At 32.8% G+C, this 144,179-nt stretch overlaps 4 protein-coding genes across 4 annotated transcripts in view; all 4 read left to right on the top strand.

Moving 5' to 3' along the window:
- The window catches only part of RpL6 (ribosomal protein L6), a 208,346-nt gene extending 200,724 nt beyond the window's left edge, over window positions 1-7,622 (top strand). Inside the window, exons 3-8 of the mRNA XM_080174291.1 lie at window positions 93-218; window positions 2,924-3,024; window positions 3,646-3,763; window positions 4,354-4,453; window positions 5,941-6,066; window positions 7,377-7,622. Coding sequence (XP_080030417.1) covers window positions 93-218; window positions 2,924-3,024; window positions 3,646-3,763; window positions 4,354-4,453; window positions 5,941-6,066; window positions 7,377-7,481 — 676 coding nt within the window. The 3' untranslated portion in view covers window positions 7,482-7,622. The remainder of the gene's footprint in view (window positions 1-92; window positions 219-2,923; window positions 3,025-3,645; window positions 3,764-4,353; window positions 4,454-5,940; window positions 6,067-7,376) is intronic.
- On the top strand, window positions 7,596-18,863 carry nop5 (nop5 ribonucleoprotein). The gene is made up of 16 exons (XM_080174287.1): window positions 7,596-7,817; window positions 8,213-8,319; window positions 8,571-8,698; window positions 9,249-9,355; window positions 10,953-11,017; window positions 11,553-11,682; window positions 12,278-12,385; window positions 12,938-13,010; window positions 13,455-13,567; window positions 14,020-14,150; window positions 14,499-14,550; window positions 15,045-15,133; window positions 15,711-15,831; window positions 16,984-17,076; window positions 17,332-17,395; window positions 18,108-18,863. The coding sequence occupies exons 1-16, from the start codon at window positions 7,596-7,598 to the stop codon at window positions 18,239-18,241; spliced, it is 1,737 nt and encodes a 578-aa protein (XP_080030413.1). The 3' UTR covers window positions 18,242-18,863.
- A 14,429-nt stretch (window positions 18,864-33,292) lies between these two features.
- On the top strand, window positions 33,293-84,164 carry LOC145330362 (uncharacterized). The gene is made up of 16 exons (XM_080174998.1): window positions 33,293-33,327; window positions 40,430-40,492; window positions 46,710-46,819; window positions 54,704-54,783; window positions 55,460-55,508; window positions 58,782-58,856; window positions 60,273-60,346; window positions 63,636-63,715; window positions 64,456-64,526; window positions 66,882-66,954; window positions 71,217-71,296; window positions 72,667-72,781; window positions 77,096-77,165; window positions 77,863-77,943; window positions 83,556-83,616; window positions 84,077-84,164. The coding sequence occupies exons 1-16, from the start codon at window positions 33,313-33,315 to the stop codon at window positions 84,162-84,164; spliced, it is 1,185 nt and encodes a 394-aa protein (XP_080031124.1). The 5' UTR covers window positions 33,293-33,312.
- A 2,033-nt stretch (window positions 84,165-86,197) lies between these two features.
- Window positions 86,198-128,165, top strand: LOC145330679 (uncharacterized). Its single transcript, XM_080175337.1, has 14 exons — window positions 86,198-86,302; window positions 90,010-90,063; window positions 90,817-90,901; window positions 93,185-93,302; window positions 103,455-103,539; window positions 107,462-107,551; window positions 109,796-109,874; window positions 110,631-110,745; window positions 111,160-111,235; window positions 111,851-111,932; window positions 113,709-113,837; window positions 126,729-126,827; window positions 127,510-127,613; window positions 128,095-128,165. Exons 1-14 carry the CDS (start codon window positions 86,274-86,276, stop codon window positions 128,162-128,164), a joined length of 1,215 nt encoding a protein of 404 aa, XP_080031463.1. The 5' UTR covers window positions 86,198-86,273; the 3' UTR covers window position 128,165.
- Window positions 128,166-144,179: the final 16,014 nt, after the last annotated feature.

Below are 144,179 nucleotides of genomic sequence, written 5' to 3'. Positions count from 1 at the left end.
AAACTGATTTCGGATACGGATTTCAAAATTGGCCCAAAAATTGGGCGGATTCCGGATTGTCAACCCTAACTTAATGCAAATATTTTTTTTAGGTACTCCAAAAAGGAGATGTTCAGGATTGCAGCCTTTAGGAAAGCTCTGAGGCAGGGCCAGATTCCTGGAGAAGCCAAGGCAATCAGAATGGTCGAGAGAACTGACAAGAAGACTGGAAATAAATAGTAATTTTTTTAGTTACCAATCTTTCTATAGCTGTATAGAAAAAAATATACTTTTAAACGTTGTAATTGGTGAAATTTAATGACATTGTTTAGTGGGGGGGGGGGGGGGTAAAGCTCTTTGTTATTATGTTCAAAATATTTTTAAGTAGCATTTTTTTTATCGGCCGATCACAACGGTCTAAGGGTGGAAATTTGGCAAAAAAGTCATGGTCAAATTTTCTTATTTTAACTTGATATTATTGATTTACATACCCCAGCCCATGCATAATGGACAAGGAAAAGAAAAAATAACGTTTGGAACTAAGTTTTTTTTTACTTCAAAGTTGGGTCAAATCAATATTTTTTGAAGGTCAAAAATCTACTTTTTATTTTCTACCTAAATATGAAAAATAATTTTATTTTGCATAAATATCTAGGTATTAAAAACTAATTTCGTTCATATTCTTTACAAATATATATACCAAATCAATAAATAAAAACATTTTTATTATATATTTTACCTTAAAAGTGTTAATTTTATGCTTTGAAAGTAAATTTATGAAAAAATTTTCGTCATTTTTTACTGAAAAATTTAGCAAAAAAAATTAGTTTTCCTCATTTTACTCCTAGTTGCGCTACCGACCCCATACCAAACCATATATGATTCTAAATTTTGAGAATATAATACAACTTTAAGTGAAGTTTCCAGAGTGGGGTCGGTAGCGCAACTTTAAAAATTTTTAATCTGAAAATTGCCTGTAAAACCTAAATTTGAGGGGGGGGGGGGAATTACAAACCATAACAGCAATCTTAATTTCTCTGTTATTCCATTACTATTAAAGATAATTGAGTAAAACTTTTTAAAATTAATCAGTAATTACTAGAGGAACAATAATTTTAAAGGAAAACCGCGACTTACCCGCAGTTCCCGCAAAAAAAGCCGCCGCCCGCAGATTTTAAAAAACAAAACATTTATTGCATATAGGTCATTTCTTTTTTGATTTTAGTGTTTAGGGAAGGTGTTTGCAACTCTAGTCCTTAGAAGGAAAGTGCAAAAATGAATTTTGTAGTAGCGTAGCTACTTTCAAATTCGCTAAGTCCGTCAGTCTGTATGAATCGATATGTAAACATCGTGAATTTCTTTGCTACGACTCAAGACGGTTGAAAGAAAATCTTTTTATGAACATTATCTGTACATTTACAAACAACCATCTACTGTAAGATTTATTTGGTCCGTCGGACTGTTGTTAATTCTCTTACAGACATAAGATATCTGTAGGGAAAATTGGATCTACTAAGCAGTTTTATTTTGTAAGAAAGCTGATTTTTTGGTGATGGTTAAGCTCACCAACAAGCATCTACTCTTTAGTTCACTTGGTCCCCTCATCTGTCTGTAACACTCTAAGGACAATAAGATTTCAAAGAGTAAATGTGTTCGTTTCTTCTGTCTTTTTTTTGTAAGATATGTTATGATTTAGCTGGCAAATACTGTTTTAGTTTATTACTTGGTCTACCGGTTTTTGTTTACTGTTCTAAAATGAATTAAATTTTGTTTGATATCAATTTTATGATAGTTATCTTATTTTTGGTTAGATAGGAGGGGGGGGGGGGCATAGATACAAAAAAATATTTTGGTCAGTTATGAGAATACTTTTTTCCTTTTAAACTCAGTATAATACCTTTAAAAACAGTAAAATTTTAACTTCTGGTTTGGTAGTAGAAAGGGGGGGGGGGGGTGGCGGTGTTGGCCCCTGTAGGCCCTTGAGGGACAGTACTAAATTTAAATAGATACTTATAATGGTAAACTATACAAGTAGAAAATACACATAAGATACTTTACAAAAAAAAATTTAATCAATATCTTTAATGGGAAGCTCGATTATCCAGTCTCAATATTCATTTTCTTTAAGTTTAAAACGACCTAACATCTCTTAAATAAATTATAAATATTAAAAAGCAGTTGTAAGTGGATAGTAAAAGGTGTATTATAATACTTTTATTTAAATATATCACTTTTTTTATTGACTCCAAACAGCCAAATGAGGTAGCAAATAACACGGCGGAATTCGGCGGTAGACGGCGGTTTCGGCGGGAAATCCCTATTATTTATTAATAATCGTTTATCTAGGGTAGTAATTGAATCAGGTTAAAAATTTGGTTCAATTATCTTTAAAAATACCAGAGTAGTAACAAAAATTATATTTTAAAAATCACCCCTTTTTGGTTACCCCCCAATCACATTCCTGTGCACGCACCTATACATGACCAACTTTAAAAAGTTGCCTAATGTAATATATTACTCATAACTTTTTATTTTAATGAATTCGGACTGGTAGAAGTGTAAATATTTAAATTTGATTAAAGCTATACCAAATTTCCACTAAACCCCTTAAATAGACCATAGTGCCGATACCACCAAACTTTGTGCTAATGATTAATATTACTACAGAGCATATTTACATTTAAATCCTTATTCATGTGTTCGTTACACAAGCCTTTCCTATTACCTGCTTTGCCCTTCTTACTCTAATTTAAGAGCTCCGCTATTAATAAATTTTCCCATCCTTGTTTTGTTATTTCAAAGGATTTTTGGTATGTTTAACATGACTATTATAGCTAAAGCTTGTTGATAATAGATTTGAGTGTTAATTGAAAATTCAGGACTCGCTTTTTTTTATTTTGTGATTTATTTCAATCTCTTGCCTAAACGCAAACCTTTATTTTAGTTTGATGAAGTTGAATCCCAAGAAGTACCCTATCCCAAATCTTACACCGGCCAAGACGCCTAAGTACAGACAGCTCAAGTTGAGGAAATCTCTCACCCCAGGCAACCATGCTTACAGTGATTATTTTGTTGGGGTTGTATTATATTTTATTAAAAATAGGATTTGGCCGGTTATCCGGCCATTTTCAATATCCGGCCAGATACCGGATATTAAAACTATTCGGTTACAGGATATCCGGCTGATTTTTTACGCCGGATATACGGTTATCCGGCCGGATATCCGATAATTTGCCGGATATCGAACGTCAGGGGTGTATATTCTACATGGGATCCCCTGCTCAGGGGAGGGGGGAAAAAATATAAAATAAGTGGTTGGAGGGGAAAAAAATGTAAAAATTAAGAAAACTGAAAACATTTTTTCCATTTCCCCTCCCTCCTTGGTGAAAAAAACTTAAAAATGTGTGGTAGGAAGGATAAAAAATAAAATTTAGAGTTCTTTAAATATTTTTCAATTTTCCCCCTACTTGGTGAGAAAAAACTAGGAGGGAAGAAAAATAAAAAAATTTGTAGCAGGGGAAAAAAAATAAATCTTGTGCAGAATATACACCCCTGTCAAACGTTGGCCAGATATCCGGCCCAACCATAATTAAAAACTCGTTTTTATCTGCCTCTGCACATGGAAACTATTTTTTTTGGGCACCACTATAAGCATGCACTAAATAGGAACTATCGGCATTCTCCTGAGAGGTAACCATAGGGCAAAGCGTGTCGTTTTCATCAGGCAGGTCGATTGTGGACTTCTTCTGGTTTGCAACCCTCTTACCGGGTGCCCACCAAGAACGTAAGTTTATTGGTAGAGCAGCTACTCAATGATATACTATGTTCGTCCGTCTGTAACGCTGTAGTGAGGATTTTGTGGATATTACTGACAAGAATAGTATTCTTGGTCCGTTTGTCTCTTTGTTCATGCTGTTTTATTTTGCTGCAGCGCTTTTGATTCCCCTTAAGCTGCCAGTTTTGCACCATTTAATGGCAATTTTCTTGAAAGCTTAAAATATTTACTATTTTAAAATTTGGGGGTAGATTAAACTTCCATTTTCACGGTTAGACCAGTTTAAGATAAACTGTACTAACAATCTTGATGGAAAACATATCCCAGCACTGCTTCTTTTCCATCAATTTCGCATTTTATCGTATTTGACAACTTTCCATGAACCATGAAATAAAATAAAAATCCTAAAATTAATTATTTATTTTCCGTCCACCTGTGGCCAATAAAACAAATTTATTCTAGTTTCGTAATACGGATTTCGGAAAGCTCAACATAATTTAGTTTATATTTTTAAACTACCTAAATTTTTTTTATAAAATTGTATTTTTGTACCTACCACATGCTTGAGCATTTCCGTTCTAAAATGTTTTCATTTTCAGCATCGATCATAAGTACTTCTTGGCAACCAAGATGAAGCTCGATGTTTCTGGAATCAAGGTTCCTGAAGAGATGACCCACACCTACTTCCATAACAAGAAGGTAAGTTCCCCGCCCCCCTCCCTAAGGTATTAGTCTGCACGAATTTTGTATTCTAAATAAATACTTTGTCATTGACTTGAATTACATTGCATAAATTGAAACTTTTTAATAAACTAGCGGCTTCGCCCCTAGCCTCTAGGGGCTTTGCCCCAAGAGGTATAATTACATTTTTTATTACTTACCCAGCAGAATGGATCCAAAATTTTCGCACCTACCCAGCAGGAAAACATTTTCTCGTAAAAAAAAATGGCGATTAAATAACGAATTTGCAAAATTCGTAAAAAAAAAGGGGGGGGGATTTTTTTTGTTTTTGGGGGGTTGGGGGTGTCCCACCCCCCAAGAAAATAGCTTAAAACCACCGCAGGACCAATAGGTACATACCCTGAAGTAGGGTTTCGGATCCGCATTGATTTTTTGCGGATCCGGATCCTCAAAATGTGGTCAGTCCGGATCCGGATCGATCCGGATCCTTGACAATAAAAATAAAATCACCAAACCTTTCAAAAATATTTATTCTTTAATTCGAAGTCATAAATACTTTTAATTTTCAAGTCTGACCCTAAACCTTAAAGATTGGCTCTCATCAAGAGAATGTCTGAGATTGTATATAAATTTAGGTAGACTTTTCCATTTTTCCGCATTTTTTTGAGTCCAAGGATCTCGAAAATATGCGGATTCGGATCCGAAACCCTGCCCTGAAGAGTAGAATCCGATCGGTTCAGTGGTTACCGAGATCTTAAGCTTCGGACGGACGGACGGACAGACAGACAGACAGACAGACAGACAGACAGACAGACAGACAGACAGACAGACAGACAGACAGACAGACAGACAGACAGACAGACAGACAGACAGACAGACAGACAGACAGACAGACAGACAGACAGACAGACAGACAGACAGACAGACAGACAGACAGACAGACAGACAGACAGACAGACAGACAGACAGACAGACAGACAGACAGACAGAGAGACATCAAGCTACTTTGTATTATAGATAATTGTCCTAAAATATGACTGAATAATTTACAGCTTTTCCCTGAAGTCAATCTTCTAAAGGTAGTTAAATTTACAGGGGTGTATATTCTGCACAAGATTTATTTTTTTTCCCCGGCTACAAATTTCTTTATTCCCCCCCCCCCCCCCCCCCCCCCCTAGTTTTTTCTCACCAAGTAGAGGGAAAATGGAAAATATTTAAAGAACTCTATATTTTATTTATTTTATTCCTCCTACCACACATTCTTTTAGTTTTTTTTTACCAAGAATGGGGGGGAAATGGAAAAAATGTTATTAGTATTTTTAATTTTTACAATTTTTTTCCCCTCCAACCACTAATTTTTTATTTCCCCCCCCCCCCCCCCCCCCCCATTAAGCCGGGGATCCCATGTAAAAAATACACCCTTGTAAATTTATGAATGTCAGTTTAAACAAGTTTCTGGTAAATTTGCCAAATTTCAAAAAACTAATGTAAACTTAACTGTTAAGGCAGAAAACAGGGCTTTCCAAAAGGCTTTGAAAAAATCCTCCATCCTTGGAGGCGATAAGCCCGTGAGGAAGGCTAAAGAATTGACACCAGAGAAGATGGCCATCAACAAGAAGCTGGCAGATCAGGTGATTTTGCCATCAATACCTTAGTAAACTATGATATATTTACCTCCAGTTATAATGTAAATTACAAGAAATTTTGTTTGCGGGGGGGGGGGATATGTATAAAAATATGCACACCCAGTATTGTCTTTAAATTTCTCTACTTGTATAATCCCCTTTAAAACCTGCTCTGGTGTTAACAAAAATCGCCTTTGTAGACCTACAGTGGGAAATATTATTTTTAGATTGTGTTTATGGCATGGTTTCTTTATTTTGATCCTGTTTAACCTAATCATACATCCACTTAAATATCTTTTTAGTGTTCTCATGGTTTATTCTACCTCTACTCCCTCACCATGATGTCCATAAATTAAAGTTTTTTTTAAAATACTAAGAAAGATTCCCCTTTAAAACCTGCTCTGGTGTTACCAAAAATCGCCTTTGTAGACCTACAGTGGGAAATATTATTTATAGATTATGTTTATGGCATGGTCTCTTTATTTGATCCTGCTTTACTTAATCATACATCCACTTAAAATGTATTTTAGGGGATAATTCTTTCCAAATATTGTGAAACCTGAAAAAAATCCCCTCGTAAACATGCAATGGTGTAAACAATTCGCCTTTGTAGACCCTTTAGCGGGAGATAGCAATATGTGAAGATAATGTTTTGTAGCATTGTTTCTATGATTCTGCTCAAAACTTTTATCATACATTCAATTAATCAAATAACATATTTTTTTCTATAAATATTGTTAAACCTGAAAAAATCCCCTCGTAAACATGCAATGGTGTAAACAATTCGCCTTTGTAGACCCTTTAGCGGGAGATAGCAATATGTTAAGATAATGTTTTGTAGCATTGTTTCTATGATTCTGCTCAAAACTTTATCATACATTCAATTAATCAAATAAACATGTTATTTTCTAAAAATATTGTTTAACCTGAAAAAATCCCCTCGTAAACATGCAATGGTGTAAACAATTCGCCTTTGTAGACCCTTAGCGGGAGATAGCAATATGTTAAGATTATGTTTTGTAGCATTGTTTCTATGATTCTGCTCAAAACTTTATCATACATTCAATTAATCAAATAAACTTGTTATTTTCTAAAAATTGAATACAGTAAGTTTTAACTAACCAATCAAAATTTATTATATATAGTGGCCCCGCAGGGTTAGGGCGAACCTAACGTTGTAAATCTTCGAATACAAGAACGATAAAGATACTTTGTTTCATTCCAAATATTTAGTTTCTTTTTGCACTGTTACATATGTAATTATTTGTCCTTGTCAGGAGAAAATTTACAATTCCAAAAACTTATTTTTATTTCAGGTGGCAGATCTGATCAAGGCCCATCCCGATCCTATCTTCGTGAGGTACATGAAGGCTTTGTTCAAGCTTGGTCCCCGTGACTACCCTCACAGAATGCAGTTCTAAACATCTTATGAAAAAGTATGTCAAACCATATAATAATAAAGGTTCCGTGGCCAAGGCCTTAACGATCTATCGGCTTGAATTTAAACTACCCAGAGAGCATCTCGAAGTAGGATAATGACTCGTTTGTTCTATTTCAGAAAACTTATAAACTCTCAAGGAGTTATTCAAGTTGTCAAAATGTTGGTTCTTTTCGAGACCCCAGCGGGGTATGCTATTTTTAAGCTGTTGGACGAGAAGAAATTTCAGGCCCAGCAGTCTGACAATCTGTATGAGGATTTCAAGACCATAGATGCGGCTAAGGGAATGGTTAAGCTTCAATGTTTTTCTAAATTTGAGGTAGGTTTATTTTATAACTCTGTTCTTTCATATATTTATTATGCTTTTTGGTGTAAAAACACTTATGTAAAAATTTTACTTATTTTGGATAAGTATTATGCCCAGTAATTTTACTTTTAAATTTGAGAACCCCCTTATAAGGGCTTAAAAATTATTGCATCAGAACTATTGCTGCATGGTACTCCCTGAATAGACCTTTAGGTGTAGAATCAGGAACTTTTAAAATTTTCAACGAGTCTAAATATCTCGTTCCTAGCCTGGCCAATTTTCAAAAATAAAAAAATAGCGGTTTTTGAGATAATCTCAGGCTCGGCCGCCAGCCGTTACTTATAACTTTTTGTTCGATTTTAGGAAAATAGACCTACCAAGGATTACTTAACTTTGATATATTTTAGGACACCACAGAGGCCCTGTCAGCTGCTACCGCAGCCGTCGAGGGAAAGATGTCAAAATCTTTGAAGAAAGTTCTCAAGAAACTGATTGCCGAAGATGCTCATGAAAAGTAGGTTAACTTAAAATTGAATTATCCTTATAAAGTAACAGGATGTCTGTTTGTGTGTACCGAAGGATCTTTCTAACCGCTAAACCGATCGGGTTTTCCTTTACAGGATAGCTTCTTATAGGTCCCGGGAAGGTTAATAATCCTCCCAAGAGAAATCATTTTTATTTCAAATTAGTCTTAATATGGTTTTAGGCTATTTTTCTTCTTTTTCTTCTAGAGGAGACACCACTAGTAGTCACTAAATTGTTCAGGTTGGCTGTGGCTGATGCCAAACTTGGGAACGCTATCAAGGAGAAGATGGAGCTGGATTGTGTGTACGACAGCAAAGTTCTAGAACTCATGAGATGCATCAGATCTCAGATTTCTGGGTTAATTTCAGGTAAATTGTATATTAAATCAATTAAACTACTTTACCTGAAACTAGCGATCACGCCCGTTGATGTCTCTGAAGGCTTGTGAGGGGGAGGGGGGTGATTAACTCTGTAATTGTTGTAGGGTAAATATTTTGAACTAAGGGCGATTTCTTTTAATATGGTATCCTTCTACTAAATAGTTATCATGTTTCTCTGGGTCATGAAGAACCATGTAAAGGAGAATCCTGTCGGTCCAAGCTACGAACGGACATATTATTTCTTTCTTAAAGGGACAGGGGTGTATATTCTGCATGGGATCCCCGGCTCAGGGGGGAGGGAAAAAATAAAAATAAGTGGTTGCAGGGAAAAAAAATGTAAAAATTAAGAAAACAAAACTGAAAACATTTTTTCCATTTCGCCCCCCTCCTTGGTTAAAAAAAACTAAAAAAATGTGTGGTAGGAGGGATAAAATAAATAAAATCTAAGGGGGGAAAAAATAAAAAAAATAAATCTTGTGCAGAATATACACCCCTGTAAAGGGATTTAGCACAGAGTTTAAAATTGTAATATTATTAGGTGTCCCTGACCGAGATATGGCAGCCATGGAACTTGGTTTGGCGCATTCCCTGTCCAGATACAAGCTCAAGTTTTCCCCAGATAAAGTTGATACTATGATAGTACAGGTCAGTTCATTAAGTAGCGCAGTTATTTCTCGCATCGTATTATAAACATTAAACAGCTTTCCGTGCACTTAAAAATGTGTTATTATAAGTAGGGATGGGAATCCGTCGAATGTTTGGGCCGGATTCGAATTCCGGATTCTGAAGGAATCCGTCAAAAAAAGTGACGGATTCTTGCGGATTCCGGATTCTTATTTTTGGCGGATTCCGGATTCGGATTCCGGATTCTAGCAGTATTTTAAAATAGCTTTTTTCGTTAATTTATCACTATGTTACTTGGTTGAAGCCTTGATTTGTTTAAAGTGTTGACTTCCAGCATAACTAAAACATTTACATCACATTAGTAATTATTAAAAATTTGTTATGTAGAAATTTTTTTTGGATCTTTGCCTTCAAACAGAGGGAGTTGTAAGAAAAAAGACGGTAATTTTAGCCTACCAATTTAGAATCCGGAATCCGCTATAAAAAACGGATTCCGGATTCGGATTCCAAAATTGGCCGAAAATTGGGCGGATTCCGGATTCGGATTCCGGATTCGGATTCCGGATCCGGATTCCCATCACTAATTATAAGCTCAAAACCAGTTTGTTTTAGCCCCAAGAATAAGATGCCGAAGGGACTGCACTGGCTTTAAAATCTGTTTTAATCTTTAGTTTTAGCTGTACATTTTATATCCGCGGAAAGCTGTTTATAATACGATGTGAGAAATAACTATTACCGTCTTTACGTCAATTTAGACATGGCAACCTTTTTACTTATGATTCACTTTTCTTTAACAAAGAAATCTAATGATTGATAGAGCTAATTCTGGGATAGAGTAAAGGTTGAGATTTTTTGTATAGCACAGGGGTGTATATTCTGTAAAATTGACCTTGCTAGAAGGGGGGGGGGGGGTTAAAAAAAATAAAGAATATGTGGTTGAGGGGAAAAAAATTAAGAGAACTGAAAACATTTTTTTTCCATTTTTCTCCACTCTTTGGTGTATAAAACTAAAAGAATTTGCAAAAGTTGGCATTATAGAAGGTATGTAAGTAATTTTCCACTTTTTCCCTTTACTGGAAAAAAAGGAGGGGATAAAAAATATAAAAATTCAGCAGGGGAAAAAAATAAATCTTGTGCAGAATGTACACCCCTGGTATAACTTTAAGAGCAAATGAAGTGTATAGTTTCATTACATTATGACTACTTGACCCTTAGTCTCTTAGAGCTCCCCTTTTAATTACTTCAACCCTTTTGAGTATGGCAGGTGTCTCAAATTTGGCTAACGTTGAAGAGTGTGAGATAAGTGTTTCATAATATTTACGCGACGTGATTTAACTTTCTTACTAAAGGGGTAGTTTTACGAAATGCATTTGAACCTAATTTAGTGAACCGTATATTTTTGCTAGTTAATGGTTAATGTATTTTATCTAATTAACCAAGAAAAAATATGCGGTTCACTAAATTAAGTTCAAAGTATTTCTTGAAACTACCCCTTTGCTTTTATTTTTTTCTTGTCCGACGATTGGAACATGGTTAAAAATGTTATTTAATGAAGGTAGGTCGTAAAAAACACCCCTGAGATCTTTACACCCTTTTTTATCTCAAATATTATGTTTAGGCGGTTTCCTTGTTGGATGATTTGGATAAAGAGCTGAATAACTATATCATGAGATGTAGAGAATGGTGAGTTGTTTTCTCGTTTTCATTCGAATCCGGTGAATAAGAACCAGTTCTTACTCATACAAAAAAAACTATGTCTAGCATCGTATTATATCCAGTTTTCTACGAATACAAAAATTTACAATTATAAGATTAAAACCAGTTTTTTAGCCTAGAGATGAAGAAGGCACGGGCTGAAATATCATATCCGCGGAAAGCTGTTTATAATACGATGCAAGAAATAACTTCCAGAAACTAAGCTATCTCACGTTTGGTTTCTAGTATTGAATTTTTCAAGAAATCCTTATCGTTTTTACGGGTACAATTTCTATATATATTTCATGAACTGCATGGGTTTTCATGGTGTATTAAAGAGCAAAATAGCTTAAAACCACCAAATAATAAAAATTTTACAAAATAGCTCAAAACCACTCTGGGACCTCCTGTGGGTAGCTTCAATTTGTAAACTCAATCGATTCAGTTGTCATCTAAATTCTAACCCTTCGACAAAACAAACCTTACTACTAATAGGATGGTATTAATAGACATTTTTGATTAGGTACGGATGGCATTTCCCCGAGCTAGGCAAGATCATCACCGATAACCTGGCCTTTGTGAGAACTATTGAACTCATGGGTACAAGAGATAATGCTAAATCTACAGATCTCTCAGAAGTATTACCAGAAGAGGTAGGCATCGAGTTTAGTTAGGTTTTACTTTGCTAGCAATGGATTTAGCCCGGTTCGATTAATGCATTTGTTTTTATTCCTTTCAGGGGTGTATATTCGGCATTTTTGACCCTGCTAGCAGCTCAGGGGGGGGGGGGGTAAAAAATACGTGGTTAGGGGGAAAATGTTAAAATAAAGAGAACTGAAAACATTTTTTCTATTATCTCCCCTCCTTGGGTGAAAAAAAACTGAAGGAATACGTGGGAGGGAGTAAAATATGAATAAAATAAAGAGTCCTGAAAATATTTTTTCCATTTTCCCCTTTCTTGCTGGAAAAAACTATGAGGGGAAAAAATAAAAAAAATTAGCTGGGGGAAAAAATAAATCTAGTGTTGAATATACTATACATTCCTTGCCTTCTTTTGGACTGGTATTAAAATTAAAGTGTAGAATATACTATACATTCCTTGCCTTCTTTCGGACTGGTATTAAAATTAATTAAACTTTCCATTTTTAACCCCCCCCCCCCCCTTAGCAGTCAACCATGCAGAATATACACCCCTGATAATAGAAAAACCTTAATTTTGAAAACCAACAATAATTTTCTTTGTTATAGTTGGAAGAGAAAGTAAAGGAGGCTGCCGAGATTAGTATGGGTACCGAAATTTCTGATGAAGATATTCTAAATATTAATCATCTTTGCCAACAAATTGTGGAAATTCAGGTAGATATAAGATAAATAATATCTTTACTAGGGTTGGGCCGGATATCCGGCATTATAAATAAGCTAAATATCCGGTATCCGGCCAAAAATATTTCAAAATAGTTGTTAATCGAGTCGCACTTGAAAAGTTTTCGCGGATATTAAAAAAATGTTAGCCCTTGAGGTATTTATCTGATGATTTTTATAATATTCGTTGAAAAATTACTTTTCAGTATGGCTGAGAACTGGTTCTAATCCAGTGGATATTATTCGGTTTCGAATCCATACTGGAATAGTTATTTCTCGCATCGTATTATAGACGGCTTTCCGCGGATATAGAATGTACAATTAAAAGATTAAAACTAGTTTTTTTTAGCCACCGGCCGGCTAAAAAAACTGGTTTTAATCTTTTGATTGTACATTTTTATATTCGTAGAAAGCTGTAAATAATACGATGCTAGACATAGTTTTTTCGTATGGATTAGAACCGGTTCCTATCCACCGGATTCGAATGAATACGAGAAACTTTTTAATTGTATTAAATAGCGTAGTAACATAACAATTTGTTTTTAGGACTACAGACAACAGTTGTATGAATATTTGAAGAACAGAATGGTCGCCATTGCTCCTAATCTTACTATTCTAGGTATCATTTGATTTTTATTGTTTTAAACTTTTTTGTTTGTTTTGTAATAGTCAGTGTTTTTTTTGCAGGCCTAAATCTTTGGGTTATAGGAAAACTTTAAAATACATACAAATTTTGTTATTATTTTAAATCTATTCTTTGATCTTAGACCTGGTTTTCATATTCTTCAATAGAGTAAAACTTGCAGCGGGCTGAAGTAAAGGCTTCCCCATTCAACCCCTTCCCTCCTGTAGGAACGAATTTACAATAAAAGTTCCATGTTAGCAAGCCTCCATCCTTATACATGATGATATTCCAATAACCACTAGACCGTTTTAGACTAATCGTTTTGATCAGTCAAGGTCAATGATGTGTATTGTCATAGTTACTCTGATTTAATAATTTAAATGCTTTTTAAAGAAGTATTTTATTTAAAGATGTGAATCATGTAATATTTGTGTTAAGTTGGTGAATTGGTGGGCGCAAGGTTGATCTCTCACGCTGGAAGCCTGATGAACTTGGCAAAGCAACCCGCCAGTACCGTCCAGATTTTGGGTGCTGAGAAGGCTCTGTTTAAGGTAAAGCTTTGTTAATATACACAGGAATGGCAATCTGAATCTGGGTTAATCTGCCAGATTTGGGAGTTATTTGTTTTCAAACAAATCCGGAATCTGAATCCGCCAATATTTTGATATTTGAAGTGTACTGACCCGAATAATATCCGTAGGATTAGAACCGTTTCTCAGTTAAGTTAAAAATCATGTTTAAACATCTTATCATCGTAATACAAACAATCTTCCACATATAATGAAATTCATAACATTAACACCAGTTTTGTTAGACCCGCCGAGTGGCTGAATTGTATAATTCAATTTTAATAACTTAGGAAAAATGTTTATTAAACGATGCGATAAATAACTATTACACCCTTTAAGAGCACTCCAAATATCCCAAATTGTATTTTTATAAAATGTCTACAAATTTTCCTTTGAAATTATAAATTTAAAACCTAACCTTGAGCAAAATTTAGGCCTTGAAAACTAAGCATGACACTCCCAAGTACGGTTTGATCTACCACGCTTCCCTTGTGGGCCAGGCCAGCACCAAGATGAAGGGCAAGGTCAGCAGGATGTTGGCTGCCAAGGCGGCCCTTGCATGCAGGTATGGAGAAATTTATTTTTTTCTCTCCAAAAATTTGAGATGTTTCAAATCTTTCCAAAATCAAACATGATTACACGAGTGTGCTTTCTTTTTTTGATGAGAAAGACCAATTTAACTCTAAACCCTCTTCTACAAGAAATATTTTTATTTAGATAATATCTGTACTAAGTTTAATTGCTATAAATTGTCTTTTATTCGCCTAAAATGGAAAGTTCAAGTAACCCTATTTAAAACTTTGTTTAAGCAACAGGATGTTTTAGCGAAGTATCGCGCTAACAGTTTAATTTGTTTTAAGCTTAGAGGGCATAGCCGCTAATTTAATTTTTATCATATTATTCATTTTTTTAGGGTTGATTCCCTGGGTGAAGAAACTAACACTGATCTTGGAATGGAACACAGGAAAGTTATAAATAACTATGGAGAAATAAATATTTTAAACCAAAATTCAATTTCTTATTTAAAAGAATTTGAATTTTCTTAAGCATTAATGAGGCTGTTAAAATAGGTTATATAGAAGTTGTAAGACTGTTAAAAAACTGTCTTTAAAAATAACACTTTATTCCTTTTGTCGTCTCATAAACTATTATAAGGAAATTCAATTGGAATAGAGATATAAAAACTTATTTTTTGACATTTCCTTACACCCTTTTTCACATACAAACAAGTAGACCGGGGTGTAAATTCTACATAAGATCCCCCCCCATTTTTCCTTTTCCCACCAAAATGAGGGGGGAAATGCTTTCAGGACTGGATATCTCTATTTTTCCCCCTCTTGAATAGTTTGTATCCTCCCCCCCCCCCCCCCCCCAACCTTTAGCAAGGGATCCCATGCAGCATAATATACACCCCTGTAAATAGATTGAGCATCCATATTTTATAAAACTTGTTACCAGGGCTAAGGTTGAGCACCGTATCAAACAGTTGGAGAGTGGTAACTTGACCAGGATTTCTGGTGCCAGAAGGATGCCTGACACTAAGGAGAGGTACTGTATTTTTTTATATAATTTGACAATTGAGACTGATTTAAAGAATGTACATGCACGCAAGTTTTAAAAATTCAAAAATATCTTTTAAACTAAGCTCTCTATTTTTCTTAAGTTTATTTTGGTATGTCCTCTCTATTTCAAACTTCAAAATTTCAAAAAGAGTTTGGTTCAATTTAGAAAGCCAGCAACTATATTTAATCTCGATGTTCAGTTCATATAGGTAATAGATATTGTCTTCAATAAAAACTGTTTCTTCATGCTATAAGTTTTTGGTTAGTTTTATCCAGAAAATTCCCTATCAGGTTATAAGCCATTATGAAAATTACTGTTCCGTAGAGCAATGCTTAAGTTTAATATTCGTAGAGTTTTAGTATGGCTTTGAATCTGTTATAATCCAGTGGATATTATTCTATTTTTAGCTCTGTAGCGGGCTCAAATATCTATCTCTCCCCTCCTCCTTTACCCCCTCCTCTCTTTGATTAATGTCCCGACCCGGAGAAATTGCAACCTAAATTGACAATTTTCTCTTGTCATAATATCCACGAATATTGTACATCCATTATTATATTCTCAGGCATGTTCCTAAGAGTAATGTACTGGAGTATAATGACTCTTCAGATGTTACTCTTCCCAAGAAGAGAGGTGCTGACGAGGAGGGAGAGGAAGATGAGAAACCAGTGGCAAAGAAAATTAAGGTATTATTAGTTCATTGTTCTGAAGTGTATAGTTTGCATGGGATCTTCTGCTTAGGTGGGGGGGCCGGGGGGGGGGGGGTGAGAAATTATTTTAATATGTTGGGGGTGGTAAAAAGGGTAAATTGAGCAAAGTTTGTAATGTATTTAATTAAAAAATCTAAGGGGGGGGGGGAAGTTTTGACACATTTGCGTAAACAGGGAGTATAGGCTTTATCTTTGGACTGAGAGTATAGGTTATTAGGGATAAAATCATTCTTATAAGATGAATTTTTCCAAGTTTTAAGATTTTTTGGATAGGCCTCCAGGTTCCGGAGCTCCAGGTCCTCTCTGTACAGGTAAAAATGAAAAAAAAAAAAAAAAATTATGAGTTAGAAGTCAACTTATGAAACAAAATATGCATTTTTTTCTTCAAATATATGAATAACATTCAAAAATATGCATATTTTGTTTCATAGGTTGACTTCTAACTCTTCAAAAAAAAAATTATTTTTTTAATTTTTACCTGTACAGAGAGGACCTGGAGGCCTGGAGCTCCAGAACCTGGAGGCCTATCCAAAAAATCTTAAAACTTGGGAAAATTTATCATATAAGAATGATTTTATCCCTAATAACCTATCCTCTCAGTCCAAAGATAAAGCCTATACTCCCTGTTTACGCAAATGTGTCAAAACTTTCCCCCCCCCCCTTAACTGAATGCACTTGGGGAATAGAATGGTTACTTTTTATTTTTCTTCTTTGGGGGAAGAGCGGTAAAAAAAAGGGGGGGCAAGATGCCACCTAAAACCGGAAAAAAACTGTTTTTTATAAAAATCCCGGCCGGTTTTGGCCGGATCCGGCTCAAATTTTGCTTGGAGTCATCTTTTGGTATTCCCCACAGTTGATACTTGATCTGGCAAGATCCCAGAAAAGTGTTGTATATCTAGGGGGGGGGGGCATAAAAATTTTCGAAATTGAAAAAAAACTCCTACACAAGATTTAAGTTTTTTTCTCGGCTGCAAAATATTTCAAAGTTCAAAAGGTTGGACGTCCCCCCCCCCCTCCATCCCCCAACAAAAAAAAGCTTGGACGTCATTGTATAGTTAGCCAAAAATTATAATATTAATGTGTTCAGTTTCCTTTATAGTTTCCTTTATTATGATTTATTTTGTTAAGGTTGAAGAAGTAGTTGCGGAAACCCAGGCGGAGGGTGAGAAGAAAAAGAAAAAGAAGAAAGACAAAGAGAAGGAGAAAGAAGCCGAAGTGAAGGTAATGTGGATTATTTTTAAAATATTAGGATCGCTGGTTGAGGTAGAATAGTTTTGTAATAAATCCTACAAAATCACATTTTCCCCTCCTGGTTTTTTTTTAAACAAGGAAGGGTGGAAAATGGAAAAAAATTATTCAGAACTCTTTATTTTATTTATATTATCCCCTTTCCCACACATTATTTTAGTTTTTACCAAAGAGGGAAGAATAATGGGGAAAAAATGTTTTCATATCTCTTATATTTGTGTATTACAGGAGGAAGAGGTAGAGAGTATGGACACTGAAACCCCCAAGAAGAAGAAAAAGAAGAAAGATAAAGGTAACAAAGGGAAAAGTAGGTTGCGGGTAAAATCCGTAAAGTTGTGGGTTTTAAGGCTTAAAAACAGTAGTAAAACGATAATATTCATAAATATGTGCATTTCTTATTGAAAAGAAATATAGACAAAACTTTTTATTGTTCTAATACTGTTTTTAACTTAAGACACAAAACCGTTTCGGATTTTACCCGCAACCTACATTTCCCTTTGTGAATTCAGCTGATGCCGATAACCTGTCCTTAGTTGCCATGAAATGCATTATTACACGGCTAATGTCTTAGGACCTACAACTTTTTTGATTGCAACGCTTCTAAAAGAAGTCCAATTTTCGCATGGTAATGAGTAGTTCGTTTTTGTGCTAAGGTATTCCCCTCCCAATTATTTCACGCATGCCCATTGACAACCGTTGTAGCTACCATTTTAATCGCTTCTAGTATTACGCGGTGTAGACTTGAACCTTGCATCAAGCAGGCAATCTTTTATTTACGCTTATCCGGCGGTATTTTTTAACAGTTGAAAATTGATGTAAGGCTGACCTTGTTCTAATGTATTTATTATTACATGTATAATCTTACACCCTATTGTCATTTACTTAAAGAAACTTTTAGCTGGCTAAAAAGTAACTATCCCCCATCCCCTCCTCTCTCCTACCGTATAAGCTAACTGACTTATTGAGGGGTATGTAGCAACCTAAAACAGCTAAAATAATTTCAGAAGCTGACTGCGACACCACTGTCGGAGCTGACACAACAGCTGACATGTCTGCCATAGATGCCGACACCACAGGGGGAGAGGAAAAAAAGAAGAAAAAGAAAAAGAAGAAAGAGAAAGATGAAGAGGATGCTTAAAAACTGACCCAGTTGATAATTAAGTTCCCAAATTCTGGAAAATTAATTTGGGTTTTTTAATTTTTAAGCTTGACTTTATAATAATACAGTAATTTAAAGTAAATTTTTTTTAATTTTAGTGGTTAGTTTGTTATGGTTTTTTCTTTTTTTTTACGAAATATTTTTTTCAGCTTTTAATCTTGAAGGAAGCCTGCAAGAAATATACCGCTTTAACTGATAAAAAAAAAACCTTTCAAGTAGACCTGAATCCCTAAAATGATAAACTTTTGTTTTTTTATGCCAGAGGCGTTAAATTAAGTGTATTGGGTCTATTTGATTTTGCAGTTAAAGCCGCATAATAACTGCAGGTTTCCTTCAACAAAATAAAGTTAAAACCGTTACAAATTTAGCCATTATAAATCTGCCTTTATTCCTGATCAATTAAATGCCATTTTTTTTCTAAAATGAATCATGTATTTACCTCTAATCCTGTATTTTTGATATGAAAAAATATGTAAAATTTACATACAGTTCGAGAAACCGTAAAAATCTATTTTTGTTGATCTCTAATGTAATGAGAATTATCAGCAATGATTTTTCTTTTATGCATTCTGGTTATTCAGAATAAATGTTTTTTTTTGAATTTTTATTTTATTTTTTAGAAGCGTAGCTATTATATAAATGGTTAGTTCGTCTGTAAAGCTCTTTCTCGTATTCATTAAAATCCGGTGGATAGGAACTGGTTCTCATTCATTCGAAAAAACTATGTCTAGCACCAGTGTTCTGGAGCCGGGAGCAGCAACATTTTTGGTGGAGACGGATCCGGAGCCGTATTTTTCGTTAAAAACTACTCCGGCTCCGGACTAGCTAAAAATGATTTTTTAAAATAATATTATAATTTGGCAACGGTCTATTTCCATATAATAAACTGAAAAACTATTGTTACTTAACAAATAGACACACATCCTTCTACTTTTATATAGCTTTAATCAAATAAAAGCAAAATATTTTATATTATTTATTTTATTTTATCAAATGCAATAATGAAAAAAAAATTTATATATTAATTTTAAGGTAGGAGCCGGAGCCGTATTTCTAAATACGGTTCTGAGGAGCCGGAGCCGTATAATTTTGATGCGGCTCCAGCTCCGATCCCGGCTCCTACCTTAAAATTAATATATCAATTTTTTATTATTGAATTTAATAAAATAAATAATGTAAAATATTTTGCTTTTGAATAAAGCTATATAAAAGTAGAAGGATGTGTGTCTATTTGTTAAGTAACCATAGTTTTTCAGTTTATTATATGGAAATAGACCGTTGCCAAATTATAATATTACTTTTTCGTATTATTTTTCGTTAAAAACGGCTCTGGCTCTACCAATAATGTTGCTGCTACCGGCTCCAGAACACTGTGGGATGGTTATTGTGTTCTTGTAGAAGAAGACTTATATCATTGAATTTAAGCTAAACCGAAATATTGTAGCTTTTTAATCCATTTAGAAATAAAATAGTGGGTTCAACTACCCCCCCCCCCCTTAAATTTTAAATCTATAATTCGAAAAATGAGGTTGAACATACCTCTTGGGGCAAATCCTCGAGAGGCTAGGAGCGAAGCCGCTAGTTGGTTATGAAGTGTAGACAGTTAGGTATTAAAGAATATTTTTATCCACATTTTATTCTGTAATGATAATGCAATTTTGCCATAAAGTTACAGCGTGGCCACATTGTTCAGTATACTGAAAATGTTCAGTTTTTGCAAATTTGGGATTCAGTATGTTCAGTAAATACTGAATGTTTAGTATTTTGAAATTTTGTTCAGTTTTTGGAAATTTACATGATTCAGTATTTTTTAGTATTTGTCAAATTCCAATAAATTTTGCATGAATAAGATGTTTTTTCCAGTAGGTCATTATGTCAGATTTTTTTCGGCGCTTGGCTCCTGACTTTACTTTTATGCAGTATTTTTTTCATCTGTAAATAGAATGAGTAATGGGGGGATAAGTTCTGACACTAATGCGTAAACAGTGAATATAAGTTTTGTCTTTGGAGTGAGAGGTATAGGTTATTTTACAAAAAAAGTTTCTTTTTGGGATGTATTTTTCATATTTAAAAAAAATTTGGATAAGGCTTCCAGGTTCAGGTACTGCAAGCCTCCAGGTGGATACTGGACAGGTTAAAAAAAAATTCAGGTTAGAACAAAATTTATTTAACATTATTGGCTTCTTTATGGATTGTATGAACTAATTTGAAGAAAATTTTAAAATCAGGCTCCAGGGTTCAGGTACTGCAGGCCTCCAGGTGGATCCTGGACAGGTAAAAATTGAATATTTTTACTTTTATAGTTAGAACAAAGCTTTTTTAACATTATTGGCTTCTTTATGGATGGTATGAACTAATTTGAAGAAAATTTTAAAATCCGGCTCCAGGTTCAGGTACTGCAGGCCTCCAGGTGGATCCTGGACAGGTAAAAATTGAATATTTTTAAAGTTATAACAAAGCTTTTTTAACTTTAGTGGCTTCTTTATGGATGGTATGAACTAATTTGATGAAAATTTTAAAAACCCGATTTCAAAGTTTACTTTCAATTAGTTCATACCATCTATAAAGTAGCAACTTATGTTAAATAAGTTTCGTTCTAGCAAAAACTTATATTTTTACCTGTCCAGAATCAACCTGGAAACCTGCAGTACCTGAACCTGGAGCCCGGTTTCAAAATTGTCATCAAATTAGTTCATACCATCTATAAAGAAGCCACTTATGTTAAATAAGTTTTGTTCTAACTTCAAAAGTAAAAGTTTTCAATTTTTACCTGTCCAGGATCCACCTGGAGGCTTGCAGTCCCTAAACCTGAAGCCTGACTTCAAAATTTTCTTAAAATTAGTTCATACCATCCATAAAGTAGCAACTTTTGTTAAATAAGTTTTGTTCCAACTTGAATTTTTTTTACCTGTCCAGAATCCACCTGGAGGCCTGCAGTACCTTAACCTGGAGGCCAAATCCAAATTTTTTTAACTAGGAAATCCCCCTATTAATAAAGCTATGATAGATTTAAGATTTTTAAATGAGGAATCATATAATAAAAAAGAATATTATTGTTCAGTATTTTTTCTTATTTTAGGATTCAGTATTTTCAGTATTAATTTCATGTTTTTTGTTCAGTATCAGTATTAACCCTTTACAGTCTCGCAGTTTGGGCTCTTCATCTTTCCCACACAGAAAATGAGAAAGAAAAAACCGGAGGGGGGGGGGGGCGTTCAACGCCCCCCCCCCCCCCCTCGACCGTTAAGGGTTAAGGCATTAAAGATCATTTTTTTATCCACATTTTAATTTATGATAATGCATTTTTGCCTTAAAGTTAAGGTTTTAAAAATGTTATAGTAAGCAAACCTATGCTATGGCAGTTGCAGTAGAACTGAACTGCGAAGAAAGGACGAAACTGCCGCTGTATCCGCTATCGTGCTTTATCGATATTTTAAGACAAGCTTATTTGGTTTCAATGAAGTTGAGAAAGAGTAACCAACTTGGTCAGGGCCAAAAAAAAGTAGTTAAGCTCTTAGTCTTTGACAAGGACGCCCATATTTTTTTTTATTTAAGTGTGGTAATCTTTATATCATATAGGAAAGGATGTCCAAGCTTTATTTATTTTTTGTAGGGGAGGTTAATAACCCCTTCCCCCCCCCCCCCCCTTAGGACGCTTCTGGCCTGTGGACTTAATTACCAGACATGTTATTTCATCATGGTTCATGTCCAAAACCAGTTTCTTTCCAGCGGATTAAATTCAGAGCATAAATTAATCCTCTAAATGGCATAAAACCTTATTAATATTCGCAGGCCTAGGCCTAATAATTTCTTTTTCATTCTGTACCTCCCCTTCTCTCTCTCTTTCTCTCTCTCTCTCTAACTATCTCTCTCTCTATCTAACTCTCTCTCTATCTATCTCTCTCTTAAAGGACTTTCATAAAAGTATTTATTTTAAGCAAAGCTTTTTACTTGGGTGATATTAGACATAAGCTCGATTTCTTGAACAAACAGCTTGGTACATAGGGTTTACTAGGGGGAAATTCCTTATGTGTTACCTATGTGGACTTAGGGAAAGTGATTCCCTATGACGCACTTACAGAAAGTGTCTCATGAATAATACTTATGTTAGCTGTGCGTATTTTTCACATGTGTAATTAGCTGAGGGAAGTAAGCTGTCATAAGTATTTAAAAGCAATGTTGCCACATTTTTAATTATTATGTTGTCCAATTTTTTTAACAGTTTGATTTACACAAAGCCCATTTTGAAGATCTTATTAAATGTCTTCTTCTCTAAATTCCGGAAATAGAATCATAAAATGATAATAGTAAACATAACTATTATTTTTAAGTATTAATATAATTTTATAGAAACAATAATTTAATCAATATAATAACTTTACTTAATTATTTAGGTAATACAAATATGTCCTTAAATTTTTTTCTCTTATTAACAAATTAAGTTTACAAAGAGTGTAGATAAATTAAGAAAAATACAAAGAGTAAATCTTTATACAAAAGTAACAGGATGTTTATCTGTATGTTCGTCTGTACCAAAGGATAATTGAACAAAATCTTTTTTGCAGGGACAGTGTTTGTCTCTGTAATATTCAACTTTTAGAGAAACTGCAGCTGCTGAAATCGCTGCCACTGGGAAAATTTTTTTTTTCACCATTTCTTGCCATATCAGACAATATTGTATCATTTAAGACCATGTTATTTTTTCCAAAAATTTTCCACTGCGAGAGCACTTATTAATTTTTTGTAGAATTTTTAATAATAAATTCTAATGTTAGGCTTTTATTTTTATAGTTTGTTAATGGTCTACATAAAAAAAGCAGTTACATCCCCCTTGAAGAAATTTATTAAAACCGTGGTGGGATTAGAATTAATTAAAGAGTTTTATTTTCTATATTTTCTTCCATATAGAACAATTTTTATCATTGTTTATTTTAGTTTTCTGGAGCTTTTTTATTTGTGTTTAAATTCTAGTCTACAAAAGTACCTTGAAAAACATATCTAGTTAATTCTACCCTCCCAAAATTATTGTTATTATGCACAAATGCCCCGTAAAAATCGATTTTTACTTATGTATTTGACAGCTAAGCTTAGGTAAAACAGCTTATTCACATAAGGAATAGCCTGTTCCCCATGTAACATAAGGATTGAATTCACATATGTAAATGACGTCCACTTAGGGAATTTACTTCGGGAATTCACTTCGGTTTTACATCGGGATTGTTCATGATACACTTTTTCTATGAGTTCACTCAGTGAAAGCTGTCATAGGGGAAATCAAATTCTTCAAGAAATCGAGCTATAGAAGACTGAAAGTAGTGTATATTTGTTGGAGAAAAAATTATCAATAGCGGATTTATAGGCAAAGGTATTTATATAAAATTAACAATTTTCATATGGAAAGTCCTTTTTATAATTCACAACCCATTCTCTCTCTCTTTCCCTTCCTTCTTTCTCTCCTTTTCTCTATATCTCCTTTCCATTTTCTCACCTTTTTAAATGTTTCGTATCTTCCCCCCCCCTTCATTTGCTCTGTTGATGTTTCTATAAAAACGGAAAAAAAATTTATTTGAAGGATTCCAATCGTTTTACTACTGAAGTTTTTTTTTTATATTAGATATTTTTATATAAAAATACGATGCATAGTATATCAACAGATCTATAGTATAGATGTATATACAGACAACTACCTCCCTTCCTTTTCCAAAGACCTCTTTCGTCTGCTTCTAAATTATTTTCTCCCACTTGGCTGTTTTAATATAAGCGAAACCATTGGTTGATTAATGATTTTAAATGACCCAATAGAAAGGTTCCACAAGGCGTTTGCAATGGGGAGATACAGTTATTTAACCCTTTCTCACTCTAGTATTTTACTCCAATTGTATATCAGTAAAATTTAATAAAAGTCACAATACATCTCTTGGTAATGTTATTTATCGCATCGTGTTAAAGGTGCAGTTTTCTGCGGATAGTAAAATGAAAAAAATATTGGATTAATTTTGATTTCAATGGCCCCAAGAACCACAATATGATCATTACTTTTCAGTATGGCTACAAGCCATCGCGTAGTCTTACGAAAGTTAACCTGAAGTGGATTTTTTTTTTAATTTGGCTCGCTGCCTCACAAAGGTTAGTGAGGCTTGCTAAAATTTTTTGTGATACTTCAAAATCGCATAAAGAAGAAAACCTGTAGGAAGAAAGTTTTCTTAAAGCATGTCAGGAAACTGATGATAATTGTAAAGTAGCGTTACTTACAAATATTCCATGAACTACTATTTAAAATAACATCTTAATTATGACAGATAACCGTTATGCCAAGAAAGTTTTAAATAATAAAATAACAACTTGATTACTGCTTTCAACAGATGAATTAATATTTGGTTCTAAAAGATGTCGCTTTTGTACATTTTCATAAAAAAGCTTTATTACAAATATTTGTTAAACTTAGGAAATACCCATATTTCCAAGGTTAATTTTGTACAAAAAAAATATTTTTTTTCAATATGAATTTTATTCTGCTAGAAATCACGTTAATTATTTTAATTGATTTGTCTGCTGTAACCCTGTCAAATTTAGCGGCATTATGTGTGCTGGTCCCCAAAGTTGCATTAATTCGAGTACCCAAAGTATAGGATAGCAAAGAAAGTGAATTTTATGTTCATTGTCCCATCTTTGTCCTGTACAAGCCCCCAGTGACTATCTTTCAGAGCATTAAACTTTTGCAGGTTTGTTAGAACACCAGCTCTGCTCTTAACCTACACACACACACACACACACACACACACACATCCTTGTTCCTTCATAAATTTACGGCCTCCGTCGAATGGTTTTAGTCTCCGATAGGCCTCGTGAAATGTGGGGCCTGTTTTCACCACAATTTCTCAGTTTTTATACATCAAATAAAATGATAATTCATTAATTTTGGCATTAGAACGATACATTTTGAAGTGAAATTATAATAATTAAATAAAAATGATAAAAATATTGTTTCAAAATTTTAATAAAATTATTATTTTCGCATATTAAGAACGTATCAGTGTATAAAAATAATAATATTGAAATTGAGACATAAAAGGGAAAGGATTATAAGACTAAGAGCGGATGGAGCCTGTCTGTCTGTCTGTCTGTATGTCCGTTCGTCTGTCCGTCTGTCTAGATTTCAGTCTTAATTTCCGCCTCTGTGCCCCTTTTTTCTCTGTGATTTTTCTGTCTGTAAAATTTTGAAGATATAGATATTGAATAGGTGGATAGATAGATGGACCGATAGATAGTTATTAATTCGTACTTTATAATCTAACTAGCGACTTTGTCCCTAGCCTTTGGGGCTTTGCCCCAAGAGGTAATTTTAAAAAAATAAGTATTTCTGGTGCTTCCATTTATTTTGAAATAACTGCCTAAAAAAAAAAAAAATGGTGGTGGGATTTTTGCCTAAAACCACCACAGGACCAGTCAATATATATCCCTAAAGAGTAGAATCCGATCTGTTCAGTGGTTACCGCGATCTTAAGGAACAGACAGACAATGTTTTTAAATATAAAATAGTTTAATTCATGATGATATTTGGGTATTTTGACAACATTTATATAAAATAATTATCCTATTCACTTGATTTTTGTAATAATGAATCCTTTGACGATTGGAAACAATGTTTTGAGCAAAGCATCTCTTTAATAAGGTTTCGATCATTAATATATGCGCAATTACAAATGTAACAGTTATATCTAATAGCATTGTAAGTAGCTTAAAACCATCCCATGTAAACAAAATTTCAATTGTCCAGTTTTTTTGTTGGGTTTTCCCAGACATAAAGTTCAAGCAAACTATCTTGATATGGAAAACCCAAAGAAGATAAAGTATAGAATAGAAAACCCTAAATATCTCTTGGAAATTTGAAAGAATCTTTGCGCAATAGAGACAATTATGTTTAAGTACAAATCACAATGACTAATTGGACAAACCAGAAAAGTTTAATTTGGTTCAAAATCTGATAGATAATGTTAAATATTAGTAATATCTCCATGCCATAACATTTCAAAGTTAAGATAAAGAATTAGAAATTCAATCTTAGCACTTAAAATTACATTTAAATCCATTGTCAATAGGATAAAGAAAGCTAGATATGCGTCTATATGGCTGTTAGTAAATTATTGCAAAATGTATTTATTTTTAATATTTTTCCTGAATAATTACTGAAATCATGTTATTTACTAACAGCCATATAGACATTTTGGTCTTTTAAAAGTTCCAATTTTACTTCAGGCTAGCCAGGCAGAATCTTCTACCTAGATTTTATTCTATACTTTATCTCCTTTGGGAAAACTGTTAAGGCTCTGCCGTTTTAGAGATCTTGAACTTGAGACAAGCGAACATATAACTCATCATAGATTTCTAATTTCCAGAAGTTTAGCTCCATTAATGCACATAATCAACCTTGTTTTCTTTAATTTAATATGGGCGACTATCATTTATTGCTAAGGCACCAATATTATTAAGTATCATTAAGTCATAAATTTCTACACAAATTTATAGAGTTTTTTGGTTCTGTCAAGTTGTATGAACAACAAGGATGACAACATCCATAAAGTGGAGCTCTGAAACAGTAGGACAAACGAACATTAACACTTGTAGAGTGTCAGATCCAAATATTCAGAATGTATAAGTCTAATTAAATAAAGGACATTCTTACATTTTTAGTACTTAATTATAGAGATGCTTCGCTTATAACATTGTCCTAGGAATCAGTAATCAGATCAATCGGATTATTTTATCACATAAAAATTTGTTGTTGAAAAAGTTAAAATCAACATGTTTAGAATGGACGTACTACTACTACGACAGGATAATTCTAACATCCCTAAATTAACGTAAAAAGCTATTCGTTCCAGATGTGCGGACGGACGGACCGACCCTAATTATAGAAATCTTCGCTTTTAACAATTTATGTTCTACTTATGTTATTGAAATTGCTGTAAGCTTAGACCAATATAAAGCTTTCTTATAATTCAGAACACAACTAGACATTGCTATCATGTACTAAATACTAAGGTAGACACACAAACAGACAGTATATTACTTTGTGAACTGTTAAACAAGATATCTGTTATGAAGAGTTTGGTAGTTGAGAAAATGGAATTGATTTATTGGGTTCTAGATCAGAATACAAGAGGCCGAATTCTATAAAGATCGTGCAAATTAAAAATTTCACGTTTTAAAAAGTGTTTTTATGTGGTGTGTCTATATATTGTAGAAATCTGAATTAAGCCAATTTTTAACTGGCTTTGTTTTAATGGACTCATTGACTTTTTGATCCAACGAATGAGAGAATGAGCAGTTTTTTACTCTTTTGGTTCCAATATGTCTTACCTACATTTACTTTTCAGGGGCAAGGTGTTGCTTTGGGTTCTAGCCCTCTCCATGCATCTTGAAAGTAGGGTTGGGCCGGATACTTTTTTGGCCGGATACCGGATATCCGGCTATTTTCTAATGCCGAATATCCGGTTCCGGCTGGATATCTGGCCAACGTTCGATATCCGGCAATTTACCGGCTATCCGGCCGGATAACCGGATATCCGGCGTCAAAAATCAGCCAAATATCATGTAACCGGATAGTTTTAATATCCCTTATCCGGCCAGATATTGAAAATGAATGGATATTCGGCCGGATATCCGGCCCAACCCTACTTGAAAGTATCTTATTCTATGACAAATAATTTCCCAATGAGTATTATGTTACACAACAGACAACCAACCCTTTGATTACAAGATCTTTATCTGGAAGTCTTAACACTGCATGTTGAATAGTTGTTCTTGTTTATATATACTTTAATATTATAAAGTAATTTCTTAAATATTTAATGAATCATATGGAAAGTTGAATATGAAATAAGCTGATATAAAATGCAGAAAATAAACTATTGTTATGCAAAATTGAGCAAACATAATCTCATTATTTTGAATTGGACATTTTACATTATTTACTATTAGCAACTGTACCCCTAGATTTAGGGCCACTGTATTTGAACGGAAAAGAAAGGTCAGAATAATAGCCTAAAAGCAACCCAAGTCTTATATCTTTAATTAAAAATAGTCTAAATTCATCCCAGGATCTATGTTAAGCTTCCCTAGAATGGAGAACTGAATCAGATCAGTAGTTATTGAAGATACAAACAAACAAACTGTACTTCTTTTTATACTAACTAGCGGCTTCGCCCCTAGCCTCTAGGGGCTTTGCCCCAAGAGGTTTGACCAACCTAATTTTTTGTATATTAGATTTAAAAAGAAAAAGTAAAAAAAAAAATTTTTTGGGGGGGGGTATTTTTCACTTTTTTTGGGGGTTGGGGGTGTCCCATCCCCCAAGAAAATAGCTTAAAACCATCACAGGACCAGTAGGTATATTCCCTGAAGAGTAGAGCCCTATCGGTTCAGTGGTTACTGAGATCTTAAGCTTCAGACGGACAGACAGACGGACAGACGGACAGACAGACATCGTTCTACTTTGTATTATAGATGAATCATATTCAGTATTAAATGAAAAAAAAACAATAATGATTATGCAATAAACCAGAAATTTGTAGGAGAATTCACAGATATTTTAAACAAGATCTATTCTAATATGGCAAGCCTAAAATTCCGCAAAGATTCTGCAAAATGTCCAATAAATACAAAAGTGCCAACTGCAACTCCCCCATGCCTTTCCTTTGTCATTAAAAATCCAATTTTATGGACAAAATAAATGCTAAGTGCTTAAGCTATTCTGATTCACTTGAATCTGTAATAATGAATTTGTGGAATTGAAGATTCATCCATTAGTTATACACCATATTAGTTTAATCATGCATTTTGTTCCATAATATCTATAATACAAAGTAGAACAATGTCTGTCTGTTTGTTTGTCTGTCTGTCTGTTTGTTTGTAGGATCTCGCTAACCGCTGAACCGATCGGGTTCTTCTTTACGGGGTAGCTTCTTATAGGTCCCGGAAAGGTTTATAACTATTTTCATGGGGGTGGGACACCCACAACTCCCCTAAAAAATGAAAAATACCCCACCCCCCCCCCAAAAAAAAAAAAATTTTTTTTACATTCTTATTTTAGATCTAAAATACGAAAATTTGATATTATCAAACCTCTTGGGGCCCAAGGCAAACAATGCTGTAGCCTGAAGATATGGAATGAATTTTAAAAATTTCAATTATTTACATTTATGACTTTTTAATCATTTTCGACTACGACTGTTTTCAGACATTTAATGAATAGGTCCCCTAGTTCTTATCCTAGAAATTCATTTTTCATGGTCTACACAAATAGAGACTTTTACTTTATTTTCCTCAACTAATTTTTTTTACCTTTTCGGGTTTACGAGAAAATGTGTTCTGCAAAATCTCTTGAACGGCTGTCCTAACTCGTCAAAATGTAGCACAATTATATCAATGCATAACTAACAATGCTACTATAATTGACCTGTACGTGCTATTTTTGGAAGCTTTATATTGAAAATCTGCAGGTTAGGATTTTCATTTTGAGGATATAGGGAGATTTTTCAAGGAGTTGAAACCCAATCAAATAATTTTATAAACTTAAATGATATTTTTGTTACGATGACAAAACCATTTTTTCACTTTTAATTACTAAACTCTCATAATAGTAGAATGGAAAATTAACATTTATAAAAAATTTTATGTAATAGTTATCTAGATAACCTAGAGAATTAAACGAACAAACCTCCTTCAGGCAACCAAACCCTTAATTGTCCGACCTAGTTGCATTTAGTTGCGCCTCATTGGGACAAGGCATTCCTCCCCTTCTATAACTATTTATCTCTTTCAGCTTTAACTACTTTTTTCGTTTGTTGGAAAACCTGTTGTTTTTAAAACCATATCATTTTTATTTGTGAATTGGGCTAATGTATGTTATCATCCTTGTTGATATGTAATACCTGAGGTCGATTCTTTAAAAATTAGGGCCGCTGCATCAATGCCTCACATAAATCGTTCAGTGAAAAATCCTCCAAAATCACTTAAAAAATCTACAAAATTAAATAAAATAAAGAAGACTTATTAACATAAGATTTTATTAAATTTTAGTAGATTTTTTATGTGATTTTGGGAGATTTTTATTAAGAATTCACATCTGTACTAGTTCTGCTGCCAAATTCCTGTGCACACCACCAGAGTAGGCTGCCAACATTTTACCCAGACATTACAACAGATTTATACTATAGATGTATACACAGATAACTACCTTCCCACCTTTTTCAATGACCTTTTTTTGTCTGCTATCAAACTGTTTTCTGCTTCTTGGCTGTTTTGATATTCCCGTTACCATTGGTTGAGACCCAATTGAGAGTCGGCACAAGGTCATTGCGATAGGGAAATACAGTTATATGACCCTTTCTCCCTCTAGTGTTTTACTCTATTGTCATTACAAAAAGATTTTAATAAAGTTATAAGATTATACTTGTCCTAACATAAAAGACTATCCAATTCAGCTAATAATTTTATTTGTAGCGAGACAAAGTGTCTTAAAAATCAGCCATGTGACGTCATAAAAGTTAATAATTATAAAAGTTATAAAAAGTTACGCTCCAGGGGTGGGCGGGGTAGGTCAGAAAAATAGCCTAAAACCACCTTAAAAATTTATAAAGCTTCCCTGAAAAGTATAATTAATTTGGACAAACAAAATCCGAGATATTTAAATTTCAACAAAAAAACTTTATTCCTGTATATCATTTGATAATAAACAACATATGGATTAAAGGAATAAAAGTTTGAAACTCCTAAATTTTATGAGCTTACAATTGCAACTTTTGGAAATATTTGATCTTATTTAAATCTTCGATGGTCTTGGGTTAGGGTACTATCATTCTAGGTATTTACAGGGAGGGTGGTGACATAGGGTTGTTTATTACTCTAGTCCCCAAGGAGGTGACATAGGGTTGTTTATTACTCTAGTCCCCAAAATTTTGTAATACGTTTTCTTATTCGTTGGCTTAAGAACTTAAGGAACTTTTATTGAATTTTGATTGATTAGTTCACTATGTTGAGAGTCTAAATGTTTCAACTATTTATTGTTATCTAAAAAAGTGGTAATTTTGATTATATTCATTGGGGTTTGACATCAGCTTATCGGCCATTGTCTCATCCCTTTATATAGCTAGGGTACTTAATTATCTATTCCAGCTTTTATGCATGGTATTCAAACAATTTTGCAAACTAAAGTAGTAAATTTTTTATCAAAAACATTTTAAATTAATCGAATGAAACCATTGTTTAATCGCTCCAAAATGGAAAACATTATTAAGATTATAATTTTGCTACCTTCATTAATTTTAGGGCATCATATGAAAATTAATTATAATCTGAAAATCAGGCAAAAATGTTGGAGATAGAGGGATGTCTACATCCCCACTTACATTACAGATTTTGTTTCATGTAGGTTTGGGCCGGATACTTTTTTGGCCGGATACTGGATACCGGATATCAACGTTCTATATCCGGCAAATAACCGGATAAACGGCCGGATATCCGGCATTGGAAATCAGCCGGATATCCGGCCTAACTCTAGTTTCATGACAGCTATGTAAAAGTTATATTTGCAAAAGAATCTAATTTAAACAATGTAAAAAATTTTTGCAATTTTGTAGTTGCACCACTTCTTTATTTGATTGTTTACTATGTTACAGAGCAAATAAAACTTTTCTTAGCTTCTGCACAAACTTGGGATTTTAGTCAATATATTTGTGTTCCATTTAACAGGGATAAGATAATGGCCGATAAATTGATGTAAATCCCCAATGATGATTCACAAAATTGCTCCTTCTGTAGATTACAATTAGTGGTTGAAACGTTTGGGCACTCAACTAAATGAACTAACCAATTAAAATTCAATAAAAGTCCCCAAGGTTTTTAGCCAACGAATAAGAAAACGTTACTTTAGGACTTTGGAGAGTAGATTAATAAACAGCCCAATGTCCCCTCCCTGGATAATAGTAAGGAAGGGAGGGAACGTTGGACGGAAAAATTATAATGGTACCCGATATTTTATAAGCATGCTTTCTGAGGTACGAAGGAAGTGGACATTTGGTTGTTTATTACACTAGTCCCCAAAAAGTTTTATATAACTTTTTCTTATTCGTTGGCTTAACAACTTTGGGGTCTTTAATGTATTTTTATTCATTCAATTAAGCGTTTAAACGTTTCAACCACTAATTGTAATCTACAGAAGGGGTTGTTTGGTGTTTTATCATTGGGGATGTACATTGATTTATCAGCCATAGTCTTTGCCCTTTGGATGACTGGTGCGTTCTCAATATCTGGCTCAATTTTGTTGATACTTTTATTAAAGCTTGATTGGTTGGTCCAAACTTTTGTCTCTCATAATAATGACCCCTTAAAAGTAATGAATCCTCTAATCTACCTAACATGGTAAGAAATAGTTGTACTAAGCTCAACTATCATTGTAATCAAGAATAGTTATTGCTGGCATCGTATTATAAACAGCTTTTCGCGGATATAGAATGTACAATTATAAGATTAAACCAGGTTTTTTGCCCAGAGGTGTCATGGCTTAAAGGCACGGCCTTAAAAATCTGGTTTTAATCTTATGATTGTACATTTTTATATTCGTAGAAAGCTGGATACAATACGATGCTAGACATAGTTTTTTCGTATGGATGAGAACCGGTTCCTATCCACCAGATTCGAATGAATACGAGAAATATTATTATTCTTATATAAAAGTAACAGGATCTCTGTGTGTATATACTGAAGGATCTCGCAAACTGCTAAACAGATACGGTTCTCTTTTACAGCGTAGCTTCTCATAGGTTCTAAGAAGAAGGTTTATGGCTATAGCCATTACTAACTCCCCACTACCTAAAGTGCCCCCTAGAGGCCTCTAGGGGCGTTACGCTAATATCATATATTTAAAAAATTGTACATTTATAGTTACATTTTGAAATACATACATACATAATTGGGAAAGTGTATAATTAATTCACATAACCTAACTAAATAACAAAAAAAAAAAATTTTTTTCAGAATAATTTCTCATTAAAATGGGCTCTTATCAGGTGAATATTCTTTTTAATCAAAGAATATAAACAAGGATGACAACATCTATAAGTAGCGAAGCACAAAAAAACAGAATGGACAAACGGACAAATTGATTTGAAGAACAGATGTTTAGTTATCATAACAAAGAAAAGAAAGAGATAGAATATGCAAAAAAAGAGAATCAACAAAATATAAAATATAAGTATTTAAGTCTTTTGGAGCTTGACCGAGAGACAAGCGGACAAAACAATGTATAGAATAAAGCACATTTTTCAATATAGCGTTAAGGACTTACTGACGGACATACATAGTAAATTATAGAGTATCTTTGCTTTAACAAAAAAATTAACCAAAATATTCATCTTGCATATAAAGTGCAATTAAGTTAATTATTTGATTGAGAAAGAGAGGGGTAGGTTTCTGGTAGAATCCGTAAAGGTGTTAGAAGTTAAAAACAGTAGTAGAACGATAAAAATTTATGTTAACTTAAAATAAAAAAAATTTGTCTATAGTTCTTTTCAATAAGAAATACACATATTTAGTGAATATTATCGTTCTACTTCTATTTTTAAGCCTTAAAACACACACCTTTACGGATTCTACCAGAAACCTACCCCTCTCTTTCACCCATATCTTTTTTTGTGCTTTTTGAGGCCGTATAGTCAAACGACTATTTAAAAAAAAATTTTATGGAAAAAGGTCGCGCGCGTCTTGATAACGTTTTGAAATAAATAGCATTAAAGAATTGTTTGATTGTTATGAAGTTTTAATATTTTTTGATGTTGTCATCCTTGTCTACATTACGTCTAGTGCTAAGTAAAAATAATAATATTAATGTAAGAATTTTCGCATCTCCTAACAAAAAAAGAAAAAAGAATTATAACGTCCTTAGAATACTGCTATTATTTATAATCATAAAGCAAATTTTTTTTCATCTCATATTTTGCACACTTACCTTGCTCGATAGTAGACAAAATAATGCCACGTCTTCCGGTCATACGCCGTCAGGTTGGAAGGATGACGCAAATATCAGATCTTAATTTTCGCTATTTGATATACTATTTTTCTCTATAAGATAATAGCGAGGCTTGCAAGATTATTGAATTCGCTATGATATATATGTAGATAATTTTTTTCAAATCGCGACTTCTGGGATCTGAAATTTGCGTCACCCTTCCAACCTAAAGCATTTCTCAATGAAAGGGAAAATGGGAAAGAGAATAATTGACCGGTTATCATTATGTTTTTTTCGACTTTGAGTTAAACTCAATCGCTTTGCTCTCCATTTTTACAAAGTTTTAAATCGATAGGGCAATCTTAACATGTCTAAATCAACGAAAAGAGCTAACCATTACGGACGGACGGACCGACCCTAATTATAGAATAGCTTGGCTTTTAAACAAAATTATCCATGTTGTCCTATTCATGGTTGTTAATGCCCTTTTTTCTATTTATAGAATATTGTATGAATACCAATGCACCAACCTTGTAGGGTTAGGTGCCATTAATGGATGAACAATATATGTGGACTAGCGGCTGCGCCCCTACCATCTAGGGGGCTTTGTATTTCAGGAGCTAAAAAATGACAAAAATAGCCTTAAACCATCCCAAGACATAAATCCGGAAATAAAATAGCCTAAAACCATCATGGGCATATTTAAAGATTCCTTAAAAAGGAGAACTAAATCGGTTCAGCGGTTCAGTTATCCTTCGTTACAGAGAAAAAAAGCTTATTACTTTATATAATAGGATATTAGGACGGAGAAAAATTGTCGTCAATTTAGCTTGCTAACATGGAACTTATTTATTGGTCAGTTCGTTCATCCTGTAGGAGGGGAAGGGATAAGAGAGATCGTTACTTTAGCCCGTTTCGAGTTTCACTCACTAAAACGACCAAGCTAATATTGCTTGATTCACTTCTACAAGAGATGCGATTGATAATAAAGATTTTTTTCTTTGAAAATTATTTCGTTATGAAGCAGCAGTAGTTACTAATTTATAAATGTTATGGTTGAGATAGATTTATAACTGTTAAAAGTCACTTTATTAGTGAACATGAAAATCTGGTGTAACATCCAAGTCATCAATTGGATATGTGCTTCTGGTACTGGTTAGGTGAGGTGTGATTAATCTTACTCAGGGAGGGAGGGATATGTGCTTCTGGTACTGGTTAGGTGAGGTGTGATTAATCTTACTCAGAGAGGGAGGGATATGTGCTTCTGGTACTGGTTAGGTGAGGTGTGATTAATCTTACTCAGGGAGGGAGGGATATGTGCTTCTGGTACTGGTTAGGTGAGGTGTGATTAATCTTACTCTGGGAGGGAGGGATATGTGCTTCTGGTACTGGTTAGGTGAGGTGTGATTAATCTTACTCTGGGAGGGAGGGATATGTGCTTCTGGTACTGGTTAGGTGAGGTGTGATTAATCTTACTCAGAGAGGGAGGGATATGTGCTTCTGGTACTGGTTAGGTGAGGTGTGATTAATCTTACTCAGGGAGGGAGGGATATGTGCTTCTGGTACTGGTTAGGTGAGGTGTGATTAATCTTACTCAGAGAGGGAGGGATATGTGCTTCTGGTACTGGTTAGGTGAGGTGTGATTAATCTTACTCAGGGAGGGAGGGATATGTGCTTCTGGTACTGGTTAGGTGAGGTGTGATTATCTTACTCAGTGAGGGAGGGATATGTGCTTCTGGTACTGGTTAGGCGAGGTGTGATTAATCTTACTCATGGAGGGTGGGATATGTGCTTCTGGTACTGGTGAGGTGAGGTGTGATTAATCTTACTCAGGGAGGAAGGGATATGTGCTTCTGGTACTGGTGAGGTGAGGTGTGATTAATCTTACTCTGGGAGGGAGGGATATGTGCTTCTGGTACTGGTTAGGCGAGGTGTGATTAATCTTACTCATGGAGGGTGGGATATGTGCTTCTGGTACTGGTGAGGTGAGGTGTGATTAATCTTACTCAGGGAGGAAGGGATATGTGCTTCTGGTACTGGTTAGGTGAGGTGTGATTAATCTTACTCAGGGAGGGAGGGATATGTGCTTCTGGTACTGGTTAGGTGAGGTGTGATTAATCTTACTCTGGGAGGGAGGGATATGTGCTTCTGGTACTGGTTAGGTGAGGTGTGATTAATCTTACTCAGGGAGGGAGGGATATGTGCTTCTGGTACTGGTTAGGTGAGGTGTGATTAATCTTACTCTGGGAGGGAGGGATATGTGCTTCTGGTACTGGTTAGGTGAGGTGTGATTAATCTTACTCTGGGAGGGAGGGATATGTGCTTCTGGTACTGGTTAGGTGAGGTGTGATTAATCTTACTCAGAGAGGGAGGGATATGTGCTTCTGGTACTGGTTAGGTGAGGTGTGATTAATCTTACTCAGGGAGGGAGGGATATGTGCTTCTGGTACTGGTTAGGTGAGGTGTGATTAATCTTACTCAGAGAGGGAGGGATATGTGCTTCTGGTACTGGTTAGGTGAGGTGTGATTAATCTTACTCAGGGAGGGAGGGATATGTGCTTCTGGTACTGGTTAGGTGAGGTGTGATTATCTTACTCAGTGAGGGAGGGATATGTGCTTCTGGTACTGGTTAGGTGAGGTGTGATTAATCTTACTCTGGGATGGAGGGATATGTGCTTCTGGTACTGGTTAGGTGAGGTGTGATTAATCTTACTCAGGGAGGGAGGGATATGTGCTTCTGGTACTGGTTAGGTGAGGTGTGATTATCTTACTCAGTGAGGGAGGGATATGTGCTTCTGGTACTGGTTAGGCGAGGTGTGATTAATCTTACTCATGGAGGGTGGGATATGTGCTTCTGGTACTGGTGAGGTGAGGTGTGATTAATCTTACTCAGGGAGGAAGGGATATGTGCTTCTGGTACTGGTGAGGTGAGGTGTGATTAATCTTACTCTGGGAGGGAGGGATATGTGCTTCTGGTACTGGTTAGGCGAGGTGTGATTAATCTTACTCATGGAGGGTGGGATATGTGCTTCTGGTACTGGTGAGGTGAGGTGTGATTAATCTTACTCAGGGAGGAAGGGATATGTGCTTCTGGTACTGGTTAGGTGAGGTGTGATTAATCTTACTCTGGGAGGGAGGGATATGTGCTTCTGGTACTGGTTAGGTGAGGTGTGATTAATCTTACTCAGGGAGGGAGGGAGCAGACATTGGAATCTTAATTACATTAGTACCCAAAGTTTTTATAATCAAGTTTTCTTACATGTTGGCCTAAGAACTTCGGGTACATTTAATGATTCTTTATTCGCTGGTGGATTAAAAATCTGTTTCAAAATGTATTAACCAATAACTATAAACTACACAAGGGTAATTTTGTTTATCATCGTTGGAAATTTACTACAACGTTGCCGTTGCCGCTCCCGTAGCCGTACCTGTGGCTGTAGTCGCAGCCGTAGCCGTCGCCACTTCATCCAATAAAACATTTTTAAAAGATTTTACAGCAGTGCAATGCCAGCTATCCTAGAAGTATGGATTTATAAAATCTTTTATGGCCCACCCAAAAAATAAATTATTTAATTATCTCTCTGAATATCCTTATATTTAGCCCACAATTTCAAAAAGCTTTGCTACTATTAGACGTTGTTTTCTTTTTTAAAAACTAGCAGCTTCGCCCCTAGCCTCTAGGGCTTTGTCCCAAGAGATTTGATCAAACTAATTTTTCGTGTTTTAGATTTTAAAGAACACTTTTTAAAAATTTTTTTGAGGGGGGGTAGTTGACCCCACTATTTTAATTTTAGTTTTAAAAAGAAAAAATAAATTGTGGGGGGGGGGGGGGTATTTTTCATTTTTGGGGGGGTTAGGGGTGTCCCACCCACCACGAAAATAGTTTAAAACCTTCCTGGGACCTTTGAGAAGCTACCCTGTAAAGGAGAACCCGATCGGTTCAGCTGTTAGCGAAATCCTTTGCTACAAACAAACAGACAAACAAACAGACAAACAAACAGACAGACATCGTTCTGGCGTTGCTACAAAAGACCTACTCTACAAAAGACCTACCCCTACAAAAGACCTACTCGTCGGTTTTACAAAAGACCAACGCCTACAAAAGACCTACTCTACAAAAGACCAACGCCTACAAAAGACCTACTCTACAAAAGACCAACGCCTACAAAAGACCTACTCTACAAAAAATCGTAATGCTAGAAGGTCATGGCCGCAGAGCTCGGCCCCCTGGCCTGCCTAGCCGCGGGCGCTCGGCCCCCTTGCCTATAACCTAACCTAACCTAACTTATATGTAATAATGTATGAATGTTTAGCGTACATTAACTTAATTATATTTTAGAATTTCGTTGATTTACAAAAAGTAATTGGTAGTTTATAATAATAAATTTGATGTTTATATAACAATATATATTCTTAGGTCTTTTGTAGAGTAGGTCTTATGTAGGGGTAGGTATTTTGTAGAGTAGGTCTTTTGTAGAGTAGACCTTTTGTAGGGGTAGGTCTTTTGTAGAGTAGGTCTTTTGTAGCAACGCCATCGTTCTACTTTGTATTATAGATACATATCCTTTTTATCCGTTGACCTTCTCTCCCTATATATACTTTTCTTTGTTTTCTTAATGGTGATAATTATAATAAATATTACTCTAGGTTAGTAATACGCATATTTTCAAAAGCGAAGCTTTTCTATATTTAGGGTCGGTCGACCTGAGTAACAGATAGCTATTGACGTAAATTTAGGCATGTTAGAATTGTAATATCGATTTCAAACTTTGAATGAAGATTCTTGTAGTAGTTAGGTACGATTTAGAAAACGTAGCAACTATATATAAATCGTTACCAGAATGTCCGTACGTCCATTTTAAACATGTTGATGTTTAACTTTTTAACAATATTTTTTTTTATATAATCATCCGATTGATCTGATTTTTGGCTCATTGATTTTTACAATAAGGTAAAATATTATAAGTGAAGCATCTCTATAATCAAGTCCTAAAAATGTCAGTATTATGTATTTAAGAAGTTTTGCAACAAATTTACGTATAATTTTGACAAAACTTATATATTTATGTTTTGTATAATCAGTTCTGACACTGTACAAGAGTTAATGTTCGTCTGTCCATAGACGTCCAAGGGTTGGGGGGGGGGGGGTAAAGGGGTGATTACCCCCCCCCCCCCTCCAAATAAAAATAATGCCTCTATGAAATAAAGATTACCCCCCCCCCCCCAAAAAAATGAGCTTGGAGGTGCCGTAGGCACCCCAAAAAATTTTATTTTCAAAATTTTACCCCCCCCCCCCAAATAAAAAAGCTTGGACGCCCCTGTGTCTGTCATATCGTTTCAGAGCTTCGCTTTTATGGATGTTGTAAAGCTAGTAAAGCTACTCTATGTTCTACTTTGTCTGTCCGTCCGTAATGCTATGGGGGAAATGTGACTTTCTCGGTTTTTATTTAAGATAGATTGCTGATTTTTTTTAAGATACTTAATGCAAAATAGCTTTCATTGTTCACTTTACTTGGTCCGACAAAGTAATTTACATATTCTTTATGAAGGTTCCGTGATTTTTTTGTCATTCTTTCCTTTATTTCGTTTTTTTCCTTTTTTATGTCATATAACATCTCTGTTCTTTAAATAACTTTGTCCGTATTTTAATCCATGTTTTACTTGTGTTTCACTACTTCTGGTTGTTGTCATACTTGTTCCTGTAGAATATACTGTACTTTATCTTATTGAAAACCTAACTTAAAGATAAAGTTGAACATTTTTTTGTTTCAAGACTTTTATCTTTTAAACTTAAATTAAGCTTATCACTAATGGATTCGAGTATTACACTATGCCAAACGGCGAAAACAATTAATCTGGGCTAACAAGGTCTACAAAAAAGTTAGAATAGTTATTTATCACATCGCTTTCCGCGGAAATAAATATAAAGAATTATAAGATCATTCCCAGTTTTGTTAGCCTCGGGGGACCGAAAGCTCCGGGTCAACAAAACTGGTAGTGATTTTATGATTTTTATTGTATTATTTGTAGAAAATTTCTGTAATAAATGGCATAGAACTGTTTCTGAACCTTACTAGAAAAGACAAAATTCCATAGCTCACAGGATGCGCGCAGCTACCAAAAACGCGGGAGAAAAAAATACTAATTTTTAAACAATGTTTCAGTTGAATGAGATGGACGAGTCAAAACACTGCAAAGAACTAGATGCACTACTCACCGACATACAGGTAAAAAATTAAAGAAAAATCTTAATACCCGAACAAAAGATTTTTGTCATTTTTTTTATGCCAAGAGTGGTGTTTTTTTTTACTGAAAAGTATTTTTTCATACAGCTTCATATTAGTCCTTGTTTGCCTTTATCAATGGATGTATAATAAACGTGGATATTATGACATTTTTTGTTAATTTAGTTACTAACATTTAACTCATTTATTGGTTAGTTCGCTAGGAGTTGATGGGATTTAATGTAAGGGGAAAGAATCGTTATTTTTGCATTTCTCATTGCATTTTATTAGAGAAAATGAAAATCTGGTGTAAGATCCAAGTAATAATACATACATTTTTAAAAATCAATTTGATTTAACCAAAGAAGATAAAGTATAGAATAGAATCCAAGTAGAAGATTCTGCCTGGCTAGCCTGAAGTAAAATTGGAACTTTTGAAAGACCAAAACGGCTACATGGCTGTTAGTAAATAACATGATTTCAGTAATTATTCAGAAAAAATATTCAAAATAAATTCCTTTTGCAATAATTCACTAAAAGCCTTGTAGCCGAGAATCCAGCTTTCTCTTCCCTATTCACAATGGATTAAAAATGAATTTAATATGCATACTTAGCCTTAAAAAATGTAATTATTTAAGAAAAATATACAAAAAATATTGGTCTCAGTATTTATATTATAAAACTAGGTTGCACTCTTATGTATGTTTTTAAACAGCTGATTTATACATGGTAGCAACTACATCCTTACATTAACTTGTGGTAGGGGGGGAGGGGGGAAGGAAGGGGCTGTACCCATTTAGCTGACCCTTAAAAATTACAAATGTGGTCAATTGTACTTACCAAAATTAAAACAACAAATATACAAGTAACTTTTCATCTTTGCCTATAACGACCAAGCAGCTAATGCTGTCTTCACTTCAATAAGAGGTGTCTATAAAAGTATTTAGTCCCAATCAGACATTTATTTATTATGGGTTTAAGGTAACCTTCTGATTAGAAGTTTTCAACAATGTTCTAAATTTAAGTTACGCCACATTACAAAATTTAAAGGATGAAGATTAAATAAATATCTAATAGTATATATTAGATTTTGATACAAATTAAAATTTTCTAGTTTTGTCCAACTAGTCACTGTGAATTGTACTTTAGCATTATTGTCTTTACTGTGCAAGTCAAAGATTCCTTCAAAGAAGGCGTCTTAACTTTTTTTTTTATAGCTAGTCAGTTCTTTTAGTAAGTAGTAGATGTAAAATTTTTCATAGAATTCAGATATGCAATCGTTTTTTTTTGTAGACCTCTTATTTTTTAAGTAATTTAAGTTTTTTTTTTTTAAAATTAAGTCGATTTTAAGGTACTAAAACGCAACAAAAATGGTCATTATGAACAAAAATAGTAAGATCTTTAATTTGACACCTTACTTTTTGAATTTTGTCAGGTAATTATTGAAAAAATTGATTTTTTTAAACCCATGAGAATAAAAACTTTGAACTTAATTTTATCATTACACAGGTAAAAAAATATGGGTTCACCTTTAGAATCAGAAAAATATTACGAATCCATTGTAAGCAAAATTGAAAAAAGTAAAAAAATAAAAAATAATAAAATGGCCTATCATATTTTTTTTGTACAGGCAATGCTTTCTTCATTACCTAATTACCCCCTCTTTACCCCCTTCCCATTTTTATTCTCAATTCAAGAAATAAGAAGGTTGCCTGTATAATACAATATAATATTTTCATATAATTCATTTTATTGTAGTTTATATACTATATTGTAAACTTTTTATTTCAATTTTGCTTAGAATGAATTTGTAATATTTTTCTCATTCTAACAGTATATATAACGCCTATTTCTTATGCCTGGGTAATGATAAAAATAAGTTCTAAGTTTTTATTCTCGTGGGTTTATAAAAATCGATTTTTTCAATAATTACCTGACAGAATTGAAAAAGTAAGGTGTCAAATTAAAGATCTTACTATTTTTGTTCATAATGGCCATTTTCTTTCTTTTTTTTGTTGCATTTTAGTACCTTAAAATCGACTTAATTTTTTTTTTTAAACTTAAATTACTTTAAAAATAAGAGGTCTACAAAAAAAACCGATTGCATATCTGAATTCTATAGAAAAATTTACATCTACTACTTACTAAAAGAACCGGCTAGCTATAAAAAAAAAGTTAAGACGCCTTCTTTCCCAGAAATATTTAGGGTTTTCATTTCTATACCTCCTTATTCTATGGATTTAAATGAACACAATTTACCACTTATCTGTGAAGCTTGAAAAAATATTATTCTTGTTATTTCTATTAAATGAGAGGTATAGAAACTCGGTCAGTTGAATTTGAATTGCCGAATGTGTACACAGTTTCCTCGGTGTTTCCTCATTTTATCTCAATATTTACTACTAGCTAAAAAAGCTTCAAACTTTAAAAATAAAAATTTGGAAAATTAAAATTTTAAATGTATAATGTATAAATCGTTTATACATTATATCGCTTTTCCCTTTGACTGGAGTAGCTGAAAAAAGCTTTTGCAATAGTTGGGTTATTTTCGGAAATTAGGGAACAAATGGGTAATCAATTTTCAGTTGATCGAAACTCTTGGTTGATGCTAGCGCCGTTTTATCACAGTATTATAACACTACAATTTTAAACTAACATATTGATATTTTTAGTGTGATTTTATTATAACAAAAAAACTTTAAAACCCTCCATCTATGAGTGGAAAAGCGGAATATAGAGATAAATTCAATTCCAAAAAATTACAAACTTCACTAAATGCATGAAATTGTATAAGCAAATAGTCATTTATCGCATCGTAACATAGAAAGTTTTCAGCGAATAGTAAAATGAAAAATAATAGCATTAATTACAGTTTTGCTCGGGCAAACATAATTTTTTTTGTGACAATTCTCTATAAATGGAGTGTTGTATGGGGTGTGGTGGAGGTCACCCTCCACTTTCAATGTAAGTTTTAAAAAGAAAAACAAGGCTTCTGCAAAAATAGTTTAAAACCTTCCCTAGACCTATAAGAAGCTTTTCTGTAAAGGAGAACCATATCAGTTAGTGGGATTAAAAAGCTTACCTCTTTATATAATAGAGGGATGATATTTCGTAGCTGTCTATAGTGCCCTAGCAAAATAGGGATAGATGTCAATGCTTTTGGCATATCTATCCTATTGACGTCAGGAAATACCCTATACCCAATTCCTTTTCTAGGGGGCTTCTTCCCCCCTTCCCTTTCTCTTTCCCTCTACTAAGACGTCAATAGAATAGGTAGGCCAAAAGCTGTGACATTTATCCCCATTTTCTTAGGGCCCTAAACACAGCTACGTTTACCTGTATTCCTGGAGTAATTTGGTTGATGGCACTTTCATATATTGAAAATTTATACATATACTATACACCTTCAGAGACCATACATAGGTCAACGGAAGATAAATAGATCTTAATGTTTAAAATTCTGCTTTGGTGGTGTAAGATTAAAATTATTGGGGAGGGGTGGGGGAGGTAACCCCAACCATTCCTATGGCCTAATACATGTCAAATTTCGTGTATTTATTATACTAACTGAGCATGGCAAGATGATTAAAGTCCCTCCACAGATTATGACGTCATTCGATAGAATAGCCAATGAGAGGCCAGCATAAATTTTACCATTGGTGAATTACAGTGTATACTGGCCTCTCTATGGCTATTCTATTGTATTACGTCATAATCTGTGGAGGGACTTTAATCATCTTCGTGCATGGCTAAGGAGGGCAGCTTAAACAGGTTAAGGTTGGCTTTAGGTGGTTGCAACTGCGTCATAACCAAAGACCTTAATAGCAGTTCCTACTGCTGCTTTGTAAGGTGCACGTGATGAATAGTTAGAATAGTGGAATGCCTTGGCCCAAAACAGGCCCAGCTCATTACCATGCACAGTTGGGACTACCAGACAAAGGTCGTGCAATCGTGTGGTCATCATGCAAAGCAATTAAGCAAGATTTTGCACAGAGATTCACCAAAATAAGATATCTTAGTGCATTCTGTCCTCATAGCCTATCATCAGGCAGGCTATTGTCACATTTAGCAACCGCCCAAAAATAACAAGAAATATTCATCTTTCAATAACATACCAAATTATAAGCTATACTCCTTACAAATAAAACATAACTCAATTTTTTTTAAAAACGAAGTAGCGGGTTTCGACGTATTTCACAATAGCTTTTTTTAGGTTAGATAAATGTAAATGATTGTCCCGAAGGTTTAAGAAATTGGCCCCGGTACTTCGTTTTTTCTATTATCCAATTTTAGAATTTTCTGTTAAATTTAGTAAAATGAAAACTTATACACCTTGAAAGTAAAGAAAAAGAAAAAAGAATTGGATAAATTTTCTATTTTTGTGAAACAAGTTGAAATAAATTAATTTTCTACAATAGAATTTAGTCCAGGATATCTTAATACAAAAGAAAATCTTTTTATGTGGAGAAAGCTTCTTATAGGTGCAACTTCAAAATTGCGTCCTTTAATCAGTCGCCATCTTGAATTTTAAAATTAATAAAATGCACCTTGTATAAAATATATAATTAATATAAAAAATAAAAATAAAAAGTAACCTCTATTGACAATGATATGAACTACAAAAATAAAATTTTAATTTATTGACTCAATGTTTTCTATATCTATTTTTATTGTAATATACACTCTTTTTTTCACCGAAAGTGAAAGGGTTGTATAGTTTCTTAGTACTTATGAGCAAAACATTAGATTAAAACACTAAAGGGAGAAAGGGTTAAAAACTGTATTTCCCTATCGCAATGACCTTGTGCTGACTCTCAATCGGCTCTTTAAAAACCAACCAATGATAACGGGAATGTTAACACAGCCAAGTAGCAGAAAACAATTTGCTAGAAGACGAAAAATGTTATAGAAAAAGGGGCGGAGGTAGTTATCTATATATACATCGAAACTAAAGATCTTTTAGCAAAACTGTTCTCGTTATTTGTCATTTTCTAAGTTACTCCTTTCTAGTTGCTCCTTCTTATTGAGATAACCAAGTAGGATTTGGGTTTTCTCAAGATGAGAAAGAAATAAGGTTGATAAGAAATACTTAGTAGCACAAAAATATTAAATACAGGGTGTCTCTAGATAAGATAGAAATGTGGTTGATAAGAAATACTTAGTAGCACAAATATATTAAATACAGGGTGTCTCTAGATAAGATAGAAATAAGGTTGATAAGAAATACTTAGTAGCACAAATATATTAAATACAGGGTGTCTCTAGATAAGATAGAAATGTGGTTGATAAGAAATACTTAGTAGCACAAATATATTAAATACAAGGTGTCTCTAGATAAGATAGTAATAAGGTTGATAAGAAATACTTAGTAGCACAAATATATTAAATACAGGGTGTCTCTAGATAAGATAGAAATGTGGTTGATAAGAAATACTTAGTAGCACAAATATATTAAATACAGGGTGTATCTAGATAAGATAGTAATAAGGTTGATAAGAAATACTCAGTAGCACAAAAATATTAAATACAGGGTGTCTCTAGATAAGATAGTAATAAGGTTGATAAGAAATACTTAGTAGCACAAATATATTAAATACAGGGTGTCTCTAGATAAGATAGTAATAAGGTTGATAAGAAATACTTAGTAGCACAAAAATATTAAATACAGGGTGTCTCTAGATAAGATAGTAATAAGGTTGATAAGAAATACTTAGTAGCACAAATGTATTAAATACAGGGTGTCTCTAGATAAGATAGAAATAAGGTTGATAAGAAATACTTAGTAGCACAAATATATTAAATACAGGGTGTCTCTAGATAAGATAGTAATAAGGTTGATAAGAAATACTTAGTAGCACAAATATATTAAATACAGGGTGTCTCTAGATAAGATAGTAATAAGGTTGATAAGAAATACTTAGTAGCACAAATATATTAAATACAGGGTGTCTCTAGATAAGATAGAAATAGGGTTGATAAGAAATACTTAGTAGCACAAATATATTAGATACAGGGTGTCTCTAGATAAGATAGAAATAAGGTTGATAAGAAATACTTAGTACCACAAATATATTAGATACAGGGTGTCTCTAGATAAGATAGAAATAAGATTAATAAGAAATACTTAGTAGCACAAATATATTAAATACAGGGTGTCTCTAGATAATCAGAATTAGCATAAATATATAGTAAAATCTTTTTACTTGATTATAATTTTCAGTTGAGTTTGGACCTGATAAACGCCACCCTGTTGGAATTTGAATTTTTGAAGCATGTTGATCAGCTGCAAACTCTCTACAATCCAGAAGTGGTATCTAGAGCTATTTACAGGTACATCTATCTATCTATCTATTTACCTACCTTTTGATATATGTATCTATCTATACATCTATCTATCTGTATATTTACCTATCTATCTATCTATCTATCTATCTATCTAACTATCTATCTAACTATCTAACTATCTAACTATCTAACCATCTAACTATCTAACTATCTAACTATCTAACCATCTAACTATCTAACTATCTAACTATCTAACTATCTAACTATCTAACTATCTAACTATCTATCTATCTATCTTACTAACTATCTAACTATCTATCTATCTATCTATCTATCTATCTATCTATCTATCTATCTATCTATCTATCTATCTATCTATCTATCTATCTATCTATCTATCTAACTATCTTACTATCTATCTATCTATCTATCTATCTATCTATCTATCTATCTATCTATCTATCTATCTATCTATCTATCTATCTATCTATCTATCTATCTATCTATCTATCTATCTATCTATCTATCTATCTATCTATCTATCTATCTATTTATGTACTCATATTTGATTTTATTTCAAAAATCCCATGTTATACTTGTATTGTATATCTAACCTTTATAAATTATTTTTCTTGCTCTGTTTTCCCTTTAGTTTGAAATTTGTATATTTATATAAGGTTTTCTAAATATATAGTTGTAGTAGACCTGTACATTATATTCAATTTTTACATTTATATAGTGTAAACTAATTACACAAATTCCGCGAGTTGGCTCCTAATTTTTACTGGCTCCCAGCAAGAATAACATTATTCTAAGTAATTCTTTTTACGGCACCTATTTCCAAATGAATTTAATATTGTTGTTCAATTTCAAATTTCCTTGGGGGGGGGGGGGGGTAGGATATCCTTCCTTACATCCCAAAACTTGTATATTCTTCAATCTTAGGTAGGTAACTGAAAAGCAAATATTGTATGTTCGTCATAAGGGGGAGTATGTTTTCCATGACACTTTAACTTTAAGGGGAGTCAATATCTCATTTTCTATCCAAACACCCGGGGTAGTAGGTTATGTAACACCCATCAGACAACCAACTCTTTTATTGCACACTATTTGTAAAGAAGTCCTAATTGTGCATGGTAATGAGTTCTGCCTGTTTTGGGTCAAGGCATTCCCCCTACTCTTAACTATTAATGTCGCGCATAGCAGCATTAGGAACCATTTTTTTATCTCTTTAGTTATGACGCGGTGTTGGTTGAGCCGTGATTCAACACATCACCTCACCGATGACTAACGGATGCGCTAAGTGTTAAGCCACGGTCGTTGGTAACCTAAAATAAACCAAGATTAAAAAATACATTCAAAAAAGGTTTCTTTATGATTGAAGAAATTTTGGGTATATTCCCTTTTTTGTGGCAACTGCTTTTAAGGGGCGGTTCTTCGTATTTTCACAGTAGCTTTGTATAGGTTATTTTAGGTTAGGTTAGGTTATTATCCTGAATTGACAATTGAAATAGGGGAAAAGCTACAGTGAAAATACGACGACGAGGCTTTGCCAGGAAAGGGACTATACCCGAAATTTTGAACAGATCTAAAGTTTATTCGTAGGTAGTTGAGTATAAAATAAGATAAAATATTGATATGTATTGTATCTGAACAAATATATGATATGTGTATATTGGATATTTCACAAACTTTCATCTTCAATTTAGATATTTTTACATATTTTTTAAAAAACACTTTTTAGCTGAATTTCTTTCATAAGTTTTTTAACTGTTTTTAAGTAGCAAAGCTGCAATGCATTTGCTTATTTCTCCATTCAAACCAGGGAAAAGGGAATGATATTCTGACAAACAATTCTAAAGAAAAATTTCCCTACAACCATCTTCCCTTTTTCCTCCTCTTTAGTTCCATGAAAAATAAATAAATATACCCCCACCATACTTTAAAAGGTTTCGTGATTTTTTTTGTAGAATTGATTGTTAGAATAGCGGTTGAGTTTAAATTAAAGTCAAGACAACTAAACATTTTGATAACCGGTTCTACCCCCTCCCTTATTCTCTTCCCCACTTTCCGATTGAAAGGGTGACGCAAATTTCAGACCACAGATTTGGCGATTTGAGAAAAAATTTATCTTTATATTATAGCGAATTAGATAATCTATCAAGCATCGCTTTTATCTTAAATAAAAACAGTAAATCAAACGGCGAAAACTGAGATCTGAATTTGCGTCACCCTGCCAATATGACGCAAGACGCATGACCGCTACGACCGTGGCAATATTTTAAACCCAATCTTTATTAAGGGGAAAACATAATTATTTGGGCAGCTTTGAAAACTGGTTCCAAGTTATGCATATTAGACATTATTACATTCAAATACAATGGTTTCTAGATTTATCTTGAGCAGGGCTCGGCAGCCGCACAACAGTTGCATTTAAGTAGGGTTAGGCAGGATATCTGGTTCAGCAGGATACCGGATATAGAAACTATCCGGATACCGGATATCCGGGTAATTTTTAATACCGGTAATTTGCCGGATATCGAACGTTAGCCAGATATCCGGCCAGAACCGGATACCCGGCATTAGAAATCAGAAAAGAAATCCGGTATCCGGCCAAAAAAGTATCTGGCCCAAGCTTCTGGGAAATATATCTTTTACAATTTCAAAAATCAGCTTGTAGTCTAAACCTGACCCTAATACGGCAAAAAAAAATTTTTTTTTAAGTTTCTAAAGTATCCAGGAGGGTTTTTATTTAAGGCCTAGTCGCGTTTGACGCGTAGACGCAAGCCATAATTCTAAACAGTGTTATGCCGTCCTTTGTTGGCCTACAATCAGGCTAATTAAAAGGTGTGCAAAAAATGCGTAGATTTTTAAAATTCAAATTGCGCGGCTTTGGTTAATAGTTGAAAAATGTTACGCATACCGTTAGAACCGGTAAAAAGTATATTTTTTTGACTTATAAGAACGATTCCTCTGCTATGTATAGTGAGGGAGCTACGTGTTAAAATGTCCCAACTGACTTAAAACTTGACTTGCGAGTAAAGTTTGGAACATTTTACCACCTAGCTCGTAGATTATTTGTAGCACAGAAACCATTCTTATATTTCTAAAAATTACAGTTCATAGCAGTTCTAACGACACGCGTAACATTTTTCTACTATTAACACAAGCTGCGCAATTTGAAATTTAAAAATGTACTCAGTTCTTTTTGCACACCTTTAGTAATATACTAGTAAGTCAAGTTTTACGTCAGTTGGGACATTTTAACGCATACCTTCTTACCTATGCGTAGCACAGGAATCGTTTTTATGTTTCCAAAAAAAACTTCCTAGCGGTTCGAACAGTATGCGTAACATTTTCTACTATTAACACAAGCCGCGCAATTTGAATTTTAAAAATCTACGCATTTTTTTGCACACCCTTTGAGAAACTAAACTAAAAGTACAAATTATACTTCCAATATACTCAAAACTAATGCGGGAAATCTAATATCTATTCACCGCTTTATTCATTCCTTTAGATAACTGACAGCTTTTAGAATATCCGTCTGTAAATCTGTATTCACTATAAAACCTTATTTTTATGAGAATTTTTGTTAAAAAGCATGATTATGTCTATCCTCCTGTCAATTAATTGTTGTTTTCTTTCCCTTCTATTCAATTCTTCTTAATTAAAAGCGAAGCTTTTCTATAATTAGGGTCGGTATGTCCATTCTTACGTCCGTCTGGAACGGATAGCTTTTTTCGTTAATTTAGGCATGGTAGAACTGTCCTATCAATTTTAAACTTTGCATAATCGTTATCAGAATGTCCGCACGTCCATTTTAAACATGTTGATTTGTGACTTTTTTTTATGGGATGTAATAAACCGATTTATCTGATTTTTTGAATACTGATTTCTAAGACAATAAAGTACAATGTTATAAGCAAAGCATCTTCATAATCAGGTCCTAAAAATGTAAGTATGTTCTTAAATATTATCCTTGATTTAAGCAATTTTCAACAAATTTCCTTACAATTTTGTTTCGACTTTTATACATTTATATTCTGATTTTTCAGTTCTGACACTCTGGACCTACAAAAAGGCTCACTATAATAAAGGAGAACCATGTCGGTTCAGTGGTTAGCGAGATCTTAACCTACAGACATCCCTAAATACATTACATTGTGTTACTTTTATATAATGATATAAAAATACATACCTATAGTTTATTTAAATCGATTTTGTAACTAACTTTATCTGACAGTTTTGCAACAAACTTTTACTTTATCTAACACTAGCGACTACGCTCCTAGAGGCCTCTAGGGACACTTGAAGAGGGGGGAGTTGAATCTCAAAACTTATTATTATTTTTGTTAAAAAAATAATTTTTTTTTTGGGGGGGGGGGTTTGTATTTTTTTCTGGGGGCGATTTCTCTTGGGAGGGTGGTGGTACCCTCACCCAAAATAGTTATAAACCTTTCCGGGACCTATGAGAAGCTACCCTGTAAAGGAGAACCCGATCAGTTCAGCGGTTATCGAGATCCTTCGGTACAGACAAAAGACAAACACACATCCTTTTACTTTATTATAAGGATTAATGTTTTTTTTCATAAAAAATAATGATTTATTAATTCCCTGCTCCTTAGGTACACTATTGTTCTTGTTGGATGGATGAGAGAGAAAGGGGACAATGTGTTGATTATTATTCGAGTCCCCAAAGTTTTATAATAACGTTTTTTTTTATGCGTTAGCCTTGGGGACTGAGTTTAGTGAATTTTGATTAGTTGATTCATTAAGTTGAGTGTTCAAACGTTTCAACCACTTGTAATCAACAGAAGGGATGATTTTGTGTCTCATCATTGGGGATGTATATCAATTTATTGGTCATTGTCTTATCCCTTTAGATCCCTGTGAAAATCGTGTATAAATAATAAGAGCACTAAGAATCAGACTAAGCCTGTAATATAATTGTCCTTCAACATTCACGGACAAAAGATAAAACATGAAAAAAATCCATCAGTTGATCTACCAATTGATCCATCTATCTATCCATATAATGATCCTTTTATCAATCCATCTACCGATCCATCTATTGATCCATCTATCGATCCATCTATCAATCCATCTATTAATCCATCTATCAATCCATCTATCAATCTATCTATCAAACCAGTCAAGTCGCTACAAAATAGCAGATAGCAGTTTGCTAGCAGACGATAAAGGTCCCCAAGACAGGAGCTAGGTAGTTGTCTAGTTTATGCATCTATCTTTATTACATTTATTGGGAATAGTCCCTTTCGTGGCAACGGCCCTTAAAATGGCTTTTGATAGGTTATTTTAGGTTAGGTTAGGTTATATTGGGTTAGGTGATTGCCACACAGGGTTAGGCAATTGGCCCCGCAGGATTAGAGCCCCAGGCAGGGGCTAGAAATGGTAGAAAAGCTAATGTGAAAAAAAAACAAAGGATCGCCGTTTAAGGAGCGTTGCCTATCCCTTGTCCATGTTCCAGTTGCTGTCAAGTCAAGAATATGGATAGAAGACAGGAAATGAATATTTGGCATCAGAGAATCCCAGGCAGACCAACAGGGATCTAAAGGGATAAGACAATGGTCGATAAATTGATATACCTACCCAATGATGACATACAAAATTATGCCTATGTAGATTATAATTAGTAGTTGAAACTTTTAGACATTTAAATGAATGAACCAACCATCAAAATAGAATAAAAATCCTCAAAGTTGTTAAGCTAATGAATAAGAAAGCATTAGTATAAAACTTTGGGGACTGGTGCAATAGATAAACTACTATTCCCTCCCTTCCTGGCAGACCAGACATAACAGAAAAATAAGAAATACCTCCTCTTTATATATTTATTATAATAGTGAAGCCTATGGAACTATCAACAATAATGATAGAGATAATAATTTATAGTTATTTGATTACTGTGATATTTAAGTTGCTAAAATTATATCAAATAAGTTTTAGCAAAAAGAAAAGGAGTGCAACAATTTAATTATTAGAGGGAAATTTTTTACCAATATTTTATGCTTTGCATCTCTACAGTCAAGTTCTAAAATTGAAAGTATATTCTTAAACGGTATCATGTATTTACACAATTTTGACAAGAAATTTATATACATTTTTTCATACTTTTAAGTAATTCTGCTTATTATGTTCTGAAACTTTACACGTTAGAGCTTTGATTTTTTGGATGTTGTGCTTAGTGCTTAGTAGGATATATTAGTTAGAAGGAATTTTAATGTTAGGGGGAGATTTAAAATCTGCATCAAATTTTAAGGATTTTTCATAAAATTCATTTTTTGTATAATTCTTTATCTAAAAGCGGAAATACAATTTAAGTTAAATAATTTTGACCAATAGGATAGGTGGATTAGAAACTACATGCGCTCTAATTGGGTGAATGATGCACTTAAGCTTCTTAATCAGAGTGCAGATATTTTTCAATCCACCAATCACAGATGTCAAAATTAATTAACCTAAATTGTATTTCCGCTTTTAGATAAAGAATTAAACAAAAAACGAATTTTATAAAAAAAAATTCTTAAAATTTGATGCAGATTTCAAATCTCCCCCTAACATTAAAATTCTTTCCATCTTATATATCTTATACACATGTACCATATTCTATTAAAACCTAGGATTAAAAGGAAAAAATATTTCTTTACTCAAATACATTTTCAAACTTTGCATGATGATTCCTGTAACAGGCTACGTCCATTTTAAAACATGCTGATTTTCAACTTTTTTGACAACAATTTTATTTTTGAAAGAATGATTCCTAGTACAAAAAGATACAATATTTTATGCTATGCATTTCTACAGTCAAGTTCTAAAAATGAAAGTATATTCTTAAATGGTATCATGTATTTATACAATTTTGGCAAGAAATTTATATAAATTTTTTTATACTTTTAAGTAATTCTGCTTATTATGTTCTGAAACTTTACACGTTAGAGCTTTGATTTTTTGGATGTTGTGCTTAGTGCTTAGTAGGATATATTAGTTAGAAGGAATTTTAATGTTAGGGGGAGATTTGAAATCTGCATCAAATTTTAAGGATTTCTTTATAAAATTTGTTTTTTTGTATAATTCTTTATCTAAAAGCGGAAATACAATTTAAGTTAATTAATTTTGACCAATAGGATAGGTGGATTAGAAACTACATGCGCTCTAATTGGGTGAATGATGCAAGACACTTAAGCTTCTCCAATCAGAGTGCAGATAGTTCAATCCACCAATCACAGATGTCAAAATTAATTAACTTAAATTGTATTTCCGCTTTTAGATAAAGAATTAAACAAAAAACGAATTTTATAAAAAAAAATCCTTAAAATTTGAAGCAGATTTCAAATCTCCCCCTAACATTAAAATTCCTTCCAACTTATATATCCTAGTGCTTAGGCATAACTATAAAGTGCTATGTCCCTACTTGTGTATGTAAATCTAATGTAATTAATTAAAGAAATCATATTCATGTATGGAATTATGCATTAACATTATCTTTTCATAAGAAATATAGCTTTTATAAATCATAGAAAAATAAGACTTATTTATCAATTTTATATTTGATTCACCTTGAAATCTACATGTTTATTTAATTATCAATATACCTAACTGCCTATCTATTTAGTTCTTATATATCTTTATATTTTCTAACTTTATGTATTATGTTTACTTTATATTTCTACCCATTTCCCGCAGAAATAAGGCCTTAAAACCCCTAATCAATCTTTGAACTATCTATCTAATTATCTATCTAGGTATGAGAAATACTGGCTACCATTGGTATCTATAAATCATCTAAGTAGCAACTATCTATCTCATTATCTATCTAGGTATGATAAATACTGGCTACCTTTGATGTCGAATTTACATATCTATAAATCACTTATCTACCAACTATCTATCTAACTATCTATCTAGGTATGAGAAATACTGGCTGCCATTGGTGTCTGCCCATTCAAAAACACAAGCTACAGATTTGGAATTTGTTCCTCCCATAGGAAATTTAGTTTTAACCTTTTTTAAGAAGAATCTTCAAGTTCAAAATAGTGTTTTGTTTAATATTTCATTTGCAAAGCTACGCATCTAATAGTATTTTTCTGTCAGTCTATCGTCAAGATTCGTGTTTTAACAAGATGCATATGCACATACATTTGATTTTAAAAATTATACGCGGCAAATAATTCACCAAGATTATTAGTTTCGGAGGTCCATTAATAATTTAAATTATAGACAATTAAATCAAATTGTAGATTAAGAGATATAAGTTTTCCGGAATTTTAATGTAGGGAGTAGATTTGAAATCTGCATCAAATTTTAAGGATTTTTTATAAAATTCGTTTTTTGTATAATTCTTTATCTAAAAGCGGAAATACAAATTAAGTTAATTAATTTTGGCATCTGTGATTGGTGGATTTAAAAAATCTGCGCTCTGATTGGATGTCGTACATCATTCAACCAATTAGAGCGCAGGTAGTTTAAAATCCACCTATCCTATTGGTCAAAATTAATTAACTTAAAATGTATTTTCGCTTTTAGATAAAGAATTTTACAAAAAACGAATTTTATAAAAAATCCTTAAAATTTGATGCAGATTTCAAATCTACTCCCTACATTAAAATTCCGGAAAACTTATATCTCTTATTGTAGATATCAAAAATGTTAAAATTTGTACAGATATCCATTGGGTGTGGCATGTACATCTATTGGCTCCAGTTTCTTACAGGTAATGTCATACAATAGCATAAAACAAAGGCTTATGTATCTAGGGTTGGGTCGGATACCAGATATCCGGTTCCGGCCGGATATCTGTTCAACGATCGATATTCGATATATAGTTTCAATATCCGGTATCCGAAAGGCAAAACCGGATATTCGGCCAAACCCAATATATGTATCTTGTTCTTTAGTTATTTAGAAGGTAATGGGTTCGAATCTTAGCTCAGATTAACCTTTTTTTGTGACGTTATAGATGGTACCTTCGGCTGTTATATCAGAAGATTATAGTAAAATTGAGGAATGCCTTTACACATAAACAGGTTTTATTAATACCTTTAGGCAAAGGTCATACAATCAAAGGGGATTTGTCTATTAAGTCAAGTTTACCATTCGACAGTTTTTTTTATGTTTTTTTGTCGAAAACGAAGAAAATCCATCAAAAAATCAACATATTACGTCATAAAAACGAGGGATTATCCATATCTTTTTTAAGGGTTTTCTATGATACTCCTCCTCTCCACATCCCTCATTTTTATGACGTCATTGAGGGACTTTCTTCGTCTTCTTTTTGTCTCTGACAAGGACACACAACGACCCAAACAACCAGTACCTGGCTTAAGCTATGTGTTTGTAATATAAGCTAAAAATACAGAAATAGTTTTGGTTTAAGATTATTAGAAACAGACGGAGGTGTTCAAGCAGATCATTTTGTAACAACGGATATAGAATAAGTGGATATATTGACAGGAGAAAATTTGTCGTCAATTCACGTTGCTTTTGTTTAGTTCGTTCATCCAGAAGGATAGGGAAATGGGGGGGAAAGGGGGTGGATGGGGAGGTATCGTTATTTTAGCCAGCTTGAAATATAACTTTATTAGAGTACATGAAAATCTGGTTCAGCATCCAAGAAATTATATATCGATTATAGTAACAAAGCTACTATATAGCCAACTTTGTATGTCTAAATTGTGGGAAAATAAGATTACTTTAATTGTATAATAATAGGAAAATAAACAATTTATATAAAAGCAGAATCAAATCTGCTCTATTTTGCTGATTGTCATCCTTGTTTCTATTGTTTGTATAATGTTTTTAAGTTCTTTTAGTAACTTAAAATACATACATTTTTGTAAACTTTTTGTTTGTTCTTTTTAGTGTTGAATCAATGCAGCAAAAGTATTTGCAAAATAGATACTTTTCAAAAGTATTTTTTTGGGGGGTGGGGAGGTAAAAAATGTTAGAATGGAAATAATTTTACCACATAGAGAATAATAACACCCCCCTTCCCCCCCCCCCCCCACACCGAAAAAGTTTGGGGTAAATTTGCCATTTTAGGTTGGGGGTAGAGGAAAAAATATAAATTTTTAAGAGGGATGTATGGAAGCCTAACTTAATATTGATTTGTGTCATACTAGCGGCATCGCCCCTAGCCTCTAGGTGCTAAAAATTAGGTACCTATTTTTTGGGATTTTTTTTTTATTGGGGGGGGGGGTATTTTTGGGGTGTTCCATCCCCAGACAAAAAAGCCTAAAACCACCAGAGGACCAGTAGTATTATATTCCCTGATGAATAAACCCAATCGGTTCAGCGGTTACGGAGATCTTAAGCTTCAGACGGACATACATCGTTCTACTTTAAATGGAGGGAAGTACAGACAGACGAGCACATTTGTATTATTGCTTTGTGCTTTTTTTATTTGTTCAAAATTAAACTTTTTTTGGGTTTTGGTTTTTCTACACACATTAAATTGAAACTGTTTATTATATATTATATCTGTCTATATGTCTTAGGCTAAAATTAAATATGAATAATAAGAACTATTATTAATGATCTAAAATAATAAATTTAGAAAAAGTAACTTAAATAAGAAATTAATATCAAAAGATTGAATTTCCCTTTGTCGAGTTTTAATCAATTCTTTTAATTAATTTTAATTAGAAAAGTTAAATGACTTAAAGAAACAATTTCTAAAATATTCAATTGACATTTTGTTAAAACTTTGAATTACATTCTACATGCAGCTCATTAAAGTTATCTAGAATTTATAAAAAAATCTTTGCTATGCATTTTAGATAATAATTTAATTTTATAAATCACATTAATGATTAAAACTCATTGTTTATTAAAAATCTTTTTTATGATCAAATTGTTTATAAGGAGTTGATTTCCTGTAAACAAATACCCCTCCTGAAAATTATATTAATTGGACATTAGGATATATAAGTTGGAAGGAATTTTAATGTTAGGGAGAGATTTGAAATCTGCATCAAATTTTAAGGATTTTTTTTATAAAATTCGTTTTTTGTATAATTCTTTATCTAAAAGCGGAAATACAATTTAAGTTAATTAATTTTGACCAATAGGATAGGTGGATTAGCAACTACCTGCGCTCTATTTGGGTGAATGATGTACGCCACTTAAGCTTCTCCAATCAGAGCGCAGTTAGTTTTCAATCCACCAATCACAGATGTCAAAATTAATCAACTTAAACTGTATTTCCGCTTTTAGATAAAGAATTATACAAAAAACGAATTTTATAAAAAATCCTTAAAATTTGATGCAGTTTTCAAATTTCCCCCTGACATTAAAATTCCTTCCAACTTATATATCCTATTGGACACATCTAGTTTTAACCAACCAATCAAGATTGATTAAAAGTGACTAAAATATACGAATGAGAGAACACGTTTATAAAACTTTGAGTACCAGTATAATATCCAGTCCAATATCTGATGGAGGGAGAGGAAATTAGGCTGTTTATGTTTATTACACTAGTACCCAAAGTTTTATGGTAATGTATTTTTATTTGTTGGCTTAACAGCACTGGGGAATTTTATTAATTTGTTGGTTCATTAAGTTGAGTGTCTTAACATTTCAACCACTAAAAGTTATCAACAGAAGGGGTAATTTTGCCTGGTTATATTGAAGAAAAGCCTAATCAAATGCACTGCTCATGTCAAACTGCTTGTTCATATTTTTATAAAGTTACTCAAAAAATGGTGTCTTTTTTTATGTATGTACGTCCGTCCGTCTGTCAAAATAGTTATTTGGTGAGTGAAATATAGGATTTAATATGTTTTATACTGCTGATATGCGTCTGAAATTTAATACAAGATTCTCTCTTTAATCAACATTTACTATGTCTGTCCGTCTGTCTATCTTTAACGCCATGAAATCAGACCTGATAATTTTTTTGTGAAACTTAAGATTCACACAGCTGCTATTTAATATAGTCTTCTGAAATATTAAATGAAGATTCTTCTGACTCTTAAATACCTAGGATTGACTGCGAGGCTGTATGTGGAAGAATAATTGCGCACAAACTCAGACCAAAAGCCGAATTAGAAATATTGAGGTAAAAATCATTTTCCAGTATTACTGCGATACCGATTAATATCCCCAGGATTAGAACTGGTTCTCAGCCTTACGGAAATCATGTACAGCATCAGCATCGAATAATAAACAATTTTCATCGAATATTAAACTAAAAACTATAAAATTATTACCAGTTTTGTTATCCCGGACCTTTGGCCCTTCGGGGCAAACAAAATTGGCTTTAATCTTTATTTTTTTTAATATCAGCGAAAAGATTTCTATAATACGATGCGATAAATATCAATTTGTGTATATTTGCATGTTCCTGATACCCCTGTACAATAAGAGATATAAGTTTTCCGGAATTTTAATGTAGGGAGTAGATTTGAAATCTGCATCAAATTTTAAGGATTTTTTATAAAATTCGTTTTTTGTAAAATTCTTTATCTAAAAGCGAAAATACATTTTAAGTTAATTAATTTTGACCAATAGGATAGGTGGATTTTAAACTACATGCGCTCTAATTGGTTGAATGATGTACGACATCCAATCAGAGCGCAGATTTTTTAAATCCACCAATCACAGATGCCAAAATTAATTAACTTAATTTGTATTTCCGCTTTTAGATAAAGAATTATACAAAAAACGAATTTTATAAAAAATCCTTAAAATTTGATGCAGATTTCAAATCTACTCCCTACATTACAATTCCGGAAAACTTATATCTCTTACTGTACAATGTCCCCTGAACATAAAATAAAACCATCCAGAAGCCCCTAGATTAGCAACTTAAAAAGTATTGTAATTTTTACACTGTAATTATATCTTCCCCTAAATACCCCTTTACCTAATCTTTGATTCACTATATTGTCTGTCGGTCAGTCAGTCTGGCAATTAGTATGTAGCGCTATGGGGAAAATGTGATTTTCTTGGATGTTATTGATCCGAAATATTGAATATCCTATTATATAAAGTAGTAAGCTTTTTTTGTCTGTCCCGAAAGATCTCGCTAACCGCTGAACCGATAATGTTCTCCCCTACAGTGAAGCTTTTTACAGGTCCTGGGAAGGTTTCAAACTATTTTTGGGGAGGGTGTCTTCACCCCCCTCCCCCCCAAAAAAAATATTTCTTTACTCTTTTGAAACTTAAATTTAAAATAGGATGAGTTAGACTTTTCTCCCTCATAACTTAAGTGCCCCTAGAGGCTTCTAGGGGCGTAGTCGCTAGTAATGACATAAGCACATCTAGTCTATATATTATTTTGTCCGTCTATCGGTCGGTCATGCTTATCTTTTAAGGTTTCGTGATTATATTTGAGTTTTTGCACATTATCTCTCCTAATTTTCTTCACAACTGAACATCTGCTTTAAAACTCAATTTACCCGTTTGTTAATTCTATGAATTCCATGTGATTCACTATTAATGGTTGTTGTTATCCTTGTTATTAAACTTTTAGGGAGAAGAGCAGGCTTGTATGGGAGGAAATGTACCCAGACGTTCCCTTTCAAGTAGACAATGTTTTCTCACAAGGTAGGGATATTGCTTAAGGTTTGGATAGCCGTAAACAGCGCGACTGGATAAACTACGAGATCTTATTATAGTTGCGCAGATCTTGCGCCTGTTTTTAGCCAACGTAATCCTCCTACTATAAATATTTGGGCCGCGCACCTGACATAGCAGTAGTATAGAAACAATTTTTATCGTCTTTAAATATGATGTGGATTCGGACCAAGATTCAAACCTATCACTTTACTGACAACGAGTGGATGCACTTGGTGTCACAGGGGGGGGTGCCTTGGCCAAAAAGAGGCGCAGCTCATTACAATTTACAGTTACTTTTCTTATACTTGAATAGCATGTATGTATAACAAGGACGTCCAAGCTTTTTTGAAGTGCATAAAAATCTCAATAGGGTAATGAAAATTTTTGGGGTGGGGGGAGCAATCACCCCTTTATCTACCCCCTATTGTACGTATGATGTGTATTGGACGTATAATATATCAGGGATCTAAAGGGATAAGACAATGGCCGATGAATTGATGTATATCCACATGATGTTTCACAAAATTACCCCTTCTGTAGATTATTACAATTAGTGGTTTAAAAACTAAGCTTAATAAAACAATCAAAATTTAATAATAAGTCCCCAAAGTTTTAAAGCCTACGAATAAGAAAACGCTATTATAAAACTTTATGGACTAGTGTAATATCCCCTCCCGCCCTGATAATATAGAGCTCATTTCTGGTTTTGAAGTAATAAATTATCAAATGAAACTAATTTATGATTTTTATTTACATATTATGATATTTTTTTGTTGGTACTCTAAATTGGGAATGTCCGTTCTTTCGTGAAAGTATAGTTATTTCCCGCATCGTATTATAAACAGCTTTCCATGGATATTAAATGTACAATTATAAGATTAAAACCAGATTTTTAGCCTCGAGATGCCGGAGGCGCGGGCTAAAAATCCTGTTAAAAGTTTTTTTACCTTATTTATTAGTATATCTTTGGTGAAAAAATGTTCACAATACTTTTTAATAAATTATTTTGAGTAAAATATGAAATAATTTTCTTTTAAGTCCATTTATCATGAAATGATGTATAGTTTTTATAAAAGGTTTCTTCCCTTTTTCCATTTGCTAGGTGGTTTATCATTAAAAACAACAAAAATAGCTATAAAAAAAAGAAGCGAAATCTGTGTATGAACATTATTAATCAAATGACATTATGAAAGAAAAGTTTGTTCGTCTAAAAAGATCTCTTAAATGGCAAGGTTTTTTAATCAACAAATTTCAACGATCTTGATCTTTATATAGAACAGAAAGTTTTTTTTTCATTTTAAGAAAAGCATACAAAAAAAGAAATCATTGGCGCACATTTACACAATTTCAAAATTTCAAGATTGCCGTCGCTTTAGATTAAAATGGAACTTTTCTCAAAAATGGAGGTTCTTCTGTATTTCTAGTCAGGGAGTAAGGGGGAGACAATTGACAATTAATTCAATTTAAGAGCTTTTGCTGAAAGGCAATGAAAACCAGATTTATCAAAAAAAAAAAAAAATAAAGAACATAGTAAAGTGTTCTTGGTGTTGCCAGTAGATCACAATGTTGTAATTCTGTAATTAATCGCCTTTACAACTTGTTCATACCTTAAGTGCCCCTAGAGGCTTCTAGGGGGCGTATCCGCTAGTTATATTACAAACTACTTACAAAATTCAAGAAACAATAATTTTTCAATATAGGGCTTTAATTATTTATTACACAAATATCACAGTAGAGTTTCTATCCATGAAATGACAGATCTTTGAGAAAAAAAATAATTGTGAAAATCAGCCGAAATAATTTTATTCCATATATTTAATTTGTCTGCTAAAAATTGTGATACTTTTTTTTTATTGATTTTCAGCAGCAAATGCTCGGGTCCCCAAAATCTTGCTAAATCCTTCGCGAACACTTTGGGGAGGTCCCCAAGCTTTGAGACCCCTAATAATTGAATATTCGATCCATTGTCCCCTTTCTAGTTGCCAGAATTAAAACTATAAGCATCTTGTTTAGCTAGATGTCAGTAAGAAAGGAAATTCCAACTACATTTTTTCCAGTAACGAACTGTGTTATAATTTAGTTCTTTTCAAAGGAAAAATTAAATAGGAACCAAGTTCATGACTATTGCTACTTTAATTAAACTGCTGAATTGTAAAGCCACCTCCTTGTTCATGATGTAGCAAAAACTTTAATTGTTCGCAATTTGGGTTTTGTTTGTGGACTTATACCGGGATACGACAATGGGCAGTTGAAATGCTTGCTCAATAGTAATGATAACTAGACAGACACTCTAGAAGGGGGGGGGGGGACCAGATGAAAAAAGTTTATTTTAGTGTTAGGCATAACTGACTTTGCAATTGTATCAGTAAGTACGTCTAATAACGCCCTTTGCTAATTTTAAAATCAACTAAACCTAATTTTTGAAAAATTTAAGTTTGAAAATTTCAAGTTCGAATTTCACCAACTAAGAGCTTTCACTCATGCATGATAAGAAAAACAAATATTTATATTTTTAAATTCTTTACAACTTTGCTTTCATTAAGTCTTTCATAAAACCACATATATGATTTATTTACGGCTGAATTTACGTGACCTTAGCAAAGCAACTGATAAAAATGGCCATTGATTAACCTCCTTCAGGAGTGATTTTATGAAAACTTTATAAAAGCAAAATTGTTCAAAATTTTGAATTAAATTTTCTCAAAAAATAAATTTCATTGGATTTTCTGGTTGACAGATATGAAATCTACGCATCTTGTATGGCTATATACTTATGTCGAAAGTGCCAAACATGTTACCCTAACATATTCATTTAATAAAAATAATACCGTGTAGATTTAAGGATAAAAATTTAGTAAACTTTGTTGGATTAGAATTAGGTAAGGTTAGATTCGTTTAGTAGTAAGGTACGATTTTAAAAGCATAGCTACGAACCTGAATGTCCGTACGTTCATTTTAAACATGTTGATTTTCAGCTTTTTTTAACAACAAATTTTTATGTGATAAATAATCCGTTTAATCTGATTTTTTGAATACTGATTCCTAGGACAACAAAGTACAATGCTAAAAGCGAAGCATCTCTATAATCAAGTACTAAACATGTAAGTATGTCCTTAAACATTATCCTGTATCTTTGCAGTTTTTCAACAAATTTACTTATAATTTTGCTTCGACATTTATATACAGTTCTGACACTCTACAAGTGTTAATATTCGTTTGTCCTACCGTTTCAGAGCTTCGCTTTTATGGATGTTTTTATCCTTGTTTTTTTTTACAGACAAGCCTACAGATGTTGAGAGTAAGATTGGGTACAACATTCTGGAGGCCGCCTCCAGGCAAAAACTTTTCTTCTATCAGGTAAAAATCAGGGGCTATGATTAAACCATTTAATTTGAAATTTAAAATTGCCGAAAACTAAGAGTTTGTTGGCGTAAAATTTGTATTTTGATGTAAGTGAAGGGAAGTGGGTAAGAGGGGGAGGGATAGAAATAAAGAAAAAGGGTTGTAAGAAAATTTTCACTTGGAATTGTTTGTTAGAATCAACTTCCTTTGTCCCTGGGTAAAAATAATAATTCTTTAAGTGCAGCTGCTCTCTATATTTAGATAGTCTGTCCGTGCGTTCGTCCATGCGCGCAGCCCATAACTTAAAGACTATCAATCTATAGGATACGAGAAAAGGATATTGCACTTCATGCAGGGACACCCAAGCTTTTTATTTTGAGGAAGGGTTACAAAGGTTGTGGGTTGATAGTCACCCCCTTTTCCCACACCCCTAGAAGGTCTATGGTTTAATAAAAAAAGTTTGGACCAAGTAGGCAGGGTATTTTTTTGATAACTATAAATAGCGACTGAACTCACATTATAACCAACCTAACACGGTGTACAAATAATCTGTTTATTTACTAAAATGTAAAAACCACAAAATTTTTATAAAAATTCAACTTTTGGAAGCTGTTGTTATATGCATTTGTAATTTTAAAACTTATGAACAGTTTTGGACTACATGAACCTTGGGTATCAGTCGCCCTTAAAATAATAAAAAAAAAATAATAAAGTAGAGTAGTTTTGCATCTAAAAAATGAAATATTTATTTTCAGGTTTCCTTGCCCCACTACTCAGATAAAGATTTCCATGTCCATAGTTTAAGAAGATATAAGATGTTTCTAAGGTAAATATTTTATTATTCAAAGTAGTTTGATGTGTGTCTGTTTTTCTGTCTGTTTGTCTGCCTGTCTGTCTGTCTGTCTGTCTGTCTGTTTGTCTGTCTGTTTGTCTGTCTGTTTGTCTGCCTGTCTGCCTGTCTGTCTGTCTGTCTGTCTGTTTGTCTGTCTATTTTTCTGCCTGATTGTCTGTCTGTCTATTTGTCTGCCTGTCTGTTTGTCTGTCTGTTTGTCTATTTGTTTGTCTATCTGTTTGTCTGTCTGTTTGTCTGTTGGTCTGCCTGTCTGTCTGTCAGTCTATTTTCTGTCTGATTGTCTGTCTGTTTATCTGTCTATTTGTCTGTCTGTCTGTTTGTCTGTCTGTTTCTATATATGTTTGTCTGTCTGTCTGTCTGTTTGTTTGTCTGTCTGTCTGTCTGTTTGCCTGTCTGTTTGTCTGTCTGTCTGTCTGTCAGCACGTCTTTCTGTCTGACTATCTTTTTGTACGTCAGATATCATAAAAATGATGTTTACAGCTGCTATTTCAGTTAATACAAAGATAAAAATTACTGGAGGAATGCCATGACGCTAGAACTATCATTCGAAATCCGAGATTGTTGATTTCAGATTTAGCCACCAGGGATCTAAAAGGATAAGACAATGACCGATAAAATGATGTTCATCCCATTCCCCAATGATTATACACAAAATTACCTCTTCTCTAGATTACAATTATTGGTTGAAATGTTTGAATACTCAATTAGATTAATCAACCAATTCATAAGTCCCCAAAGTTGTTATGAGAAAACATTATCAAAAACTTTGGGGACTAGTGTGATAAAAAGCCTATTGCCTTGCCACCCACTTCAGCCTAAATTAGTTAATAAACCAAGCAATCAACATTAAGCTGTGGCCTGGAAAATTATAAATTATCTAATTATGTTTTACATTTCACTGAATGGCATGCAATATTAAGAGGGAATTTATAAAAACAAGGATTTAAACAACCATATGTAGAGTACCTAGCCATTTACCTCTAACGTGCAGTGCAGTCAAATAGCCTATTAAAATCTCGCTAACCGCTGAACCGATATGGTTCTCCTTTATAGTAAACCTTACTACAGTTCGTGGGAAAATTTTGATCTATTTTGGGAGGGAACCTTAATCATCGCTATTATAAAAATTAGAGGGTCAAATTAATCTCCCCCACCTCCCATCAAGTGCCACAAAACGCCACTATTAACGATTAAAATAAAATGTAGTGTGATTTCGCTATCATGAAAATGGGGAAAATTAAAGCAAATTTCTTTACATGTTAAAAGACAAATTTTTTATTGGTTTATATTCTAAAACTTTTTTGATTATAACAATTTATTTTGTGTACATGTAGGTGTTAAAATTATTTTAAGACTATAAATACAAGTAGCTTGATGTCTGTCCGTCCCTTAAGATCTCGGTAACCACTGAAGCGATCGGATTCTACTCTTCAGGGAATATACCTACCGGTCCTTTAGTGGTTTTAGGCTATTTTCTTGGGGGTTGGGACACCCCCAACCTACCAAAAAACTAAAAAAAAACACCCCCCAACAAAAATTTATTTAAATTTTTTTTTAAATCTCTGTAACTGCTGACCAAATTGGGCTCTACCCTTCTGGGAATATATATACTGGTCCTCTGGTGGTTTTAAGCTATTATCTTGGAGGTGGGACACTCCAACTCCCCTAAAAATAAAAAAAATTCCCCACTTCCAAAATTCATATTTTTTTTTATTTTTGTAAACAAAGGGGGGGACCACACTGCACCATGGGCCGAAGCCCCCATGAATCCTCCCCAAAAAAAATATTTTTTTTTACAGATTTTAATTTATTGTATGCGAACAACCTGGGTTTAATTTTTACGAATTGAAATTTTTGTGCATACAGCGCACAACCTAGGTTTAATTTTACCACAGAGTAATTAAACAAAGAATAACTTTTTTAAATATTTCTATTTTGGAGGGTTGACTTCATAGGGCGAAGTCCCTAGAGGCTAGGGGCGAAGCAGCTAGTTGTTAAATATATTGGGCCAAATTGGAGAAAAATTTCATATAATTAGGGTCAACATATTTTTATATGATATGATTATCCTATTTATCTGATTATTGGAATACTGATTCCTAATACAACAAATTACAATGTGATAAGCAAAGCATTTTTACAATCAAGTCCTAATATGTATGTTTGTCCTTAAATAGTATCCTGTATTTAAGCACTTTTACAACAAATTTGCTTACAATTTTATAAATTTATATTCTTATTCTGCTTATTCTGACACTCTACAAGTTTTCGTTTGTCTTACCGCTTCGCTTTCATGTATGTTGTTACACTTGCCTGTTATTAATTCAGGTTGAAGAAAAAGAATCCAAAAACCTTTCTTGTCCCCTGCTATGATATAGACATTGTCTGGCATGCTCACCAGGTACAGAGATAGATAGATAGATAGATAGATAGATAGATAGATAGATAGATAGATAGATAGATAGATAGATAGATAGATAGATAGATAGGTAGATAGATAGATAGATAGATAGATAGGTAGATAGATAGATAGATAGATAGATAGATAGATAGGTAGATAGATAGATAGATAGATAGATAGATAGATATATAAAGTTAATAATTCCCTGGGGTTTTATATCTTTGATAGTTGTTAGTTTTCTCTTCATTCTCTCCACTCAGTGGTCCTACAAAATAATATCTAAATTTTCCAAATATCTGTAATACAAAGTAGCTCTGTCTGTCTTTCTGTTTGTTTGTTTTTTCCAAAAGATCTCGTTAACATTTGAACCGATCTAGTTCTCCTTAACAGGGTAGCTTCTTATAGGTCCCGGGAAGGTTTATAACTATTTTAGGGGAGGGTTCTAATACCCTCCCAAGAGAAATCGCCCCTAAAAAAAAATTACATCACCCCTCCAAAAAATTAAACGCTAGTATATCATAATACACTTGTTTGGAAGCGATTTTTTCTTTATTTGATTATAGGCAGAGGAGATTTTATTAAATTGTTTACCAATTGGTCCAGTGGTTTCTGAGATTTCAAATATTCAAATATGTGTACATACGAGATATTTCTGAAATTTCGGATCATGGAAGGAAAACAAAGTATTGGGTTTCTCGTATTTCCACAGTAGATTTTCTCCTATTTCTAGGCCCTGCGGGGGGCTCTAACCCTGCGGGGACTTATTTCCTAACCCTGAGGGGCAATCATTTACAATTTCCTAATTTAAACTAAAATAACCTATCAACGCTACTGTGAAAATACGACGCAAATCGCTACTTCGTTTTCTTTCTATTATCCAAAATTTTTTAAATTATACTTATTTAGAAAAATTTATTTTTTTCCCTTCTATTACAATGAATATATTAAAAAGTTTTCTGCAATGTAAAAGTTTTATTTTGTTAATTTGTAGCATACTCATACCACGTTTTTGTGGTGATACTTTCAATTTACTGAAATGTTAAAATTTGGACAATTTTGTACAACAGGTGAAAAAAATATAATTTTTTTTTTTTTTTTTTTGTTATAACTAGTGCGCACAAAAAAAAGTAAATATTAATAGTTATTTTTTGCATCGTATCATAAACAGCTTTTCGCAGTAATAAAATGTACAATTATAACATTAAAACCAGTTTTTTTTACCTGAAGGCATGGGCTAAATAATTTTTATATTCATAGGAAACTGGACATAATACAATGCTAGACATGATTTTTCAGTATGGCTGAGAACCAATTTTAATCCACTGAACATTAATTAGTTTCGAGGCAATACGGGAATAGTTATTTCTTTCATCGTATTATAAACCGCTTTCCGCAGATATAGAATGTACATTTTCTATTCGTAGAAAGCTGGATATAATACAATGCTAGACATAGTTTTTTTGTATGGATGAGAACCGGTTCCTATCCACCAGATTTGAATAAATACGAGAAATATAATTACCACTCCTAAAATTTTAAGGAAGTTACAATTTAGAATTTTTTTGTTTTTTTGTGGTTATAATTACAGAAATTATATTTTAAATTGTGGATAAGTTAAGTTTATTCGTTATTGGGTATTTGTCACCAAAAAAGCAGAGATCTAAAGGCATAAGACAATGGCCAAAAAATTTACATACATAATGATGATTCACAAAATTACCCATTCTATAGATTAAATTTAATGGTTGAATCGTTCGAACGTGCAATTTAATTAACCAACCAATAAAAATTTACTTAAGTCCCCAAAATTGTTCAGCAATTGAATAAGAAAACGTTATTATAAAACATTGGGGACTAGTGTATTTTATAGTTTGAGCAAAGGTAGCATCAATATTGTATTTTGTTTTTCTTATTAAATAAACTAGCGGTTTCGCCCGTAGCCTCTAGGGGCTCTGCCCCAAGACGTAATTAAAAAAAAAATTAAGTGCCTCTGGTGATGCAACCACTAATTTAAAATTATCTGCTTAAAAAAATTGGGGGGGGATTTTTTGTTTTTGGGGTTGTTGAGGGTGTCCTACCCCCCAAGAAAATAGCCTAAAACCACCACAGGACCAGTAGGTATATTCCCTGAAGAGTATAATCAAATCGGTTCAGTGGTTACCGAGATCTTAAGGGACGGACAGACAGACAGACGGACGGACGGACAGACAAATTCAAGCTACTTTGTATTATAAATAAGTAAAGAGAATGGTTCACCACTTGAGCTATAATCCGATTCAGAAAATCTAGGGATAATGCATTTGTTGAAAAGTATTTTTCTGTAGTTTTAAATTGACATTTTTAAGCAATTGAAAAAACATTCTTTAATTAGGGTAATGTAATGTAATGGGGCACCGTAGCTATGTAAAGCACTTAGTTACGGTAGAGAACTAAAGTACAAATCAAACCATGTTGCTATCACAACATGTTGTCTCAAATTCTCCAATAATTCACGCAACCTCCCTCTAGTTGCAGTAAAAGAGATATTATTGGGTAGTTCGGATGCCTAATAATCAAGTGTATAATACCAATACATCCCTTAATCCCAGGCTCCTCTAAGGAGAGCGTAATTCATTATGGTGACTTAATCTGGGACACCTGCCATACTCGGCGAGAGTTTGAGTTGTGTTAGTTAGTGGCTATACAACGGTGTCTTGGCATACTCCAGGAGTCTAAGAAACTAGTCTTGGCTAATCCAGGGACAAGGGAATGATATTCTGACAAACAACTCTAAAGGAAAATTTCCCAACAAACCTCTTCCCCTTTTCCTACCCTTCTTTCCCACTCCTCTTCACTTACATGATAAAAACAAAATATACCACCAGATACTCAATAAGGTTTCGTGTTTTTTTTTGTAGAATTGTTGGTTAGACTGGCTACCCCAGTGGCTAATCAATCCTGGCAATGTATTTTCTCCTATATTCCTGGTATTAATTTTCTTAAAGTTGGAAAGAAGTGCACTTTGAACAGTATATGTATACTGTGAGCTATAACTTTGAACAGTATATGTATACTGTGAGCTATAACTTTGAACAGTATATGTATACTGTGTGCTATAACTATGAACAGTATATGTATACTGTGAGCTATAACTTTGAACAGTATATGTATACTGTGTGCTATAACTATGAACAGTATATGTATACTGTGAGCTATAACTTTGAACAGTATATGTATACTGTGAGCTATAACTTTGAACAGTATATGTATACTAAGAGATATAAGTTTTCCGGAATTTTAATGTAGGGAGTAGATTTGAAATCTGCATCAAATTTTAAGGATTTTTTATAAAATTCGTTTTTTGTAAAATTCTTTATCTAAAAGCGAAAATACATTTTAAGTTAATTAATTTTGACCAATAGGATAGGTGGATTTTAAACTACCTGCGCTCTAATTGGTTGAATAATGTACGACATCCAATCAGAGCGCAGATTTTTTAAATCCACCAATCACAGATGCCAAAATTAATTAACTTAATTTGTATTTCCGCTTTTAGATAAAGAATTATACAAAAAACGAATTTTATAAAAAAAATCCTTAAAATTTGATGCAGATTTCAAATCTACTCCCTACATTACAATTCCGGAAAACTTATATCTCTTAATGTATACTGTGAGCTTTAACTTTGAACAGTATATGTAATGTATTTATATCTGGACTTAAGATAGAAAGATAGGTAGAAAGATGTATAGATAAATAGATTTATATATGGATAGAAGATAGACAGATAGATAAAAAGATGGATAGATATATAGATTTATACATGGATAGAAGATAGACAGATAGATAGAAAAATGGATAGATATATCTGTAATACAAAGTAGCTTGATGGGTATCCGTCTGTCTGTCCGTCCCTTAAGATGTAACCACTGAACCGATCGGATTCTACTCTTCAGGGTATATACCTATTGGTCCTGTGGTGGTTTTAAGCTATTTTGGGGGGGGATGGGACACCCATTAGTTCACATAAAACTACTGGCAGCACCAGTAGTACTTTTTTTTTTAAATTACCTCTTGGGGCACAGCCCCTAGAGGCTAGGGGCGAAGCCGCTATTGGATTTATAAATGGATAGCTAATTAGTTAGACAGATTGATAGATAATAGATATATGGATAAACAGACAGATATATAGATAGATGGATAGATCATTTAATTATCTGTTCATTCGTCCATCTATTAATCCGTCCGTCCATTCAGTACATATATAAAACTTTCTTTTCTAGGTGCATCCATACGAGTACGCATCTGATTGTAGTAAAATTCTTGGATTTGTCCTCAAACATGACGACTCTGTCAATGACAGGTAATTTGGGCCGGATACTTATTTGGCCGGATACAGGTTATCCGGCTGATTTATAATGCCTGATAATTGGTATCCGGCAGGATATTTGGCCAACGTTCGATATCCGGCAAATTACTGGATGACCTTATATCCGGCCTTAGAAATCAGCCGGATATCCGATATCGGGATATTTTCAATATCCGTTATATTATATAGCCCACCCCTTATATTTAGACATAATATATATAGATGGTCCATCTCACCCCAAAATGTCCAACTTAAAAAGTGATTCCTTAGCTGACAAAAACCTTTGTTAATTTTTGCATTTAAGCAATCCAAGTGACAACATTTTATGAGGATATAATTTATGGAAAAATAACTTTATCCTAATGAATTCAACTATTCAATATAGCTTATTATAACATTTTATAACTTATTACAGGTTTTATAATGTGCTTTACACTATAATAGGAAATAAATTTTTACTTGGTATAATTTACCCAAGAAAACTTTATTTAAATGTGACTCATTATGCGAACAAAATGACAAAAAAAGATATTTCTTACCAAAATCTGTACACAATTTTAACCAATACCAAGGTCGGGTTGTTATTCAAATGTTATCCTATAGGCTGATTTAGAGATTATATCTCTAAATTATCTCTATTGACAGTAGGGTTGGGCTGGATACTTTTTTGGCCAGATACCGGATATGCGGCTTATTTTAATGCCGGATAGTCGGTATCCGGTCTAATATCTGGCCAACGTTCGATATCCGGCAAATTTCCGGATATTCAGACGGATATCCGTATATCCGGCATTATAAATCAGTCGGATAGCTTCAATATCCGGTATTGTCTCTGTTGACAATAGGGTTTAGCCATACCAGCTATCCGGCTGATTTCTAGTGATGGATATCAGGTATCCGGCCGGATATCTGGCTAACGTTCAATATCCGGCAAATTACCGGATATCCGTTATTAAATAGTTTCAATGTCCGTTATCCGGCCGGATATTGAAAATGGCCGGACAACCGGCCAAACCTTTTATCCGGCCCAACCCTGATTGACAGATACCAAGACTAACAATTGATAGATATCCAGACAAACAAGTCAAATTACACTATTATTAGTTATTTCTCGCATCGTATTATAAACGGCTTTCCGCGGATATAGAATGTACAATTTTTTAGCCCCAAGGTGCCAAAGGCACCGGCTAAAAAAACTGGTTTTAATCTTATGATTGTACATTTCTATATTCGTAGAAAACTGGATATAATACGATGCTAGACATAGTTTTTTCGTATGGATGAGAACCGGTTCCTATCCACCGGATTCGAATGAATACGAGAAATGTTATAATGTTATTTCTTGATAATATTTGTCAATTAAGATCTGAGGGATCCAAGTTGAACAATGCTAACGATGTGACCCGGGCCATGTGGTTCGAGGAGTTCAGGGTCCCATTCCCCAGACCTGGATCCATGTTCAGGGGTAACCCCCCTCAGGTAAAAATTCATCCTATTATATAAAATAGTAAGGTTTTTTGTCTGAAGCTTAAGACTTTTATAAGTACTAAACAGTTTTATTTCTTCATTTTAGGAAGGTTTACATAGATCCTAAAGATTGCCAATCTTTACCCTATCAAATAAGATCGTCTAGTAGATAGGTTCTAGAAATTACATTTGCGCCTCAAGATGCTATAGGTGATCCACTAGTGGATAAATTTTATAAAAGTCTAACCATGATGACGCGTCTCTAAATTTCTGAATTTCCCGCCAAAATGGAGCAATCGCGTGACTTCTTATCAAAATACAAGCTTATTATTGGATAGACCTAGACAAGGACCAACCTAATTGGTTAATTTTGGCGGCACATTTTAAATTTGAAAAGTTAAGTCATAAATAGTTATATTTATGAATAGATAGATAGACAGACGTACGGAGGATTGAAAGACAAATTGATAGATGAATATTGCATTGCTTTTATCCCCTTCTATAAAATGTAAATAGGAAATTTTTCTTGCAAAAATTTCACTGAACTTTACATGAAAAATTCTTTTAATGCAAAAAGATTCGCAATATTCTTTATTTCTTCCTTTTAAACTGAAACTTGGACCACCCTGATTACGAAATCAAAGATCTTCATGAATTCAAAAGTAGCGCAGCTATGGGAAGCAAGAAATGTCTTAAATTTCCAAAGTAAAAAATTATGGGTTTGTGAAAAACAATTTACAAATTTGCTTTAAAAAGCTTTGACGAGCTGCTAGTATGTGTGAATAAATAGCCTTTAATATACAAATAAGCTCCCCTAAAATTTTCGTTAGCATGTTGAAAATTTCACCCCCCTAAAGCTCACACATACCCTTCTGTGTTGGGGGTTGGGTGGGGAGGGGTGGTCTAACTGATATTAAAAAGATATTGACAAATATTCGCAGCTGAAAGTTTGCATTATTCCCTTTCCAAGATCAACATTTTTACCCAACAAAAGTTTTGTGAACATTGTAGCAATGTACAAACTTTACTTTTTGCCAGCTCAGCTGCTATATAATTTATTAGAAGCTGCTATATAATGTACTAGAAGCTGATTTATACTGCACTAGATGCTGCTATATAATGTACTAGAAGCTGCTATATAATGTACTAGAAGCTGCTATATAATGTACTAGAAGCTGCTATATAATGTACTAGCAGCTGCTATATAATGTACTAGCGGCTGCTATATAATGTACTAGAAGCTGCTATATAATGTACTAGAAGCTGCTATATACTGCACTAGAAGCTGCTATATACTATACTAGATGCTGCTATATAATGTACTAGAAGCTGCTATATACTATACTAGATGCTGCTATATAGTGTAATAGAAGCTTCTATTAAATTTACTAGAAGCTGCTATTTAATGTACTAGAAGCTGCTATATAATGTATTAGAAGCTGCTATATAATGTACTAGAAGCTGCTTTATAATGTACTAGAAGCTGATTTATACTGCACTAGATGCTGCTATATAATGTACTAGAAGCTGCTATATAATGTACTAGAAGCTGCTATATAATGTACTAGAAGCTGCTATATAATGTACTAGAAGCTACTATATAATTTACTAGAAGCTGCTATATACTGCACTAGATGCTGCTATATAATGTACTTGAAGCTACTATATAATGTACCAGAAGCTACTATATACTGCACTAGATGCTGCTATATAATGTATTAGAAGCTACTATATAATGTACTAGAAGCTGATATATACTGCACTAGATGCTGCTATATAATGTACTAGAAGCTGATATATACTGCACTAGAAGCTGCTATATAATGTACTAGAAGCTGCTATATAATGTACTAGAAGCTGCTATATAATGTAATAAAAGCTGCTATATAATGTACTAGATGCTGTTATACAATGTGCTAGAAGCTGCTATATACTGTACTAGCGGCTGCTATATAATGTACTAGAAGCTGCTATATAATATACTAGAAGCTGCTATATAATTTACTAGAAGCTACTATATAATGTACTAGCAGCTGCTATATAATGTACTAGCAGCTGTATTTAATGTACTAGAATCTGCTATAAAATGTACTAAAAGCTGCTTTATAATATACTAGCAGCTGCTATATAATGTACTAGAAGCTGCTAAATACTGCACTAGATGCTGCTATATAATTGACTAGCAACTGCGTTCCTAGAATCTATTGTAAGGATGGTAATCAAATATACTTAACTATTCTAAGTCTTCAATCTAAAAATAAAATAGCATAAAACCATCTCGTGACCAATGTAAATCGGAGAGTTCACTCGGTTCCATCTCTCTGATGTCTCTAAGTGGTTACTCATGAAGCAACGCGCAAAATATACATTTTTACATATTTTTACTGTTTATTGTTCATATTTCATCTAAAGTTTAGTTATTTTTGCGCTACTCATAAACAAAACTGTCCTTGTTTTTGGATATTTCAGGTGCAAATTTCTTCAACTTGAACTTATATGTCGAAAACATCCTTCAATTTTAAAAACGTATTCAGGGCTATGGCAATGGAAGTAAACTCTGAAATGCCACTAATACATTAAAATTATTGAAATATTTATATCCCCGGATAAAAACTTTAAATTTATTTAAAAGAAAGCAAATTACAAAACTTTATTTGGGGGGGGGGGGGAGTTTAAACATTAAATAACAGTGCCATTGCTGTAGAATTAATTTAAATCTTCCTGAATTTAAAAAAAGAACAACTAAGCGTGTCCTTATATCTCTTACAGTTTCAAAGAAAGTATGGACTTCCCCCTGGAGTTTTGGTTATTTAGATGCCCCCCCCCCCCCCCCTCCTTTGTCTGACCTATGTTTCTGCTGTAAGCACACCCAGGGAAATCTCAGGAGGCTGAGATAGGGGTAATTCAAAAAAACAGATCTTATATCCTCAAGTTCTTTTAGACGGATGGGATCTGAGTCCTACCTCTTACATTTCAAAAGAACACAACTCTAATTATTTTGGGGGATTTTTAAGCCTATGTGATCAATAGAAATATTGTAATTTTACATCATTGATGATTAAGACAATTTGATTTGATTTTTTTCTTTTTTCTTCATAGACTACTAGCGGCTGCGCCTCTACCATCTAGGAGCTCTGTATTCGAAGTGATAAGAAAAGCAGAAAAGTAGTCTGAAACCATTATAAGAATTATCTTAAATAAATAGCCTAAAACCATACCTAAAACCTTTGTGAAGCTTCCATAGAATGGAGAACTCAATTGCTTCAGTTATTATCGAAATCTTACGCTACAGATTAACAAACCTTACTACTATATAATAGGATTCCTTTTCCAGGAATGTATCCGTGAAAAAAAACTTGAAATAACTTGATTCTAAGTTTTGCTCAAGTTTGTAGGCTAATGCTCCCCATGCGGGTCAGCTCAGACAGATAGGAACAAAAAAATCACCATTTTGAAATGAATGTAGAATATACGAGGATATTATGTCAGGAGAAAAAGTGTCATCAATTTAGGTTTCAATATTCTCTCGCATTAATTGGTTGGTCCGTTTATCCAGTAGGAGGGGAGGGGATGGGGGAGAGCTTGTTTTAGCCCGCTACAGAGTTCAATTTATAATAGAATTAGAACATAAAAATCTGGTGTAAGATCCAAGTAATAATAAATCCATTAATTTTACATTATATACCTTATAGTTAATTCAAACATTTTAGTATATTTATTTTGATTTCAAAGTTTATAAGAGGATGCATTTATCCTGGTAACTTGAGCTTTTAAATACTGATTCTTGGAACAATTAGGCAATATCTTATAAGCGTAGCATATGAATCACTAATATTTTTTTGCTTAAAATTTTAGATATAATTTTTTCTTTTCTTCTAGGTATATAAGTAAATGTTCGTTTGTCCGACTGTCTATGCTTTGATGGATAATAAAATCCATGGATGTAAAGGGCTAAGACAATGGCTCTAACCCTGCGGGGCAATCACGTAACCCAATATAACCTAACCTAACCTAAATAATAATCAAAAGCCATTTTAAAAATACGACGAATCGCCCCTTAAGGGGCATTGCCACGAAAGGGACTATTCCCGAATTATTTTGTATTTCTCAATAAGTGGAATACTATTACAATTGTTGTGAGATATTTGATCAAATTAACTTATCTATTTATTTCATGGTATCAGCAGACGTGATTTGAATTAATCTGTCAAGGAAACAGTGCTTCAGAAAAGAATATATTTTCCGCCAATATATTCATATAATTGTTCTAAAATCAATCAATATGAACTAAAGGGATAAAAATTATCTTTATTTTTTTTTGTTTAGGGAAGGTTGTTCAGTATCACATCTGATTTTCAAAAGAGCCTGCTAGCCCCAAGAGAAATGGACGTCAAAGGTAAGTACTACTAGCTTCGCTCCTAAGATTAAAAAGGGATGGAGAATGAGGCTATCTATAATACAAAGTAGAATGATGTCTGTTTGTCTGTCTAAAGCTTAAGATCTCTATAACCACTGAACCGATTGGGCTCTACTGTTCAGGAAATATACCTACTGGTCCTGTGATGGTTTTAAGCTATTTTCTTGGGGGTTGGGACACCCCCTCCCCAACAAAAAAAAAAAAAACCTCCCAAAAAAAAAATTTCTTTCAATTTTTAAAGCTAAAATTAATTTTTATTTACTTTTTCTTTTTAAATCTAAAGTACGAAAAAATAGGTTGCTCAAATATCTTGGGAAAAGGCCCCTAGAGGCTAGGGGCGAAGCCGCTAGTTATAATATAAAAGTAACAGGATATCTGATGGTTTGTTGTGAATAAGCTCGCTAATTACTTAACATATATAGCTCTCATTTATAGTGAAGTTTCTTAATGGCCTTTGGAAGGTGTATAACTATTTTTTTTTATAAATTAGAAAGGGGTGGGTATACCTTCCCCTTTTCTTTAAGTATTCCAAGTGATTGAGGCTTGTCAGTGAGCAGCCGCTAGTTGAATTCATAACAATACTTTTTATTTATTAAATTTAATTTTTAATAAAAAGGAGACCGAATAATAACTTTTTTTTCTATTTTTCAAAATTTATTGGAATTTTTGTTTTTAGTATCAGCTGTTAAAATCTCAGATCTGCCAGAAATGGAGGCAAACAGCCTGGTCATCTCTGTACAGTTAGAAACAGATTCAGGTAAAGAACAGCCATGTCATCTCTGTACAGTTAAAAACAGATTCAGGTAAAGAACAGCCATGTCATCTCTGTACAGTTAGAAACAGATTCAGGTAAAGAACAGCCATGTCATCTCTGTATAATTAGAAACAGATTCAGGTAAAGAACAACCATGTCATCTCTGTACAGTTAGAAACATATTCAGGTAAAGAACAGCCATGTCATCTTTGTACAGTTAGAAACAGATTCAGGTAAAGAACAGCCATGTCATCTCTATACAGTTAGAAACATATTCAGGTAAAGAACAGCCATGTCATCTATGTACAAATTGTAAAAGATGGTATAGAAATGAAAAAGAACAGCCATGTCATCTTTGTACAGTTAGAAACAGATTCAGTTAAATAACGACCATGTCATCTCTGTACAGTTAGAAAAAGATTCAGGTAAAGAACAGCCATGTCATCTATGTACAAATTGTAAAAGATGGTCTAGAAATGAAAAATGGTATAAGAAAATATTCATTCAAAACTGTCAAATTGTCAGCCTGGCATTATTTGTCAGATCATTCAACAATATTCACATGATAAATATTAAAAGTAGGAAATCTTTTGACGCAAAAAATGGAATTATAAATCTTTTCCATTTCTTGTTTTCTTATTTCCACCTTACTTTGTCCTATCCTCCAACCTAAAGCATTACCTTCTGTGTATTCATGTTTTAAAAAATTAACAGATAATCTAATTTAATAATAATAATTTATTGCATCTTATTATCCACTTTAAGCAGATATCATTAATAAAAATTTATAAGAATAAACCAGTTTTGTAAGCCCCGAGAGGATGAAGTCCCTGCTAACAAAATTGTTTTTAATTTTAAGATTATTATTTTAATGCTCGTGGAAAATTGTCTATAATAGATTCTATACATGATTTTTTCGGAATAGCTCATAACCGGTTCTTCCAGCGGATATAAATCAGTTTCTAAGCCATACTGGAAAAGTATTTCCACTAAAATATATGCAAATAGATATTTAATCGAAGAGGAAATCCTGGAAGAAAAAATCTTTCCTTCCAGTAAATGATTCATAAAAAGTCTACAAAACATAGCTAAAAAACTACTCTAAAATCTAAAAATAACATCAAAATTACCATCAAGAAGCAAATGAAAATTTCTCCTTTATGGCTAAATAGTTAAAGTTGCAAAAATAGGTTTAATTGGAAAGATTTAGCTTTTTTTACCGTCGACATTTTCTGTCCCTTGATAGCAATTTCAAGTTTAAAAAATCATTTTTAGGCTATATATACCACACAAACTACCTAACTACCTGACCCTTTATCTGTCTATGGCATGCACTAATTTAATTGTTAGACTACCATGTAGAATATCTTGATCTAATATTAGATTATACATCTGCAGTGGTTAGAAATACATTTCCCTCATTCATCCTCCAAGTTTTTATCTTGGGTTGGTAAAGGTACGATGTCAATGGCGGTGAAATTAATCTACAACCCATTTTTACCCCAATAATTATGGGAAAGTATAACTTTCACATAAAGTCTTGTTTTTGCATTCTCAAAAATAATTAATAAATCTCTTTTCTTTTTAAAAGCGAAGCTTTTCTATAATTAGGGTCGGTCCGTACGTCCATCCGGGACGGATACCTTTTTACGTTAATTTAGGGATGTTAGAATTGTCCTATTGATTTCAAACTTTGCATGGTGATTTCTGTAGTAGTTAGGTTCTGATTGTTTAGTTCTGACACTGTTAATGTTTGTTTGTCCTACCGTTTCAGAGCTTCGCTTTTATGAATGTTGTCAACCTTATTTTGCTATTATGTCTTTTGATTAATATGAAACACGCTGCCATACTATACATGTTAAAAGGATTATTTGTGGAGCTTTATGTCAGCTTAAGAACATAACATTTCCATTAACAAGAAAAGACAGGCATCAAGTACACTTGTAGAAATAACAGAAAAATATAAAAAATAAATGTTCTTTAGTAATAAAAGTAGGAATAATGATAAGAATAATAATAAGAATATAATAATAGTAGCAAAGCTAAAATGAATCTGCCAAAAAACTCTGAAGTTCATAAATGATCATTCCATCTTTACATGCATATTATATGGATATAGCACATAAATCTGTAAAGTGTATGTATAATCATCCCATCTTTACATGCATATTCTATGGATATAGCACATAAATCTATAAAGTGTATGTATGATCATCCCATCTTTACATGCATATAGCACATAAATTGTAAAGTATATGTATGTTTATTAAGCTATAAAAGTTGGAAAGAATTTTAATGAATATAATAGTTTTGAAATCTGCATAAAATTTTAAGGAATTTTTATAAAATTCGTTTTTTGTATAATTCTTTATCTATAAGCGCAAATACAAATTAAGTTGAATAATTTTGACATCTGTGATTGGTGGATTGAAAACTATCTGCGCTCTGATTGGAGAAGCTTAAGTGACGTACATCATTCAACCAATTAGAGCGCAGGTAGTTTCCAATCCACCTATCCTATTGGTCAAAATTTATTAACTTAAATTGGATTTGCGCTTTTAAATAATGAATTATATAAAAAACGAATTTTATAAAAAATCCTTAAAATTTTATGCAGATTTCAAATCTATTATATTCATTAAAATTCTTTTCAACTTTTATAGCCTAATGTTTATCCCATCTTTACATGCATATTCTATAGATATTGCACTTAAATCTGTAAAGTTTATGTATGATCATCCCATCTTTACATGCATATTTTATGGATATAGCACATAAATCTGTAAAGTGTATGTATGATCATCCCATCTTTACATGCATATTTTATGGATATAGCACATAAATCTGTAAAGTGTATGTCTGATCATCCCATCTTTACATGCATATTCTAAGGACACAGCAGATAAATCTATTTGCTACACAAATTTAGATAAAAACAGATTGGTATGTTTATGTTGTGTATTAAGAGAAAAAAGATGATTATGTCCAATTGTATATTACAACCAACCCCTTCATTGCACGACCTTTTTCTGGAAGTCCTAAGTGCGCATGGTAATGGGTTTAAGGGCCAAACCATTAACAATTCCCCCTACTCTAACTATTAGTGTCACGAGAAAGACATAGAAGCAGTAGGTACAATTTTCAACGTCTCTAGTATGGCGCGCTGTGGGACAGACTCTAACCCAAAACGCCTTATGCCGCGTGTTTTGATATGATATTTGTGTACCAAAGGATCTCGATAACCGCTAATCCGAAGTCCTGGGAAGGTTTTTAACTATTATTTTTTTTCTTTTAAAACAAAAGAAATAAAATAAAAAAATGGACCGTTGAAATCAGCCCTCCCAGCCGCTATCTTATAATAAACTAACAAAAATAACCAACAAACAAGTTGAAGAAAAAAATATTTTGGTCCACATCCTCTGATGATAAATTCTAGATAAAAGTTTCCATTTCTGTTTCTTGGTAGAACATGGCGGATTCCTCACTGCCACGCTAGATTAATCATAATTCTCAGATAATGCTTCTACACGGAATAATGCATATAGATTTTTTTCGTGTATTTTGCATGTAGAGTTTAGAGCTGATATATTACAGTTTCTTTTTATAAAATCAGCAAATTCGAATTATTCAGTTTTTATGTCACATTTTTTTCAAATTAATATATGTTTTGTTGATAGCTGTAGTCAATTGCATTTAAAAAAAAACACCATTTAGGTCTACTTTTAAAAAAAGTAGGTTAAAATTATTTAGTTGTCGTTGTGAATTTTACTGAATAAACCGATTGTATTATTCAGATGTATGAACAGTAAATCATTTAAATAATATTGGGAGGGTGGTGGTGCCCCCCCCCCCCCCCAAAAAAAAAATATTAATAACCTTCTCATGTAATATAAGAAGCTACATTGTAAAGGAGAACCATATCGTTTCATCAGTTAGCAAGATCCTTCGGTACAGAAAGACACCTAGACAGCAGGGAGTAAGGGAGCGGACAATGGGCAATTAATTCAATATAAGAGTTATCAAAGAAAGGCCATGAAATCCAGATTAATCCAATAAATTATGAGGAAATTATAAAGGGATTGTTAATTAAATAATAGATTTCCATAGCATCATGTAAAGTGAAATCACAACTTGTTTTTGATGAAATATATTGAGGTTTTATGGTGTGATTTTTATATTACAAGATTATTGGACCCGGCCAGCTGCTAGCTGGCTGGGCAAGAATATGACTGCCCCTTTTTATTCTGTTTATTTCCCTTGCCCCTTGCCCCCACCTCCCTTCTCCCCATCTGCTACATTCAAAATTAACACAACGAGTAGTTATTTATCTTGCCCCCACTTCCCTTCTCCCCATCTGCAACATAAAAAACAAACACAACAAGTAGCGGCATTTCATGCGCTAGTACCCAAACTCAGTCAGAAACTGCTAAATTCTTGCACATTCCCTTTAAGCCAGTACCCAAAGTCTGAGACTCCTAAAAATTGAATATTCGATCCATTGTCCCCTCCCTTACTCCCTGCCTAGACAGTCATCCTATTACTTTTACATAAGAATTAATTTGAAGATCCCCTAAAACCCCACCATATCTTATTGTCATCATTTGGAAGCAATAAGCAAGGACGTACAAGCTTTTTGCATCTTTTTTTGGGGGGGAGGGGGAGTAAAATGTAAATTAAAAATTTGTGGGGGGTAATTTTTATATTCTTAGGCAAGGATGTACAGTTCATTTGGGTGTGGGGGGGGGGTTAATCACCGCTTTACCCACCGCCCTTATCCCCATCATTGGACGTCCTTGAGCAATATTCTATTTTTTCTTTATCTCTGTAAAAAATGGTGTCAAAAAATCAAAACTATTTTTCTACTCTCGCTACCACTATTTCCTCGCAATATATTATATTTACAGTGTTCAAGTTCTTATATAGTTTAACTTATTTACAGTTTTATGTTTTATATCTATGCTTTTAAGTTTTCTAAATATATTTAGTAACAATTTTAATTTTTATATCAAGGCTGGATTCCCTTAATTCAATTTATGAAAATTATTTTATTTATCTTAGAATTTTTTTTTAAAGAAATAAGCATTGAATTATAGCTTTTGATTTATAGGAGCAAAGCTACTCTATAATTTACTTTGCCTTTCCGTCAGTCAGTCCGACAGCTATAGGGGGGCAATGTGATTTCTCGGCTTCTATTCAAAATTAACAGCTGAAATTTTTAGTGAAGATTTCTACGACATAAGCGCATCTAATTTATAATTTTTTATGTACATCTCTATGTCTGTCTTATTGTTCAAAAGATGTAAACGTTATTTTTTAAGGTTTAATGGTTTTTTTGTGCCTAGCTACTTATAGATATTGACAGTACGGATACAAAACCAATTAATATCCGCTGGGTTAGAACCGATTCTAAGCAACACTGAAAAATCATGTATCGTATTTAAAAAATAAAATTTATAGAAAATTTTTGTTAGCCTCGAGGGATCTAAGGATACGATACATAACCTTTCAGTATGATTTTTCATTTTACCATCAGCGGAAAGCTGTCTTTAATACGGTGTGTGATAAATAACAAACAAAGCGTGATTATATACGAAAGATAAATATTTTAATTTTAGGAAACCACCAGAAGCCAAAAAGCAAGAAAAAGAAGACAGATCTGTACACAAACCTTGTCAGGTTAGACAGTTTAAGCGGGACAAAATGTCTCAAAAATCAGCCATGTGACGTCATAAAAAAGAGGGAGATGCGAGTAGAAGTGTGAAAGAAAATCCTTTAAAATTATATTACATATTTTGTCCCGCTCCAAAGATTTTATAACATTTGAAAGGTTGAAACTATTTCGATAAAAGCAGAGGTATAATCTATGATTACGGATTTGTCCCTATAAAAAAGGTATTCCACAGCTACTTTCAGGAATTGTTAGTTTCGTGACATCACCTCTTAAGGGGCGTTTTGTCGTATTTTCACATTAGATTTTTTCTATTGCGGGGGGGGGGGGCTCTAACCCTGTGGGGCCAATTGTCAAACCACACCTAAAATTACCTATTGTGAAAATACGACGAAACGCCCCTTTAGAATTTAACAATGACAACTTTTTTTAAATTTAAAATTAGATCTCAATAATTTTCTTATTCAGTGTAACAAATGATAACAACCTAGAAGTAGATCATCCCGAGGGACTGGTACAGTTCACTGCTACTCATACCAGGAATATTAAGATTTAGATAGATAGATAGATAGATGGATAGATAGATAGATAGATAGATAGATAGATAGATAGATAGATAGATAGATAGATAGATAGATAGATAGATAGATAGATAGATAGATAGATAAAAAGTTTATAATCTAATTTATGTATTCTCTTTTTCTAAGAAATTATGTAACTAATTGAGTGTTCCGGGGAACAAAAACACTTTTCAAAACAGCGATGCTTGATCATTGGATCGTTCAATACATAAATCAACATTTATTATTGTTGATTACGTAGATTTTTTTACCAAAATACGGGATATTGGGCACCGTTTACTGGGTAGCCCGCAGGGTTAGGGCCGCAGTTGTAGGTCACGCAGGGTTAGGGCCCCCGCAGTTGTAAAGTATTTTTAAAAATTAAACTTATATTTTTTCTAATTTATTTTCTATAAATTAAGATTGGGGGGAGGTTTAGCGAATTATTTGTTATATAATAAAATTGTTTTTGTAATTGAATTCCAAGTTGAAAGTTTAATATAACTTGTGAGCATCTGACTGCAACATACAGTTTATACATTTTAGTATAATTATGTAATACAGTTTTAGTCTTTTATAAACTATTTTCAAAAGTAGTGCAGCTAATTTGTTAGCTATTTTACAGTTTATGGTTCAAATGAATTAATTTTTCTTCTTTTAAGAAACCCAACAGAAAACATGTTAGGGCTCTAGGGTGTAATTTGTAATCTTATCTTTTTTTATTTATTTTTTAAATTAACTTAGTGGGAGGTAGGTTGTGCTAAAATTTCGTAAAGGTGAGCTTTTTTTGCTTAAAAACAGAAGTAGAACGATAATATTCACTAAATATTTTTCATTAATATTTTTGTCTATTATTATTTTCAATAAGGAATATACACATTTAGTGAATATTATCGTTCTTCTACTGTTTTTAAGCCTTAAAACTCACACCTATACGGAATTATAGGACAACCTACCTCCCCCTTTATTATTTTTCTCTCGTTGTAATTTAGAAAGCACATTTAAAAAAACATCCAAATTTAAAAATCAATCTCTTTATTTTGCTTTTAAATGTAAATGATTGCAAAAAAACAGCCAAAAAGTTTCTTATGATAATTACAATTTTCAAACTTTTGTCAAAGTCATTTCTTTATAATCTATTTTCAAAGTTTTTATTTAATGCTGGTTCAATCTGCTTGAAATAATTTTAATTTATATATTTCTTTTTTTTAAGCATGAAAACTGAAGACGAAGAAAGTCCCTCAAAAAAAAAATTCTGACGTCATAAAAGTGAGGGATGAGGAGAGGACAAGCGGGAAAGAAAACCCCTAAAAAAGAGATGGATAATTCCTCATTTTTATGACGTCACATTGAGCGACTTTCTTCGTCTTCACGAAACCTATCCTTTTAAAGATTAAAATAATTGGTTTTTTTGTAGCATAACTAACAACAGACTAACGGATCAAGTAAATTATATATTAGACGCTTATTGTTGTAGAGAATCTTAATATTAGCTGCTTATCTTGAAGAGCAGTCGAGTAAATCACAATTTTCCAGAATGTTACGAACTGACAGACGGACAGACAAATAAGTCAAATTATAGAGTAGCCTTGCCACTAAAATAGAAATACACACCTTTACTTACCTCGTAAGGGTGGGATTTTACTTCAATTTTAAGTGATCATTTAGAAAATCCATAGCATCATCCGCGTTTAATGGGATGCGATACTCTAACACCCAAGGATATTAGGTTAATTAACATGCATCAGACAACCAACTCTTTTTTGCACTACCTTTGTCTGAGAAGTCCTAATTGTACATAGTAATGAGTTGCGCCTGTTTATGGGCTAAGGCATTCACCTACTCTTACTATTCATGTCGCGCACCAGACATAGCAGCAGAAGGAACTATTTTTAACGCGGTAGTGGTCCAAGGTTCAAACCTATCACCTCTCCGGCGATGAGCGGATGCGCTACGTGTTGAACCACGATCGCTGGTAAATAGAAATACATAGTTTCTTTTAGAGCTGAAAAAGTAATTGAAATTCAAATTCAAATCTTATTAAACTTGCCTGCAGTCAACCCAAGCTGAATATTCGAGCCAAGAAGCCGGGCAAAAAATCTGGGATGGCCGCATTCTTTGGATGTAATCCAAGGTAAGAATGGCTGCTTTTAGTATGGACGAGAGCCGGTTCTAATCCAGCGGATATTAACGGTTTCGAAGCCATACTAGGAAAAAAATACGTGGATACTATGACATAGGAAAAAATGTCAATTTAGGTTGCTGACATCGACATAATATATTGGTCAGTTCGTTCATTCAGATGGGGATGGGAGGGGTTAATGAGGTTGGAAGGGAAGAATAGTCATTTTACCAAGCTAAATTTATTAGAGTACATGATAATCTGGTGTAAGATCCAAGTAATAATTAATCCATTGCGGTGATAATTATGTACAGTTTGACTTAACAATAGCGTTTGATTCATGTACGATTTAAATTCATTAGTTACCAGGTAGGCACTGGACAATAAACTGGAAGTGTTACCCGAAGTTTTAATCCACTTTTAAAACTTTGAGAACTTTTATTAAATTGTGATTGGTTGGTTCAACACTAGTAATGTCTTTTCAACTTTCAATCGATAATTTTAATCTACAGAATTTTGGTAATTATCAATGGGAAAGTACATCGATTTTCGTCTATTGTCTTTTCCTTTAAGATCCCTGATAAACCTATTAGAATTGCGTTATTACTTTATACTTTACTAGAGACCTCTAGGGGCACTTGAGGAGAGGAGAGTCGAATTTGATAACTCAATTTATTATTTTAGATTTTAAAACAAAAAGTTTTTTTGGGGGTAATTTTTTACTAGAGGCGATTTCTCTTAGGAGGGTTGTGGTAAGCTCCCCAAAAATAGTTATGAACCTTACCGTGACCTATGAGAAGCTACCCTGTTAAGGAGAACTCGTTCGGTTCAGCGGTTAGCGAGATCCTTTGGTACAAACAGACTCACAGACAAACAGACACACAGACAAACAGACAGACAAACATCCTTTTACTTTATTATAAGGATTTTTTAAAATTTTTTTGACAAACTAAACAAAATATAAATCGATTGAACCAATGAATCTCTCATCTTACTTAATAAAAAACGCGGATTAGATTTAAAATTGCGGGAACCCAAACCCTGTGGGCCTTTATAATAACAAGGATATTCTTATTGTAGACAAGAGAGTGTAGCACAATCTGAATAATAATAACAAGAATATTCTTATTATAGACAAGAGAGTATAGCACAATCTGAATCATAATAACAAGAATATTCTTATTGTAGACAAGAGAGTATAGCACAATCTGAATCATAATAACAAGGATATTCTTATTGTAGACAAGAGAGTATAGCACAATCTGAATCATAATAACAAGGATATTCTTATTGTAGACAAGAGAGTATAGCACAATCTGAATCATAATAACAAGAATATTCTTATTGTAGACAAGAGAGTATAGCACAATCTGAATCATAATAACAAGGATATTCTTATTGTAGACAAGAGAGTATAGCACAATCTGAATCATAATAACAAGAATATTCTTATTGTAGACAAGAGAGTATAGCACAATCTGAATTATAATAACAAGAATAATCTTATTGTAGACAAGAGAGTATAGCACAATCTGAATTATAATAACAAGGTTATTCTTATTGTAGACAAGAGAGTATAGCACAATCTGAATCATAATAACAAGAATATTCTTATTGTAGACAGGAGAGTATAGCACAATCTGAATTATAATAAAAAGAATATTCTTATTGTAGACAAGAGAGTATAGCACAATCTGAATCATAATAACAAGAATATTCTTATTGTAGACAAGAGAGTATAGCACAATCTGAATCATAATAACAAGAATATTCTTATTGTAGACAAGAGAGTATAGCACAATCTGAATCATAATAACAAGAATATTCTTATTGTAGACAAGAGAGTATAGCACAATCTGAATCATAATAACAAGAATATTCTTATTGTAGACAAGAGAGTATAGCACAATCTGAATCATAATAACAAGGATATTTTAATTGTAGACAAGAGAGTATCAGGGATAAGGGATGGGAAACCTGGCCGAAAATTAGGTCTCAGCCTCCTTTTAAAAGTGATGGGGCAACTTTTCTTTTTTGCCTATAAAATCAACTCATTTTCGCCAGTTCCTCATTGGCTGTAGGCCAATATCCAATAACCTGAAACTTGCTTTTAGCATTAACCAATTATTAATAACAAACGCGTCCCCCAGTTCATTATTGGCTAAATTAATTCAAGCAAACATAAATTTCTGCTATTAGAAAGACAACAATGGAAAGTTTCTGCTATCAGAAGGACAACAATATATATGACGTTCAATCACATCAACTTATTATTAAACCTACACATTAATAAATGTCCATATAGCAAAACATAAATTGAGAGATCGTTTTTTGAAGACTGAGTAGGATTCAACATTTTATACTTTAGAACAATGTGAAAAACTCAATTTAAAAGTTACATTTCATGTGGAATTGATAACCCACCTAAATGATTACAAATACAAAACTAGTTCAATATGTAAATAAAAGTGTACTGTGTTTTGTTAAAAAAAAATTTTCATTAATTTTGGTAAAAATTAATGCACACTTAATTGAACTTTTCTGTTAATATTTAACGTAAAATTAATTTTTTTAAAAATTCTTAATTTATATGTTTGCTATGGAACAATTTGTTGATAGAATGTTACCCATGTACTTATTCAAATCTACTTAATTTATTTATTAAAGCTGGGGGGCTAAAGCGGTGTTCATTTCTAAATACAAATTTTGGGGTGAAGTAGATCCCTCCTTAAAATGTTTGAAAATAAATCAGATTTAACCATCTCAAAAAAAACTTTTTTTTTTAAATGGGGGGGGTGCGGGGGGGGGGGGTTGGCGAAGTAATAACGGGATTCTACTTAAAGCCACTAACATATTGGTTCTTTGGAAAGTTTTTATTATATTTTATGATTGGTGAAATCAACTACCTGAATTCTATTCTATACTTTTTTTCTTTGCATTCATATAATAGCTATTTCATCATTGTTCATAGTTTTCAAATCTAACTACTGCGTCATCCCGAAACTAGTTTTTTAGGCCTAGTTGGAAAATAGGCCTGGAATAATATTTTCTTACGTTTCCCATCCCTTATCCCTGGAGAGTATAGCACAATCTGAATCATAATAACAAGAATATTCTTATTGTAGACAAGAGAGTATAGCACAATCTGAATCATAATAACAAGAATATTCTTATTGTAGACAAGAGAGTATAGCACAATCTGAATAATAATAACAAGAATATTCTTATTGTAGACAAGAGAGTATAGCACAATCTGAATCATAATAACAAGGATATTCTTATTGTAGACAAGAGAGTATAGCACAATCTGAATTATAATAAAAAGAATATTCTTATTGTAGACAAGAGAGTATAGCACAATCTGAATCATAATAACAAGAATATTCTTATTGTAGACAAGAGAGTATAGCACAATCTGAATCATAATAACAAGGATATTCTTATTGTAGACAAGAGAGTATAGCACAATCTGAATCATAATAACAAGAATATTCTTATTGTAGACAGGAGAGTATAGCACAATCTGAATCATAATAACAAGAATATTCTTATTGTAGACAAGAGAGTATAGCACAATCTGAATCATAATAACAAGAATATTCTTATTGTAGACAAGAGAGTATAGCACAATCTGAATCATAATAACAAGAATATTCTTATTGTAGACAAGAGAGTATAGCACAATCTGAATCATAATAACAAGAATATTCTTATTGTAGGCAAGAGAGTATAGCACAATCTGAATCTCCAATTGATGTTTTCTCTCTAGCAGGGTAAGTGGCAACTTTTATTCAAGGAAAATCATTTCTAGTATGGCTTCGAAACAGATTAATGTCATTGTGTCATAACCGTTTTTTAGCCATAATTGAAAAATCATGTATAGCATCGTATTACAGAAAACGTTTCACATATATTTATATTTCCATATTAAAATTAAGAAACCTAAATTTGATACCAGTCTTGTTAGCTTGAGCCTTTGGCACCTAGGAGCCAACAAAACTGGTTTTAATCTCTTAATTTTTTGTTTTAATATCCGCGGAAAGCTGTCTTTAACAATATAACTTAGATTAAGAATTGCAAATCATTTGATTGTCTGTATGAATGATGAGCCTTGTTTTTTGTGGATGGTGTCATCCTTGTTTTTCGTATCCATTTGAGTGCTTCTTATCTATAATACAAAGTAGAATGATGTCTGTCCGTCTGTCTGTCCGTCCCTTAAGATCTCGGTAACCACTGAACCGATCGGATTCTACTCTTCAGGGAATATACCTACTGGTCTTGTGGTGGTTTTAGGCTATTTTTTTGGGGGGTGGGACACCCCCAACCCCCCCATAAATGAAAAAAATCCCCCCTCATTTTTTTTTAATTATTTAAAATTTGTGGGGGCATCTACAGTTAATCATTTTTTTTCTTTAATTACCTCTTGGGGCAAAGCCCCTAGAGGCTAGGGGCGAAGCCGTTAGTAAAGTTAAAAAGGATGGCTAGCTATAGCAACTAACTTTTTATTTCAGCTATCGTTTTTTAAGGTCCAACCACTTACCAAGTTATGATTCCTCACCAGAAGAGAAAACAATTGTTGTAAATCATAGACTTGGAGTTAATAATAAACAGGTGAACTTTGTTTTTGAGTAGCTTTGCTCCTTAATAATTTTAGCTTCTAAAATTCTTCACAAGGGCTAGGTCTCGAGCTTTAGTGCTCTGGAGTGGTGAGTAGATTCAAAGTTCAATATTGTTTTCTTATTGTCATTGTTTGAGCATGAATTGTGTTATTTATATTAGTTTTTAATTAAAACTGTAGGGTTGATATATATGCATTTATGGTACCGAAGTTACTTTTTAATAACTGTTCGTCTGCCAGTTAGTTCGTACTACTCCTGGATGTTGTCATCCTTGTTTATTTAATCAAGAACAAACAAATACCTCATTCTACTTTAGTATATAGAAGCTACGCCTTTATCAGTTAGGAGCAGAAATATAATCTATGATAACGGTTTTGACCCTCTGAAAAACGTAATGTATGCTTCTATTTTCCCCTCTCTTGGTAATGATATCATCATGGCCGATATGATTTTTGTAATGTACCATTCCACTTTCAATAGAGGCGAAACTGGTACATTCTTGTTTACATATCAGCGTATTTACAAATATTGATTTCTTTATTTAAATCGACATAAAATTAAAGGTTTAAAAATAGTATGTATGATTTCTATTATGTCGATGTTAAAAGATAATGGTAATCATAATGATAAAGATAACGATATCATTACCAAGAGAGGCCAAAATGGAATGGTAGATTACAAAAATCATATCGGCCATGATGTATCATTACCAAGAGAGGGGAAAATGGAACCATACATTACATTTTTTAGAGGGTCAAAACCATAATCATAGATTATGTTTCTGCTTCTATAAAAATGGTTTCAACCTCCTAACTGTATACAGAAGATAGAATGAAGAAGGATTTATTGAATATTTGGTCTTGAAACATTTGAGTAAACAAAATATTGAAGGAAATTGAAAATAGATTACCATCATGAAAGAAGAGAGAGAGAAGAGAGAGAGAGAGAGAGAGAGAGAGAGAGAGAGAGAGAGAGAGAGAGAGAGAGAGAGAGAGGAGAGAGATGGAAAATGAAAGAAAGAAATTTAATTCAATTTATAAAGAAATAGTACAAAATTGTTATATAATTTATGTTCAAAAAAAAAGAAATAAATTAATCTTAGTACGTTTTCAAATAAAAATGTATTCCTATTAAATAATGGGGTATAGTCCCTTTCATGGCAACGCTCCTTAAGGGACGATTCTTCGTTTTTTTTCACAGTAGCTTTTCTCCTACTTCTAGCCCCTGCGGGGGACTCTAACCCTGCAGGGCCAATTGCCCAACCCTGTGGGGCAATTACCTAACCCAATATAACCTAACATAACCTAAAATAACCTATAAAAAGCCATTTTAAAAATACGACGAAGTGGTGCCACGAAAGGGACTATTCCCATATAATATTATCAAGTGGAAATGGAAGAAATAGGTTTTATACAGTGGCGTGCACAGGCTTTTGCAGGGATAACACAATGGCCAAAAATTATGCTTATCTCAAATGATGATGCACAAAATCGCGCCTTCTGTAAATTAAAATAAGTGGCTGAAACGTTTGGAATTATTGCTTATCAACTCATATATCTATGTAGGGAGGTTATATTGAACTATTTGATACAAAACTGAATATTAACATTTTTTATTCGTTGGCTCAACAACTTTTGGGACTTTTTGATTGGTTGGTTCATTAGGTAGAGTGTCCGCACGTTTTAACCACTAATTGTATTCAAAGAAGGTGCGTACGTCCGTGACGGATAGCTTTTGTGATTAATTTAGGCATGTTAGAATTGTCCTCTCGATTTTAAACTTTGTATGGTGATCCCTGTAATGGTTAGGTACAATTTAGAAAGCTTAGCAACTCTATAATCGTTACTAAAATGTCCGTACGTCCATTTTAAACATGTTGATTTTTCACTTTTTTAAAAACAAATTTTTATGTAATTTAATTATCCGATTAATCAGATTTTTGGTATACTAATTCCTGGGACAACAAAGTACAATATTATAAGCGAAGCATTTCTTTAATCAAGTCCTCCTAAAAATGTAAAAACATTATCCTGTATCAAGCAGTTTTCAACAAATTTACTTACAATTTCTTTCGATTGTATACATTTATATTCTGCTTATTCAGTTCTGGCACTCTATAAGTTTTAATGTTCGTTTGTCCTACCATTTCAGAGCTTCGCTTCTATGGATGTTGTCTTCCTTGTTGTGTATCATCATTTGGGTTTCACTTTAATTATCGGCCATTGTCCTATCCCTTTAGATCCCTGCGATTGGATAACATTCTTGTTTTTTTTAGGCTGAGAAGTATTTGCGCACTGAGGTGACAATCTCCATGGCAAATGAGAGGTTAGGGGCGCAGGAGGAGGTTGTCTTTCATATACAAGAAGGATCATTCTACAACTGTGTCATGCCAGGTAAAACTAAATTATATTTAGATAAGAGTAAAATACTTGAGGGAAAAGGGGTTAAATAACTGTATCTCACCATCACAATGTCCTTGTGCCGACTCTCAATTGGGTCATTGAAAATCAACCAATGGTGTCGTGGATATTAACACAGTAGCAGAAAACAATTTGGTAGCAGACGAAAGAGGCCATTAAAAAAGGGAGAGAGGTAGTTATCTGTATTTACATCAAAACCGTTAATATCTGCTGGATTAGAACCAGTTCTCAGGCATACTAAAAAAGCATGAATAGCATCGTATTACAGGAATATTCTACGAATATAGACACATACAAATATAATTAGATTTAAGGTATCACACAATAATCAAACACCAATAGATAAATAATGAACCCCTGAAATAATATATCGCAAATTTAAATACCTATATTTGCGACAACTTTTGTTTATTGAAATCTTCCAATTTTTTAACTTATTACAAAACGGCCTGCTGTATTGCATCAAGATCCATGACAGATCTATATAGGAAATAAATGTCTATAAATGAGCTCAAGTATTATATAAAAACAGCTTCAAAATGGTATTTTAATTTTAATATTTGTGGACAAATGTCTCTTATACGATGCTATACATTTGTTCAGCATGGCTGAGAACTGATTCGAAATCCACTTACAAAGAATGAAAAGTTGGTAATGGATATAGAATATACGTGGATGAATTGATCCAGTTGGGGGGCACATTTTTTTTGTTGCTATTTTAGGGATTTTTAAAGTTTACCAGTCACAAATGCCAATTTTGGGGAGCCAAATTTCCAAGATATATGTACTAACCTTGAATTATGTATACTTGAATTTAATCAGGGCATAAATAACTTTTGGAAACTTGGCTCCCTAAGTTAGAAAATCCTTTAAACATAAAAAATACATGTTTTTTTAAAGATGCAATTTGTGGTGCTCATGGATTTTAAATAAGATTTATGACTACTTTTCTAATTTTTCTTGGTATTTTAAAGTAGAAACATCTGTCTATACCAATGAAATATTCATATCATTTAATCAGCTTTTCACACCAATTTATTCTAGGAAAAAGTAAAAAAAGCAATGTACGATGATTTTAATGAAAAAATTCACTTTGTTTAAATATTTCTTTGACCATGTTCAGCAAAATGGCTGTATTTTGCCTAATTTTGTAGTATAACAATAAATCTGTTGTATGGCAACTTTTAAATGGTAATGCTAGCCTTTGGGACATTTAACTCAAAATTGAGGAAAGATAGAAATTACCAAAAATTCTACTGCGGGGGGGGAGGTAGAGTTAAGGGGTTTGACAGGGGTTATCGTTATTTGGCCAGCTGCGAGTATCTCTTTATCAGAGTGCATGAAAATCTGGTGCAACATCCAAGTACTAATATATCGATTATGTTTGTAGTCACTTGACACTGACAGAAACTGAAAGTAATAATTTGTTACATTGACCTAAAAAACAAGTTTTCCTTACAAACTGTGCACATTTCTGCATTTAGTTGAGAGAGTGAGAGAGAGAGAGAGGACAAACTTATCGTTGTTTTTAGTAGCGAAGCTACTCTATAATTCACAATGTCCGTCCGTCCGTCTGTCCGTATGTCCGTCTGTCCGTCCGTCCGTCTGTCCGTAATTAATTAATTGGGGGAAACGTGATTTTCTCGACTCCTATAAAAGATAGAGAGCTGAAATTTTTTTACAACATTCCCATCATTAAGGAGCACAATTAACTATAAAACATCAATAGCGGTCGGACTGATTTTTAGCAGGTTTTAGGCTATTTTTATATTTTCCAAATTTTCCCAATATCTTTGGTGTTTATGGTCCGATTTTCAAATTTTTTCAGTTAAAGATATCAAAATTAAATTTCTCGTCGTTTGAAGAAAACAACGATGACGGTCAGACTGCCTTTTTGCAGGTTTTTGGCTATTTTTATATTTTTCAGATTTTTCCCCATATCTTTGGTGTTTATTGTCCAATTTTTAAAAAGTTTACAGTTAAAGATATCAAAAAGAAACAATGGCGGCCAAACTGCCTTTTAGCAGGTTTTTGGCTATTTTTTTATGTTTGACATATTTCCCCATATCTTTGGTATTTTTGGTCCAATTTTAAAACTTTTTTGCATTAACAGTTTCAAAATATTTTCCCCATTGTTATGTGCATCTAGTATGTAATTTACTTTAACCGTCTTCATCATACAAAATAAAACAAGGTTTTGTGTTTATTTTCTCCAATAAATCTATTCCTGACTTTAATAAAAACACTTTAAATCTACTTCTACGTATTCCCATCCACAATTTTTGTGCTTCGCTACTTATGGATGTTGTCATCCTTGTTTTTTTCTTCATATACTATGTATATATTAGGGAGGAAGGGGACATTAGGCTGTTTATTTCACTAGTTCCCAAAGTATTATAAAAACGTTTTCTTGCTATTCAGCTCAATAACATTGGGTACTGAATTTTGATTGGTTGGTTCATTAAGTCGAGTGTCCAAACGTTTAAGCACTGATAAAAATTGGGGATTTAAATGAATTTATCGGCCATTGTCTTACCAATTTAGATTCCTGCTATTATTGTGTTAACCTGTAATTTTATTCCACAGATACGTTAATTTTATTTATCATCATAAGGATGTACATTAATTTAACGCCCATTGTCTTCTCCCTTGACCATTGCAGGGTGGAAAGTGATAAGCCAATGAACGTTAAATTGATATAAAAGTTAAATGGCGATCAACAAAGTTACCCCTTCTTTAGAATAATTAAATAGTAATTAATTTTTTATTAATTAAATAGTTTGGACATGACTAGGCTGAAACCAACCAAACAAATTTCAAGAAAAGTACCCAAAAGTTTTGAGTAATCGTAGATGACACTTTGGGTACTAAAGTAATTTACAGTCCAATGTTCTACCCCTACTTGGATATAACCCAAACTTAGTCAGTCTGTCAGGGGTTGATTTGATGTACATATGGCTTTAATGATTATAAACAAAATTATCCCTTTTTGGGGTCAAGATTACGGGATAAAGTCGACATTTTTTCAATACAAAGAAAAGTTTTTTCAAAAGTCCGATAGCGGCCAAAAGTACTGCTGTCATTGGAATTGACAAAAACATCTATAAGTAATCATATCTTTAGCCCAGAACCAAATAAGCACAAAGTAAAAACCTACACTTTTATATAAAAAAAATCAGGAAAATTTTTTTTTTCGCTGTTGCCATATCCATGCCACTGTAAAGTTGCAGTCTGGTAACTTAGTTTCAGTTTTGCAATTACTTTGTTTATTTCATTATCCTTAACCTTGCCCCCCCCCCTCCCCGTCTCCCAGTCCCTTTTTATTTTATCTTTCTAGTAGCAAAGCTTCTCTTGTAACTTGAACGCTTTGGAGGTACGTGACTCAGGGAAGATACATTGGATTGTTTATTACACTAGTCCCCAAAGTTTTATAATAAAGTTTTCTAATTCGTTGGCTTAACAACTTTGGGGACCTTTATTGAATTATAATTGGTTGCCTCATTAAGTTGAGTGTTCAAACATTTCTTCCACTGATTATAATCTACAAAAGAGGAAATTTTTTGTATCATCATTGGGGATGTATGTACATCAATATATTGGCCACTGTCTTATCCCTTTAGATCCTTTAATAACTAACTTTTTTGTGCCTTATACATGGGTAGAATATGTTTTTCTCATTTGCTATAATAGATAGATTGTATATGAATTTTTTGAAGATTTTTTTTATCAATGATTACTGCTTCCTAACATGATATAGGCTTATCTAATTTCTAGTGAATATTCCCCAGGCAAATAAGCACAAACTTAATATTTTAAAAGGGGTTATTTTATTTTTTAAACATTTATGGATGATGTCATCCTTGTTTCCATTTGACTTGAGTATTTTTTTCATGAATGAAAATTGGCTGAACAATATTTTGCACAGAACTCTAAAGTACTACTCAGTCATTTGATTTTTAAAAAATGCAACTTATACAACTAGGTCATAGTATTTGCATTTTTAAAAAAAAAATCTTCAAAATTAAATCAACTTTAACTTATAAAATAAAACCATTTAAGCATTATGTGTCGTATTAAGTGTTAAAAGTATTAAGTATAAAAGCATTTTTAAAAATCATATTTTATTGGTTTCATTTAACTACCTAAGAAAAACCTAAGCTATTTAATTTGTAACTTATTTGTCTACTTTATATTGCTAAAGGGTAGTAAAAGGTTAACTTTTCACCAATGACGTCATGACATGACTAAATGGGAAATATGAAAGATTCCCTCTTTCAAAAAATAATATTCCAACATTAAAACAAGGCCTATTAATAATTATTCTCGTATTCATTCGAATCCGGTGGATACGAAAAAGCTATATCTAGCATCGTATTATATCCAGCTTTCTACGAACATAAAAATGTACAATCATAAGATTAAATATAGTTTATTTAGCCGGTGCCTTCGGCACCTCGGGTCTAAAAAAACTAGTTTTAACCTCATAATTGTACATTCTATATCCGCGGAAAGCCGTTTATAGTACGATGCGAGATATAACTATTCTCGTATTCATTCGAATCCGGTGGATAGGAACCGATTCTCATCCATACGAAAAAACTAAGTCTAGCATCGTATTATATCCAGCTTTCTATGAATATAAAAATGTAAAATCATAAGATTAAAACCAGTTTTTTAATCCTAGAACAAATTGAACACCTAGAACGTGCAAAGCAAATAAACGCGCAAAAAAAGACACTTTTTGTGGGCATTTCTCTATTCAATTCATGTAGCATAATAGAATGTTTGTACGGCCGTTTGGCCGTTAGCAGCTTTTGAGGTATTTTTAGAGAAAAGCCTACTTGTGAGATGATGTGAAAAGCCAATATGAAAATATTGAAAATCTAAAGTTCATACAACACAAGTTAACCCAATATCAGAAAGTATATCATTCATATTTGTCTAGTTTTTTTTTATAAAAGCGAAGCTTTTCTATGATTAGGGTCGGTCCGTACGTCCGTCCGTTGCTCTTTTCGTTAATTTAAATAGGTTAGAATTGTCCTATTGATTTCAAACTTAGCATGCTGATTCCTGTAACAGTACGACTTAAAAAGCGCAGCAACTCTGTAATTGTTACCAGAAAGTCCGTACGTCCATTTAAAACAAGCTGATTTTTAATATTTTTTAACAACAAATTTTTGTATGTTAAAATTATACTATTTATCTGATTTTTTGAATACTGATTCCTATTACAACAAGGTACAATGTTATAAGCGAAGCATCTCTATAATAAAGCTCTAAAAACGTCAGTTTGTTCTTAAACAGTATTTAATCAGTTTTCAAACGAATTTACTTAAATTTTGTATATACAATGCATTAGTATTCAGTTCTGACACACTACATGTGTTAATGTTCGTTTGTCCTTTCGTTTCAGAGCTTCGCTTTTATGGATGTTGTCATCCTTGTTTGTAAGTGAAGCCTTTCTACTTTTCAGGTTTGTCTCTATGTTTGTTACGGAAAGATCTAATAGAAATTGAAGCATATCCCCAATATATTTTAAATGTTCCGTAAATATTCTTTTTAAAAAGGCAATAGGGGATTTTTTTCCCCGGCTTTTTTTGAAATTCAACTAGTGCAGTTGCAATTATTATGTCTTTTGGTGAAAAAACACTTGTGTTAAAATTTTAACCATTTTAGACAAGTATTATGCCCAGTAATTTCACTTTAAAATTTTGAGGCCCCCCTTATAGGGGTAAAAAAATCAATGCATCAGAACTATGGCTTTATGGTACTCCCTGAATAGGTCTTGAGGAGTAGAATCAGGAATTTTTGAAATTTTCAGATATCTCGTTCCTAGCCTGAGAAAAGTTCAAAAAACCTCTAAAAATTGGCCAATTTTCAAAAATAGCGGTTTGTGATACATTAGGTTGAGGGCCAAAACGTCAACCACCAATTGTAATCTACAAAAGCATAGGCGTCCAAGGGGGGGGTAATGGGGCGATTACCCCCCCAAACGAATTTGGGGGTGCCGTAGGCACCCCCAAAATTTTTTTCATTTTACCCCCCCCCCCCATTTTAAATTTACCCCTACCTTGGGGGTGCCGTAGGCACCCCCAACTATTTAGGAGGGGGTATTTACCCCCCCCAAACAATTTTGGGGGGGTAAATACCCCCCCCAAAATAGAAAATCTCTAACAAAAAAAATTTTTGATAAAATTTAACTTACCCCCCCCAAAAAATTTTACCCCGGGGGTAAATTTTGGGGGGTTAAACAAATTTTACCCCTGCCAAAAGATTTCAGGGGGGGTAATTAACCCCCCCCAAGCAAATTTTACCCACGGGGTAAAAATTTTGGGGGGGGTAAAAAAAATTTGCCCCCCCCAAAACCGAATTACCCCCCCCCCTTAAAAAAATTTTACCCCCCCCAAAATAAAAAGCTTGGACGCCCCAGTACAGAAGGGTTAATTTTGTGTATCATCATTGGGGATGTATATTTATTTTCTCATCCCTAGCATTGTAAGCATTAAAAAGTTGGGAATTTGTGAGAAAATATTTATAGTGTATAAATTACTTTTTCTCGTATTCATTCGAATCCGGTGGATAGGAATCGGTTCTCAGCCATACGAAAAAACTATGTCTAGCATCGTATTATATCCAGCTTTCTACGAATATAAAAATTTACAACCATAAGATTAAAACCAGTTTTTTAGCCCGTGCCTTCGGCACCTCGGGGCTAAAAAAACTGATTTTAGTCTTATAATTGTTAATTCTATAAACGCGGAAAGCCGTTTATAATAAGATGAAAGAAATAACTATTCTAGAGCATAAACAGGAACTGGTAACTGGCTGAACAACCAGCAAGAAAACTTTCAATCTGATCCAAACTCCTTCATAAATTATCCTTGATAAAACCTTTTCCAAACTTTGGGCTTAACTCATCAAATGCACACACAAAATCTGCTCGAAATTAAGATTTAAAAAGTTAGAGATATTTAAATACAAAAGTAGAAAGATTTCAACAACCAAGTGATAGATTGGGCTCTGCTTTCAGAGAATCTTCCTACTGGTCCGTTTGCAATTAAAAAATATTTTCTTTTGTTTGGTTACAACCTTCAGTTCATTTTAGAGTTTTTTTTAAGGTTTTGAGAAAAGTTCAGGCTAATTTCCAACCAAAAAAAAACAATATAAATAGCCAATATTTACGCCATTTTTAGGCATACGTTTTTGCTGAGTTTTGCCTAAAGTTTTCTCTTGGTTTTGTTTTTCCATCTGAAGTTTAAAGAAATCTAGCAAACTTTTAGCCTTCAGAGACAAGAAGGTCAGGGTGGCCGCAAAACTTTTTTCTCCAAAAAATTTTTTTTTACCAATCTCAAATTTTGTGATTTATGTAAGATAGGGGAAGGAGGGGGAAACTAATTTATATTTATTGTTGGATAGGTTTTCTGGTGCCATGTCTATAAAAAATAGCATAAAACTTGCCCAAACCATTTATAAACTTCCTTTAAATTGTGTACCATTCAATCAAAGGTTTTCTAGATCTTAAGGTACATACTTAAATACAGACATGCATACAACATACATCTATAGAATAGAAACACTTCCTAGATTATGCCTCAACATTACAGGAAATTTTTTATGAGGTATTAATTACGTAAGATAATTCTAACGTATATGTGATTCATTTTGCTGTATAAAATTTTTGATTCTAATTACATAAGCTAAGAAAAAGTTTAAACTAAAAACATATAAGATTTAAAAAATATATATGTATACATATATAAGAATCTATCTGAATAAAACCTTTGAAATATTGGATAAAATGGTTTCAAAGTTGTATAACCAAGGACAGAAATAACCATAAGCAGCGTAGAAACATTAATAACAACAAGGAAGGGAGGAAACATCAGAGCTGGATCTTTAAATCATTTTAGTGGTGAGCCATATCGGGGTGAGCCAACTTTCCACCAATGAGAGCACAGCATTTTATGAAATGCCGAGCTGTGATTTGCTGAAATTCGGCTCACCCCGATCTGGCTCACCACTAAAATGATTTAAAGATCCAGCTCAGGATTTTTATTTCACTAGTCCCCAAAGTTTGTAACTGTCTATAGTGCCCTGGCAAAATGGGGATAGATGTCTTTGCGTTTGGCCTATACTATTCTATTGACGTCAGGAAATACCTTATAACCCAAATATTATTTATGAGGGTTCTTTCCTCCTTCCCTTTCTCTTTCCCCCTACTATGACGTCAATAGAATAGGTAGGCCGGCCAAAAGCGGTCACATCTATCCCCAATTTCCTAGGGCTCTAAATACAGCTACCCAAAGTTTTCTTATTTGTTCGCTCAAGTTAGTTGGTACATGAAGTTGAGTGTCCAAACTAATTCTTATCTACAGAAGTGGTAATTTATTTTTATCAATTTATCGGCTCTTGTCTTATCCCTTTAGATCCACAAATCTTTTCCCCTGAAATTGTAAAACTATCGGTATCGCCGCTTATGAGATCTTTAGGGACGTAGACACATATACATATTACTGATTTATAGAATAGATTTTTTTTTGACAAAGTGACGAACGTACAAACAAAGCAACCCAACTATAGAACAGCTATGCTTCAAAAAATAGATAGGTTTAACCAAGAATAATCTTTCAAAACTTTGATGTATTGCATTTTATATATTCATACAAAAACTAAGAATTTCGGCCAATTTTGCTTCAATCGAAAGTGAACTGCAAAAAGTATTTTTTTTTGAAGAAAAAATGTTTTTTTAAAGGGAGGTTAGGTTTAGGAAGAATTAAAGAGTCCCACAGGGTTGCAACTTTATCCAGGGGCTATTACCAGCGTTAAAATAAATATGGTGGGATGAGGAAGGGGGGGGGGTTGTAGTCATGACTGTTCAAAGAATTTACATAATTTTGTTTTTAAATATGCAGTTTTACTTTCAAACTTTATTCATCCATCCAAATTTATAATTTAATACTTCAATCAAATTTTTAAATGCTTTTATCTTTCTATCTAATCTGATTATTAAATCTATTTAATTATTAATCTATGTGTATATTTAATTGATCATTTATCTATCCAACTGTATATCTTACTAGCGGTTACGCCCCCTCTAGGAGCATTTGAGGACGGGGGAGTTGAATGCGATAACCCAATTTTTTTATTTAAAAGAAAAATTTTTGAAACTTTTTTTTATGGGGGGGATTTTTTCAAGGGGCAGTTTCTCTCGGGATGGTGGTGGTACCCTTCCCCAAAATAGTTATAACCTTCCTTGGACCTATGTGAAGCTACCCTTTTAAGGAGAACCCGATCGGTTTAGCAGTTAGTGAGATCCTTTAGTACATACAAACAGACAGAAAAACAGACAAACAAACAAGCAGACAGACAACATGTTACTTTAAGGGTATTACTAATAAATTTGGGCACTCATCTAATCATCTATCAAGATATCCAACCATATTTTGTATATCAATTCATGATATATTTATCTATCTATTCTTCTTGTTGATCAACTAGCGGCTGCGCCTCTAAAAGCCTCTAGGACAATTAAAGGGATGGGGAAAGTTGACACCCCACTTCCAATTGTACTTTTAAAAATATTTTTTTTTAAATTATGGTGGGGTTGCATTTTTCTCATGGCGATTCTTTTAAGAGGGTGGTAACCTCCACCAAATATAGTAAATATCTTCTCATGACCTATAAGAAGCTAGACTGTAGGTTACAGAGATCTTTCGGTACAGACAGACAGATAAACATACACATATCCTTTTACTTTTATATAAGAATATCTATCAATCTATTTGTCCATTTCTGGGAGGTCAGTAGACCTTTTACTTTTAGTTTTTAAAAAGATGGTTAAAACCCTTTCCGAACCAATAAAAAGCATCACTGTAAAAGAGAACCATATCAAGATCTTAAGCTTCAGACAGACAGATAGACTGTTACTTTTATAAAAGGAATTATTGAGAAGTTATGTATGTATATATTTTGGTCGAGGTCACCACTACCCTCCCAAAAGAATTGCCACGAGAAAAATGCAACTCCCCAATAATTAAAAAAAATATTTTTATAAGTACAATTAAAGGGGGGGGGGGTCAACTTTCCCCATCCCTTCATATATATATATATATTGTTTTATTTTAGAAAATGTGGAATCTTTGTGGGGCCCAATTCCTCTGTCCCGTCTGCCTCCAGGGATTGACAACACTTGTAGAGCAGTTACGCATGGGTAAGTCAGATTTTAAAACCCGCGATCAACACGTAGCGAATCCGTTCGTCGCCTGGGATGTGTTAGGTTCGAATCTCGGGCCGACACCGCGTCATTAATAAAGACATTAAATTGGTTCCTACTACTGCTATGTCAGGTTCGCGACATAAATAGTAAGAGTATGGTGAATGCCTTGGCCCATAAACAGGTGCAACTCATTACCATACACAGTTAGTTACTTCTTAGACAAAGGTCGTGCAATCAAAGGGTTGGTTGTCTGATTGATGTTACTTAACCTAATATCCTTGGGTGTTAGAGTTTCGCATCCCAGTACACGCGGATGATGTTCTGAATTCTCTAGATGAAAATTCTAAATAAGTTTTAGAAGCGTAGGTGCTTGAAAGTGAGTAACGCAGGTATCTAAAGGTATATATATATGATTATGGCCGATGAATTGATACATTCCCAACAATTATACAAATACACCTTCTATAGATTACAATTAGTGGTTGAAACGTTTGGACACTCAACTTAATGAACCAACCAATCAAAATTCAATCAAACTCCCCAAAGACCCGTCATTATAAATCTTGGGGACTAGTGAAATAAACAGCCCAATGTTCCCTTCCTCTCTAAAATAACGTCAAAACATGATAAATAAACCAGTTGACAAAATACAAAAAAGCAAGTTCAACAAATGATTTAAAATTATGTTTTTTGGCTCTTAGACAAAAAAAACCCTTAATTTTTGGTGAATGTAATTAGTTAGTCTGATAAAACCTTGAGTGTCGAGCAAAAAAATAGAATTGGATAATTTATTTTATCGTCTATTATATTGTCCTAAAATATTTTGTACAGTCCCTTTCGTAATATCTCCTCTTAAGGGGCGTTTCGTCGTATTTTCAAAGTATCTTTTTATAGAATATTTCAGTTAGGTTAGGTGATTGTTCCGCAGGGTTAGGCAATTGGTCCCGCAGGGTTAGAGCCCCCCGGAGAGCTAGATAATAGGAGAAAATCTACTGTGTAAAAACGACGAAACGCCCCTTTAGAGTCGATGTCACGAAAGGGACTATACCAAAAGATTAAAAGATTATGTAACCTGAACAGTATTTTAATTTCCAGTAACCTATCCCTAATTCCTTAAATTATGTAATTTTGTAGTCCAATATTGAAGCTTAATTGCGCTACACAATGGGTTTTCTACAAAATAAAGGAATGATTCATTCAGTGGATTCTTTGAATATAGTACCTTTCGTGACAACGCCTCTTCAGGGGCGTTTCAACGTATTTTTAAAGTAGATTTTTTCCTATTTCTGGTCATGCGAGGCCAATTGCCTAACCCTGCGGGGCAATCACCTAACCTAACTGAAATAGCCTATTAAAAGCTACTGTGAAAATACTACGAAACGCCCCTTAAGAGGCGTTGCCACAAAAGGGACTATACAAGTTTTATTAATAGCAAAGCTATTCGATATTGTGTCTGTCCGTCAGTCCATCCGTCCCCCGCTCTAAGAATTTCTTGGCTGTTGTTCATATAGATTTTAAAAAACTAAAATTTTTAGTGAAGATTCCCTGTACTAATGAGCCTCAAGTATATTATTTCAGGGATAAGACAAGGGACGATCAATTGATTTATATCCCTAATAATTTTTCATAAAATAACCCCTTCTGTGTATTACAAATAGTTGCTAAAACGCTGGACATTCAACCTAATGAACCAACCAATCAAAATTCAATAAAAACTCCCAAAAGTTGTTAAGCAAACCAAAAGGAATTGACATTATATAACTTTGGGAACTAGTGTAATAAACGGGCCAGTGTCCCCTCCCTCCTTAATTTTATTTACTTGGTCTGTCCGTTTGTCGGTCAGGCTACAAAATAAATGAATATATTAAGGTTTCATGATTTTCTAAATATTAATCATCTTTCTCTCTTTCTTTTCAAAATGTTCTCCTGTTTTTAATATCCGACGGGATACCGAATATTGAAACTTTCCGGATACCGGATATCCGGCTGATTTATAATTCCGTATATCCCTTTATCCGGTCGGATACCCGGTAATTTGCCAGATATCGAACGTTGGTCAGATGTCCGGCCGGATACCGGATATCCGGAATTAGTAATCAGTCGGATATCTGGTATCCGGACCAACCCTACTCTTTTTATGATTGCTGGACATCTGCTCGGAATCTTATTTTGTCCGTTTGAAGAAAAAACTATTTTTTTTATTTTCTCATATCTTTATACATGGTATTGAAAAGTATTTGTTCATACTTTACTGTCAAAAGTAACAAAATTTTCCAAAAAAAATTCTTTTTGTCATAAAATATTTTCTCGTATTCATTCGAATCCGGTGGATAGGAACCGGTTCTCATCCATACGAAAAAACTATGTCTAGCATCGTATTGTATCCAGCTTTCTACGAATATAGAAATGTACAATCATAAGATTAAAACAAGTTTTTTTAGCCCCTGCCTTCGGCATCTCGGGGCTAAAAAACCGGTTTTAATCTTTTATTGTACATTCTATATCCGCGGAAAGCTGTTTATAATACTATGAAAGAAATAACTATTCTCATATCTTTTTTTTTCTTAAAAAGTATTTGTTATGACATTGTCATGAAAGTTTGCAATTTAATAAAAATTTATACCCTATTTATGGTTGTATATTAATACCAAATAGGGGTGATGGAAGTCCTTATGACCCCCCCCCCCCCCCACCTTTAAAGCAAACAATAAACTATTTGATTTTATAACCTTTTTCTCTAAGGTCCTATTTTGGCTATTTTAGAGTTAATAGCAGTAAATTGTCAACAACAAAAAATAGCATTCTATGTATAAAATGATAAGCAAAAGCATTGCCGACGCTTTTTGCTAAACTAGTGATTGTATAAATTGTAAGTTTTGTAAAAACAATAGATATCGAAATTCTTTATTAGCTGAAGGATTACACTATTTGTTTTACACAAAAAAAATCTACAAAAAAAAACAGAAAATTAGAACAAAAAGTAACAAAAAACTAGAATAGAAGTAAATTAGTGAAATTAGAGTAAAACACTTTAAGGAGTAGGGTTAAATAACTGTATCTCCTCATCGCATCAACCTTGTGCAACCTTTTCTATTGAGTCATTGAAAATCAACCAATGGTGTCGCTTTTATTAACATAGCCAAGTAGCAGAAAATAATTTAGAAGCATTCGAAAAAGGTCATTGAAAAAGAAAGAGAGGTGGTTGTCTGTTTATACATCTATACTATACATAGATCTGATGTTATGAAGTCATTTTTGCACAGGAAATAACTTTCCCTATAATATAAAATTTATAATATTTATGCAAAGAACCTCATCAATTACCTTGCGAGGCTGTGGCACTGTGACACTATAACATCAGGTTCAACAACCAAAGATAACCAAGATGACTCAAATCTCTCCTTTTCTGTCCAAACACCTGTGGTACTAGGTTATGTAACACCAATCAGAAAACCATTTTTTTTTGGTTGCACGACCTTTGAGTGGAAGTCTTAACTGTGCATCGTAATGGGTTGCACCTGTTTTGGGCCAAGGCATTCCCCCTACTTTAACTAAAAATGTCACGCACCTTATATATTTGCAATATGAACAATTTTTAACGACTTTAGTTATGACGCGGTGTTAAGCCAATATTCAAACCTATCAACTCCTGGACGACGAGTTTTGCTAATATTAGTCTGGTCTAGCAAAATGGGGATAGATGTTACTGCTTTTGGCCCACCTGTCCTATTGACGTCAGGAAATACCCTATACCCCATCTCTTTTCTAGGGGGTTCCTTTTCCCCCACCTTCCCTTTCTTTTTCCCTCTACTATGATGTCAATAGAATAAGTAGGCCAAAAGCTGTGGCATCTATCCCCATTTTCCTAGGGCACTAAACACAGCTAGTACTAGTCGTAATTGTCCTTGTATTTCAGTATCTTGAATGAGAAGAACGAGAGGAAGTTGACCGCCTACCTTATCCACTCCCTCCCACTTCTCATGTCTGCCGTACAGATATTTTGTGGGTAAGTTTACAGTTGCTACGCTCTTGCAGAAAGATGAACGATAAATTGAAACAGGGTTTAGTGTCCAGCAAAAAATAATGTCATACAATACAAATGACCAATGATAGGCCAGTTTACATTGTATTTGACCAATGGTAAATGGTATACTGTCCTATCATTGGTCATTTGTATTGTATGACGTCATTTTTTATTGGACACTATACGCTGTTTCAAATAAATTGATAGTAAAAAGGATGACATTGACAAAACCCATAAAAGCGAAGCTCTGAAACGATAGGACAAACGGACATTAACACTTGTATAGTGTTAGAACTGAATAATCAGAATATAAATGAATAAGAGTCAACGCAAAATTGTGAGTAAATTTGTTAAAAAACTTCTTGATACAGGATAATGTTTACGGATATACATACATTTTTAGGACTTAATTATAGAGTTGCTTTGCTTATAATATTGTACGGATAATTATATCACTATTTTTTATAAAAATTTGTTGCTAAAAAAGTAAAAAATTAACATGTTTAAAATGGACGTACGGACATTCTGGTAATGATTACAGAGTTACTACGCTTTCTAAATCGTACCTAACTATTACACGAATCACCATGCAATGTTTGAAATCGATAGGACAATTCTAACATGCCTAAATTACCGTAAACAGCTATCCGTTCCGGACGGACGGACGTATGGACGGACCAACCCTAATAATATAAAAGCTTCGCTTTTGAAAATGTTTAATAGAATCTACACAGTTAGATTACATATATATTTGTATAGTATGTATAATATTTAATCTTATTTGATTCCTAGTAAGAAGAGTGGTATTAATTAACTTGGTCTAATACACCACAAAGTAAGAGAGTGCCATTATCCTGGCCATTTTAATTACACCCAAGAATGAAATTTATTTGAAACAATGTTTCTTGAGAAGATGATTAAAGTCCCTTCACAGATTATGACGTCATACTATAGAATAGCCAATGAGAGGCCAGTATACACTGTAATTGACCAATGATAAAACTTATGCTGGCCTCTCAGGCTCTCATTGGCTATTCTATCATATGACGTCATAATCTGTGGAGGGACTTTAATCATCTTCGTTTCTTGATTTCAAAATGAAGAACTTTTTAACTGACCCCCAAATATTTTTTTTGCATGTTGGTTATGCCTCTAAAAAAATTATGAAGGGGGGAACAGTTATTATAGTTATACTTTACTCTATACTCTCTAGGGGCACTTGTGGAGGGGAGAGTCGAATTTGATACCCCCACTTTTAATTTTAGTTAAAAACATTTTAATTTTTTTTTTGGGGGGGCGGGGTAATTTTTTTCTAGGGGCGATTTCTCTTGGGAGGGTGATGGTACCCTCCCCCAAAATAGTTATAAACCTTCTCGGGACCTTTGAGAAGCTACCCTGTAAAGGAGAACCCGATCGGTTCAGCGGCTAGTTCTTTAGAGGGTTTAATATGGTTCAATAAATGGTATCATAGAAATTGCTTGTAAAAAAATAAGTATTAATTAAGTTGGTTGATCGTATAAAAAACTTTTACTCTAACTTTTCTGCATTATATAATACACTAAGTTAATATAATAAACAAAACATTATTGAATTGTTCCGTTGAATAGTAGCGAAGTTTTTTTTTGTATAAAGTAGTAAGATTTTTTCTCGTATTCATTTGGATCCGGTGGATAAGAACCGGTTCTCATGAATACGAAAAAACTATGTCTAGCATCGTATTATATCCAGTTTTCTACGAATATAGAAATGTACAATCATAAGATTAAAACCAGTTTTTTTAGCCGGTGCCTTCGGCACCACGGGGCTAAAAAAACTAGTTTTAATCTTATAATTGTACATTCTATATCCGCGAAAAGCCGTTTATAATACGATACGAGAAATAACTATTATCTATTTTAGGGGAGGGTACCACTACCCTTCAAAGAGATATCACACCTCGAGAAAAAAATACTTATTTTTCTTTTTAAAACTCAAATTAAAAATGTGGGTTGTTCGATTCCTTATCCTCCTCCATAATTTAAAAAAAATAAGATGGGGGGGGGGATTGAATTCAATCCCCCACTACCTTAAGCGCCCCTACACTCATGGGGGCGTATTCGCAAGTTTAAAAAAATATTAATTCATTGTCACATTTGGAAGGTTAATTAGTTTGGATTCAATTTATTATTATTTTTACTAAAAGATGGCGCTATTCAACTGTTTGTGAAATAATAGTTCTAATTTCAGTGAACAGATGGCGCTGGTGGCACATTTAGTTGGAATTGATCAGCTTGGCTATGAGAAAGAACTAGGAATGACTCCATGTGTAAGTATATTTTCAATTAGGCATTTCTTCTTTTATTTATTTAAAGTGTAACAGTTATATAAGTATAAGCCTGCGTAGCTCTATTTAACCCAACCTAACTTAACTTTTTCTTATTTAATAAGGGAAAAGTAACTTGTGCAAAATTGCATATGTTCAATTAAAAGCGATTATCAAGTCTAGCTGTTCTTAATATTGACAAAACGCATAGTATAATTAAACGCATATTTCATAACAGTTAGACTTAATAATCGCTTTTGATTGGAAGCTTACTCACAATACACAATAATGCACAAGATACTTCTCCCTTTGTCATAATCCACAAAGAAAATATGTATATTGTATATTGGCCTTAAATTTTAAATTTGCTTAGCAGTCTTAATTTTATTCTAAAAAAACAGCTTTACTTCTCATATCACAAACAGACAGACAAGTAAACAGGCAGACAAATGGACAGACAGACAGACAAACAGACAGACAGACAAATAGACAGACAGACAAACAGACAGACAAACAGACAGACAAACAGACAGACAAAGAGACAGACAGACAGACAGACAAACAGACAGACAAACAGACAGACAAATAGACAGACAAACAGACAGACAAACAGACAGACAGACAGACAGACAGACAGACAGACAAACAGACAGACAGACAAATAGACAGACAGACAAATGAAAATAGAAAAAGACAGGAAGAAAGTAAACACACAGACAAGTAGATGGAACATCAAATAATGAAATTATTGTATCTCAGGTGATGAAGAATGACAAAAGCTGGCGTGGTATGCTGATCAAGGACAACGAGGGAGACTGGGGCGTAGCCGTGGCGGCCTGGAGGGGTATGAAGAAGGGAGAGCCAGGGGTTTCAGGTATAATATATTGTTAGACAGATATACATTACATGTAGGTAGAGGGACATACAGACCAAAAATAATAGATAGCAAAACAAACAGGCAGACTAACAAATAAACAGACACAAAAATATTAAGACAAACAGCATAACAGACAAAAAGACATACAGACATACAAACAGGCAGAAATACTGACAGAAAAACAGACAGACAAATTGACAAAAAGACAAACAGACAGACAAACAGACAGATAAATAGACAGACAAACAGACAGACAAACAGACAGATAAATAGACAGACAAACACACAGACAAACACACAGATAAATAGACAGACAAACAGACAGATAAATAGACAGACAAACACACAGACAAACACACAGATAAATAGACAGACAAACAGACAGGTTGATTCTAAAAAAATAATATTAAGGTTCAGCTCATGAGGAAGGAAAGCCCGGAGTGAAAGGGAATCCTGGCCATTTTGCTATGAAGTTTATTAATCTGAGGTAAGCAGTTGTACCTGTCTATAGTGTAATAACAAAATGGGGATTGATAACACTGCTTTTGGCTTACCTATTCTATTAACATCAGGAAATCCCCAATGCCCCATCTATTTTTTAGAGGGCTTCTTTCTCCCTTCCCTTTTTCTTTCACTCTAATGTGACGACAATAAAATATGTAGGCCAAAAGCGGTGACATCTATCCCCATTTTCCTAGGACACTTAACACAGCTTTTAACTAGTTTATTTCGCAATGGAACGAAATATATAAAAATGCCTGTTTTTTATATGAATATCAAAGAGGGGGGGGGGAGCAAAAGCTTGTTTAACTCTTTCAAAATGTATTACAAACTTTGCATGTTAACTCCTATAACAGTTAGGTATGATTTAGGAAGCGTTGCAACAATAATAAGCGAGGCAACTCAATAATCAAATCCTAAAAATGAAAGTATGTCCTTTTGCTGACATCCTGGATTTGCACAACAAATTTATGAATAATTTAGTTTAGGCTTACAAACTAATGTTCTGTTTTTTTAAGTTCTGACACTCTACAAGTGCAATGTTCGTTTGTCCTTCCTTCTGATTGTACAACCTCGCATTTATAGATGTTGTTTTTTTCAGACGCCCCGGCTCGAAGCCCGTATTTGTGGTATTGCCATCCACATCCCAGAAAAAATACACATTCTACATTAATAATGTCAAGGTAATGTTATTAAAAAAAGGGTTAGGCAATTGTCCCCGCAGGGTCAGAGCCTCCGCAGAAATAGGAGATAAAGCTACTATGAAAATACGACGAAACGCCCTTAAAAGGCGACGTCACGAAACCTACAATACCCTAGAAAGTTTTTCTAATTTAGTCCGTGTCCACGCATAATATTGGATAATGACACTAATCCTAATCGTATTTAGATTCACCATATTTCCACTTAAAAATAAAAAGTTAAAATATTATATCCAAAAAAATCTTTTGTCAAAAGCAACCTTACAACTAGCGCCAGTCGGTTTTCAAAAAAAAACGCTGAGAATAGTGAAAAATAGCCAGCGCTAGTCTCGGTTCAAAGATAGCACAGCATACTTTTGACACAACAATCATAATAACATTTTCTGATTTAAAAAAAACAAGAAGAACACCTAAATTTATCTGTAAGCCAATCATCTCTACATTTGTTTTTTTTATGGAATAGCAGTTTTGAATTTGAAATCCCGTTGACAAAAGATTTTTTGGATATCTTTGGCCTTTTAAGTTTCAGTTAAAATATCCAGAAGAGCTAAAAACCTGCACATTGCTGAAAAATTGTTAAAAACCGCCGTGCTACCGTTATCTGTTGATTTTTAGAGGCCTGTCGCTAGTTAGCCAGTAGAGTTAGAGAGATAAAATTTTGTACATGTATTTCTAGGCCCCTAAAGTAACTTTTAAGGTCACTAGAAGAATGAAATGAACCTAGTAATAGTGTCTAACTTTTTATCTTTGTGACGTAACAAAAATCCATCTCTTATTTAGGGGTTTCCTTTCCCACCTCCCCTCTCATCCTTCGATTTTTGTTACGTCACAAAGATAAAAAGTTAGACACTATTACTAGGTTCGAATGAAATTCAAAAAAAGTGTATTTTAAGTAACACATCTTATCTATCTATCTATCTATCCATACAGGTGAACCTGAAGAAGGGAACTATCACAGTGCCCCCTGGTGAGAAGGAGGTGGTGCAACACATATCTATCTATCTATCTATCTATCCATACAGGTGAACCTGAAGAAGGGAACTATCACAGTGCCTCCTGGTGAGAAGGAGGTGGTGCAACACATATCTATCTATCTATCTATCTATCCATACAGGTGAACCTGAAGAAGGGAACTATCACAGTGCCCCCTGATGAGAAGGAGGTGGTGCAACACATATCTATCTATCTATCTATATATCCATACAGGTGAACCTGAAGAAGGGAACTATCACAGTGCCCCCTGGTGAGAAGGAGGTGGTGCAACACATATCTATCTATCTATCTATATATCCATACAGGTGAACCTGAAGAAGGGAACTATCACAGTTTCCCCTGGTGAGAAGGAGGTGGTGCAACACATATCTATCTATCTATCTATATATCAATACAGGTGAACCTGAAGAAGGGAACTATCACAGTGCCCCCTGGTGAGAAGGAGGTGGTGCAACACATATCTATCTATCTATCTATATATCCATACAGGTGAACCTGAAGAAGGGAACTATCACAGTGCCTCCTGGTGAGAAGGAGGTGGTGCAACACATATCTATCTATCTATCTATATATCCATACAGGTGAACCTGAAGAAGGGAACTATCACAGTGCCCCCTGGTGAGAAGGAGGTGGTGCAACACATATCTATCTATCTATCTATATATCCATACAGGTGAACCTGAAGAAGGGAACTATCACAGTTTCCCCTGGTGAGAAGGAGGTGGTGCAACACATATCTATCTATCTATCTATATATCAATACAGGTGAACCTGAAGAAGGGAACTATCACAGTGCCTCCTGGTGAGAAGGAGGTGGTGCAACACATTGGCCTGGCCTTCGTCATAGCCACCCTCTACCTCTTGGTGCAGCCAAGACCAAAGATAGTAAAAACGGTTATTATTATTTAGTTCAAAAAATGTAGCTGTGTTTGGTGCCCTAGGAAAATGGGGATAGATGTCATTGCTTTTGGCCTGCCTATTACATTTATGTTAAGAAATACCATACACCCTATCTCTTTTCTAGGGGGTTTCTTTCCTCCTTCCTTTTCTCTTTCCCTCTACTATGACGTCAATATAATAGGTATGCCAAAAGCGGTGACATCTATCCATATTTTCCTAGGGCACTATACAGTATACATAGCTACCTAAAAAGCCATATATACAATGAAACTTTTTTTTGTTAATTAAGCAATTTACCAGATATCTAAATTAACGATACATTAAAGAACAAAAAATAAACTTTCCTTAGATTAAAATTATTGATAAAAAAGTTTGGACACTTCTAGTTTGAAATAAGGGAGTGAGGGGACATTGGACTGTTAATTACACTGGTACCCAAAATTTTATAACTATGGTTTTAAAAACTTTGGGTTCTTTATTGAAATTTGATTGGTTAATGTACACAAAAAAATAGTTTTTTTAATTGCCTCGATAATTTTAGAATTACATACCAAAAAAAGTTTCATTGTGGGACTTAATTGCTTACTTACAAAACGTATTTATGTAAAGGACAGAGGAAAAATATCTCTCATTACGAAAATAATTATCTCAGAGATTTTACTTTAACAAGGATGACAACATCCATAAAAGCGGAGCTCTGAAACTGTAGGACAAAAAAACATTGATAATTGTAGAGTGTCAGAACTGAATAATCAGAATATAAATGTATAAAAGTCGAAACAAAATTTTAAGTAAATTTGCTTAAAAAACTGCTTAAATAAATAATACTGTTTAAGGACATACTTACATTTTTAAAACTTGATTATAGAGATGCTTCGCTTATAACATTGTTTTTTTGTCCTAGGAATCAGTAATCCAAAAATCAGATCAATCGAATAATCTAATCACATAAAAATTAGCTGTTAAGGATCAACACGTTTAAAATGGATATACGAATATTCTAAAATTACTATAGGAATCATCTTGCAAAGTTTGAAATCGATAAGGCAATTCTAGCATGCCTAAATTAGCGAAAATAGCTATCCGTTCCGGACGGACCGACCCTGACTATAGAAAAGCTTTGCTTTTAAAATGATTTCTTGATATAAGTAAGTACAAAATATATGTTTTTATATAATATATCTATCATCTATCAAATTATATTTATAATGATTATTTTTATATTACTTGTATAGTACATGGTTCTTATATTGTGTCTATCTATAATACAAAGTAGAACAATGTCTGTCTGTTTGTTTGTTGCGAAGGATCTTGGGGTGGTTTTTGGCTATTTTCCTAGCATATCCTTCTTCTCCTAGAGGCTGGTGGTGAAGCAACTAGTCTGTGTTATAATTTATTTAAATATCTAGCCGAGTGTAAAACCACCACTCTAAATTAATTTACAATTCCTATAGGATACACTCGGTCAGTTAAATTTGAATTGCCGAATGTGTACACAGTTTCTTCGGTGTTTCCTCATCCTATCTTAATATTTACTATAAGCTAAAAAAAACTTCAAACTTTAAAAAAAATCAAAATTTGAAAAATTAAAATTTTGAATGCATAATGTATAAATCGTTTACGCATTTAAATATTGATTTTTTTAAAAAAAAGTTTTAAGTTTTTCAGCTAGTAGTAAATATTAAGATAGGATGCAGAAACACCGAGGAAACTGTGTAAACATTCGGCAATTCAAATTCAACTGATCATACACTCAAATTAAGTGCTCCTAAACAAAGCTAAATTTTATAATAGCAAAACTTTGGTTGTCTCAGGCTTCTAGAGGGATAAGACAATAGCCGATAATTTGATGTACATTTCCAAATGATTAAACACAAAATTATCCCTTCTGTAGATAACAATTAGTGTTTTACACGTTTGAACTCTTAGCTTATTGAATTAGCCAAGAAGGTAATTCAAGTCCCTCCACAGATTATGACATCATACTATAGAATAGCCAATGAGATGGCAGCATAAATTTTACCATTGTTCCATTACAGTGTATACTGGCCTCTCACTGGCTATTCTATCGAATAACGTCATAATCTGTAGAGGGAATTTAATCATCTTTACCAGCCAATCAAAATCAAATAAAAGTCCATGGGTTGTTGAGCCAACGAATGAGAAAACGTTTATGTAAAACTTTGGGGACTAGTGTAATAGACAGATCAATGTCCCTTCCCTCCTTTCGGAAATATTTTTTGGGGGAGGGTAAGGTTTCCTATCGAAAGATAAACCCTCTCCACAACATAGGGGGAAGGGGGGGGGGGTATTGAAAAACTTTTGGATTTATTTTATTTTATGCTAATGTTGAATATTGGTTTAATAGTATAAATACCTTTAGATTGGTTAGGGTTACCTATATAGTATATATTTAGATTTAAACTAATGGAGCTTCTAAAAGCATTATACAGATACAGATTTGATTTGCAAAACAATTATATCCATAATTATCTCATAACAAAATGAAAGTAATACATATGTTAAAGAAACTTAATGAAAGTGATAATAATGTGATTCATGTACTTTTTCTCAGTGATCTAAAGGGATAAGATTATGGCCGATAAATTGATTTACATTCACAAAATTACCCCTTCTGTAGATTACAATTAGTGGTTGAAACTTTTGGACGCCCAACTTGATAAACCAACCAATCAAAATTAAAGTATAGGTAAAGTTGTTGAGCCAACGAATAAGAATACATTGTCGTATTCTATATTCTACCTATATAGTATATATCTGATGTATTTTTATCCTTATCCAACCTTATCTCTATCTATATATATTAGCGGATTTGCCCCTAGAAACCTCTAGGGGCACTTGAGGGAAGTTGACCATACACTTTTTTTTTTGGGGGGGGGGCATTCTTTCAAGGGGCGATTTCTATTGGGAGGGTGGAGATTCCCTTTCCCAAAGTAGTTATAAACCTTCCTTAAAAGAAGCTTCGCTGTAAAGAAGAACCATATCGGTTCAGCAGTTAGCAAGATCATTCGGCACAGACAAACAGATACTCAGACACAGATCCTGTTACTTTTATATAAAGATAATCATCTTTCTTTATCTATTTTTAAAATGAGAAGCAATTATATTTAACTTTTAAATCTCAAAATATAATTATCTTTTTATTTATCATCATTACCTTTTTAGTAGCGAATTCACTTTGTCTGTCCGTCAGTCAGTCAATCAGTCAGTAACGCTATAATTAAGTATAAAACATCAATAGCGGTTGGACTGCTTTTAAGCAGCTTTTTATCCGCTTTTACTTTTTACAACAGATTTTCTCGTCTCCTACAGGAGATACAAGGCTGAAACTTCTTGCCAATATTCCCTTCTTTATGCTCCATAATTAGATATGAAAAATCTATGGTAGTCTGACCGCTTTTAAGCAGCTTTTTAGCTGCTTTTCTTTTAATAACTTTCAGGCACAAATCTTAATTTTTTAATGTTTCGTGATTTTAAGTTTTTGCATATTTATTTGCATATATCTCTCATTCTTTTCTTTGTTATGATAACAGTTAATCTACTTTATATCTCCGTTTGTCTATTTCATTATAGATTTTTTGCTTTGCTACTTATGGACGTTGTCATCCTTGTTTATTTATTTTTGCCTTATGTTTCTAAACTATTATCTATCTATATTTGTATCTATCTTTCTATCTGTCTATTTTATGTATTATTTGACAAAAAGGAAGTATCAAAAAGAGGAGTAAGATTAAATCTTTTTGAATGTATAGATCTATATTTTATATATATATGTGTATAAAAAAGGCAGTAGTAAAAAGAGTAGTAAAAGTATGTATAATTGTATCTATCTATATCTCTACCTATCTATTTATATATCTAGGAGGTAGTAGTAAAAAGAGTAGTAAAAGTATGTATAATTGTATCTATCTATATCTCTACCTATCTATGTATATATCTAGGAGGTAGTAGTAAAAAGAGTAGTAAAAGTATGAATAATTGTATCTATCTATATCTCTACCTATCTATTTATATATCTAGGAGGTAGTAGTAAAAAGAGTAGTAAAAGTATGAATAATTGTATCTATCTATATCTCTACCTATCTATGTATATATCTTGGAGGCAGTAGTAAAAAGAGTAGTAAAAGTATGTATAATTGTATCTATCTATATCTCTACCTATCTATGTATATATCTAGGAGGTAGTAGTAAAAAGAGTAGTAAAAGTATGAATAATTGTATCTATCTATATCTCTACCTATCTATGTATATATCTTGGAGGCAGTAGTAAAAAGAGTAGTAAAAGTATGTATAATTGTATCTATCTATATCTCTACCTATCTATGTATATATCTAGGAGGCAGTAGTAAAAAGAGTAGTAAAAGTATGAATAATTGTATCTATCTATCTATATCTCTACCTATCTATTTATATATCTAGGAGGCAGTAGTAAAAAGAGTAGTAAAAGTATGTATAATTGTATCTATCTATATCTCTACCTATCTATGTATATATCTAGGAGGTAGTAGTAAAAAGAGTAGTAAAAGTATGTATAATTGTATCTATCTATATCTCTACCTATCTATGTATATATCTAGGAGGTAGTAGTAAAAAGAGTAGTAAAAGTATGAATAATTGTATCTATCTATATCTCTACCTATCTATTTATATATCTAGGAGGTAGTAGTAAAAAGAGTAGTAAAAGTATGAATAATTGTATCTATCTATATCTCTACCTATCTATGTATATATCTTGGAGGCAGTAGTAAAAAGAGTAGTAAAAGTATGTATAATTGTATCTATCTATATCTCTACCTATCTATGTATATATCTAGGAGGTAGTAGTAAAAAGAGTAGTAAAAGTATGAATAATTGTATCTATCTATATCTCTACCTATCTATGTATATATCTTGGAGGTAGTAGTAAAAAGAGTAGTAAAAGTATGTATAATTGTATCTATCTATATCTCTACCTATCTATGTATATATCTTGGAGGTAGTAGTAAAAAGAGTAGTAAAAGTATGTATAATTGTATCTATCTATATCTCTACCTATCTATTTATATATCTAGGAGGTAGTAGTAAAAAGAGTAGTAAAAGTATGTATAATTGTATCTATCTATATCTCTACCTATCTATGTATATATCTAGGAGGTAGTAGTAAAAAGAGTAGTAAAAGTATGAATAATTGTATCTATCTATATCTCTACCTATCTATGTATATATCTTGGAGGTAGTAGTAAAAAGAGTAGTAAAAGTATGTATAATTGTATCTATCTATATCTCTACCTATCTATGTATATATCTAGGAGGTAGTAGTAAAAAGAGTAGTAAAAGTATGAATAATTGTATCTATCTATATCTCTACCTATCTATGTATATATCTTGGAGGCAGTAGTAAAAAGAGTAGTAAAAGTATGTATAATTGTATCTATCTATATCTCTACCTATCTATGTATATATCTAGGAGGCAGTAGTAAAAAGAGTAGTAAAAGTATGAATAATTGTATCTATCTATCTATATCTCTACCTATCTATTTATATATCTAGGAGGCAGTAGTAAAAAGAGTAGTAAAAGTATGTATAATTGTATCTATCTATATCTCTACCTATCTATGTATATATCTAGGAGGTAGTAGTAAAAAGAGTAGTAAAAGTATGTATAATTGTATCTATCTATATCTCTACCTATCTATGTATATATCTAGGAGGTAGTAGTAAAAAGAGTAGTAAAAGTATGAATAATTGTATCTATCTATATCTCTACCTATCTATTTATATATCTAGGAGGTAGTAGTAAAAAGAGTAGTAAAAGTATGAATAATTGGATCTATCTATATCTCTACCTATCTATTTATATATCTAGGAGATAGTAGTAAAAGAGTAGTAAAAGTATGTATAATTGTATCTATCTATATCTCTACCTATCTATATATATATCTAGGAGGCAGTAGTAAAAAGAGTAGTAAAAGTATGAATAATTGTATCTATCTATATCTCTACCTATCTATGTATATATCTAGAAGGCAGTAGTAAAAAGAGGAGTAAAAGTATGTATAATTGTATCTATCTATCTATATCTCTACCTATCTATGTATATATCTAAGAGGCAGTAGTAAAAAGAGGAGTAAAAGTATGAATAATTGTATCTATCTATATCTCTACCTATCTATGTATATATCTAGGAGGTAGTAGTAAAAAGAGGAGTAAAAGTATGAATAATTGTATCTATCTATATCTCTACCTATCTATGTATATATCTAAGAGGCAGTAGTAAAAAGAGGAGTAAAAGTATGAATAATTGTATCTATCTATATCTCTACCTATCTATGTATATATCTAGGAGGTAGTAGTAAAAAGAGGAGTAAAAGTATGTATAATTGTATCTATCTATATCTCTACCTATCTATGTATATATCTAGGAGGTAGTAGTAAAAAGAGGAGTAAAAGTATGTATAATTGTATCTATCTATATCTCTACCTATCTATGTATATATCTAGGAGGTAGTAGTAAAAAGAGGAGTAAAAGTATGTATAATTGTATCTATCTATATCTCTACCTATCTATGTATATATCTAGGAGGTAGTAGTAAAAAGAGGAGTAAAAGTATGTATAATTGTATCTATCTATATCTCTACCTATCTATGTATATATCTAGGAGGTAGTAGTAAAAAGAGGAGTAAAAGTATGAATAATTGTATCTATCTATATCTCTACCTATCTATTTATATATCTAGGAGGTAGTAGTAAAAAGAGGAGTAAAAGTATTTATAATTGTATCTATCTATATCTCTACCTATCTATGTATATATCTAGGAGGTAGTAGTAAAAAGAGGAGTAAAAGTATGTATAATTGTATCTATCTATATCTCTACCTATCTATGTATATATCTAGGAGGCAGTAGTAAAAAGAGGAGTAAAAGTATGTATAATTGTATCTATCTATATCTCTACCTATCTATGTATATATCTTGGAGGCAGTAGTAAAAAGAGTAGTAAAAGTATGTATAATTGTATCTATCTATATCTCTACCTATCTATGTATATATCTAGGAGGTAGTAGTAAAAAGAGTAGTAAAAGTATGAATAATTGTATCTATCTATATCTCTACCTATCTATGTATATATCTAGGAGGTAGTAGTAAAAAGGGTAGTAAAAGTATGTATAATTGTATCTATCTATATCTCTACCTATCTATGTATATATCTAGGAGATAGTAGTAAAAGAGTAGTAAAAGTATGAATAATTGTATCTATCTATATCTCTACCTATCTATTTATATATCTAGGAGATAGTAGTAAAAGAGTAGTAAAAGTATGTATAAGTGTATCTATCTATATCTCTACCTATCTATGTATATATCTAGAAGGCAGTAGCAAAAAGAGGAGTAAATGTATGTATAATTGTATCTATCTATCTATATCTCTACCTATCTATGTATATATCTTGGAGGCAGTAGTAAAAAGAGGAGTAAAAGTATGTATAATTGTATCTATCTATATCTCTACCTATCTATATATATATCTTGGAGGTAGTAGTAAAAAGAGTAGTAAAAGTATGAATAATTGTATCTATCTATATCTCTACCTATCTATGTATATATCTAAGAGGCAGTAGTAAAAAGAGGAGTAAAAGTATGAATAATTGTATCTATCTATATCTCTACCTATCTATGTATATATCTAGGAGGTAGTAGTAAAAAGAGTAGTAAAAGTATGAATAATTGTATCTATCTATATCTCTACCTATCTATGTATATATCTTGGAGGCAGTAGTAAAAAGAGTAGTAAAAGTATGTATAATTGTATCTATCTATATCTCTACCTATCTATGTATATATCTAGGAGGTAGTAGTAAAAAGAGTAGTAAAAGTATGTATAATTGTATCTATCTATATCTCTACCTATCTATGTATATATCTTGGAGGCAGTAGTAAAAAGAGTAGTAAAAGTATGTATAATTGTATCTATCTATATCTCTACCTATCTATGTATATATCTAGGAGGTAGTAGTAAAAAGAGGAGTAAAAGTATGAATAATTGTATCTATCTATATCTCTACCTATCTATTTATATATCTAGGAGGTAGTAGTAAAAAGAGGAGTAAAAGTATGTATAATTGTATCTATCTATATCTCTACCTATCTATGTATATATCTAGGAGGTAGTAGTAAAAAGAGGAGTAAAAGTATGTATAATTGTATCTATCTATATCTCTACCTATCTATGTATATATCTAGGAGGCAGTAGTAAAAAGAGGAGTAAAAGTATGTATAATTGTATCTATCTATATACCTACCTATCTATGTATATATCTAGGAGGCAGTAGTAAAAAGAGGAGTAAAAGTATGTATAATTGTATCTATCTATATCTCTACCTATCTATGTATATATCTTGGAGGCAGTAGTAAAAAGAGTAGTAAAAGTATGTATAATTGTATCTATCTATATCTCTACCTATCTATGTATATATCTAGGAGGTAGTAGTAAAAAGAGTAGTAAAAGTATGAATAATTGTATCTATCTATATCTCTACCTATCTATGTATATATCTAGGAGGTAGTAGTAAAAAGGGTAGTAAAAGTATGTATAATTGTATCTATCTATATCTCTACCTATCTATGTATATATCTAGGAGATAGTAGTAAAAGAGTAGTAAAAGTATGAATAATTGTATCTATCTATATCTCTACCTATCTATTTATATATCTAGGAGATAGTAGTAAAAGAGTAGTAAAAGTATGTATAAGTGTATCTATCTATATCTCTACCTATCTATGTATATATCTAGAAGGCAGTAGCAAAAAGAGGAGTAAATGTATGTATAATTGTATCTATCTATCTATATCTCTACCTATCTATGTATATATCTTGGAGGCAGTAGTAAAAAGAGGAGTAAAAGTATGTATAATTGTATCTATCTATATCTCTACCTATCTATATATATATCTTGGAGGTAGTAGTAAAAAGAGTAGTAAAAGTATGAATAATTGTATCTATCTATATCTCTACCTATCTATGTATATATCTAAGAGGCAGTAGTAAAAAGAGGAGTAAAAGTATGAATAATTGTATCTATCTATATCTCTACCTATCTATGTATATATCTAGGAGGTAGTAGTAAAAAGAGTAGTAAAAGTATGAATAATTGTATCTATCTATATCTCTACCTATCTATGTATATATCTTGGAGGCAGTAGTAAAAAGAGTAGTAAAAGTATGTATAATTGTATCTATCTATATCTCTACCTATCTATGTATATATCTAGGAGGTAGTAGTAAAAAGAGTAGTAAAAGTATGTATAATTGTATCTATCTATATCTCTACCTATCTATGTATATATCTTGGAGGCAGTAGTAAAAAGAGTAGTAAAAGTATGTATAATTGTATCTATCTATATCTCTACCTATCTATGTATATATCTAGGAGGTAGTAGTAAAAAGAGGAGTAAAAGTATGAATAATTGTATCTATCTATATCTCTACCTATCTATTTATATATCTAGGAGGTAGTAGTAAAAAGAGGAGTAAAAGTATGTATAATTGTATCTATCTATATCTCTACCTATCTATGTATATATCTAGGAGGTAGTAGTAAAAAGAGGAGTAAAAGTATGTATAATTGTATCTATCTATATCTCTACCTATCTATGTATATATCTAGGAGGCAGTAGTAAAAAGAGGAGTAAAAGTATGTATAATTGTATCTATCTATATCTCTACCTATCTATGTATATATCTTGGAGGCAGTAGTAAAAAGAGTAGTAAAAGTATGTATAATTGTATCTATCTATATCTCTACCTATCTATTTATATATCTAGGAGGTAGTAGTAAAAAGAAGAGTAAAAGTATGTATAATTGTATCTATCTATATCTCTACCTATCTATGTATATATCTAGGAGGTAGTAGTAAAAAGAGTAGTAAAAGTATGAATAATTGTATCTATCTATATCTCTACCTATCTATTTATATATCTAGGAGGTAGTAGTAAAAAGAGTAGTAAAAGTATGAATAATTGTATCTATCTATATCTCTACCTATCTATGTATATATCTTGGAGGCAGTAGTAAAAAGAGTAGTAAAAGTATGTATAATTGTATCTATCTATATCTCTACCTATCTATGTATATATCTAGGAGGTAGTAGTAAAAAGAGTAGTAAAAGTATGAATAATTGTATCTATCTATATCTCTACCTATCTATGTATATATCTAGGAGGTAGTAGTAAAAAGAGTAGTAAAAGTATGTATAATTGTATCTATCTATATACCTACCTATCTATGTATATATCTAGGAGGCAGTAGTAAAAAGAGTAGTAAAAGTATGTATAATTGTATCTATCTATATCTCTACCTATCTATGTATATATCTAGGAGGTAGTAGTAAAAAGAGTAGTAAAAGTATGTATAATTGTATCTATCTATATCTCTACCTATCTATGTATATATCTAGGAGGCAGTAGTAAAAAGAGTAGTAAAAGTATGAATAATTGTATCTATCTATCTATATCTCTACCTATGTATATATCTAAGAGGTAGTAGTAAAAAGAGTAGTAAAAGTATGTATAATTGTATCTATCTATATCTCTACCTATCTATGTATATATCTAGGAGATAGTAGTAAAAAGAGTAGTAAAAGTATGTATAATTGTATCTATCTATATCTCTACCTATCTATGTATATATCTAGGAGGTAGTAGCAAAAAGAGGAGTAAAAGTATGTATAATTATATCTATCTATATCTCTACCTATCTATATATATATCTAGGAGGCAGTAGTAAAAAGAGTAGTAAAAGTATGTATAATTGTATCTATCTATATCTCTATCTATCTATGTATATATCTAGGAGGTAGTAGTAAAAAGAGGAGTAAAAGTATGTATAATTGTATCTATCTATATCTCTACCTATCTATGAATATATCTAGGAGGCAGTAGCAAAAAGAGGAGTAAAAGTATGTATAATTGTATCTATCTATATCTCTACCTATCTATGTATATATCTAGGAGGCAGTAGTAAAAAGAGGAGTAAAAGTATGTATAATTGTATCTATCTATATCTCTACCTATCTATGTATATATCTAGGAGATAGTAGTAAAAGAGTAGTAAAAGTATGTATAATTGTATCTATCTATATCTCTACCTATCTATGTATATATCTAGGAGGTAGTAGTAAAAAGAGTAGTAAAAGTATGTATAATTGTATCTATCTATATCTCTACCTATCTATGTATATATCTAGGAGATAGTAGTAAAAAGAGTAGTAAAAGTATGTATAATTGTATCTATCTATATCTCTACCTATCTATGTATATATCTAGGAGATAGTAGTAAAAGAGTAGTAAAAGTATGTATAATTGTATCTATCTATATCTCTACCTATCTATGTATATATCTAGGAGGTAGTAGTAAAAAGAGTAGTAAAAGTATGTATAATTGTATCTATCTATATCTCTACCTATCTATTTATATATCTAGGAGGTAGTAGTAAAAAGAGTAGTAAAAGTATGTATAATTGTATCTATCTATATCTCTACCTATCTATGTATATATCTAGGAGGTAGTAGTAAAAAGAGTAGTAAAAGTATGTATAATTGTATCTATCTATATCTCTACCTATCTATGTATATATCTAGGAGGCAGTAGTAAAAAGAGTAGTAAAAGTATGAATAATTGTATCTATCTATCTATATCTCTACCTATGTATATATCTAAGAGGTAGTAGTAAAAAGAGTAGTAAAAGTATGAATAATTGTATCTATCTATATCTCTACCTATCTATGTATATATCTAGGAGGTAGTAGTAAAAAGAGTAGTAAAAGTATGTATAATTGTATCTTTCTATATCTCTACCTATCTATGTATATATCTAGGAGATAGTAGTAAAAAGAGTAGTAAAAGTATGTATAATTGTATCTATCTATATCTCTACCTATCTATGTATATATCTAGGAGGTAGTAGCAAAAAGAGGAGTAAAAGTATGTATAATTATATCTATCTATATATATATCTAGGAGGCAGTAGTAAAAAGAGTAGTAAAAGTATGTATAATTGTATCTATCTATATCTCTATCTATCTATGTATATATCTAGGAGGTAGTAGTAAAAAGAGGAGTAAAAGTATGTATAATTGTATCTATCTATATCTCTACCTATCTATGAATATATCTAGGAGGCAGTAGCAAAAAGAGGAGTAAAAGTATGTATAATTGTATCTATCTATATCTCTACCTATCTATGTATATATCTAGGAGGCAGTAGTAAAAAGAGGAGTAAAAGTATGTATAATTGTATCTATCTATATCTCTACCTATCTATGTATATATCTAGGAGATAGTAGTAAAAGAGTAGTAAAAGTATGTATAATTGTATCTATCTATATCTCTACCTATCTATGTATATATCTAGGAGGTAGTAGTAAAAAGAGTAGTAAAAGTATGTATAATTGTATCTATCTATATCTCTACCTATCTATTTATATATCTAGGAGGTAGTAGTAAAAAGAGTAGTAAAAGTATGTATAATTGTATCTATCTATATCTCTACCTATCTATGTATATATCTAGGAGGTAGTAGTAAAAAGAGTAGTAAAAGTATGAATAATTGTATCTATCTATATCTCTACCTATCTATGTATATATCTAAGAGGCAGTAGTAAAAAGAGTAGTAAAAGTATGTATAATTGTATCTATCTATATCTCTACCTATCTATGTATATATCTAGGAGGTAGTAGCAAAAAGAGTAGTAAACGTATGTATAATTGTATCTATCTATATCTCTACCTATCTATGTATATATCTAGGAGGTAGTAGTAAAAAGAAGAGTAAAAGTATGTATAATTGTATCTATCTATATCTCTACCTATCTATGTATATATCTAGGAGGCAGTAGCAAAAAGAGGAGTAAAGAACGTGAACACATTTTACAAAGACAATGGAGAGTGTCTGATGTTGTATGCCTGCGGGTGGAGCGAATACCAGGTTCTATCTATCTATCTATCTATCTATCTATCTATCTATCTATCTATCTATCTATCTATCTATCTATCTATCTATCTATCTATCTATCTATCTATCTATCTATCTATCTATCTATCTATCTATCTATCTATCTATCTATCTATCTATCTATCTATCTATCTATCTATCTATCTATCTATCTATCTATCTATCTATCTATCTATCTATCTATCTATCTATATATCTATCTATCTATCTATCTATCTATCTATCTATCTATCTATCTATCTATCTATCTATCTATCTATCTATCTATCTATCTATCTATCTATCTATCTATCTATCTATCTATCTATCTGTCTATCTATCTATCTATCTATCTATCTATCTATCTATCTATCTATCTATCTATCTATCTATCTATCTATCTATCTATCTATCTATCTATCTATCTATCTATCTATCTATCTATCTATCTATCTATCTATCTATCTATCTATCTATCTGAAGAGTGCAAACATGCACGAAACAATTTGTAATGTCTGAATAAATATGTAAAATTCATATTTTGTTTGTGAGTTAACCTCTCTATCTATTTATCTATCTATCTATCTATCTATTTATCTATCTTTATTTTAATGCCTATTATGTTAATCTATTATTTTACTTATCTATCTTTCTTAATTAAACTTATTTATTTAAGAATCTGCCAAGTAACAGCCACATAAAGTTTAACTGCGCTGGTGGTGATGGAGCTGGTTGTTGCAGTGGCGATGGCGGAGACGGCTCTGGTTGTGGCGGCTGTGGGTGAGTTGGATAGATAGATTGAGCTGGTTGTTGCAGTGGGGATGGGGGAGACGGCTCTGGTTGTGGCGGCTGTGGGGAAGTTACTGGACATATAGAAAAAAATCAAATTTTATGTTGATCTTTTTCATATAAAGTAGTAAGGTTTTTTTGTCTGAAGCTAAAGATCTATTAAGCAGCTGTATAAATGTCTGTGGTTGGTGGGTTTTCGGCTATTTTTCTAATCTCCCATCCTCTCCATGGGCGTTTAAGCTTTATAATTTTTTTTTTTTTTTGGGGGGGGGAGAATATAAAATTTTGGGAATGTTAACTAGTTAATATAAAAGTTATAAGAAATTAACACAGAGTTTGTTAGGGAAAAATTTAAGGGTAAATGTATTATACATTATGTACACAAATAGATTTTTCAATATGGTAAAAATTTGCTACTTATTTTTTACATTTTTTTGTGGTTTTGGTGTTTTATTGATTTTGATATCTCTAGCGGCTGCGGCGGTTGTGGCGGCTGTGGTGGTTGTGGCGGTTGCGGAGGATGTGGCGGTTGTGGCGGCTAAACATGAAAGGTAATCCTTAGATATAATGAAGTAAGGTAACAACCTCGGGAACTTTAATTTAATTTTGATTGGTTGGTTCATTTAGCTTAGTATCCAAACGTTTCAACCACTAATTGTAATCTACAAAGGGGTAATTTTTTCTTAATCATTGTGGATGTGCTTCAATTTATCGGCCTTTGTCTTACCCCTTTAGAACCCTGTATTTTAAGTCAGGTTAGGTTAAATTAGTATAAGAATAGCCCCGTGGAGCTAGTAGCGCGAAGAATAGTGGCCCATGAGGGCTAGAGCTTCTTTGCAGGGTTGAGAAGATCTAATTAGAATTTATTAACACAGCAGCATATTCAAACTCTTCAACCATTAACTGTAATCATATTTTTTTAGATGATTGAACCCATAGAAAAATGAAGAAAATAAATTCCTCTTTTATTATCCAATATTAAATGTTTTTTACAACTTATAATAATATATATGTATATAGAATTTGTTAGTATACATTTCAATTTAAAATTTTATAGAAAATAATTTAAATTTTTGTAATTATATTTAACTATAGATTTAAAAGACCAATTAGATATTTGTAAAGAAAAGAATAAAGTATTATACTGAATAAATTTATGAGAGCATATGTAAAAGTTAAAGGTTGAAAATATATTGCTAAAGATTAAAATAAATGAGAATAAAACATTAGTAAATAAAAAATTGCTTTTATATCCATTAATAATTAATTTTAACAATCAAAAAAGTAAGGAAAAGGATTTTTTGTGGGATAAAAAATGTTCTCAACCTTTTTCCTGTATAATTGTGAGTGAATCTAATTGTTCGGAAAATAGATTAATTGATTGATTGATTGCAAGTTAATTGTATCTGAAATAAAAGAAAACATAGCGCGGCATTCATTATTTATCTTGCAACAAATTTGTTAAATGTTCCTTTATTTTTTAAGGAAAAATGCAAGCTTATTCTATGATAAAAATATTAAAAAATTTGCTGCTTGATGCGTTTTTTTCAAGCTTTGGTACTATTTTTTGCCTTGTTTTAACTATTTAACTCTTTTATACAGTGCAGTGGCCAGAAAAGTTATCTCAAGGTCATTAAACTGGTTTCAAAAAAAATGTTAAGTAAATATTCTAAAAATTTATAAAATTGCCTCTCCATAAACAAGAGGAAAATATTTGAAATTAAAATAAATCTGCAAAACTTACTTAAATGCTTTGTTTATGTCAGCGTGTCTTTTATTATCAACTAAAATCCTGCCCTAAATCAATGAAGTTTTATAAAAGTTTATTGGATTTACTTATAAAAAAAAAAGATTATAATTCCCACATTTCATTTGCCGTTGTTTCCCGTAGGATATATGTATTATACAAGAGTTATGTTTTTATAACTTAAAACTAAAGGGTGTTCAAAATAATTCGTCCTTTTTGAAATTAAACTTGGCCAGCTTCTAGTAAAATACAAAAATGCTACACTACGATTGGATTAATTTTGGTATACCTATCAATGTTTAATATTTAACTTCATTGATAATTCAGTTGTACAAACAGGATTTTTTTCTTCTTCAAAATTCATAACTTCTTATTTAATGTTTTTATTGGCCATCCACGTACTATGGTTGTGAAAAAATACAGTATTTAAGATGGCATTGCGTTTTTGTAGCATTAATCTAAAAAAAGGACGCTTTTTTTGCACACCCCTTATTTCCTATTTACGAATTCAGGGGTTGCTAAATGGAAGATAAATATATCCTATCTCGTAGGGTAGACTGAATTATCCTTCATTGGCATATCTCTGAATTCATTTTTGATATATTGTATACTTATTTGAATAAAATGATTGTCTATTTTAAGTATTGCTTTGCCCAGAATTTTGAATTGATATTTAGATTTCGTCTTTCTTTTATGGAAGTTAAAACTTTAAATCTATTAAAAATAGGATTTGAATCTTTAACGTGCACAGAGGTCGATTCTTAAAAAACTTATTGGCTCACTGCCTCACTAAAATTAGTGAGGCTCGCTTAAAAAAACTTTGTGAAAAATCCTCCAAAATCGCATAAAAAATTTACAAAAATAAACAAAATCTTATATTAATAATAACCCTTTTATGATTTTTTTTTAGTTTTTGAATAATTTTTCACAAAAAAAATTTTGCGAGTCTTTCTAATTTTAGTGAGGCAGTTTTTTTAAGAATCCAACTCAGGATTTTGCCAGCCCCCCTAAAATTTACAATTTTTTTAACATCAACACCCCCTTAATTTTGCCTGGGGAGGAGTTTACATTAATACACCTACACCCCACTTTTGCGCGCTTCTGATTTGAATAATACTTTTTGGTTAAATTTTGAAAAATTTATTTTAAAATATTTGATAGATTTTAAGTTTTAACTTAAAATTGTAAAATTGTTTTGTGAAATATATATTATAAATGTTATTTTTATGTCATAAGCGAATCTTTAATATAATTTTTATAATAAGAATCTACTTTTCAAATTTATTAACAGTTTTTTTTACAAAAAAAAATAAATGATACCATAGTTGTATATAAAAATAACAAAATTGAAAAAAAGAGCTTAAATTGAATACAAAAATATTTTACTAAAAAGTTTTAATATCAAATAAAGAAAATAAAAATTTATAGGTTCATATTTTTTTTATTTAATTTCGAGGTTGTACTATTATATAAAGTTTAAAACAACATATTAGAAATGAAAGTTTCCCAAAATTAAATATTTGTTATTCATTTTAACCTGTATGTATATATATATATATTGGCCTTACATGTCATAATTCCTAGAATTTTCATATTAGAAATTAGCCTTTTTTAAGGAATATGCATTTACTCACAAATTCATTATTAAATTTATTTTTTAAAGAAAAATTATATTACTATTTTACTAGTAAACTTTTTTTAAATTATAAAAAGTCCTCTAAGATTTTAGCATTAATCAATATAACACATCATCTCACTAAAATATTACAGAAATATATCCGGCCAGATACTTTTTTGGCCGAACACCGGATATCCGGCTGATTTCTAATACTGGATATCCGGTATCCGGCAGGATATCTGGCCAACGTTAGATACCCGGAAAATTACCGGATATCCGGTCGGATAACTGGATATCCTGTAGTAAAAATCAGTCGGTTACTCGATATCTGGATAGTTTTAATATCTGGTATCAGGCCGGATATTGAAAATGGCCAGATATCCGGTCCTACCCTACTTTTTAAATTTGTTCCCTGTAATCATAAAAACTACCATTTTCATCATTAGATAATTCATTGTGATAGGTGTTATCTGTTCTAATAAACATTTAGTAGAAACTCTTTTCAAAAGCAAAGCTTTTCTATAATTAGGGTCGTCCCTTCCGTCCGCAACGGTTAGCTCTTTTTTTGTTAATTTAGGCATATTAGAATTATCCTTTCGATTTCAAACTTTGCATGATGATTTCTTTGACAGTTGGGTACTTAGAAAGCGTAACAACTCGATAATAGTTACCAGAAAGTCCGTACGTTCATTTAAAACATGCGGATTTTTTTACATTTGACAAAAATTTGTATATGATATGATTATCCTATTCTGATATTTGGAATAATGATTCTTAGGACAACAAGGTAAAGTATTAAAAGCAAGCCAACTCTATAATCAAGTCCTAAAAATGAAAGTATGTCCTTTATTTATCTAATATTTTCACATTTTTGCAACAAATTTTTAATTTGAATTAGAAATTACAATTCCAAGTTTAATTTCGGTTAGACTTAATGTTCTGCTTATTAAGTTCTGACACTCTACAATAGTTATTGTTCGTTTGTCCTTCCTTTTGATTTTGGAGCTTCGCTTTTATGGATGTTGTCATCCTTGTTTTGTAGCTATCTATATTTGAGTCTGTTAGTCCTTCAACAAGTATTAACAAACGTAAAAAAAATGTATAAAATTGCACGCATACTTTCTCTTTTTCAATTCTTTTTTTTACAAATATACATAATTTTTAAAAATTTGAACTAGTATATACTCTTCCTTTTTTCATTTTTGTCTTTTTTAAAAACTTTATTTGTATATTTTGTTGTTAATTTAAGACAGGTATTCTAATATTGGACGTACATAATTGACTCTTTACAAGTATAAAAGCTAAAAGTCATTTTTTTGGTATGTTAGATTATAGGTGGATATTATGACTGGGGAAAAATTGTCGTCAATTCAGGTTACTATTTCTTCTGTCATTAATTGGTCAGTTCGCTTATCCAGTAGGAGGGGAGGGGATGGAGTAAAGGTAGGTTTGGAGGATCGTCATTTTAGCCCGCAACAAGTTTCACTTTATTAGAATATATGATAATCTGGTGTAAAATCCAAGCAATAATAAATCCATTGATATTTAGTTTTAATAAACTTCCTAATCAACTAAATTGATTTAAAGCAACTTATTAATTTTTTTTGTTTCTACTTTTAAGAAAAATAACCTTTTTTATACCATTTGTTAACATTTCTATATACATTGAATAAGAATTGTATAATAAAATCTAGAATACTGAGTGCACTAAGACCAAGCCAAAGGCCCAGAGCGCTGCCCAAATCAACAATGAGACTAAATCATAAGATAAAAGCATATTTATTTTGGACCAGAAAAGAATTTAATTGCTCAGTTACTCTACTATACTCTGTGGCGTAACACGTAGCGCATCCGCTCGTTGTCAGGAAGGTGAAAGGTTCGAATCTCAGCCCGACATCTCGTCTAACTAAAAATGTTAAATGTTTCTCAGTGGAGTAATTGGCAGAGAGTAGGGGAACACTAGTCCCCAAAGTTTTATATTAAATGGCTTAACAACTTTGGGGACCTTAGTAAATTTGATTGGTTAATTCAATACGTTGAGTGTTCAAACATTTCAACGACTAATATTAATCTACAGAAGGGGTGATTTTGAGTATCATCATTGCATTGGGGATGTCAATCAATTTATCGGCCATTGTCCTATCCCTTTAAATCCCTGAGTGATTGGTCCAATAAAATATTGGTTATTCCTGAAAACATCATAAGCATAGGCATCGGTAACTATTATTACCTCTTCCAGAAAGTCAATCTTTACCTAAAACAAAGTTGATTTTATTTTAGTAATAATTTTTCACATCGTATTATAAACAGCTTTCCGCGATTATAAAAAAATTTTAATTATAAGATTTAAACCAGTTTTTTAGCGCCAAGATATCGAAGGCACGGAATTCGAAGTCATACTATAAAAATAGACAAAAGTTTAAAGCCTAGTTCTCAAAAGACATAGGTAGACCTCTGGAAATTTTTGGTCCACCTATAGGTTAACCGATTGTATAAAGTCATTTGTTAGTTGTACGTGTTTAGGTTGACCTATAGAATAAATTGGTCGACCACTAAAAGTTATTTGTGAACTGGGCACATGGTTTTAGTGCCAAGCTACAGCCTCCGCTAGGAGATCAGTAAGTCATTATAAGCAAAGCTTTTCAATAATTAGGATCGGTTCGTCCGTCCGTATGTCCGTAACGGTTAGCTTTTTTAAAAATCAATGGACAATAAGGAGTGGGTTAGTTTTTTTCCTTTGTGTGTGGAGGGGGAGGGGAGGGGGCCTAATCCTACATTGTCCTACTCTGCTAGATTAGTAGTTCAAGAGTAGGAAGTGTTCTCTCAAAATTTGAAACCCTCATTTTACCCAACTCAAAATAAAAAAAATACATCAGGTTACCCCCTCAAACTTTTGAAACCCCTCATTTTACCCTCCTCAAAATTTAAAAAAAAACATTAGATTACCCCCCTCAAAATTAAAAAAAAAATACATTAGGTTACCTCTTAAACCTATGAAACCCTCATTTTACCCAACTCAAAATTTAAAAAAAATACATCAGGTTACCCCTAAATTAGCTTTGAACCCCTTCGTTTTTACCCCAATCCAAATTTTGAAGAATACATCAGGTTTAGCCCCCTTAAACCTTTAAAACCCCTCATTTTACCCTCCTCAAAATAAAAATACCAGATTACCCTCCTCAAAATTTAAAAGATATATATAACTTACCCCTTAAACTTTTGAAAACCCTCATTTTACCCCAATCAAAATTTTAAAGAATACATTTGGTTACCCCTTAAATTTTTGAAACCCCTCAATTTACTACCATCAAATTTGAAAAAAAAATACATCAGGTTACCCCCCTTTAACCTTTGAAACCTATTATTTAACCACCTTAAAATTAAAAAAAAAATACATTAGTTTAGCCCCCTTAAACCTTTGAATCCCCTTAATTTACCCCACTCCAAAAAAAGTTTGACATTCTTGAACACACATTCACCCTAAATCATTACACACATTAAAAATAAACCTTTGAATTATCCAACCGGGTGACCAAATGGTTCATCTCATTAAATTTAACACTCATGGTCTGACAGGGCGGTAGACAACTCTTCTGTAGCTGCATATCCAGACCATTGATCAGGTTCTCAAATTCGTAGCTGTGTTTAGTGCCCTAGGAAAATGGGGATAGTTGTCCCCACTTTTGGCCTACCTATTCTATTGACGCCATAGTAAAAGCAAAGAGAGGGGGAAGGAAAAAGTAACCCTCTAGAAAAGAGATGGGTTATAGGGTATTGCCTGACGACACCATGGAAACTGTCCCAATTTTGTATAACTTTTGCGGAACATGTTCCAGTTACGTCATATTTTTCTTTCCCAAAAAAGAGAAGGGGGGAAGAAAATCTCTTCAAAAGAGATGGGGAAAACCCCCTTTTCTCCCATCTCTTTTTTCTTCCCCCCTTCCCTTTTTTTTCTTTCCCCCTTCCATTTTTTGGGAATGAAAAATATGACGTAACTGGAACATGTTCCGCCAAAGTTATACAAAATTGGGACAGTTTCCATGGTGTCTTGCCTGACGTAAATAGAATAGGTATGCCAAAAGGGATGGCATATATCCCCATTTTGCTAGGGTGCTAAACACAGCTACCTCAAATTCACTGTACACTTTTATCATCACCTTTCCTGTTGGTGTTCTGATATCCTCGTGGTGTTGTTGTTGTCAGCTCAAATCAAAAGCCACATTAAGTTTTTAAAGACAAGTTGATTTAATGAATGACATTTTGGCAGGGTTATAAAATGGTATTTTTTGGGAGGAAATAATTGTTAGAATCAGCCAAAAAAAATTTATTCAATACAAATTATTTGTCTGCAAGGATCATAACAAAGTCAGTCAGAACCGGATAAATCCTTCACAAACACTTTAGGTGAGTCCTCAAGGTTTGAAACCCCTAAAATATTGAATATTTTATCCATTGTCCCATCCCTAGTTCCCTCATTTAAATTTCATTTACGGCCTGTCACCTAACCAAATAAAGAAGACTATGACACTGGGGAAAAAACTTTTTGACTTAAAATGTTTGTTTTCCTACAAAGAGACTATCGAGCACTGAGCCCCCCCCCCCCCCCCACCCATCCCTCATTATTGAAAATACGGATGGGAGAGGAGCGGGAGGTAGTTTTTCCTTCGCCTAATCCCCAAGGGGGACCCTAACTCTGCAGGGCTAACCAGTACGAAGTATATTCTAACCTAATTTTAACATAAATTTTAATTTTTATTTTTTAATAAATAAAAAGTTTAAATTTAGTTCTTGGCCCAAAAAAAACTTAATATTGCTTTATAGGGCAAAGAACTAGGCCTGCGAATATTTTGATCAAATTTCTTTACCTATTTGCCAAACAGTCCAAAGTTGAGCAAGTGAAATCACAAGCTCAAATATAAGATTTAGTTTCATCAGAGATCAATTGAGATAAATTTTTATACTTCTTCAATGAAATTTGAAAGTTTGGGTACTGCTTATATTTGTAGCTGACAATGCCTGATTAATTTCACAAGTTAGGGAAGAGGAATACCAGGGGGGATAACCACCCAACAAAACTTTCTTGTATAGCCTTGTTGAAACACTCTCCATAGCTGGAGCCCAACCTCACATAGTCTGTACAGGTGACACCCTCAAATATCTGGGAATTCCGGATCCTTATCTCAACCTTATTAAGGATTATTAAGTTTATAATGAAGCTTTTCTAATTTACTGTCAGTTGTTCCGTCTCTCTTAACGTTAATTGAGACATGCTTGTCCTATAGATTTCTTACTTGGCATGATAATTCCTGTAACGATTCGGTATGATTTAGTTGTCAGTATGTCCTTTTTTGTTTTTTGTCCTTTTTTAAAAAAACATTTTGCACCTTTATAAGAATTGTTCCAACTTACAAATAAGATGGTTTATGTTAACCTTTATCAAGATGTAATTTTAAAAAAAAATAAGTAACTACACAAAACTCATAAAAAAATAAGGGTTTTTTTGTTTTTTGGGGGGTGTCCCGCTCCAAGAAAATAGCTTAAAACCACCACAGGACCAGTAGATATATATTCCCTGCAGAGTAGAATCCAATCGGTTCAGTGGTTACCTAGATCTTAAGGTACGGACGGAAGGACAGACATCAAGCTTCTTTGTATTATAGATACAATAAATTATTGTGAAGATTATCAATAAGCATCCAGTATATGATACATGTAGTCTGTCAGTCTGGCTTTCATACTACAAAAGACAATTCTAAACGGTATATATCCGTTTCCTTATCTTTTTTTTGTCCCCTTTCTTTAATGAACTGAACATACACATTTTACAATTAAACAGATGCATTGGGGGCACCGTAGCTCTGTTGTAATGCACAGTAATGAGAACTTGAGTTCAAACAAATTCGTGTTGCTATCACAACATGTTGTGTCTCAAATTCTCCTACCAATTCACGCAACCTTACCCTATTTGTGGTAGAAGGGATAATACCAACAAACCCCTGGACCTTCAGAATGGCTAATCTGTGCTCAATTGCCAAGGCACAGATTATCGGCCATTGATATGTACTTGTGATCCAAGGCACAAGGCCAACCTTAAATAAAATGAATATTTACATTGGTCGTTTATGATTTTCATATAGTACGCTACTTATGGATTTTGTCATCCTTATTTATATAATAGTTCTATGTTGATAACAGCACAAAAAAAAGAATAAAACTAATAATCCTGAGACCTCATAGACAATTTCCTCAAAGTAAGATTTGTATCCTGTCGGACCAAAGTCCACCTTGCCATTTTCCACCCTGGACATCTTTATCAAATGATATTGTTAGAGATGGCGTTAAAAAATGTTCCCACTGCTGCTATGGTACTTTAATAGTTAGTGCAGGGGGAATGCTTTGGTTTAAAGCAGGTAATAGTTATTTATCGCATTATATTAGGAACAGCTTTCCGCGGATATAAAAATGTATAATTATTTATATGATTAAAATTAGTTAGCCCTGAGATCCTGAAGATATAATACGATACATGATTTTTCAGTATGGCTTAGAACCGGTTCTAGTCCAGCAGATATTAATCGGTTTTAAAGCCATACTGGAAAACTCATTACCATACATATTTAGGAATTCCAAAAAAAAAGTCGTGCAATCGAGGGGTTGTCCGTGTCCAAAGAGCCTTTCAAGTTATAATTATGCACATTATTAGTTAAGATTTAGTTTAGAGATACACCACTATTTATTTTTGTTAAATCTCAACTTCACCAATATCAATTATATATATCTTCACAACATCTACCTTGATAGTATTTTTCTTAGCTGGATCAACAAGGACAATTAAAGATTTGTCTGGTGTGTACAATTTGTTCTTGCTTTTTAATCCCTTCAGCAAAAATATGGGATATTTTGAAAACAAATAATGATATATCTTATTATTTAAAGTAGTAAGGGTTTTTGTTCTGAAGCTTAAGTTCTTAATGATTACTGAACTGATTGGGTTTACTATTTTAGGTAAGCTTTACATAGGTCTAGCTGTTTCATTTTCAGCTTTAAGTCTTATGTTTCTAGCCCCTTTCTGCTCTTTTGAATATAGGGCCCCTAGGCGCTAGGGGCGCAGCTGTTACTTGTTTTAAAAGTATTCACAGTAATAGGAAAGCAGAAAAATTCAGGATAATAAAAAATCAAAAAAAGTAAATGTAGGATTACTGTCAACCTTTTACTTTTAAAGTTTGGGTGGTATGGTCTATTTTCAAAAGTTTGTCTTGTTTTTACAACCCTTAATGATAAAAACATATTTCTGTTGTCATTTTTAAAATAATAAGAAAGGATTATTTTAACTTTTAAATTTGGGTATAGCCCAGACTTTAACTCCCCCAAATACCTGCGATCTAAATCGTTAAAAATTGTCTAGCTCCTGTAGAGCCCTAAAACCTGGTTTATATGTTACAAATGGTCAATAATAAGCCAGTATACATTTCAAATGACCTATATACATTGGTCATTTGTGTTGTATTATGTCATTTTTTATTAGGCACTATAAGCTGCTTCTTCTCATAACCAATACTTAACCTGACCTAACCTAATATCAGCCTAAAAATACAAATATTTAAAAAGTTTAGTTTTCTTTATATTTTTCCATATTTTGTTTCCTTTAGTTCTCTACAAAACTCTCTTGATGGAAAGTAAACCCTGTCAAACTGTAATGATTCCCAATCATCCATAACTCCTACAGTAATTCATATAACATTTTCAAGATTTGAAACTTAATCAGTAGCTGTCTATAGTGCCCTAGCAAAATGGGGATAGATTTCACCACTTTTGGCCTACCTATTCTATTGACATTACAGTAGAGGGAGAGAAAAAGGGAAGGGTAAAAGAAACCCCCTGGAAGAAAAGATGGGTGTAGGGTATTTCCTGACGTCAATAGAATAGGTAGGCCAAAAGCAGTGACATCCATCCCCCTTTTGCTAGGGCACTATAGACAGCTCCACTTAATCAAATTAATCTACAATATCAATTGTTTAAGTCACTTAATTGGCTTTTAATAAGAATGTTTTCTCTACTAAGTAAGGATTAAGTTGATAGTTTTGGATAAAAAAAACACAAGTTTTAAAAACAAATCCTCAGATTAAATAAGTTAAAAATATGAAAGTTTAAGTGACACCATTACGGTTTATCTAAAAAATTTTATCCGGGTATTCCCTTAAAGTGGGTTGTTGAGCTCAGAAACCAAACCCACCTCATTTTAAAAAGTAATTAAAAGTATGGGGGGGGGGGGAGTTGTTTTTGTTACTAAGCCTTGCAGAGGTAAAGCATTGAAAACCTCTCCATCATTTTATTTTTATTTAGAAAGTAGGGGAGGAGTGTTTCAGGGCTCGGCAGGCACTTTGAATAAAAGCACCAATTATCTTACAAGATAAACTTAACTTTTATGTGATACATCTTAACAACTGTTACATCCTCTGACTTTCCTGTGCGGGAGGTTTCAGCTCTATTTTTACTATAATCAACATCGAAAAGGTTTTCTTGCAGCTCAACAAAGGTTCTATTTCTATAGTTGGATTCGGATATACGAAGGTTTTCATATTTTCTTCTGATTGACAAACGGCTGGAAACACAACACTAGTTCGCACTAAATTTGAAGTGTCAAAACGATGCTTTTAAGCCATCAGAGAGTGCGCAACGAAAATAGCATGAAAAGTCTAAATTACGCGCGTTTTCTCTGGCTGTATTTATAATTACTATGCAATAGGTGGAGGGAGGGGAGATTTATGCTGTAAATTACACTGGTACCCAAAGTTTTATAAACATTGAACATGGCTTAAAAACTTTAAGAACTTTTCATTCGAATCCGGTGGATAGGAACCGGTTCTTATCCATACGAAAAAACTATGTCTAGCATTGTATTATATCCAGCTTTCTACGAATATAAAAATGTACAATCATAAGATTAAAACCAGTTTTTTTAGCCCGTGCCTTCAGCACCTTGGGGCTAAAATAACTGGTTTTAATCTTATAATTGTACATTCTATATCCGCGGAAAGCTGTTTATAATACGATGCGAGAAATAACTATTATTAAATCTGGATTGGTTCGTTTAAATTGGCAGTGTTCAAACTTTTCAGCCAATGACTGTAATTTAAAAAAGGGTTTATTTATATTTCATCATTGGGAATGGACATAAATTAATCGTTCTTTGTCTTATCCTTTAGAATCCCTGGTGACCAGTCTATGAGCAGTCACCAAAGATATAAAAAAAAAACTCTTCTCGTATATCCGACTTAAATTCCTATATTTTCCATTCCAAGTTAGGTTTCTTAGACTATCTCCAGTTCCGTCATCACGTCCCTCAAGTATTTTAATTATAGAGTTGTTTTCATTTAATTCCATGGAAAATTTGGTCAAAAACAATATGTTTTTTTCCCGTATTTCAAATGATACTTTATCAATTACAGTATGATTTTTGAAAGCAAAGCTTTTCTATAATTAGGGACGGTCCGTCAGTCCGACACGGTTAGCTTTTTCAATAAATTAGGCATGTTAGAATTATCCTATCGATTTCAAACTTTGCATGGTGATTCCTGTAGTAGTTAGGTACGATTAAGAAAGCGTAGCAACTCATAATTGTTACCAGAATGTCCGTATGTTATAATTATCCGATTCATCGGATTTTTGGAATTCTGATTCCTTTTACAACGAGGTACAACCTTATAAGCGAAGCATCTCTATAATCCAGTCCTAAAAATGTAAGTATGTCCTTAAACAGTATTATGTATTTATGCAGTTTTGCAACAAATTTCCTTACAATTTTGTTTATACTTAAAGTAATAATATGCTTATTCAGTTCTGACACTCTACAATGTTCTTTTGTCCTTCAATTTCAGAGCTATTATGGATGCTGTCCATAAAACTTTTTTACTTTTTCTTTTTAAACTAAAATTTAAAATAGTGTTGGGGGGGGGGGGAGGGGTCGCGCCTCCCCCTACACATCAAGTGTCCCTTGATGCCTATAGGTGAGTTGATGAGTAATAATGATATTATCTATATTTTTGAATTCTTTTGTTTGTTATTGCTGCGTTATTTCTGAACAATTTTTGCTATAAAAAATAGTTTTCTAATAATATAATATAATATAATATAAATAATATAATTTCTCGTATTCATTTGAATCCGGTGGATAGGAACCGGTTCTCATGAATACGAAAAAACTATGTCTAGCATCGTATTATATCCAGTTTTCTACGAATATAAAAATGTACAATTATAAGATTAAAACTAGTTTTAATCTTATAATTGTACATTCTATATCCGCGGAAAGCTATTTATAATACGATACGAGAAATAACTATTAAGTTATTTAGTTATTTCTATGCTACTTATTATATTCCAAATAAATAAGACTGTCTTGTATGTATAATTAACAGTGAATAAAACTGTCTTGTATGTATAATTAACAGTGAATAAAACTGTCTTGTATGTATAATTAACAGTGAATAAAACTGTCTTGTATGTATAATTAACAGTGAATAACTAACCAATGTTTTTACTGGAAATATAAAGTGTATAAATTTTGAAAACATTTTTTTAAGCAAAGCATTTAAATATAAATGGTATCACGCCAATCCGTTGTGAAAAAAGGCATCCCCCCTTAACTTATATAAAGACATTAAAAGATATATACTTTTCAATGTTCATGGTAAAAGGGGGGGGGGGTGGTAGGCGAAGTTATCAGAATGCAAGGATCCGTGGGGAAATTAAAGTCCGTATTATAGAAGGACAGACGGACAGATAAGAAATATATATCAAAACAATATATATCAAGCCAATGAATAAACCCCGCGACCGTGGCTCAACACGTTACACGTTGCGCATCCGCTCATCGTCGGGAAAGTGATAGGTTCAAATCTCGGGCCGACACCGCTTCATAATTAAAGACGTTAAAAATTGTACCTACTGCTGCTATGTTAGATGTACAACGTAAATAGTTAGAGTGGGGGGGATGCCTTTGCTTAAAACAGGCGCAACTCGATACCATGCACAGTTGGGACTTCTCAGACAAAGGTCGTGCATCTCAGAGAGTTGGTTGTCTGGTGGGCGAATGGATGCTTTACACCGCAATCATAAGCGGAGTATGTTTCAAGGTGCGTGGAGAGATCTAGTACCCGAAGCGTTACCAATACCAAGCCCTCTAGAGTCTTAAGCCAACAAATAAGTAAACGTCATTATAAAACTTTGGGAACTAGTGTAATAAACAGTCCCATGTCCCCTTCCTCCCTGGGCTAAAAATCTTAATTAATAATCTTTGTTGGTACTTATGGACATGATAATCCCTGTTTTTTTAGTAGCGAAGCTACTCTATAATTTGAAATGTCCATATGTCCAAAATCCAGATGTCTGTAACGTTTTGGGGTAAACGTGTTTATCTCTATCTTTTAAAGATAGGAGGCTGAAACTATTTGACAATATTTCCTTTAATAAGGAGCATAATTAACTGTAAAACATCCATTGCGATTAGTCTGCGTTTTTAGCAGGTTTTAGGCTATTTTTATATTTTTTCCCCATATCTTTTTAAAATTTTTGTAGTTAAGAATATCAAAATCAAATTTCCCATCTTTTTAAGACATCATCCATGTCGGTCGGACTGCCTTTTAGCAAGTTTCTGGCTATTTTTACATGTTTTACGTATTTTCCCATTCGGTTGGTGTTTTTTGTCCGATTTTCAAAATTTTTGGGATGAGAGTTTCAAAATATTTTTTATCTATTATTCTGAGCCATTATAAGAAAAAAATAAGGTTTCGTGTTTATTTTCTCTGATAAATCTATACTTGATTTTAACAAATTCTCTTTAAATCTACTTGTATGTTTTCCTATCCACGATTTGTTGGTGCTTCACTACTTGTGGATGTTGTCCTTGTTTAATAATTACTTCGTTTATGCTACATTTAATGTTAATCAATAGATTTTAATTATATAAATTGTGTAAAACCCTGAATTTATGGGCCCACTACCCTAGATCAGAGAGAGGGGGTAAAATGGGTTGTTTATTACACTAGTCCCCAAAGTTTTAAAGTAACGATTTCTTATTCGTTGGCTCAACAACTTTGGGGACTTCAGTAAATTTTGATTGGTACTTTCATTAAGTGTTCAAACGTTTCATTCACTAATTTTAATCTACAGAAGGGGTAATTTTGTGTATCATCAATGGGGATGTACATCAATTTATCGGCCATTGTCTTTTCCCTTTAGAATCCTGACACAACGAATTTAAATTTTTCTTTCTCTCATTTCAAAAAGACATTATTTTGTAGTCCTAGGAAGACTTTAAAAGGAGAACAATGGATACTATAATAGCCTATCTACAGGCAGCTAGGAATATCCTATTATATAAAGTAGTAAGCGTTTTTTGTCTGTCCCGAAGGATCTCGCTAACCGATAAACCGATATTGTTCTCCTTTACAGTGAAGCTTCTTATATGTCCTGGGAAGGTTTTAAACTATTTTTGGGGAGGGTGTTTTCACCCCCCCCCTCCAAAAATACTTTTTTTTAATCTTTTGAAACTCAAATTAAAAACGGGATGAGGTCGACTTTTCTCTTCCTACCTTAAGTGCCCCTAGAGGCTTCTAGGGGGCGTAGCTGCTAGTATTTTTATAAAACGGTACCATAATCCCATGCTTTCCCTTAAAATTCCTAACGAGTACTGAACCCCCATTCCTTTAATATTTAAATTAAGAGGCGGCTATTTTTTTCCAATGCCAAACCCTGCGGAGGCCTCACCCAGCGGGCCTTCTCCTACGATGTACTAAACCTAACCTAACCTGGCATAAATTATTTTCAATTGAAATACGCTTTTCTATGAAATTTTTACTTTGTAAGTTGTCAAAACCAATTTAGTCCATATAAAATATATTATTAATTATCCTTTAAAATAACATATTGTTGTCATTATCAATTGAAAAATAAAAATTATGGCCACAAATGGATTTATTATTACTTGGATCTTACACCAGATTATCATGTACTCTAATGATACAGTGAAACTTGTGACTGGCTAAAATAACGATAACTCCTTTTACTCCATCTACTCCCCTCCTACTGGATGAACGAAGATGCATCTATGTTACCACACGAAAGGGGACTATGCACAAACAAGAGCAAGTGATTCTAAGCACCTTCCAGCTGTGATTCTAAATGTTTATTG

This window comes from Acartia tonsa, chromosome 10 (assembly GCF_053477335.1).
Source record: "Acartia tonsa isolate MP-2025a chromosome 10, ASM5347733v1, whole genome shotgun sequence".
Classification (NCBI taxonomy): domain Eukaryota; kingdom Metazoa; phylum Arthropoda; class Copepoda; order Calanoida; family Acartiidae; genus Acartia; species Acartia tonsa.
This window is presented reverse-complemented; position numbering and strand designations above follow the sequence as displayed.

What these genes read in the sequence shown, in the direction of transcription:
- nop5 (XM_080174287.1), top strand. Translation starts at nt 7,596, where the DNA reads ATGACTCGTTTGTTCTATTTCAGAAAACTTATAAACTCTCAAGGAGTT. An exon ending in TCCTAATCTTACTATTCTAG is followed by an intron (nt 13,011 to 13,454) that starts GTATCATTTGAT and finishes ATTTGTGTTAAG; the next exon opens with TTGGTGAATTGGTGGGCGCA. An exon ending in AAGGCGGCCCTTGCATGCAG is followed by an intron (nt 14,151 to 14,498) that starts GTATGGAGAAAT and finishes TCATTTTTTTAG; the next exon opens with GGTTGATTCCCTGGGTGAAG.
- LOC145330362 (XM_080174998.1), top strand. An exon ending in GACGACTCTGTCAATGACAG is followed by an intron (nt 71,297 to 72,666) that starts GTAATTTGGGCC and finishes TTGTCAATTAAG; the next exon opens with ATCTGAGGGATCCAAGTTGA. An exon ending in AAGAGAAATGGACGTCAAAG is followed by an intron (nt 77,166 to 77,862) that starts GTAAGTACTACT and finishes TTTTGTTTTTAG; the next exon opens with TATCAGCTGTTAAAATCTCA.
- LOC145330679 (XM_080175337.1), top strand. Translation starts at nt 86,274, where the DNA reads ATGGCCGCATTCTTTGGATGTAATCCAAG. An exon ending in TTGGAGTTAATAATAAACAG is followed by an intron (nt 90,902 to 93,184) that starts GTGAACTTTGTT and finishes TGTTTTTTTTAG; the next exon opens with GCTGAGAAGTATTTGCGCAC. An exon ending in TCTGGTTGTGGCGGCTGTGG is followed by an intron (nt 127,614 to 128,094) that starts GTGAGTTGGATA and finishes TGATATCTCTAG; the next exon opens with CGGCTGCGGCGGTTGTGGCG.